Here is a 131,290-nt window from a genome sequence, read left to right on the forward strand (position 1 = left end):
CAAGGCAGCCTGGCCCAATTTGATTTGTCCAATTAATATGATAGTTAAAATCCCCCATAATTATAGATGTTCCCTTATTACAAGCCTCAGCTATTTCCTGATTGATACTCCGTCCAACAGAGTTGCCACTGTTCGGAGGCCGATAGACTATGTCCACTAGTGTTTTTTTCCCCTTATTATTCCTTACCTCCACTCAAACTGTTTCATTATCCTGATCTTTTGACCCAATATCATTTCTCTGTATTACAGTGATTCCTTCCTTTATTAACATAGCCACCCCACCTCCCCTTCCTTCCTGCCTGTCCTTCCTGATCGTTAAATAACCTGGTATGTTTAATTCCCAGGCATTGTCACCCTGCAGCCATGTTTCTGTGATGGCCACAAGATCATACACATATGTAATTATTTGTGCCATTAACTCGTCTATTTTGTTACGAATGCTACGTGCATTCAGATAGAGAACTTTCAAATATGTTTTGTGACACTTAGTTCCTGCTTTTGCCCTTTTTATTACTTTACCTTCTACTCCATACCTTCTGCCCCTTCCTGACACACTCTGATTTTTAATTTCCCCACTGCTATCTAAGTCTATGGCCTTCTCTGTTGTCATTATTATTATTTGCTCTCTAGGAACCTCCCCCCACTACTTAGTTTAAAGCCCTCTCTACAGCCATAGTTATATGATCCGCCAGGACTCTAGTCCCAGCACTGGCCAAGTGAAGCCCATCCCAATGGAACAGCTCCCTCCTGCCCCAGTACTGGTGCCAGTGTCCCAGGAAGCAAAACCCATTTCTCCCACACCAGTCTTTGAGCCACGCATTTAACTCTCTAATTTTATTTGTCCTAGCCAAATTCGCTCGTGGCTCAGGTAATAACCCTTGTGGTTCTGCTTTTTAATTTGGCCCCTAGCTGCTCAAACTCCCGCAGCAGAACCTCCTTCCTTGTCCTATCTATGTCGTTGGTACCAACTTGGACCACGACAACTGGATCCTCCCCCTCCCACTCCAAGTTTCTCTCCAGCCCAGAGGAGATGTCCTTAACCCTGGCACCGGGCAGGCAACACAGCCTTCGGGACTCTCGCTCTCGGCTGCAAAGAACTCTATCTATCCCCCTAACGATACTATCCCCTACCACTACAACATTTCTTTTAACTCCCCCCACTTGAATGGCCCCCTGCTCCACGATGCTGTGGCCAGGTTGCTCATCCTCCCCGCAGTCCCTGTTCCCATCCTCACAGGGAGTAAGAGCCTCGAACCTGTTGGACAAGTGCAAGGGCTGCGGCTCCTCCAACACTACCTCCTGGATCCCCGTACCTGCCTCACTTCTAGTCACACTGTCCTGACCCTGGCCACGGACTACATCTGAATTAATTAATCTAATTGGCGTGACTAAGTCGTGATACACAGAGTCCAGGTAACTCTCCCCCTCCCTGATGTGTCTCAGTGTTTGAAGCTCGGACTCCAGCTCTTCAACACAGAGCCGGAATTCCTCGAGCAGCCAACACTTACTGCAAATGTGATCACCGTGAGCATCAATGGTGTTCACCAGCTCCCACATATTGCAGCAGCAACACATCACCTGATCTCCCATTCTATGTAATTAATTAAATTTATTAATATTATTCTTAAATACCCTCTGCCCCGATTCTAGATGGTGAATATCACACCTTAGAAACTATAAACCTAAGAGATTTAAGCTTAAAAGGGAGAAATACTTACCAACCAATCACTTACCCGCTTTCTGGTGACGTCACACTTGGATTACTTTTTACCTCTCTCCTTCCAGACTGGAGACAGGTACGCCTTACCTGGTCTCTGGGACTTTTATAGCCCCGCTCTGCCGCTCAGGATTCCCGCCGACACTGTGAGGCCTTACCTGGTCTCTGGGACTTTTATAGCCCCGCTCTGCCGCTCAGGATTCCCGCCGACGCACTGAGGCCTTACCTGGTCTCTGGGACTTTTATGGCCCCGCTCTGCCGCTCAGGATTCCCGCCGACGCACTGAGGCCTTACCTGGTCTCTGGGGACTTTTATAGCCCCGCTCTGCCGCTCAGGATTCCCGCCAACGCTGTGAGGCCTTACCTGGTCTCTGGGGACTTTTATAGCCCCGCTCTGCCGCTCAGGATTCCCACCGACGCACTAGATTCTTTACTCCCGGCAACATCCTTGTAAATCACCTCTGTACCCTCTCTAGTGCAATCATATCTTTCCTGTAATGTGGTGACCAGAACTGCATGCAGTACTCTAGCTGAGGCCTAACTAGTGTTTTATACAGTTGAAGCATAACCCCCCTGCTCTTGTATTCTACACCATGCCTAATAAAGGCAAGCAGTCCGTATGCCTTCTTAACCACCTTATCTACCTGGCCTGCTACCTTCAGGGATCTGTGGACATGAACTCCAAGGTCCCTTTGTTCCTCTACACTACTCAGTGGCCTACCGTTTAATGTGTATTCCATTTCCTTGTTAGCCCTCCCCAAATGCATTTCCTCACACTTACCTGGATTGAATTCCATTTGCCACTGTTCTGCCCACCTGACCAATTTATTGATATCTTCCTGCAGTCTACAGCTTCCTTCTTCAGTATCAACCACACAGCCGATTTTAGTATCATCTGCAAACTTCTTAATCAAATCCTCTTTAACCTGAGGTGCCCACCGGTCACGGAAGGCATCAAGCATACCGGTCAAGACACCGCCTGCTACCTCTCCAGGGCCACCTGGGCAGGGACAAGACCACGGGAGAGAGGCAGGCAGCCAGAGCGATCCCCCCATGGGCCCCGCCCATCCTGGGCCTACAAATTGCTGTTTTCACCAGGCCCAAGAACAAGTCCAGGAGAAGATCCTCCGACTTACCCACCCCCCCCTCCGCACCGGGCGGCCAAAGATTAGGAGCGTGGGGCTAAAGTGTAACCAAGAGTTGAGGAGCAGCCCCTTCAGGTAACTATACAGGGGCTGCAACCTCTCACACTGAATATATACACAGCCCGTGGATTCCTCTAGGCCACAAACATCACATCACATCTGGACTTGCAATGGTGCAGGAAAGGACCCCGCATAGAGAGCCCTCCACTGGGGAACCTCGCCTCCGCCAGACAGCAAGATGACCCGCCAGTCTGATTGAGATTGGGCAATAAACAAAATTAATCATTAAATTATTCAGAAACCCGAGTCCCCGGGTCCTCAGCCCTGGTGTGAAGTACGCTGGCCGCCACTTTTCCATTACTAACTCACACCTCAGGCCCCACCCAGTCTAGTTTAATTACTAAATGTTTTCTAACTCAAGTTCAGGCCTGTTATTCTGACAGAAACTTAACAGACCTAATTTTTTTGTGTAACCTACCTGAGAGGCTTTAATGAACTGGCAATAAAAGAGGAAAGAGGTGAAAAACACCACTAGCGATGCATCAAAACTCACAGAGAAATCCACTTCATCAGCGCCCCTGCCACAGGACTTAATATCCACCCCCTCCACCACTGGAGCACTGTGCCTGCAGTATGTACGGTCTACAAGATGACCACGGTCAGGCCGTGTGGAGTCAAGGGCCAGGCAGCAGAATGGATGAAAAGTTCGCAACAATCTTCCCTTAACTCCAACCCTCTGATTTCTGTTTTGTAGCCAGCTTTCCATCCATTCTGCTGCCTGGCCCTTCACTCCACATGGCCTGATCTTGATCATCTTGTCGATCTTACATACTGTTTATGGATAGCAAACTGGTTACAAAACAGGAAACAGAGAGTTGGGGTTGGGTGCAGCTACTCAGACTGGCAAAAGGTGGGAAGTGGTGTTCCACAGGGATCGGTGCTGGAATCACTGTTGTTCATAAACGATTTGGACTCGGGAATCAGAAGAACAATTTTAAAGTTTGTCGATGACACCAAATTGGGAGGTAGGGTTAATACTGAGGAACACAAAATGCAAGAAGAGATTAATAAATTTCAGAATGGGCGTGCAATTGGCAAATGAATTTCACTATAGATCAGTGTGAGGTGGTGTGTTAATGAATTTCACTGTAGATCAGTGTGAGGTGGTGTGTTAATGAATTTCACTATAGGTCAGTGTGAGGAGGTGTGTTAATGAATTTCACTATAGATCAGTGTGAGGTGGTGTGTTAATGAATTTCACTATAGATCAGTGTGAGGTGGTGTGTTAATGAATTTCACTACAAATCAGTGCGAGGTGGTGTGTTAATGAATTTCACTGTAGATCAGTGTGAGGTGGTGTGTGAATGAATTTCACTATAGATCAGTGTGAGGTGGTGTGTTAATGAATTTCACTATAGATCAGTGTGAGGTGGTGTGTTAATGAATTTCGCTGTAGATCAGTGTGAGGTGGTGTGTTAATAAATTTCACTGTAGATCAGTGTGAGGTGGTGTGTTAATGAATTTCGCTGTAAATCAGTGTGAGGTGGTGTGTTAATAAATTTCACTGTAGATCAGTGTGAGGGGTGTGTTAATGAATTTCCCTATAGATCAGTGTGAGGTGGTGTGTTAATAAATTTCACTATAGATCAGTGTGAGGTGGTGTGTTAATGAATTTCACTATAGATCAGTGTGAGGTGGTGTGATAATGAATTTCGCTGTAGATTAGTGTGAGGCGGTGTGTTAACGAATTTCACTGTAGATCAGTGTGAGGTGGTGTGTTAATGAATTTCACTATAGATCAGTGTGAGGTGGTGTGTTAATGAATTTCACTATAGATCAGTGTGAGGTGGTGTGTTAATGAATTTCACTATAGATCAGTTTGAGGTGGTGTGTTAATGAATTTCACTATAGATCAGTGTGAGGTGGTGTGTTAATGAATTTCACTATAGATCAGTGTGAGGTGGTGTGTTAATGAATTTCACTGTAGATTAGTGTGAGGCGGTGTGTTAACGAATTTCACTGTAGATCAGTGTGAGGTGGTGTGTTAATGAATTTCACTATAGATCAGTGTGAGGTGGTGTGTTAATGAATTTCTCTATAAATCAGTTTGAGGTGGTGTGTTAATGAATTTCACTATAGATCAGTGTGAGGTGGTGTGTTAATTAATTTCACTATAGATCAGTGTGAGATGGTGTGTTAATAAATTTCACTGTAGATCAGTGTGAGGGGTGTGTTAATGAATTTCACTATAGATCAGTGTGAGGTGGTGTGTTAATTAATTTCACTATAGATCAGTGTGAGGTGGTGTGTTAATGAATTTCACTATAAATCAGTGTGAGGTGGTGTGTTAATGAATTTCACTATAGATCAGTGTGAGGTGGTGTGTTAATAAATTTCACTGTAGATCAGTGTGAGGTGGTGTGTTAATGAATTTCACTGTAGATCAGTGTGAGGTGGTGTGTTAATGAATTTCACTGTAGATCAGTGTGAGGCAGTGTGTTAATGAATTTCACTGTAGATTAGTGTAAGGTGGTGTGTTAATGAATGTCTGTGTAGGTCAGTGTGAGGTGGTGTGTTAATGAATTTCACTATAGATCAGTGTGAGTTGGTGTGTTAATGCATTTCACTATAGATCAGTGTGAGGTGGTGTGTTAATGAATTTCACTATAGATCAGTGTGAGGTGGTGTGTTAATGAATTTCACTGTAGATCAGTGTGAGGTGGTGTGTTAATGAATTTCACTGTAGATCAGTGTGAGGTGGTGTGTTAATGAATTTCACTATAGGTCAGTGTGAGGTGGTGTGTTTTGGTGGTAAGAATAAGGAGGCCACTCACTACTTGGACAAGGGGGTGAAATTGGGTTGCTTTGTGCCTCCCGCGATATTCAGTGGGAGGTTAGCGGCGGCGCTAGCCGGTAGCGCCCTGCGGCACTCCACCGTCGGAAATGATGTCCTCGCCATCAAATTGTTGGGTCCTGCTGGGCTCAGGATTACTGGGGGTTAAACACAGCAGCTTCTCCTCCATCGCCACTCCAGCTCAAACTGAAGCAACAAAAAGACCTACACAGGTGGCCAGGGACCGACTTCCGCATCCAGCACCCGCCCTCATACAAGCCAGCCCTGGATTGGCGGCTCTGCTGTGTCGATCCAGTTGTGGTTTCTCCTGTCCGGGTTTCCTGGTGCCACGCTCATCAGTCACCTGACAACCCATTGTTTGCGGAAGCGCGTCATCCTTGGGCCCAGGGACCACCTCAGGAGGAGAGAAGATGGCCGCACATACGCTGTGCTGCAGGGGGAACCGGTCCGTCTTTCCTCCACCAAGATGGCGGCACGTAACCCGGGCCTTTCACCGAGAAAAAGCCTCACCGCTGCCGTCCGGCGGAACACAGACCGGGCCGTGGGATCTCATTCGGGCCTCAGGCCGTTCTCCAAATTTATAAACCCTGCGGCGCTGCCTACCCGCTGTTTATTAATCTACCGACCCCGCTCCCACCGACCTGCAGCTCCGCCCGGCGACCGCGCGGGGCTTTCTTTGTAAAGTCGGTGAGGGACACGTGACCTGGGCCCAGGGCCTGATTAACGGGAGCTTCTGACCAACAGGGAGCGAGCGGGGCGGGGCTGGAGGAGCGAGCGGGCGGTGGGTCCTCCAACCAATCGGGGAGCCCAAGGGGTGGGACTAGCACCGGCTGATTGTCTGAGCCGCAGGGCAGCAAGTTTCTCCAGTCCCTTGTTCAGGGCCCGGGGCCAGGGGAGGCTGTGGGCCTTTATTCCCCGCATTGGACACAAGGCTCTTTATCTCACAACACACTGGCTCAGGTTTTAATAGAGACTTTTTAAATTCATCAATAAAAGCAGATAAATCTCGTGCTTCTGTAGAACAAACTTTTTAATATTTGGGAGTAAAATTACAAGTTTTTTTCCCTCTGGGAAATTTGTTATTAGTTTCAGGAAGCAACAACAACCACTTGTATTTATAAAGCGCCTTTAATGTAGTGAAACATCCCAAGGCTCTTCACAGGAGCGTTATAAAACAAAATTTGACACCGAGCCACATAAAGCGATATTCGTGCAGATGACCAAAAGCTTGGTCAAAGAAGTAGGTTTTAAGGAGCATCTTAAAGAAGGAGAGAGAGAGGTAGAGAGATGGAGAGGTTTAGGGAAGGAATTCCAGAGCTTAGGGCCCAGACAACTGAAGGCACGGCCGCCAATGGTGGAGCGATTAAAATCGGGGATGCTCAAGAGGCCGGAATTAGAGGAGCGGAAATATCTCGGAAGGTTGTAGGGGCTGGAAGAGATTACAGAGATAGGGAGGGGCGAGGCCACGGAGGGATTTGAAAACAAGGATGAGAATGTTAAGGATGAGACACTTGAGGAAAAGCAGGGAGTGGGGGAGGTTCAAGCCCTTATGGTACAGGGTCGCTTATTCTGTTCTGCGACTGTTACTGGGACAGACTGTATCTCCCCTCTCCTCCACACAGGGATTTGTGGTAGTTAAAGGGACAGCGATTCTTCTTGTTCTGCAAGACTGTAATTAAAGGGACACAACTCTGAGATGACTGTGAACTTTTAGTGCCACCAGCCTTTCTAAAACATCTTCCTGTCTTTGAGGATCTGTGTGAACTCGCTGGTGACTCAGCAGGTTGGATGAACTCTGAAACCTCTTTGCACAGTCAGAACATTTAAAGGGTCTCTCATCGGTTCTGGGGCAGGAGGGATCTGGTTAACAGTGATCACAATATCATTAGGTTTAAAGTAGTTGTGGAAAGGGACAAAGAAAAATCAATGGTGAAAATACCCAGCTGGAAGAGAGCCAATTTCAGTGATGTGAGAAGGGATCGAGCACAGGTGGACTGGAAACAAAGATTGTCCAGGAAAACAGTGAATGACCAATGGCAGGCCTTCAAGGCTGAGATAGTTCAGGTACAAACCAAGCATATTCCCATAAGGAGGGAAGATGGGGCATCCAAAGCTCGAGCTCCTGATGACAAAGGATATCGAGATTAGAGTAAAACAGAAAAAGGAGGCTTACGACAAATGTCAGGTACAGAATACAGTCAAAAACCAGGAGAATACAGAGAGTGTGGGGGAAATTGAAACAGGATATAAGGGCAAAGAGAGAATATGAGAAAAGATTAGCGGGTAACATAAAAGAGAACCCAAAAATCTTCTATAAACATATGAAAAGTAAAAGGATAGTTAAAGGAATGGTGGGGCCGATTCGGGACCAAATAGGAGCTCATCATACAGAGGCAGAGGGCATGGCTGAGGTACTGAATGAGTACTTAGCATCTGTCGCCACAAAAGAGGATGAAGTTAATATCACAGTAGAGGAGGGGGGAGTAGATAAATTGGATAGGATAAAAATAGAAAGGAGGTGCTAAATAGATTGTCATCACTCAAAGTTAATAGTCACCCGGTCCAGATGGGATGCATCCTAGATTGCTGAGGGAAGCTAGGGTGGAGATAGCAGAAGCTCCGACCACAATCTTTCAATCTCCCTCAGATATATGGGAGTGGTGACAGAGGACTGGAGGATTGCAAATGTTACACCCCTGTTTAAAAAAGGGAGAGGGATAAACCTGGCAACTACAGGCCAATCAGTCTAATGTCAGTGTGGGTGAATGACTAGAGACCATTGTCAAGGACAAAATTAATTCTCACTGGGAGAAGCATGGGTTAATAAGGGGCAGCCAGTATGGATTTGTTAAAGGTAAATCGTGTCTAACTAACCTGATTGAGTTCTTTGGTGAAGTAACAGAGGGTTGATGAAGGTAGTGCAGCAGATGTTGTATATATGGACTTTTAAAATGCATTTGATAAAGTACCACATAAGAGACTTACGCGGAAAATAGAAGCAGAGGGAATTAAAGGGCTGATGGTAATTTTGGTATATAATTGGCTAAGGGAGAGGAGACAGTGAGCAGTGCTGAGGGATGTTTTTCTGACTGGAGGGAGGTATGCAGTGGGCTCCCCCAGGGGTCGGGATTAGGACCATTGCTTTTCTTGTTATATATAACTGACCTGGAATTGTGTATAGGTGTACAATTTCAAAGTTTACGGATGATACAAAACTTGGCAATGTAGTAAATAGTGAGCATAGTAGTAGCAGACTTCAGAAGGACAGAGACAGACTGTGAAATGAGCAGACACAAGGCAGATGAAATTAAATGATGGTGTGGAGATGCCGGAGTTGGACTGGGGTGGACAAATGTAAGAAGTCACACAACACCAGGTTATAGTCCAACAGTATTATTTGAAATCACAAGCACTGATGAAGGAGCAGTGCTCCGAAAGCTTGTGATTTCAAATAAAACTGTTGGGCTATAACCTGGTGTTGTGTGACTTCTGAAATTAAGTGACGATAAGTGTGAAGTGATGCAGTTTGGGAGAAACAACAGGGAGAGGCCGTATAATCTAAATGGGACTATTTTGAGGGGGTGCAAGAGCAGAGGGACCTGGGGGTCCATATTCACAAGTCTTTGAAAGTGCCACGGCAAGTTGGTGAGGCGGTTCAGAAAGCATATGGGATATTTGGCTTTGTAAATAGTGCCATTGAATACAAAAACAAGGAAGTTACACTAAACCTTTACAAATCACTAGTTAGGAACATAGGACAGGAGGAGGCCATTCAGCCCCTCGAGCCTGTTCCGCCATTCAATGAGATCATGGCTGATCTGTGACCTAACTCCATACACCCGCCTTTGGCCCATATCCCTTAATACCTTTGGTTAACAAAAACCTATCAATCTCAGATTTAAAATTAACAATTGATCGAGCATCAATTGCTGTTTGCGGAAGAGAGTTCCAAACTTCTACCACCCTTTGTGTGTAGAAGTGTTTCCTAATTTCACTCCTGAAAGGTCTGGCTCTAATTTTTAGACTATGCCCCCAGTCCTAGAATCCCCAACCAGCAGAAATAGTTTCTCTCTACCTACCCCATCTGTTCCCCTTAATATCCTGAAAACTTCGAACAGATGACCCCTTAATCTTCTAAATTCCAGGGAATACAACCCTAATTTATGTAATCTCTCCCCGTAACTTAACCCTTGAAGTCTGGGTATCATTCTGGTAAACCTACGCTGCACTCCCTCCAAGGCCAATATATCCTTCCTAAGGTGTGGTGCACAGAACTGCTCACAGTGCTCCAGGTGTGGTCTAACCAGGGTTTTGTACAGCTGCAGGGTTTTGGCCTCAGCTGGAGTCTTGTGTACAGTTCTGGGCACCACACTTTAGGAAGGATGTCAAGGCCTTGGAGAGGGTGCAGAGGAGGTTGACCAGGATGGTACCAGGGATGAGGGACTTCAGTTATGTGGAGAAATTGGAGAAGCTGGGATTGTTCCCCTTAGAGCAGAAAAGGTTAAGAGGAGACCTAATAGAGGTGTTCAAAATGATGAGGGTGAAGTGGATTTTTAGTGAAGGGTAACATAGGTGCCCTTCAGGACTTAAGGGGTTAACAGTGCAGCTTGCACAAAGGGTGACAGCGGAGACAGAAGCACCAGCCACGAACTAGGGAAGTAAAACCACGTGGGGAACAACAGATAAGATCGTAAAGATCATGTGACAATCAGCAATTGTGCATGCGGGCTTCAAGCCAATTAAAACAATGTAACAAATTGTGCATGTGGGCTTTAAGCCAATTAGAACAATGTCATGAGCTGTGCACGAGGTATCCACGGCTTTTGTACACTTAAATAATAGAAATTGAAGTCAATCGAGGAGACAGCCAGGAACGAGCTAAAGGAGCTCTAGCTGTACTCCCTGATCAGCCTTTAGTTACCTCCGTGGACTGTTTGTATTGTACTGTTGAATAGTTTTGTGTTTTAAATAAACTGCTTGGCTCTTTACCATTTACAGACTAGTGTGCGGACTTAATTATTTAATTTTGCCACAACATTTGGCGTAGTCGGCAGGATATGTTGGAATGTAGACGGACAACGGCCACGAGGACACAAGGGGGTCAGTAGATTTGAGACACCACCAGGTAAAATTACGTGATCCAGGTGGTCACCCATCTGTCTGCAGAATGAGTATCCGAATCATGACGAGTCTGTAAAGCGGTAAAAGGACGGACGCGTTTGGACGTGTAGTGAGTATAATCTTGATATATTACGCGTAAACATTAGACAAAGTATTGGAAGAGACATTGTCATTGCGATAAAAGCCAGTCAGACTGAAAGGTAAATGCAAGAGTGTTGACATCGAGTCTTTTACTACGTATATTATTGTGTAAATACATTTTGTGATAGGATTTAAGTCGCGTGGAGAGGCCGAATGGACATAAACTCAAGTAGAAGTTGTATGTAAAGCCGGGGAAGGTCAGACCACAAAATGGCATCGGGGAAAGAATTAGACGGGGGTGTGGAAGGAACCCTTACTAGATTCTATGCAGAGGACCGGAAGGGCTTAATCGACAAAATGTTAAGAGACAGATGGGATCCAAGTCAGGACCCCGTCATTCAAAAGACTTGGTGGCAAAAAGAGAAAACTAAACGTACCCAAAAGGCCGGTGTAATAATAGTACGACAGCTTTTACAGTGTACCCCCTTAAACAAACCAAAAATAGAGGAATTAAAAGCAGCCAGAGCAGAAATAAAAAACAACTGAGAGAAATTCAGGCGAGTCAGAGTGAAAGGGGACTCTTTGGTCCCCGATCATGTACACCTACCGCTCCACCACCTCCTCCGTATAATAAAACAGAGGAAGATGATGATGCTGATAGTGAAGAGGGAGAAGGCCTCGCCGTTGCACCTTTGACGGTGACACAAGGAGCACAGGCAGCAAATCAATGGGCAGTTTTGATCACCGGGGTTGGGGGATCTGCCACAAGAACGCATTTAAGTGAAGTAATATTATTGGAGGTGGCAGGGATTCTAACCCCTGCACAATTTTATGTTTGTCCCAATAAGGAGGGTACAATATTAGGAATCGACATTCTCGAACAATTGGGAGCGTTAATCGATCCACAGGGCTTGGTGGAGGGGACAAACCAAAGATAAAGAGGGAAAAGGGGGAATGGTAATCTTAGCTTGTTACCAGAAACAATGTAAGGAATTGAAACAGAAGGGAGAGATAAAGAAGGAAAAAGATCGAATTTGCAGGCGAACCAATCTGAAAACTCAGCAAAGGAGGGAAAAAAGGGATTTGGAAAGCCAGGAAAAGCTGCTGAGTCACCGATTTAAAAAGAAAAAAAGAGAAACTTAAAGCTTTACCAACATGGAAGTTATCATCTGTGCCCAGACAAATAAAACACAAGATTTGCTGAGTGAAAGGAACCTTAAAAATATGCTGGAATTTCAGTTTGTATGAGAGTGTGTGTTAAAGTGTGAAACTTTCCCTGACTATGAATGTTTAAGAATTACAGTATTTCTTTTGTCTGAAAGTCTGTCTTTAAAAGAAAGATTCTGTCATGTTTGTTTTAGCTCCACTCACTTCTCTGTGTTAAAAAAGCATTTAACCCTTTTGTCGTCTTGGATTTTGGAAGTTTTAAGAATGTGTGAATAAGATTGTGCCCCCAGAATTGATTAAAAAAACTTTGAACTAATTTAAGTTAAGCTGGTGTGTAAAAACTGAAGACCAACAGAAATACTGCATACAGTTTTGGTGTCCATACTTAAGAAAAGACATACTTGCTCTCGAGGCAGTACAAAGAAGCTTCACTCAGTTAATCCCGGGGATGAGGGGGGGAACATATGAGGAGAGGTTGAGTAGATTGGGACTCTACTCATTGGAGTTCAGAAGAATGAGAGGTGATCTTATTGAAACATATAAGATTGCGAATGGGCTTGATCGGGTGGATGCGGTGAGGATGTTCCCAATGATGGGTGAAACTAGAACTAGGGGGCATAATCTTAGAATAAGGGGCTGCTCTTTCAAAACTGAGATGAGGAGAAACTTCTTCACTCAGAGGGTGGTAGGTTTGTGGAATTTGCTGCCCCAGAGAGCTGTGGAAGCTACATCATTAAATAAATTTAAAACAGAAATAGACACTTTCCTAGAAGGGAATTAGGGGTTACGGGGAGTGGGCAGGAAATCGGACATGAGTCTAGGTTCGGAACGGTCATGGCCCTGTGGGTAGCGGAACGGGCCCAGGGGCTGTGTAGCCTGGTCCTGCTCCTACTTCTTGTGTTCTAATTCTGTGTTAGATTTCAGGAGATGGTTCTATTCACAGGGATTAGTGGAGACCTCAGGAACAGGCTGCCAGCTAGAAGTCCTTCAAGAGTAAATTGGGCCTGTTCCTGGCTGGGGTGGAGATCACCTTTTACAGAAGGTAAGTACTGCAGGAAATACAGGGACAGAGTGATCTCCTGGATGAGTTTCGATCGCCTAGATGGGTCAGAGTGGAATTTCCCAGATTTTTTCTCCCAAATTGGCCATTGGTTTTTTTATCTGGTTTTTCGCCTCTCCTGGGAGATCACATGGGTTCGGGTGGGATGGAGAGCGGAAGTAGATTTGAGGTTAGGATCAGATCAGCCATGATCTTATTGAATGGTGGAGCAGGCTCGAGAGGCCGATTGGCCTACTCCTGCTCCTATTTCTCATGTTCTTATGTTCTTAAAGTTTGTTTAACAAAAGATTAAGTTTCAGTCTAAGGTTTAACCTTGGAGTCGCGGTTGCTATGGTGAAATCTTCCAAAGCAGTTTGATTTGATTTGTTTAAATGTGAAAAACTAATTTTTCTCCAGTTATATTCAATGTTTTCACAGTATTTTGGAAAGATATCTGAAGAAAGGACAATAAGAAATACAACGTAATTTACTGTTTTCTGCAAGAATGTGCTATTTTGTTTTGTTTTATCTGTTCACTGTTTTACAAAAGATAAGCTTCAGCCTTGAAGTTACAGTTGCCAATGTGCTTGGAAGAAAATTGTTTCTTTGTTAATGTGGCTTCTTGCTTTGTTTTCCAAGTTAGTTTAAAAGAAATTGATCTGGATTAAATTGGAGTTATGAGGTTAATTAATCTACTAAAACCAGACTTCCATTGTGGCCACGGTGAAATTCTGGTTGGTGTATATTGGTGTAGTCTGAATTGAATAAGATAACTCTGCTCCGCAAGAACATCCAATAGTGACAGGTCCCTCTACAATATTTAATTGACTACGGTACTGGGAGCCCTACAGAATGCGGGACTAAAGGTAAACCCTAGAAAGGTACAGGTAGGGAAGGATGAAGTAATCTACCTAGGATACATAATAACACAAGTGTAAAAAGTCACACAACACCAGGTTATAGTCCAACAGCTTTATTTGAAATCACAAGCTTTCGGAGCGCTGCTCCTTGAAGGAGCAGCGCTCCGAAAGCTTGTGATTTCAAATAAAGCTGTTGGACTATAACCTGGTGTTGTGTGACTTTTTACATTTGTCCACCCCAGTCCAACTCCGGCATCTCCACACCATAATAACACAAGGGAAGAGACAAATGCCCGAAGACAGATGGGAGGGGCACTAGGACCAAGAGGAAAGTAGGCAGGAAGGGACCGCGCCAGAGAGGGGAGGGGGTCAAGCAGGTACTAGGGCTATTTAATTATTGCCAGAACTTTATCCCAGAATATGCAGAAATGGCCCAGCATATACAAGATCTGATCAAAGGGGGGAAACCATCCCAGGAGCTGGTGGACTGGGGCCCCGACCATGAAACAGCTATTGATCAGTGGTGATACGTGTGCATGTGTGGATATGAATGGTGTGGGACGATGGAAACACTGGTCACAACTGAAACGAATCTAACACACCCCATTCGGGGGCCTATATCGAATTAACAGAATGAAGGAACTATGCGGAAGACTTGTGATCCTAATACAGAGCAACCACCATGAAAAAAAAAACAGAAGCGACGCATCTCAACAGGGGCGAGTAAAGTTCAAACCCAGCATGGCTGTGGAGGGACACTACCGAGTCCAAACATCTGAATACCGGGATGACATCCTCTCCCCGATACATGGCCAACGGGGTCAGGAGGAGAAGATAGACATGGGGAAATGGATACTCTGTACGGGCGGACATTCTTAGAGACACAGTCAGAAAGCTGCTGCAGGGGCAGGCAGACACAAAGGAGCTGTGTGGGAAGGTGATGGGGCAGCAGGGAGCTTAGCCAAAGGGATTATAGTCCTGGAGGGCCATGCTGCCACCATTAATCACCTAATCGATCGAGAATTTGATTCTGAAAGAACGGAGGTCCAAAGGGATCTCTGCCATGCTTACGGGGGATGGATGGTTGAACCTTGACCAAATACACCGAGTCGAAGTCCCAGATTGGATAAACAGTACCCACCTGTTCCACCTAGCACAACACCCAGGGTCGCTAGACGCGTGCACCTTGAAGGGAATGACTCGGGTCTTTCCCGTGACAGGTGCGTGCACAGACTCACATTCGGCCCTGGTGAGAATGGTCCTAATGATTCCGGTGATGGCAAGGGGAGAATCAGGACCATACCTGCAGGTTGAGGTAGAGAACTTGGGACTCATCCGGGGCAAGGACTACATGCGGTACTACCCTATGGGATCAAACGGAACGGAACCATGAGAGGGGTCTCATAAACAGGGTGCGGCAGTGTAGGAAGCCTAACTATATGTCCACATCCAGTAGGCTGGGGAAGTGAAGATAGGTGCGGATTCAACCAAACAATCGGTTGTGCCCTTGAAATAAGCCCATCAGAGTGCGAACGCACACACTCAGCCTACCATGGAAAGGGGGAATACTGCGTAATCACAAATCAGTGAACATATGGCGATGATGGTCTGGAATGTAACATTACTAATCCTAATTTCTGTTTTACCCCGAGGCTACCGGTCACGATCGGACAAGCGCGAATGACATACATATATGCGCGGCAAACCACTATCCTGACTGTAACAGACGATTTGAAATACGATTTGTACCAGTATGAGTGAATTGGCTGCACCAATACCCCAGCTGCCCAAGAATAAGAGATACCACGTTCTCAAGAAGGAGCTGCGCCAGCTGGGCAAGGACATTGAGACAGACCTTCGCTACATTCCGTGGTATATGAAGGCGTGGAATTGGGGACTAAATGTTAATATCCACCCGTGGATACGTATCATATCACACATATTGGTGGCAGCACAATTAGTCTTAGTTCTTGGTTATGCTTTCATGTTTTGCTCATCCTGCAGAAGACGCCACGCCCAGCAGATAGTAAAGGTACTTGAGGAAAGGAAGCATCTGATGAGTAGTAGAATTTAACCGCTGACATCACGCACATATTCCTCCCTAACCCATCGGCTGATCACCAAACAGGGGGCGGGACAAATTGGCATAACTTAGTTTAGTGTGGTCTCATGGGCTGGGGTAGCCAAGGACCAAAGGGGGGGTTCGAAGTGGATTTTTAGTGAAGGGTAACATAGGTGCCCTGCAGCTTGCACACAGGATGACAGCGGAGACAGAAGCACCAGCCACGAACTAGGGAAGTAAAACCATGTGGGGAACAACAGATAAGATCGTAAAGATCATGTGACAATCAACAATTGTGCATGCGTGCTTCAAGCCAATTAAAACAATTTAACGAATTGTGCATGTGGGCTTTAAGCCAATTAGAACAATGTGCACGAGGTATCCACGGCTTTTGTACACTTAAATAATAGAAATTGAAGTCACTCGAGGAGACAGCGAGGAATGAGCGAAAGGAGCTCTAGCTGTACTCCCTGATCAGCCTTTAGTTACCTCCGCGGACTGTTTGTATTGTACTGTTGAATAGTTTTGTGTTTTAAATAAACTGCTTGGCTCTTTACCATTTACAGACTAGTGTGCAGACTTAATTATTTAATTTCGCCACAACAGAGTGGTTTTGATCGAGCAAGTAGGGAGAAACTGTTCACTCTGGCAAGTGGGTCGGTAACCAAAGGTCACAGATTTAAAATAGTGGCTAAAAGAACTAGAAGGGAAATGAGGAGAATTGTTTTCACACAGAGGGTTGTTAAGATCTGGAATGCACCATCTGAAAGGATGCTGGAATCAGGTTCCACAGGAACTTTCAAACGGTAATTGGACGAGTCCTTGAAGAGGACTAGTTTGCAGAGTTCTGGGGATAAAGTTGGGGTTTGGGACTAAATTGGACAGCTCTTTCAAAGAGCCGGCACAGACACGATGGGCCGAATCACCTCCTTCTGTGCTGTTAGATTCTATGATCAGTGTGAAGACGCTGGTGTCCCTTAAGGCTCTTCGAGCTTTTAAAGCTCTTCCCACAGTCAGAACATTCAAAGGGTCTCTCATCAGTGTGAGCTCGCTGGTGTCCCTTCAGATCCTGGGGGCTTTTAAAGCTCTTCTCACAGTTAGGACACTGAAATGGTCTCTCATCAGTGTGAACTCGCTGGTGTCCCTTCAGTTCCTGGGGGCTTTTAAAGCTCTTCTCACAGTTAGGACACTGAAATGGTCTCTCATCAGTGTGAACTCGCTGGTGTCGCTTCAGTTCCCCGGGGATTTTAAAGCTCTTCCCACAGTTAGGACACTGAAATGGTCTCTCATCAGTGTGAACTCGCTGGTGTCCCTTCAGTTCTTCGGAGCTTTTAAAGCTCTTCTCACAGTTAGGACACTGAAATGGTCTCTCATCAGTGTGAACTCGCTGGTGTCCCTTCAGATCCTCGGAGCTTTTAAAGCTCTTCCCACACTCAGAACATTGAAATGGTCTCTCATCAGTGTGAACTCGCTGATGTACCAGCAGGTTGGAGGGCTGAGCGAATCCCTTCCCACACACGGAGCAGGTGAACGGTCTCTCCCCAGTGTGAACTCGCTGATGTACCAGCAGGTTGGAGGGCTGAGCGAATCCCTTCCCACACAATGAGCAGGTGAATGGTCTCTCCCCAGTGTGTAAGTTTTGGTGTCTCTTCAGCTCCCAAGAGCTTTTAAAGCTCTTCCCACAGTCAGAACATTGAAATGGTCTCTCATCAGTGTGAACTTGCTGGTGTCCCTTCAGCTCCCTGGAGCTTTTAAAGCTCTTCCCACAGTCAGAACATTGAAATGGTCTCTCATCAGTGTGAACTCGCTGGTGTGTTTGCAGGTGGGATGAACAAACAAATCCCTTTCCACACAATGAGCAGGTGAACGGACTGTCCCTGGTGCGACTGCGCCGTTGAACTTCCAATGCAGACGGGGAACTGAAGCCCTTCCCGCCGTCCCCACCTTTACCCGGTTTCTCCCTGGTGTGACGGTGCGCGTGTCTCGCCAGGTCAGGCGATCGGCTGAATCCGCGTCCACACACCGAACACATGTTCGGTTCGTCATCGCTGCTCTCTGCTTCCATGTGCAAAGGCCGATGATATTCAGGTCCTGATGAATCGAGTGACTCTGTCAGAGCTTGACGTGATGTTTGGTTATGAGCTTCCCGCCTATAACTGCTCCACTTCTATAACCCTGTAAATTGAGTTCAGAAAAGGATCAGAGGCAAACTGTTGTTTAATTTTCCCCTTTCCGAACCGAGGGGCAGTGAAGCTGATTTTCAGGCCCCAGCTGCTGCACAGGTTGGTTGAAAGGATCAGCAGTAATGGCGGCTGTAATACCCACAAGCCCCGACGCTCCAGAAAGCGCTCTGCTGACGCTGAGTCCCGCGCATGTGCTCATGGCCCCCGCGCTCCCCCCTCTGCTCTACAATCGCCCGTCCCGATCGGTCCGCAACACGCATGCTCAGCGCACAAAACCCCGCGGTTGGAACATCGGGCGCGCATGCGGAGCCACAACATCTGGTACGCGTGCGCGGCTCAGGTGGGGGCGAGTTGGTGTTTCGCCTCAGCCGCCAGGGAGGTGCGCATGCACAGGATGACCCAACATTCATCCTGTCAGCAAACACTCCCTCATTTCTTTAATAAAAACAGAAACTGCTGGAAATACTCAGCAGGTCAGGCAGCATCTGTGGAGACAGAAACAGAGTTAATTTTTCAGGTCGATCACCCTTCGTCATAAACATAGAAACATAGAAGATAGGAGCAGGAGTAGGCCATTCGGCCCCTCGAGCCTTCTCCGCCATTCAATGTGATCATGGCTGATCATCCAAATTAAGTACCCTGTCCCTGCTTTCTCTCCATATCCCTTGATCCCTTTAGCCTTAAGAAATATATCTAACTTCTTCTTGAATATATTTAATGAATTGGCCTCTACTGCCTTCTGTGCTAGAGAATTCCACAGGTTCACCACTCTCTGGGTGAAGAAATTCCTCCTCATCTCTGTCCTAAATGGCTTACCCCTTATCCTTAGACTGTGACCCCTGGCTCTGGACTCCCCCACCATCGGGAACATCCTTCCTGCATCTAGTCTGTCTAGTCCTGTTAGAATTTTATAAGTTTCAATGAGATCCCCTCTCATTCTTCTAAACTCCAGCAAGTATAAGCCCAATCGACCCAATCTCTCCTCATATGTCATTCCTGCCATCCCAAGTGTCAGGTTGGTAAATCTTCGCTGCACTCCCTCCATGGCAAGAACATCCTTCCTCAGATAAGGCGACCAAAACTGCACACAATGCTCAAGATGTGGTCTCACCAAGGCCCTGTACAATTGCAGCAAGATATCCTTGTTCCTATCTTCGAACCCTCTCGCTACGAAGGCCAACATACCATTTGCCTTAACCACCTGCTGCACCTGCATGCTTACCTTCAGCGACTGGTGCACAAGGACACCCAGGTCTCGTTGCACTTCCCCTTCTCCCAATCTATTGCCATTCAGATAATAATCTGCCTTCCTGTTTTTGACACCAAAGTGGATAACCTCGCATTTATCCACCTTATATTGCATCTGCCATGCTTCTGTCCAATCACCCAACCTGTCCAAATCATACTGGAGTTTCTCGGCATCCTCCTCACAGCACACACGCCCACCCAGCTTTGTGTCGTCTGCAAACCTGCAGATATTACATTTAGTTCCCTCATCTAGATCATTAATATATATTGTGAATAGCTGGGGTCCTAGGACCGATCCCTGCGTTACCCCACGAGTCACTGCCTGCCACTCGGAAAAAGACCCGTTTATTCCAACTCTTTGCTTTCTGTCTGCCAACCAGTTCTCTATCCAAGACAATACCTTGCACCCAATCCCATGTGCCTTAACTTTACACGCTAATCTCTTATGCGGGACCTTATCGAAAGCCTTCTGAAAATCCAAATACACCACATCCACTGGTTTTCCCTTATCTATTTTACCAGTTACATACAAGGTGGATGAATTAGTTGTGGAAATAGAGGTAAACAAGTATGATTTGATTGGGATTACAGAAACGTGGCTGCAGGGTGGGCAAGGCTGGGAACTTAACATCCAGGGATATACAATATTTAGGAAGGATCGGCAAAAAGGTAGGGGAGGTGGGGTAGCATTGCTGGTAAAGGAGGGGATTAATGCAATGGAAAGGAAGGATATTAACTCGGATGAAACGGAATCTGTATGGGTAGAAATGAGAAATAGCAAGGGGAGGAAAACGTTAGTGGGTGTGATATATAGGCCTCCAAATAGTAATATGGAGGTGAGGGAAGGCATAATAAGGGAAATTAGAGAAGCGTGCGATAAGAGCACAGCTGTCATCATGGGTGACTTTAATTTACATATTGATTGGACTACCCAAATTAGTAAAAATTCTGAGGAGGAGGAATTCCTGGAATGTTTTCGGGACGGTTATCTGGACCAATATGTCGAGGAGCCGACTCGAGATCAGGCCATTTTAGACTGGGTATTGTGCAATGAGAAGGGACTTATCAGCAATCTTCTTGTACGAGGCCCCTTGGGTCAGAGCGATCATAATATGATCGAGCTCTCAGTCGAGATGGAGAGTGAGGAAATTGAATCAGAGACTAAGGTCCAGAACTTAAATAAAGGGAATTACGAGGGTATGAGACGGGAATTGGGTAAGATTGATTGGGTGGTGTTTCTGGGGGGATTGACAGTGGATAGACAATGGCAAGCATTCAAAGATAGAATGGAAGAATTCCAGAACATGTTTATACCGGTTTGGCATAAAAATAAACCTAAAAAGGTGGCTCAACCGTGGATAACGAGGGAAATTAGGGACAGCATAAAATCAAAAAAAAGGGCATATCAACTGGCAAAAAAAAGCACCAGACCGGAAGATTGGGGGCAGTACAGGATACAGCAAAAGAGGACAAAGGGATTAATCAGGAAGGGGAAAATAGAATACGAAAGTAAACTTGCAGCAAACATAAAGACAGACTGCAAAAGCTTTTATCGGTATATCAGGAGGAAAAGACTGGTAAAATCCCAAGTCGGTCCCTTGCAGTCCGATTCGGGAGAATATATAATGGAGAATAAGGAAATGGCAGACCGATTAAACTCATACTTTGGTTCTGTATTCACAAAGGAGGACACAAATAACCTCCCAGGAATATCGGCAAACATAGGGACTAATGAGAGGGAGGAGCTGACAGAAATTAGTATCTCTAGGGATATGGTGTTGGGTAAGTTGAGGGGACTGAAGGCCGACAAATCCCCGGGGCCTGATAAACTACATCCTAGGGTACTTAAGGAGGTGGCCCTGGAGATAGCAGATGCTCTAAGGATCATCTTCCGGAACTCCATTGACTCGGGAACAGTACCCGTGGATTGGAGGGTAGCTAATGTTACCCCAATATTTAAAAAGGGGGGTAGAGAGAAAGCAGGGAATTATAGACCAGTAAGCCTTACATCGGTTGTGGGCAAAATGCTAGAGTCCATTATTAAGGATAAAATAGCGGAGCACTTGACAAATGGGGAAAGGATCGGACAGAGTCAACATGGATTTACAAAGGGTAAATCGTGTTTGACTAATCTGCTGGAATTTTTTGAGGAAGTAACTGGTAAAATAGATGGGGGAGAGCCAGTGGATGTGGTGTACCTTGACTTCCAGAAAGCCTTCGATAAGGTTCCACACAAAAGATTATCATGCAAAATTAAGGCTCATGGGATTGGGGGCAAAGTATTAACGTGGATAGAGAACTGGCTGGCGGATAGAAAACAGAGAGTTGGAATAAACGGCTCGTTTTCGGAGTGGCAGGCAGTGACCAGCGGGGTGCCGCAAGGATCTGTCCTGGGACCCCAGCTGTTCACAATATATATAAATGATCTGGATCAGGGAATTGGATGCAATATTTCCAAATTCGCTGACGACACTAAACTAGGAGGAGGGGTGGGCTCTGATGAGGATGTCAGGAGGCTACAGTGCGATTTGGACAGGTTGGGGGAATGGGCGGATACGTGGCAGATGCACTATAATGTGGATAAATGCGAGGTTATCCACTTTGGGGGTAAAAACAGGAGGGTAGATTATTATCTAAATGGCAATAGATTGGGAGATGGGGAAGTGCAGAGGGACCTGGGTGTTCTTGTGCACCAGTCACTGAAGGAGAGCATGCAGGTGCAACAGGCGATTAAGAAGGCAAATGGTATGTTGGCCTTCATATCAAGGGGGTTCGAGTATAGGAATAGGGATACCTTACTACAGCTGTACAAGGTGCTGGTGAGACCGCATCTGGAGTATTGTGTACAGTTTTGGTCGCCCCATCTGCGGAAGGATGTTCTTGCCATGGAAAGAGTGCAGCGGCGATTCACCAGGCTGATACCTGGAATGGCGGGAATGACCTACGAGGAGAGATTGAATAGTTTGGGCTTGTACTCACTGGAGTTTAGAAGATTGAGAGGGGATCTCATCGAAACATATAAAATTATGGCAGGCCTGGACAGGCTGAATTCAGAGAGAATGTTTCCAATGGCAGGGGAGCACAGAACCAGGGGCCACAGTCTAAAAATAGCGGGCAAATCATTTAAAACAGAGATGAGGAAGAATTTCTTCACTCAAAGAGTGGTGAGCCTGTGGAATTCCCTGCCACAGAGGGCTGTGAAGGCTAATTCAATAAATATTTTCAAGAGAGAATTGGATATATTTCTGAAGGCTAAGGGGATTAAGGGTTACGGAGAAAAGGCGGGGACGGGGTACTGAACTGGTAAGATCAGCTAAGATCTCAGACGAAGATCAGCCATGATCTCATTGAATGGCGGAGCAGGCTCGAAGGGCCGAATGGCCTACTCCTGTTCCTATCTCTATGAAACTATGAAATCCTCAAAAAATTCCAGTAGATTAGTCAAGCACGTTTTACCTTTTGTAAATCCATGTTGACTTTGTCCGATCCTGTCACTGTTTTCCAAGTGCTTTGCTATTACATCTTTTATAATGGACTCTAGCATTTTCCCCACTACCGATGTCAGGTGCACCGGTCTATAATTCCCCGTTTCCTATCTATCACCTTTTTTGAATAGTGGGGTAACATTAGCTACCCTCCAATCCATGGGTACTGTTCCAGAGTCTATTGAATTTTGGAAGATGACCAGCAATGCATCTACTATTTCTAGGGCCACTTCCTTAAGTACCCTGTATGTAGATTATCAGGCCCTGGGGATTTATCGGCCTTCAATCCCGTCAATTTCCCTAACACCATTTCCCTACAAATACTGACTTCATTCAGTTCCTCCCTCTCATTAGACCCTATGTTCCCCGACCTCTCTGGGAAGTTATTTGTGTCCTCCTTTGTGAAGACAGAACCAAAGTATGTATTTAATTGGTCTGCCATTTCTTTGTTCCCCATTATAAATTCCCCTGATTCTGACTGCAAGGGACCTACGCTTGACTTCACCAATCTTTTTCTCTTCATATATCTATAAAAGCTTTTACAGTCAGTTTTTATGTTCCCTGAAAGCTTACTCTCATACTCTATTTTCCCCCTCTTAATTAATCCCTTTGTCCTCCTTTGCTGAATCTTAAACTGCTCCCAATCCTCAGGTTTACTGCTTTTTCTGGCCAATTTATATGTCCTCTACTTGGATCTTATGCTTTTTAAAAATTCGTTGATGGGATTGGGTGTCACTGGCTAGGCCTGCATTTAGTGCCCATCCCTAATTGCCCTTGAGAAGATGGTGGTGAGCCGCCTTCTTGAACCGCTGCAGTCCATATGGTGTAGGTACACCCACAATGCTGTTAGGAAGGGAGTTCCAGGATTTTGGCCCAGCGACAGTGGAGGAACGGCGATACAGGTCCAAGTCAGGATGGTGTGTGGCTTGGAGGGGAACTTGTAGGTGGTGATGTTCCCATGCATCTGCTGCCCTTGTCCTTCTAAGTGGTAGAGGTCGTGGGTTTGGAAGGTGCTGTTGAAGGAGCTTTGGCGAGTTGCTGCAGTGCATCTTGTAGATGGTACACACTGCAGCCACAGTGCGCCAGTGGTGGAGGGAGTGAATGTTGAATGTGGATGGAGTGCCAATCAAGCGGGCTGCTTTATCCTGAATGGTGTCGAGCTTCTTGAGTGTTGTTGGCGCTGCACTCATCCAGGCAAGTGGAGAGTATTCCATCACACTCCTGACTTGTGCCTTGTAGATGGTGGAAAGGCTTTGGGGAGTCAGGTGAGACACTCGCCACAGAATTCCCAGCCTCTGGCCTGCTCTTGTAGCCACAGTATTTATATGGCTGGTCCAGTTCAGTTTCTGATCAATGGTAACCCCCAGGATGTTGATAGTGGGGGATTCAGCGATGGTAATGCCATTGAATGTCAAGGGGAGATGGTTAGAGTCTCGCTTGTTGGAGATGGTCATTGCCTGGCACTTGTGTGGTGCGAATGTTACTTGCCACTTGTCAGCCCAAGTCTGAATGTTGTCCAGGTCTTGCTGCATATGGACACGGACTGCGTCAGTATCTGACGAGTCTCGAATGGTGCTGAACAGTGTGCAATCATCAGCGAACATCCCCACTTCTGACATTATGATGGAGGGAAGGTCATTGATGAAACAGCTGAAGATGGTTGGGCCTAGGACACTGCCCTGAGGAACTCCTGCAGTGATGTCATGTGATTGAGATGAATGGCCTCCAACAACCACAGCCAATTTCCTTTGTGCTAGGTATGATTCCAACCAATGGAGAGTTTTCCCCTTGATTCCCATTGACTTCAGTTTTGCTAGGGCTCCTTGATGCCACACTCGATCAAATGCTGCCTTGATGTCAAGGGCAGTCACTCTCACCTCACCTCTTGAGTTCAGCTCTTTTGTCCATGTTTGGACCAAGGCTGTAATGAGGTCAGGAGCTGAGTGGCCCTGGCGGAACCCAAACTGGGCATCAGTTAGCAGGTTATTGCTGAGTAAGTGCTGCTTGATAGCACTGTCGACGACACCTTCCATCACTTTGCTGATGATTGAGAGTAGACTGATGGGACAGTAATTGGCCGGGTCGGATTTGTCCTGCTTTTTGTAGACAGGACATACTTGGGCAATTTTCCACATTGCCAGGTAGATGCCAGTGTTGTAGCTGTACTGGAACAGCTTGGCTCGGGGCGCAGCTAGTTCTGGAGCACAAGTCTTCAGTACTATTGCCGGAATGTTGTCAGGGCTATCCCTAATTTCCCTTGTTAGCCACAGTTGAGTCACCTTCTTTGTTTTATTTTTATGCCAAACAGGGATGAACAAATTCGATAGTTCATCCATGCAATCTTTGAATGTTTGCCATTGCCTATCCACCATCAACCCTTTGAGTGACATTCCCCAATCAATCCTACCCAACTCGCGCCTCATACCATCGTAGTTTCCTTTATTTAAATTCAGGACCCTAGTCTCTGAGTCAACTACTTCATTCTCCATCTTAATGAAGAATTCGATCATATTATGATCGCTCTGACCCATCAGAACTGCTTGTTCTTTAGTGTCAGCCAGTGGCTCAGTTGGTAGCACTCTTGCCTCGGAGTCAGAAAGTTGTGGGTTCAAGTCCCACTCCAGAGACTTGAGCACAAAAATCTAGGCTGACACTCCAGTGCAGTGCTGAGGGAGTGCTGCACTGTTGGAGGTGCCGATTTTTGGAGTAGACGTTAAACCGAGGCCCCGTCTGCTCTCTCAGGTGGACATCAAAGATCCTATGGCACTATTTGAAAGAAGAAAAGCAAAGAGAGGGCATGAAAAAATATTGGCAAGGAAAACAAGTGGAGCCTATTAGGGACTATAAAGGTAACCTGTGTGTGGAAGCGGAAGACATGAATATGGTTCTTAATGAAGACTTTGCATCTGTTTTCACAAAAGAGAGGGACGATGTAGACATTGCAATCAAGGAGGAGGAGTGTTGCAGTGGGGAAAGAGTTAAACGGACATCGCTGGCAGTTTCACTGAATGGTGTAATAAAGACCATACTTTGCAGTAATAAGCTTTTTCTAAGTTGCTGAATTGGCAGTGGAGATAACATAGCCAGACATGGAACCAACAGAGGTCAGAGGTGCAACAACAGCTTGACATATACTTTTCCGATAATAAGGCGGTACTTTAATGTAACGCGGCATAGGCAACCAATCAGTGAAGATGCATGCGGGCCACGGTCCAATTGGGTGGTAGGAATGAATTGTGCATGAGATGGCCATGTGTATTGTAATGTATAAAAATGTAGTGTTTGCTGTGGCAATTTGGAAAGGTCTGGCTAAGACAGAGCAGACTGTCTCCCCACCGGGGCAATAAAGACAACTTGACTATCGATCTAAAACCGTGTGTCGAGTGTTGGTTTAAAATACGCCACAACAATTGGCATCACAAACAGGATTCGAACCTGTGTGGGCATTACTAGCCACCCTCCAGACACTTAAGAAAGCTGGCTTTAAACTGAACCCCCCAAAAAAAGGCAAAGGTTGGACTGTCCAAAGTAAAGTATCTGGGGCACGAGATTAGCCAGGGGTATAAGGCACTCCCGCAGGAACAAAAGGCAGCCATAAAAGACATGCCAAGGCCAGTGACCGTCCGGGGAGTAAGGAAAGTGTTGGGACTGTTTAACTACTGCAGGAATTTTATATCAGACTTTGCAGGGAAAGCAGAGCCGATTTAACGGTTAGTTAAAGGGGGAGACCCGCCACTGATAAGATAGGATGGGAATCGGAGCATGACAAGGCTTATGTAAAATTAAAAGCAGCCCTGACATCCGCACCCGCACTAGGATTGCCAAATATAGTCAAACCATTCCATATATATTATAGTATAGACGGGAACTTCTATAATGCTGTAGTCACCCAAGAGTACGGGGGAGATATGAGGCCAATTGCCTATTACTCCACCCAACAAACCCCCGTGGCTAAAGGAATGGCGCGATGTGTGGCGGCCCTCGACTGCGCCGCATGGGCGGTGCAGATATGCGAGCCTGTCACTATGTCAGGACAGCTGATATTACACACACAACACAGTGTGGACCTGCTAAACACAGGCAAAATGAAGGCTGTATCAGACAGAAGGAGGGCAGCTTGGGAAGCAGTATTGATACCCAAGGACAGATTAGTCCAGATCATAAGGGAACACAGAGTCAACCCCGCAGAGGGAATGCTAACAGAGGGTGAGGCACACAAGTGTCAGTTAGTACTCGAAGAAGAGGTCAGAGGAACCGTATCAGAATCGCCCCTTGAAAATCCCCAAAACACCTTTTATGTAGACGGATCGCGCCGAGATATAAATGGGGAGCCACACACGGTTGGGCAGTAGTATCCAAGAACGGAGAAACAGTCGCTAAGGGAGGGCTTGAAGGGGGAACCTCAGCTCAAGTAGCAGAACCAGTGGCTCTCACAGAAACATTGACATTGGCAAAAGGAAAACGAGTAAATATATACACCGATAGTGGGTATGCGTTTGGGGTAGTGCATGTTTATATGATAGCGTGGAATAGGAGAGGATATGTAACCTCCGGAGGAGGACCAATACAGCATGAGGAGGTAGTGAGAGACCTAGTAGAAGTGGTAAAAGGAGAAGAGGTAGCAGTGATTAAAATAAAGGCACACCGCAAGATAGTGAGCGAGCAACAAACAGGAAATATGCTAGCTGATCAGGCAGCAAGAGCAGCAGGTAGAATAACAGCAGAGGAAGTGAACATTAAAAGAATCCAAGAGGAGACTGAAATGGAGGAGCAGGAGCAGTGGACAAAGAGAGGCGCAGCCAGAGGTAGAGATGGAATATGGAAAAAGGATCACAGGGTGACCGGACTGACACCATCTGAACTCAGGACTGGACGAGCAATGTGTCTGCCGGAAGGAGTAGCATCTGGTAGCGAGGGACTAGGACCCTTAAAAGATAAAATTAGGAAATACGTACAAACATTGGATAATCAATTGAAGGAGCTCAAACAAGAAGTTCAAGAACAACAAGACATCAGAGATAAAAATATACAAAAGCAGGGGGCCTCGGAGTCCCTACCCAAGGTGGGCGAGCAGGTATTTGTTAAAATATTGCCAGAGAGATCGGGATTCTCACCTAGCTGGACCAGAACATTTGAGGTTATCATGACCAGCGATACGTGCGCATGTATAGATATGAGGGGAAAGGGTAGATGGAAACATTGGACCCAATTAAAACGATAAAGCAATAACCCATCTGATCTTAAATCCCACAGGAACAATGGAATAAACACCGGTGATAAACTAACCTCTGGTGACGACCAGGCTTCTGCTTAATTTACAGGGAAACTTCACCATGAAGGTGGGATTACTGCTGGGACACGAAATAAGCAAAGGGACATCCCACATTACACGACAAGTACATGATGAAGAAGCACCATGTTTTAATGGAACAATCACATTCGGAGTCTCATCCACGGCTCCCAATACACAGAAAGAAGAGACAAGCGAACCGAGGATGCTACAATGTCCAGATATGAAACCTGGACCCATGAATGGACTAGCATTATTTACCAAGGGAGAACAATTGTGTCGTAACGGGAGACACAAAATCGTACCGGTACTAATGAACTTAACCATGTTACAATGGCCAGGATATTGTGAAAGGTTTACTAAAACTAGAGAATTGTAAGCATATACGATGAAGAATGTCATTAACCAAGCTGATGATCCGACAGGGGCCACTAGTTTCAGGGGACATGCTGCATTCCACCAAAGGATTAAGAGGAGCTTAGGAACCGATATACTCACGGGAATAAACACGGGGACATCATTCATTAATGCCCTAGATATACAAGGAGTCCAGAGCCATGTGGAACGACTACAAAGGGTAATACAACAGATTTTAGAGAAGGAAACTGGTTTGGTTCGACAAGGATCAGAGTTGGGAGGACATACGATAAGGAAATTACTCGAGGGAATCAAGGTTATAGAGGACCATGCTAGCATTATCAACAAACTAAACCATAGAGATGAGGAACAGGCAAAAGACGGGGTAGGGAGAGGCTTGTGTCATGCCTATGGCCAATGGATCACCGGACAGTTAAAACATAATCTGGCACAGATAGAGCGAGGCGAGGTACCACACTGGATTAACAGCACACAGCTCTATGGCCTGAGCCATAATCCAGGCCCTCGGAGTGCTTGTACCCTCAAAGGGATGACCAGAGTATATCCAGTGATACAAAAATGTAAAGCAGAAGTGACAGCAATGATAGGCATGGTACTCCTGATACCAGTGGTGGGACTAGACATGACTCCATACCCACAGTACCAGGTAACAAACATAGGCATAGTGAGGGGCGAGACATATCTCCAATACTATCCAATTGATACCTATGCCATCAGGAAGAATGGTACTATGAGAGGAGTCTCCCTAAACGGATGCCACGGGAAAGGCACGCTTACGATATGCCCACATCCGGTAGGAGAAGGCCGTAAGGATGAGTGCGGCTATAATAAGACAGAGGGATGTGTGTTGGAATTATCACGTTGATCACCATCACACCCGCTCGAGATATAGAGGCGAAGGGGAGTATTGTATAGCCACCACAGAGACCGAGTACCAATATAGTAACCTTGTATGTGCAATCACAATGCCTAACTTTTGCTTTACGCCAAAGGTCCCTGTGACAATTGGACACACCAGATTGGTGTATGTACATTCAAGGGAGGAGATAAAACTAAATGTGCCAGATAGTCTAAAGGATGAGTTGGTTAATTATGAAGATCCAGTCAGGGCCCCAATACCCCGCCTGCAAGAGGATCTGCAAGAAATGAAAGAGGATTTAAGTAAGATGGTGAAACAGTACATAGTGCTGCAAAGGGATCTTGGGGAGTTAGAAAGGGTGGAAATGTACCTTTTAAAGCTGAATATAGTTACATGTGCCCCTTTTTGACAAACAAAATGGAGTCCCGGTTGTTGTGTATGTAATATGTGTGCTACTTTGAACCTATGGACAGGACTGCACTACTTGTTGGGCGTAGTGATACGCAGTACCACTCCTGGCCATAGGGGTATAAATAGTACTGTGGGTACTGATCTCCCCTCAGTTCCCGCCTGTGGGCATGAAGTAAAGACCTATGTATAGTCCCTACCTCCAACCAGTAAAGACCTGTTTGAGTTATACGTTTAAGTCTTTGTGTTAATTGTTCAATACAATACACATACTTAACACTGGCGACGAGTCAGGTTCTTACCCTGCGGCAGTTGAAGAGAGGTTTCAAACATCACCACCCCACTAGAAGCGACAGGCTTTAGGACTCTGAAGCCTCCATCAGCGACTGAGCACTGGAGTGCAGCAAACATCCTGACAGCTTCCAGCGACTGACAGAAGTCTTTCTGCAGTTTCCTTGTTCAACCTAGGTGGTGGGGTAAGCCGTGCAGTGTTGGCTGCAAAGACAGGGCTGGGGAAGTTGGAGAAGATAAGGGCGATCGCAATCCCTGATAAGAGCCGCGGTGAAAAGCGCGAGCGGGTAAGCCAGAGGCCGGGAGCCGCTTCAAGTGCGAGGCGCAGCGCGGGCCAGCGATCGGAACCAAAGATAAGGGCCGCACTCGGGGGCTGAAGGGAGACGGCGTCGGGGGGACGGGTGAAGACCGCCAAGCGCGGGAAAACCGCCATTTTGTGGGCGGAGGACGACGGCAAGAGCGGGAAGCCGCCATCTTTGATAACAAGTAAACAAAATAAAATCTGAGAAATTGCAAATCTACAATGCCTAAACACGGGAATATTAGCACCTTTGATAGTGACCTCGAAGATTGGGCCATATATGTTGAAAGAGTAAAAAATTATTGTAAGGCCAATAAAATTCGTGACCAAGATAAAGCTCTAACATTATTAAATTTAATGGGTGCGAAGACATACGGGCAATTGAAACACCTGTTATCACCAGATGAACCGGCGGATAAGACGTTCGATGAGATTGTTACTGTCCTGAAAGATCATCTAAACCCCACGCCGCTGATGCTAGCGGAACGATTTAAATTTTACGACAGAAGGCAGCTACAGCATGAAAGCAATGCTGATTATTTGCTGGAATTGCGTAAATTAGCGAAATATTGCCAGTTTGGAACGGGACTGACAGAGGCACTTCGAGACAAATTTGTGTGTGGTTTATTTAAACAGGATACACAAAAGCGACTGCTCGAGGAGAATGAGCTGACGCTTGAGAAGGCGGTCACTATGGCAGCAGCACACGAAGCCGCAGCGAGAGGCACGGCAGTAATGCAGCGACGGTCACCGGAGCTCAGTGCACACAAATTGGGTGTGAGTTCTGGCAAATGTTATCGTTGTGGAAAGACAACGCATGATCAGAACCAGTGTTGGTTTAAAAACCAAGAATGTAGAACTTGTGGTAGGCTTGGACATATAGCTAGAGTATGCAGGTCAGGGAAGAAGACCAGCAACAAGAAGTCACCGCAAGGAAAATACGCAAAGGTACACAAGGTGACCGAACAGGAGTCCGATTCAGACGCTAGCAGTAATGAACTGGCTAGCTTAAGCTGTAATGAACTGGCTAGCTTAAGAGTACTCAACGCTGGTAAGGGTGCAGACCTCCAGACAATTTGGGTCACTCTTCAGATAGAAGGAGTCCAAGTAAAACTGGAATTGGACACTGGATCGGCATTGACGGTCATAAATAAGAAAGATTACGGAAAGTTATTCCAACATATTCCCCTACAGGATACGGGGATTATATTGAAAACATACACGGGGCAAAGAGTGTACCCCATCGGGAAAATAGAGGTTGCAGTGGTCCACAAGGGCGAAGACAGTCAAATAATGGACTTATATGTGATATCTGAAGGAGGTTCTCCACTACTAGGACGGGAGTGGATTAGGAAAATGAATATGGACTAGCATTTCCTACAAACAATAACGAGTGAGAACTCGGTGAAGATAGTCGGCCCAGACTCTGGAACGGATGATGGTAAGCCCAACTCAGGTGCAAAAGACAAAGTTTCAGCACAGAATTCCACTGAGCAACAACAACATAGTTTAACTGTGGATTCTGAGTCTGGCAAGTCTACTGATGTGCCCATTTCTGAGGGACACCGGGCTCGAACTCAACTCCATTTCAAACTACAACAGCAATTAGAACAAATGCTTCGCCGTTGTGAGCAAGAGTTGAATGCAACGAAAGAGTTCTTTGATATAGAGTTGGAGAATCTGGAAAGACAACAGAAGCAGCTGATGGAGAAAATGGAGCAGGAGCACACAAAACGTCTGATGTCAGAGGAGTTAACGGTCAGCCAACTCCTGCATATGCTGAAGGACAGGACTCTGAAATGGGAAAAACTTGAACACGAACTTCAATATTCAAACGAAAGGGGTTCGGAGCTCTCAAAGGTTATTGGAAGAGCTGAGGTGGCAACACAGACTGAGATGACTGCAACAGAGCAGCCCTTGGATGCCAAAAGTACGCTGACTCACGTCAACGTAGAACAACAGACCGCTGAAACAGCTGCTCCGGTAGAGGGATTGAATAGTCCGATCAATCAATCTCCAAAAGAAGTTGAAGTAGTAAAATCTCAAATGAGGTCATTAGTAAACGACTTGCTGAAAGCCCAGAAAAAGCTGGATGAAGAGGTACGCATGAAGAAGTCTCTTCAGGAAAGATGTCTGGACTTGGAACAAAAGCTGGCTAACGCCCAGCTGGGTATGGAGGAAATAGAAGACCCTCTCGCTGGCCTAGATCAGGACGACACCGAATATTACTATGTCCTGTCCTGCCCAACTTGTAACTTCGACTCCCACCATACAGAAATCATGGAGGAGCACCGAAAGTCTACGGAACATCGGGAGAAGGTGGCTCTACTACGGAAAAAGGAGGGAGAGAAGGAGGAACTGCGCATGCAGCTGGCAGCTGACAGTGGAGCCCAGAGAGTCTCCAAGAAGCAGAAAAGGAAAAGTCGAAACAGAAGATGACCCATCTGAACCATTATTACCTCTACCAGATCACACACGTGGTCCCTCCGAACGGAGCCAATTCAGTTCGGAAGTTCAAACTGTTAAATCCATGGAAGGACTATTGAATGAGTCACTCCAGCAACGTGAACCGACTCCACCACAGAGATTGAATCTGTGAACTGTTTTCCGCAGAGACTGAATCTGTGATCTGTTTTGACATGAAGTTATCTATGTATCTATGTTATTCTGTTATGTAAACCTGAAGTTATATATGTATATATGTTATTACGTTATGTTAAATGGGGAGATGACTGTAAAGCTAGGAAGGGAGGAATGTTGTGTATGTAATATGTGTGCTACTTTGAACCTATGGACAGGACTGCACTACTTGTTGGGCGTAGTGATACGCAGTACCACTCCTGGCCATAGGGGTATAAATAGTACTGTGGGTACTGATCTCCCCTCAGTTCCCGCCTGTGGGCATGAAGTAAAGACCTATGTATAGTCCCTACCTCCAACCAGTAAAGACCTGTTTGAGTTATACGTTTAAGTCTTTGTGTTAATTGTTCAATACAATACACATACTTAACACCGGTCCTCCCAGAAGCCTCTGCAGAAATGTCCTCTATTCCTTCCTTAAACATATTAACCTTGACTAAGCACTGTAAACTGTTGCTTATCTGCATTGTAAACAAAGACCATTTACATGAGTAAAGGGAACCTTACGCAAGCCACCTGGCCAGAGGCTTGGCCACCAGATAACAGAAGAAACATACTGTATGAAGTATCTACATTCCATTCAATACTGATGGGCTTAATTAAATAGTCTAGAATAAATAACTACCCATTGTATTATCAATAGTCTTTCGCTACGCCAGACTTTAGAAATATGTAGAAACTTAGTTAAAGATTGAAGAATTCTTTGTCCCTTTGTCTGACTTGAAAGACACATGAAGAAACCATAACCTGTTTACTTTACTGTATAAATGTGTTGTTAATCTGTAATTCTGGAGAGTCTCTGCTAGCCTTTGACTGAGCGGGACGCTCTCCTTGCGACAAGTAAAAATTTATTAAAAAAGAACATCTACCGGAGCTGATCGTTTCAGAGTCCCATTGAGAGTCGAGATTTCGACAAAAGGGACATTGAGGTAGAGCTACAGGACGTCCCGTGGTATGAGAAGCTGTGGGATTGGGGAGTGAATGTCAACATACACCCATGGATCCGCATCATTTCTCATACATTAGTGATAGTACAGTTAGTCATGGCTATAGGATGGGAAATAGCAGCATGCACCGCTTGTAAAAAGAAACGGACCAAACAAAGAGCTAAAGCGAGTCGGAAAACACAAGATTGCTCTAAACATGATGGGTATGCAGGGCCTCCCGAACCAGCGCCCGATCACCGCATGGGGCAGGAGGCACAGCGATGCTTCTACATGTGGCTTAACTTGGGCAAGGGCCAAGTACCAAAAGGGGGGCTTGCAGTGGGGAAAGAGTTAAACTGACATCGCTGGCAGTTTCACTGAATGGTGTAATAAAGACAATAATCTAATGGGCCTTTTGCAGTAGTAAGCTTTTTCTAAGTTGATAACATAGTCGGATGTGGAAACCATAAGAGACCTAAGAGGATGTAAGTTCTGTTCTGACAGGGAAGTAAACCAATGAAAGAGGCCGAGAGAGGCAGGAAAGGAGGACAATGAGTCAGAAGTACAATGTTGATGAGACCCATCTGGCATAAACAAAGGTCATGGGTGCAACAACAGCTTGTGGGATAACGGCCGATAATAAAGGTGGTGCTTTAATGTAACGCAGCATAGGCAACCAATCAGTGAAGGTGCATGTGGGCCAAGGTCCAATCGGGTGGCAGGAATGAATTTTGACATGTGTATTGTAATGTATAAAAATGCAGTGTTTGCTGTACCAATTTGGAAAGGTCTGGCTAAGACAGAGCAGACTGTTTCCCCACCATTGCAATAAAGACAACTTGACTATCGATCTAAAACCTCGTGTCGAGTGTTGGTTTAAAATACTCCACAACAGTGTCGTCACGGACAAATTATTCTAAAGAGCTTTTAAAATCTACAAGATACGGGACTGAAGACGTTCCTCAAACGGAGGGGGGACAAATCCCAGGGACATGATGGTTTCCATCCGAGGATTCTGAGGGAAGCCAGGGGAAGGAATAACGGAGGGTCCCCGAGTATTAATTGGCTGGCACCTTTCCCCACATTACAACAGCGACAGCAATTCAAAATCAATGAATTGGCCCTGAAGTGTTATGGGCATCCTGGGGTCGTGAAGGGCGGCGAGTAAATGCACCCTCGCCTCTGAGTCAGAGGTTGTGGGTTCAAGTCCCACTCCAGAGACTTGAGCCCAAAAATCCAGGCTGACACTCCAGTGCAGTGCTGAGGGAGTGCGGCACTGTCGGAGGTGCCGTCTTTCAGATCAGATGTTAAACAGAGGCCTCGTCTGCTCTCTCGGGTGGACGTAAATGATCCCAGGGCACTATTTCGAAGAAGATTAGGGGAATTATCCCCCGTGTCCTGGCCAATATCAACATCACTAAAAAAAACACAGATTATCTAGTCATTATTACGTTGCATAGAAACATAGAAAAATAGGAGCAGGAGTAGGCCATTCGGCCCTTCGAGCCTGCTCCACCATTCAATATGATCATGGCTGATCCTCTATCTCAATACCATATTCCCGCTCTCTCCCCATACCCCTTGATGCCTTTTGTGTCTAGAAATCTATCTATCTACCTTCTTAAATATATTCAGTGACTTGGCCTCCACAGCCTGCTGTGGTAGAGAATTCCACAGGTTCACCACCCTCTGAGTGAAGAAATTTCTCCTCATCTCAGTCCTAAATAGCCGACCCCATATCCTGAGACTGTGACCCCTCGTTCTAAACCCCCAGCCAGGGGAAACATCCTCCCTGCACCCAGACTAGCCCTGTCAGAATTTTATACGTTTCAATGAGATCCCCTCTCATTCTTCTAAACTCCAGTGAATACAGGCCTAGTCGACCCAATCTCTCCTCATACGACAGTCCTGCCATCCCAGGAATCAGGCTGGTGAACCTTCGCTGCACTCCCTCTATGGCAAGTATATCCTTTCTTAGGTAGAGACCAAAACTGCACACAGTACTCCAGGTGTGGTCTCACCAAGGCCCTGTATAACTGCAGTAAGACATCCTTGCTCCTGTACTCAAATCCTCTTGCAATGAAGGCCAGCATACCATTTGCCTTCCTAACTGCTTGCTGCACCTGCATGTGTGCTTTCAGTGACTGGTGCACAAGGACACCTAGGTCCCTTTGTACATCAACATTTCCCAATCTATCACCATTTAAATAATACTCTGCCTTTCTGTTTTTTCTACCGAAGTGGATAACTTCACATTTATCCACGTTATACTGCATCTGCCATGTATTTGCCCGCTCACTCAACTTGTCTAAATCGCCTTGAAGCCTCTTTGCATCCTCCTCACAACTCACAATCCCACCTAGTTTCGTGTCGTCAGCAAACTTGGAAATATTACATTTGGTTCTCTCATCCAAATCATTGATCTATATTGTGAATAGCTGGGGCCCAAGCACTGATCCCTGCGGTACCCCACTAGTCCCCACCTGCCACCCAGAAAAAGACCCATTTATTCCTGTTCTCTGTTTCCTGTCTGTTAACCAATTTTTAATCCATGCCAGTATATTACCCCCAATCCCATGAGCTTTAATTTTGCACACTAACCTCTGATGTGGGACTTTAATCAAAGGCCTTCTGAAAATCCAAATACACCACATCCACTGGTTCTCCCTTATCTATTCTACCAGTTACATCCTCAAAAAACTCCAGTCGGTTTGTCAAACTCGATTTCCCTTTCATCAATCCATGTTGACTCGGTCTAATCCCGTTGATATTTTCTAAGTGTCGTGTTATCACATCCTTTATACTCGAGTCTAGCACTTTCCCTACTACTGATGTTAGGCTAATAGTGGGGTTACATTTGCCACCCTCCAATCTGCAGGAACTGTTCCATAATCTATAGAATTTTGGAATTGCTGTTTGTGGGATATTGCTGTGCGCTAATTGGCTGCCACTTTTGCGACATTACAACAGTGACTCCACTTCATTGGCTGTAAAGCGCTTTGGGACGTGCGATGGACGTGAAAGGCGCTATATAAATGCAAGTCTTTCTTTTCTTTCTTTAAGTTCTTTGTTTTTCTTTTTCACTCCATTTTGACCCAGACTGTCGAGCAATGGAGGGGTTATCATAGAATCACAGAAATTTAGGGCACAGAAGGAGGCCATTCGGCCCATTGTGCCTGAGCCGGCCAAAAAACAGCTTTCCAGCCTAATCTCACTTTCCAGCTCTTGGCCCGTAGCCCTGCAGGTGACAGCACTTCATGTGCATATCCAAGTACTTTTTAACTGAGATGAGGGTTTCTGCCTCTACCACCCTTTCAGGCAGAAAGTTCCAGACCCCGACCACGCTCTGAGTGAAAAAAGTTCTCCTCAACGCCCCTGTAATCCTTCTACCAATTACTTTAAATCTATGGCCCCTGGTTATTGACCTCGCTGCTAAGGAAAATAGGTCCTTCCTACCCACTCTATCCAGGCCCCTCATAACTTTATACACCTCAATCAAGTCTCCCTCAGTCTCCTCAGTTCCAAAGAGCAGTTAGTAACAGAGATTGGAGAAGTTTGCGGCTTTTCTTTGCACTGAAGCAGCGAAGGATGAGGGCCAGCCTGATGGAGGTCCTCAAGAATATGAGAGTTATTGATCAAAGGCAAATGACAGATTCCTCTCTGGGCACCTCAATGTCAGCATGCTTGTTGGGGTTTAGAACGCACATGCTCAGGGGCAGCGGAGTCCCAGGACCAGCTGCTAGTGCACATGCTCAGGGGCCCAGAGTCCCAGGACCAGCTGCTAGTGGGCATGCTCAGGGGCAGAGTCCCAGGACCAGCTGCTAGTGGGCATGCTCAGGGGCAGAGTCCCAGGACCAGCTGCTAGTGCGCATGCTCAGGGGCAGCGGAGTCCCAGGACCAGCTGCTAGTGGGCATGCTCAGGGGCCCAGAGTCCCAGGACCAGCTGCTAGTGGGCATGCTCAGGGGCAGAGTCCCAGGACCAGCTGCTAGTGCGCATGCTCAGGGGCCCAGAGTCCCAGAACCAGCTGCTAGTGGGCATGCTCAGGGGCAGAGTCCCAGGACCAGCTGCTAGTGGGCATGCTCAGGGGCAGAGTCCCAGGACCAGCTGCTAGTGGGCATGCTCAGGGGCAGTGTCCCAGGACCAGCTGCTAGTGGGCAAGCTCAGGGGCAGCGGAGTCCCAGGACCAGCTGCGAGTGCGCATGCTCAGGGGCCTAGTCCCAGGACCAGCTGCTAGTGGGCATGCTCAGGGGCAGAGTCCCAGGACCAGCTGCTAGTGGGCATGCTCAGGGGCAGTGTCCCAGGACCAGCTGCTAATGGGCATGCTCAGGGGCAGCGGAGCCCCAGGACCAGCTGCGAGTGCGCATGCTCAGGGGCCTAGTCCCAGGACCAGCTGCTAGTGGGCATGCTCAGGGGCAGAGTCCCAGAACCAGCTGCTAGTGGGCATGCACAGGGACAGCAGAGTCCCAGGACCAGCTGCTAGTGCGCATGCTCAGGGGCAGCGGAGTCCCAGGACCAGCTGCAAGTGCACATGCTCAGGAGCCCAGAGTCCCAGGACCAGCTGCTTGTGGGCATGCTCAGGGGCAGAGTCCCAGGACCAGCTGCTAGTGGGCATGCTCAGGGGCAGAGTCCCAGGACCAGCTGCTAGTGCGCATGCTCAGGGGCAGCAGAGTCCCAGGACCAGCTGCTAGTGGGCATGCTCAGGGGCCCAGAGTCCCAGGACCAGCTGCTAGTGCACATGCTCAGGGGCCCAGAGTCCCAGGACCAGCTGCTAGTGGGCATGCTCAGGGGCAGAGTCCCAGGACCAGCTGCTAGTGCGCATGCTCAGGGGCCCAGAGTCCCAGAACCAGCTGCTAGTGGGCATGCTCAGGGGCAGAGTCCCAGGACCAGCTGCTCGTGGGCATGCTCAGGGGCAGAGTCCCAGGACCAGCTGCTAGTGGGCATGCTCAGGGGCAGTGTCCCAGGACCAGCTGCTAGTGGGCAAGCTCAGGGGCAGCGGAGTCCCAGGACCAGCTGCGAGTGCGCATGCTCAGGGGCCTAGTCCCAGGACCAGCTGCTAGTGGGCATGCTCAGGGGCAGAGTCCCAGGACCAGCTGCTAGTGGGCATGCTCAGGGGCAGTGTCCCAGGACCAGCTGCTAATGGGCATGCTCAGGGGCAGCGGAGCCCCAGGACCAGCTGCGAGTGCGCATGCTCAGGGGCCTCGTCCCAGGACCAGCTGCTAGTGGGCATGCTCAGGGGCAGAGTCCCAGGACCAGCTGCTAGTGGGCATGCTCAGGGGCAGTGTCCCAGGACCAGCTGCTAATGGGCATGCTCAGGGGCAGCGGAGCCCCAGGACCAGCTGCGAGTGCGCATGCTCAGGGGCCTAGTCCCAGGACCAGCTGCTAGTGGGCATGCTCAGGGGCAGAGTCCCAGAACCAGCTGCAAGTGGGCATGCACAGGGACAGCAGAGTCCCAGGACCAGCTGCTAGTGCGCATGCTCAGGGGCAGAGTCCCAGGACCAGCTGCTAGTGGGCATGCTCAGGGGCAGAGTCCCAGGACCAGCTGCTAGTGCGCATGTTCAGGGGCAGCGGAGTCCCAGGACCAGCTGCTAGTGGGCATGCTCAGGGGCCCAGAGTCCCAGAACCAGCTGCTAGTGGGCATGCTCAGGGGCAGAGTCCCAGGACCAGCTGCTAGTGGGCATGCTCAGGAGCAGAGTCCCAGGACCAGCTGCTAGTGGGCATGCTCAGGGGCAGTGTCCCAGGACCAGCTGCTAGTGGGCATGCTCAGGGGCAGAGTCCCAGGACCAGCTGCTAGTGGGCATGCTCAGGGGCAGAGTCCCAGGACCAGCTGCTAGTGGGCATGCTCAGGGGCAGTGTCCCAGGACCAGCTGCTAGTGGGCAAGCTCAGGGGCAGCGGAGTCCCAGGACCAGCTGCGAGTGCGCATGCTCAGGGGCCTAGTCCCAGGACCAGCTGCTAGTGGGCATGCTCAGGGGCAGAGTCCCAGGACCAGCTGCTAGTGGGCATGCTCAGGGGCAGTGTCCCAGGACCAGCTGCTAATGGGCATGCTCAGGGGCAGCGGAGCCCCAGGACCAGCTGCGAGTGCGCATGCTCAGGGGCCTAGTCCCAGGACCAGCTGCTAGTGGGCATGCTCAGGGGCAGAGTCCCAGAACCAGCTGCTAGTGGGCATGCACAGGGACAGCAGAGTCCCAGGACCAGCTGCTAGTGCGCATGCTCAGGGGCAGCGGAGTCCCAGGACCAGCTGCAAGTGCACATGCTCAGGAGCCCAGAGTCCCAGGACCAGCTGCTTGTGGGCATGCTCAGGGGCAGAGTCCCAGGACCAGCTGCTAGTGGGCATGCTCAGGGGCAGAGTCCCAGGACCAGCTGCTAGTGCGCATGCTCAGGGGCAGCAGAGTCCCAGGACCAGCTGCTAGTGGGCATGCTCAGGGGCCCAGAGTCCCAGGACCAGCTGCTAGTGCACATGCTCAGGGGCCCAGAGTCCCAAGACCAGCTGCTAGTGGGCATGCTCAGGGGCAGAGTCCCAGGACCAGCTGCTAGTGCGCATGCTCAGGGGCCCAGAGTCCCAGAACCAGCTGCTAGTGGGCATGCTCAGGGGCAGAGTCCCAGGACCAGCTGCTAGTGGGCATGCTCAGGGGCAGAGTCCCAGGACCAGCTGCTAGTGGGCATGCTCAGGGGCAGTGTCCCAGGACCAGCTGCTAGTGGGCAAGCTCAGGGGCAGCGGAGTCCCAGGACCAGCTGCGAGTGCGCATGCTCAGGGGCCTAGTCCCAGGACCAGCTGCTAGTGGGCATGCTCAGGGGCAGAGTCCCAGGACCAGCTGCTAGTGGGCATGCTCAGGGGCAGTGTCCCAGGACCAGCTGCTAATGGGCATGCTCAGGGGCAGCGGAGCCCCAGGACCAGCTGCGAGTGCGCATGCTCAGGGGCCTCGTCCCAGGACCAGCTGCTAGTGGGCATGCTCAGGGGCAGAGTCCCAGGACCAGCTGCTAGTGGGCATGCTCAGGGGCAGTGTCCCAGGACCAGCTGCTAATGGGCATGCTCAGGGGCAGCGGAGCCCCAGGACCAGCTGCGAGTGCGCATGCTCAGGGGCCTAGTCCCAGGACCAGCTGCTAGTGGGCATGCTCAGGGGCAGAGTCCCAGAACCAGCTGCAAGTGGGCATGCACAGGGACAGCAGAGTCCCAGGACCAGCTGCTAGTGCGCATGCTCAGGGGCAGAGTCCCAGGACCAGCTGCTAGTGGGCATGCTCAGGGGCAGAGTCCCAGGACCAGCTGCTAGTGCGCATGCTCAGGGGCAGCGGAGTCCCAGGACCAGCTGCTAGTGGGCATGCTCAGGGGCCCAGAGTCCCAGAACCAGCTGCTAGTGGGCATGCTCAGGGGCAGAGTCCCAGGACCAGCTGCTAGTGGGCATGCTCAGGAGCAGAGTCCCAGGACCAGCTGCTAGTGGGCAAGCTCAGGGGCAGCGGAGTCCCAGGACCAGCTGCGAGTGCGCATGCTCAGGGGCCTAGTCCCAGGACCAGCTGCTAGTGGGCATGCTCAGGGGCAGAGTCCCAGGACCAGCTGCTAGTGGGCATGCTCAGGGGCAGTGTCCCAGGACCAGCTGCTAATGGGCATGCTCAGGGGCAGCGGAGCCCCAGGACCAGCTGCGAGTGCGCATGCTCAGGGGCCTCGTCCCAGGACCAGCTGCTAGTGGGCATGCTCAGGGGCAGAGTCCCAGGACCAGCTGCTAGTGGGCATGCTCAGGGGCAGTGTCCCAGGACCAGCTGCTAATGGGCATGCTCAGGGGCAGCGGAGCCCCAGGACCAGCTGCGAGTGCGCATGCTCAGGGGCCTAGTCCCAGGACCAGCTGCTAGTGGGCATGCTCAGGGGCAGAGTCCCAGAACCAGCTGCAAGTGGGCATGCACAGGGACAGCAGAGTCCCAGGACCAGCTGCTAGTGCGCATGCTCAGGGGCAGAGTCCCAGGACCAGCTGCTAGTGGGCATGCTCAGGGGCAGAGTCCCAGGACCAGCTGCTAGTGCGCATGCTCAGGGGCAGCGGAGTCCCAGGACCAGCTGCTAGTGGGCATGCTCAGGGGCCCAGAGTCCCAGAACCAGCTGCTAGTGGGCATGCTCAGGGGCAGAGTCCCAGGACCAGCTGCTAGTGGGCATGCTCAGGAGCAGAGTCCCAGGACCAGCTGCTAGTGGGCATGCTCAGGGGCAGTGTCCCAGGACCAGCTGCTAGTGGGCAAGCTCAGGGGCAGCGGAGTCCCAGGACCAGCTGCGAGTGCGCATGCTCAGGGGCCTAGTCCCAGGACCAGCTGCTAGTGGGCATGCTCAGGGGCAGAGTCCCAGGACCAGCTGCTAGTGCGCATGCTCAGGGGCCCAGAGTCCCAGACCAGCTGCTAGTGGGCATGCTCAGGGGCAGAGTCCCAGGACCAGCTGCTAGTGGGCATGCTCAGGGGCAGTGTCCCAGGACCAGCTGCTAATGGGCATGCTCAGGGGCAGCGGAGCCCCAGGACCAGCTGCGAGTGCGCATGCTCAGGGGCCTAGTCCCAGGACCAGCTGCTAGTGGGCATGCTCAGGGGCAGAGTCCCAGAACCAGCTGCTAGTGGGCATGCTCAGGGGCAGAGTCCCAGGACCAGCTGCTAGTGGGCATGCTCAGGGGCAGTGTCCCAGGACCAGCTGCTAGTGCGCATGCTCAGGGGTAGAGTCCCAGGACCAGCTGCTAGTGCGCATGCTCAGGGGCAGAGTCCCAGGACCAGCTGCTAGTGGGCATGCTCAGGGGCCCAGAGTCCCAGGACCAGCTGCTAGTGCGCATGCTCAGGGGCAGAGTCCCAGGACCAGCTGCTAGTGGGCATGCTCAGGGGCAGAGTCCCAGGACCAGCTGCTAGTGCACATGCTCAGGGGCCCAGAGTCCCAGGACCAGCTACTAGTGGGCATGCTCAGGGGCAGAGTCCCAGGACCAGCTGCTAGTGCGCATGCTCAGGGGCAGAGTCCCAGGACCAGCTGCTAGTGCGCATGCTCAGGGGCAGAGTCCCAGGACCAGCTGCTAGTGGGCATGCTCAGGGGCAGAGTCCCAGGACCAGCTGCTAGTGGGCATGCTCAGGGGCAGAGTCCCAGGACCAGCTGCTAGTGGGCATGCTCAGGGGGCAGAGTCCCAGGACCAGCTGCTAGTGGGCATGCTCAGGGGCAGAGTCCCAGGACCAGCTGCAAGTGGGCATGCTCAGGGGAGCAGAGTCCCAGGACCAGCTGCTAGTGGGCAAGCTCAGGGGCAGCGGAGTCCCAGGACCAGCTGCGAGTGCGCATGCTCAGGGGCAGAGTCCCAGGACCAGCTGCTAGTGGGCATGCTCAGGGGCAGCGGAGCCCCAGGACCAGCTGCTAGTGGGCATGCTCAGGGGCAGAGTCCCAGGACCAGCTGCTAGTGGGCATGCTCAGGGGCAGAGTCCCAGGACCAGCTGCTAGTGAGCATGCTTAGGGGCAGAGTCCCAGGACCAGCTGCTAGTGGGCATGCTCAGGGGCAGAGTCCCAGGACCAGCTGCTAGTGGGCATGCTCAGGGGCAGAGTCCCAGGACCAGCTGCTAGTGGGCATGCTCAGGGGGCAGAGTCCCAGGACCAGCTGCTAGTGAGCATGCTTAGGGGCAGAGTCCCAGGACCAGCTGCTAGTGGGCATGCTCAGGGGCAGAGTCCCAGAACCAGCTGCTAGTGCGCATGCTCAGGGGCAGAGTCCCAGGACCAGCTGCTAGTGGGCATGCTCAGGGGCCCAGAGTCCCAGGACCAGCTGCTAGTGGGCAAGCTCAGGGGCAGAGTCCCAGGACCAGCTGCTAGTGCGCATGCTCAGGGGCCTAGTCCCAGGACCAGCTGCTAGTGGGCATGCTCAGGGGCCTAGTCCCAGGACCAGCTGCTAGTGGGCATGCTCAGGGGGCAGAGTCCCAGGACCAGCTGCTAGTGCGCATGCTCAGGGGCCTAGTCCCAGGACCAGCTGCTAGTGGGCATGCTCAGGGGCCTAGTCCCAGGACCAGCTGCTAGTGGGCATGCTCAGGGGGCAGAGTCCCAGGACCAGCTGCGAGTGCGCATGCTCAGGGGCAGAGTCCCAGGACCAGCTGCTAGTGGGCATGCTCAGGGGCAGAGTCCCAGGACCAGCTGCTAGTGCGCATGCTCAGGGGCAGCGGAGTCCCAGGACCAGCTGCTAGTGCGCATGCTCAGGGGCAGAGTCCCAGGACCAGCTGCTAGTGGGCATGCTCAGGGGCCCAGAGTCCCAGGACCAGCTGCTAGTGGGCATGCTCAGGGGCAGAGTCCCAGGACCAGCTGCTAGTGGGCATGCTCAGGGGCAGAGTCCCAGGACCAGCTGCTAGTGCGCATGCTCAGGGTCAGAGTCCCAGGGCCAGCTGCTAGTGGGCATGCTCAGGGGCAGAGTCCCAGGACCAGCTGCTAGTGGGCATGCTCAGGGGCAGAGTCCCAGGACCAGCTGCTAGTGGGCATGCTCAGGGGGCAGAGTCCCAGGACCAGCTGCTAGTGCGCATGCTCAGGGGCAGTGTCCCAGGACCAGCTGCTAGTGGGCAAGCTCAGGGGCAGCGGAGTCCCAGGACCAGCTGCGAGTGCGCATGCTCAGGGGCAGAGTCCCAGGACCAGCTGCGAGTGCGCATGCTCAGGGGCAGAGTCCCAGGACCAGCTGCTAGTGCGCATGCTCAGGGGCAGAGTCCCAGGACCAGCTGCTAGTGCGCATGCTCAGGGGCCTAGTCCCAGGACCAGCTGCTAGTGGGCATGCTCAGGGGCAGAGTCCCAGGACCAGCTGCTAGTGGGCATGCTCAGGGGCAGAGTCCCAGGACCAGCTGCTAGTGGGCATGCTCAGGGTCAGAGTCCCAGGACCAGCTGCTAGTGGGCATGCTCAGGGGCAGAGTCCCAGGACCAGCTGCTAGTGCGCATGCTCAGGGGGCAGAGTCCCAGGACCAGCTGCTAGTGGGCATGCTCAGGGGCAGAGTCCCAGAACCAGCTGCTAGTGGGCATGCTCAGGGGCAGAGTCCCAGGACTAGCTGCTAGTGGGCATGCTCAGGGGCAGAGTCCCAGGACCAGCTGCTACTGCGCATGCTCAGGGGCCTAGTCCCAGGACCAGCTGCTAGTGGGCATGCTCAGGGGCCTAGTCCCAGGACCAGCTGCTAGTGGGCATGCTCAGGGGGCAGAGTCCCAGGACCAGCTGCGAGTGCGCATGCTCAGGGGCAGAGTCCCAGGACCAGCTGCTAGTGCGCATGCTCAGGGGCCCAGAGTCCCAGGACCAGCTGCTAGTGCGCATGCTCAGGGGCAGAGTCCCAGGACCAGCTGCTAGTGCGCATGCTCAGGGGCAGAGTCCCAGGACCAGCTGCTAGTGGGCATGCTCAGGGGCAGAGTCCCAGGACCAGCTGCTAGTGGGCAAGCTCAGGGGGCAGAGTCCCAGGACCAGCTGCTAGTGGGCATGCTCAGGGGCCCAGAGTCCCAGGACCAGCTGCTAGTGGGCATGCTCAGGGGCAGAGTCACAGGACCAGCTGCTAGTGGGCATGCTCAGGGGCAGAGTCACAGGACCAGCTGCTAGTGGGCATGCTCAGGGGCAGAGTCCCAGGACCAGCTGCTAGTGCGCATGCTCAGGGGGCAGAGTCCCAGGACCAGCTGCTAGTGGGCATGCTCAGGGGCAGAGTCCCAGGACCAGCTGCTAGTGGGCATGCTCAGGGGCAGAGTCCCAGGACCAGCTGCTAGTGGGCATGCTCAGGGGCAGTGTCCCAGGACCAGCTGCTAGTGGGCATGCTCAGGGGCAGAGTCCCAGGACCAGCTGCTAGTGGGCATGCTCAGGGGGCAGAGTCCCAGGACCAGCTGCTAGTGGGCATGCTCAGGGGCAGAGTCCCAGGACCAGCTGCAAGTGGGCATGCTCAGGGGAGCAGAGTCCCAGGACCAGCTGCTAGTGGGCAAGCTCAGGGGCAGCGGAGTCCCAGGACCAGCTGCGAGTGCGCATGCTCAGGGGCAGAGTCCCAGGACCAGCTGCTAGTGGGCATGCTCAGGGGCAGCGGAGCCCCAGGACCAGCTGCTAGTGGGCATGCTCAGGGGCAGAGTCCCAGGACCAGCTGCTAGTGGGCATGCTCAGGGGCAGAGTCCCAGGACCAGCTGCTAGTGAGCATGCTTAGGGGCAGAGTCCCAGGACCAGCTGCTAGTGGGCATGCTCAGGGGCAGAGTCCCAGGACCAGCTGCTAGTGGGCATGCTCAGGGGCAGAGTCCCAGGACCAGCTGCTAGTGGGCATGCTCAGGGGGCAGAGTCCCAGGACCAGCTGCTAGTGAGCATGCTTAGGGGCAGAGTCCCAGGACCAGCTGCTAGTGGGCATGCTCAGGGGCAGAGTCCCAGAACCAGCTGCTAGTGCGCATGCTCAGGGGCAGAGTCCCAGGACCAGCTGCTAGTGGGCATGCTCAGGGGCCCAGAGTCCCAGGACCAGCTGCTAGTGGGCAAGCTCAGGGGCAGAGTCCCAGGACCAGCTGCTAGTGCGCATGCTCAGGGGCCTAGTCCCAGGACCAGCTGCTAGTGGGCATGCTCAGGGGCCTAGTCCCAGGACCAGCTGCTAGTGGGCATGCTCAGGGGGCAGAGTCCCAGGACCAGCTGCTAGTGCGCATGCTCAGGGGCCTAGTCCCAGGACCAGCTGCTAGTGGGCATGCTCAGGGGCCTAGTCCCAGGACCAGCTGCTAGTGGGCATGCTCAGGGGGCAGAGTCCCAGGACCAGCTGCGAGTGCGCATGCTCAGGGGCAGAGTCCCAGGACCAGCTGCTAGTGGGCATGCTCAGGGGCAGAGTCCCAGGACCAGCTGCTAGTGCGCATGCTCAGGGGCAGCGGAGTCCCAGGACCAGCTGCTAGTGCGCATGCTCAGGGGCAGAGTCCCAGGACCAGCTGCTAGTGGGCATGCTCAGGGGCCCAGAGTCCCAGGACCAGCTGCTAGTGGGCATGCTCAGGGGCAGAGTCCCAGGACCAGCTGCTAGTGGGCATGCTCAGGGGCAGAGTCCCAGGACCAGCTGCTAGTGCGCATGCTCAGGGTCAGAGTCCCAGGGCCAGCTGCTAGTGGGCATGCTCAGGGGCAGAGTCCCAGGACCAGCTGCTAGTGGGCATGCTCAGGGGCAGAGTCCCAGGACCAGCTGCTAGTGGGCATGCTCAGGGGGCAGAGTCCCAGGACCAGCTGCTAGTGCGCATGCTCAGGGGCAGTGTCCCAGGACCAGCTGCTAGTGGGCAAGCTCAGGGGCAGCGGAGTCCCAGGACCAGCTGCGAGTGCGCATGCTCAGGGGCAGAGTCCCAGGACCAGCTGCGAGTGCGCATGCTCAGGGGCAGAGTCCCAGGACCAGCTGCTAGTGCGCATGCTCAGGGGCAGAGTCCCAGGACCAGCTGCTAGTGCGCATGCTCAGGGGCCTAGTCCCAGGACCAGCTGCTAGTGGGCATGCTCAGGGGCAGAGTCCCAGGACCAGCTGCTAGTGGGCATGCTCAGGGGCAGAGTCCCAGGACCAGCTGCTAGTGGGCATGCTCAGGGTCAGAGTCCCAGGACCAGCTGCTAGTGGGCATGCTCAGGGGCAGAGTCCCAGGACCAGCTGCTAGTGCGCATGCTCAGGGGGCAGAGTCCCAGGACCAGCTGCTAGTGGGCATGCTCAGGGGCAGAGTCCCAGAACCAGCTGCTAGTGGGCATGCTCAGGGGCAGAGTCCCAGGACTAGCTGCTAGTGGGCATGCTCAGGGGCAGAGTCCCAGGACCAGCTGCTACTGCGCATGCTCAGGGGCCTAGTCCCAGGACCAGCTGCTAGTGGGCATGCTCAGGGGCCTAGTCCCAGGACCAGCTGCTAGTGGGCATGCTCAGGGGGCAGAGTCCCAGGACCAGCTGCGAGTGCGCATGCTCAGGGGCAGAGTCCCAGGACCAGCTGCTAGTGCGCATGCTCAGGGGCCCAGAGTCCCAGGACCAGCTGCTAGTGCGCATGCTCAGGGGCAGAGTCCCAGGACCAGCTGCTAGTGCGCATGCTCAGGGGCAGAGTCCCAGGACCAGCTGCTAGTGGGCATGCTCAGGGGCAGAGTCCCAGGACCAGCTGCTAGTGCGCATGCTCAGGGGCAGAGTCCCAGGACCAGCTGCTAGTGGGCATGCTCAGGGGCAGAGTCACAGGACCAGCTGCTAGTGGGCATGCTCAGGGGCAGAGTCCCAGGACCAGCTGCTAGTGCGCATGCTCAGGGGGCAGAGTCCCAGGACCAGCTGCTAGTGGGCATGCTCAGGGGCAGAGTCCCAGGACCAGCTGCTAGTGGGCATGCTCAGGGGCAGAGTCCCAGGACCAGCTGCTAGTGGGCATGCTCAGGGGCAGTGTCCCAGGACCAGCTGCTAGTGCGCATGCTCAGGGGCCCAGAGTCCCAGGACCAGCTGCTAGTGGGCATGCTCAGGGGCAGAGTCCCAGGACCAGCTGCTAGTGGGCATGCTCAGGGGCGGAGTCCCAGGACCAGCTGCTAGTGGGCATGCTCAGGGGCAGAGTCCCAGGACCAGCTGCTAGTGCGCATGCTCAGGGGCAGAGTCCCAGGACCAGCTGCTAGTGGGCATGCTCAGGGGCAGAGTCCCAGGACCAGCTGCTAGTGCGCATGCTCAGGGGCAGAGTCCCAGGACCAGCTGCTAGTGCGCATGCTCAGGGCCCAGAGTCCCAGGACCAGCTGCTAGTGGGCATGCTCAGGGGCAGCAGAGTCCCAGGACCAGCTGCTAGTGGGCATGCTCAGGGGCAGAGTCCCAGGACCAGCTGCTAGTGCGCATGCTCAGGGGCAGAGTCCCAGGACCAGCTGCTAGTGGGCATGCTCAGGGGCAGAGTCCCAGGACCAGCTGCTAGTGGGCATACTCAGGGGCAGCAGAGTCCCAGGACCAGCTGCTAGTGGGCAAGCTCAGGGGCAGCGGAGTCCCAGGACCAGCTGCGAGTGCGCATGCTCAGGGGCCTAGTCCCAGGACCAGCTGCTAGTGGGCATGCTCAGGGGCAGAGTCCCAGGACCAGCTGCTAGTGCGCATGCTCAGGGGCCCAGAGTCCCAGAACCAGCTGCTAGTGGGCATGCTCAGGGGCAGAGTCCCAGGACCAGCTGCGAATGGGCATGCTCAGGGGCAGCGGAGCCCCAGGACTAGCTGCGAGTGCGCATGCTCAGGGGCCTAGTCCCAGGACCAGCTGCTAGTGGGCATGCTCAGGGGCAGAGTCCCAGAACCAGCTGCTAGTGGGCATGCACAGGGACAGCAGAGTCCCAGAGCCAGCTGCTAGTGGGCATGCTCAGGGGCAGAGTCCCAGGACCAGCTGCTAGTGGGCATGCTCAGGGGCAGAATCCCAGGACCAGCTGCTAGTGCGCATGCTCAGGGGCAGAGTCCCAGGACCAGCTGCTAGTGCGCATGCTCAGGGGCAGAGTCCCAGGACCAGCTGCTAGTGGGCATGCTCAGGGGCAGAGTCCCAAGACCAGCTGCTAGTGGACATGCTCAGGGGCAGAGTCCCAGGACCAGCTGCTAGTGGGCATGCTCAGGGGCCTAGTCCCAGGACCAGCTGCTAGTGGGCATGCTCAGGGGCAGAGTCCCAGGACCAGCTGCTAGTGGGCATGCTCAGGGGCAGAGTCCCAGGACCAGCTGCTAGTGGGCATGCTCAGGGGCAGAGTCCCAGGACCAGCTGCTAGTGCGCATGCTCAGGGGCAGAGTCCCAGGACCAGCTGCTAGTGGGCATGCTCAGGGGCAGAGTCCCAGGACCAGCTGCTGGTGGGCATGCTCAGGGGCCCAGAGTCCCAGGACCAGCTGCTAGTGGGCATGCTCAGGGGCAGAGTCCCAGGACCAGCTGCTAGTGCGCATGCTCAGGGGCCCAGAGTCCCAGGACCAGCTGCTAGTACACATGCTCAGGGGCAGAGTCCCAGGACCAGCTGCTAGTGCGCATGCTCAGGGGCAGTGTCGCAGGACCAGCTGCTAGTGCGCATGCTCAGGGGCAGAGTCCCAGGACCAGCTGCTAGTGGGCATGCTCAGGGTCAGAGTCCCAGGACCAGCTGCTAGTGGGCATGCTCAGGGGCAGAGTCCCAGGACCAGCTGCTAGTGGGCATGCTCAGGGGCAGAGTCCCAGGACCAGCTGCTAGTGGGCATGCTCAGGGGGCAGAGTCCCAGGACCAGCTGCTAGTGGGCATGCTCAGGGGCAGAGTCCCAGGACCAGCTGCAAGTGGGCATGCTCAGGGGAGCAGAGTCCCAGGACCAGCTGCTAGTGGGCAAGCTCAGGGGCAGCGGAGTCCCAGGACCAGCTGCGAGTGCGCATGCTCAGGGGCAGAGTCCCAGGACCAGCTGCTAGTGGGCATGCTCAGGGGCAGCGGAGCCCCAGGACCAGCTGCTAGTGGGCATGCTCAGGGGCAGAGTCCCAGGACCAGCTGCTAGTGGGCATGCTCAGGGGCAGAGTCCCAGGACCAGCTGCTAGTGAGCATGCTTAGGGGCAGAGTCCCAGGACCAGCTGCTAGTGGGCATGCTCAGGGGCAGAGTCCCAGGACCAGCTGCTAGTGGGCATGCTCAGGGGCAGAGTCCCAGGACCAGCTGCTAGTGGGCATGCTCAGGGGGCAGAGTCCCAGGACCAGCTGCTAGTGGGCGTGCTCAGGGGCAGAGTCCCAGAACCAGCTGCTAGTGCGCATGCTCAGGGGCAGAGTCCCAGGACCAGCTGCTAGTGGGCATGCTCAGGGGCCCAGAGTCCCAGGACCAGCTGCTAGTGGGCAAGCTCAGGGGCAGAGTCCCAGGACCAGCTGCTAGTGCGCATGCTCAGGGGCCTAGTCCCAGGACCAGCTGCTAGTGGGCATGCTCAGGGGCCTAGTCCCAGGACCAGCTGCTAGTGGGCATGCTCAGGGGGCAGAGTCCCAGGACCAGCTGCGAGTGCGCATGCTCAGGGGCAGAGTCCCAGGACCAGCTGCTAGTGGGCATGCTCAGGGGCAGAGTCCCAGGACCAGCTGCTAGTGCGCATGCTCAGGGGCAGCGGAGTCCCAGGACCAGCTGCTAGTGCGCATGCTCAGGGGCAGAGTCCCAGGACCAGCTGCTAGTGGGCATGCTCAGGGGCCCAGAGTCCCAGGACCAGCTGCTAGTGGGCATGCTCAGGGGCAGAGTCCCAGGACCAGCTGCTAGTGGGCATGCTCAGGGGCAGAGTCCCAGGACCAGCTGCTAGTGCGCATGCTCAGGGTCAGAGTCCCAGGACCAGCTGCTAGTGCGCATGCTCAGGGGCAGTGTCCCAGGACCAGCTGCTAGTGGGCAAGCTCAGGGGCAGCGGAGTCCCAGGACCAGCTGCGAGTGCGCATGCTCAGGGGCAGAGTCCCAGGACCAGCTGCGAGTGCGCATGCTCAGGGGCAGAGTCCCAGGACCAGCTGCTAGTGCGCATGCTCAGGGGCAGAGTCCCAGGACCAGCTGCTAGTGCGCATGCTCAGGGGCCTAGTCCCAGGACCAGCTGCTAGTGGGCATGCTCAGGGGCAGAGTCCCAGGACCAGCTGCTAGTGGGCATGCTCAGGGGCAGAGTCCCAGGACCAGCTGCTAGTGGGCATGCTCAGGGTCAGAGTCCCAGGACCAGCTGCTAGTGGGCATGCTCAGGGGCAGAGTCCCAGGACCAGCTGCTAGTGCGCATGCTCAGGGGGCAGAGTCCCAGGACCAGCTGCTAGTGGGCATGCTCAGGGGCAGAGTCCCAGAACCAGCTGCTAGTGGGCATGCTCAGGGGCAGAGTCCCAGGACTAGCTGCTAGTGGGCATGCTCAGGGGCAGAGTCCCAGGACCAGCTGCTACTGCGCATGCTCAGGGGCCTAGTCCCAGGACCAGCTGCTAGTGGGCATGCTCAGGGGCCTAGTCCCAGGACCAGCTGCTAGTGGGCATGCTCAGGGGGCAGAGTCCCAGGACCAGCTGCGAGTGCGCATGCTCAGGGGCAGAGTCCCAGGACCAGCTGCTAGTGCGCATGCTCAGGGGCCCAGAGTCCCAGGACCAGCTGCTAGTGCGCATGCTCAGGGGCAGAGTCCCAGGACCAGCTGCTAGTGCGCATGCTCAGGGGCAGAGTCCCAGGACCAGCTGCTAGTGGGCATGCTCAGGGGCAGAGTCCCAGGACCAGCTGCTAGTGCGCATGCTCAGGGGCAGAGTCCCAGGACCAGCTGCTAGTGGGCATGCTCAGGGGCAGAGTCACAGGACCAGCTGCTAGTGGGCATGCTCAGGGGCAGAGTCCCAGGACCAGCTGCTAGTGCGCATGCTCAGGGGGCAGAGTCCCAGGACCAGCTGCTAGTGGGCATGCTCAGGGGCAGAGTCCCAGGACCAGCTGCTAGTGGGCATGCTCAGGGGCAGAGTCCCAGGACCAGCTGCTAGTGGGCATGCTCAGGGGCAGTGTCCCAGGACCAGCTGCTAGTGGGCATGCTCAGGGGGGCAGAGTCCCAGGACCAGCTGCTAGTGGGCATGCTCAGGGGCAGAGTCCCAGGACCAGCTGCTAGTGGGCATGCTCAGGGTCAGAGTCCCAGGACCAGCTGCTAGTGCGCATGCTCAGGGGCAGAGTCCCAGGACCAGCTGCTAGTGCGCATGCTCAGGGTCAGAGTCCCAGGACCAGCTGCTAGTGCGCATGCTCAGGGGCAGAGTCCCAGGACCAGCTGCTAGTGCGCATGCTCAGGGGGCAGAGTCCCAGGACCAGCTGCTAGTGCGCATGCTCAGGGGCCCAGAGTCCCAGGACCAGCTGCTAGTGGGCATGCTCAGGGGCAGAGTCCCAGGACCAGCTGCTAGTGGGCATGCTCAGGGGCGGAGTCCCAGGACCAGCTGCTAGTGGGCATGCTCAGGGGCAGAGTCCCAGGACCAGCTGCTAGTGCGCATGCTCAGGGGCAGAGTCCCAGGACCAGCTGCTAGTGGGCATGCTCAGGGGCAGAGTCCCAGGACCAGCTGCTAGTGCGCATGCTCAGGGGCAGAGTCCCAGGACCAGCTGCTAGTGCGCATGCTCAGGGCCCAGAGTCCCAGGACCAGCTGCTAGTGGGCATGCTCAGGGGCAGCAGAGTCCCAGGACCAGCTGCTAGTGGGCATGCTCAGGGGCAGAGTCCCAGGACCAGCTGCTAGTGCGCATGCTCAGGGGCAGAGTCCCAGGACCAGCTGCTAGTGGGCATGCTCAGGGGCAGAGTCCCAGGACCAGCTGCTAGTGGGCATACTCAGGGGCAGCAGAGTCCCAGGACCAGCTGCTAGTGCGCATGCTCAGGGGGCAGAGTCCCAGGACCAGCTGCTAGTGGGCATGCTCAGGGGGCAGAGTCCCAGGACCAGCTGCTAGTGGGCATGCTCAGGGGGCAGAGTCCCAGGACCAGCTGCTAGTGGGCATGCTCAGGGGCAGAGTCCCAGGACCAGCTGCTAGTGCACATGCTCAGGGGCAGAGTCCCAGGACCAGCTGCTAGTGGGCATGCTCAGGGGCCCAGAGTCCCAGGACCAGCTGCTAGTGGGCATGCTCAGGGGCAGAGTCCCAGGACCAGCTGCTAGTGCGCATGCTCAGGGGGCAGAGTCCCAGGACCAGCTGCTAGTGGGCATGCTCAGGGGCCCAGAGTCCCAGGACCAGCTGCTAGTGGGCATGCTCAGGGGCCAGAGTCCCAGGACCAGCTGCTAGTGGGCATGCTCAGGGGCAGAGTCCCAGGACCAGCTGCTCGTGCGCATGCTCAGGGGCAGAGTCCCAGGACCAGCTGCTAGTGCGCATGCTCAGGGGCAGAGTCCCAGGACCAGCTGCTAGTGGGCATGCTCAGGGGCAGAGTCCCAGGACCAGCTGCTAGTGCGCATGCTCAGGGGCAGAGTCCCAGGACCAGCTGCTAGTGGGCAAGCTCAGGGGGCAGTGTCCCAGGACCAGCTGCTAGTGGGCATGCTCAGGGGCAGAGTCCCAGGACCAGCTGCTAGTGCGCATGCTCAGGGGCAGAGTCCCAGGACCAGCTGCTAGTGCGCATGCTCAGGGGGCAGAGTCCCAGGACCAGCTGCTAGTGGGCATGCTCAGGGGCAGAGTCACAGGACTAGCTGCTAGTGCGCATGCTCAGGGGCAGAGTCACAGGACCAGCTGCTAGTGCGCATGCTCAGGGGCAGAGTCACAGGACCAGCTGCTAGTGCGCATGCTCAGGGGCAGAGTCCCAGGACCAGCTGCTAGTGCGCATGCTCAGGGGGCAGAGTCCCAGGACTAGCTGCTAGTGCGCATGCTCGGGGACGAAACTCTGGGTGACGGTCGTTAACGGTTGAAGAGTCGGAATGACGGGCCGAAAGCGAGTTTTCTCAGTTAGACGGACGAGTGGAGAGGGACGGGGAAATAAATGACGGTAAACACAAACCTGGTAGTTTTAGGTTCCCGGAAAGCGAACGGAGCGGATTCAGCCTCGCGGAGCCTCAGACACGTGACCGGGGCCGGCGGCCCCACTGACGTCATCGTCTCAAACATGTGACGCGGTTCCTCGGCCTGATTGACGGGTGCTTCCGACCAATAGAGAGCGAGCCGGCGGCGGGTCCTCCAACCAATCGGGGAGCCCGAAGGGCGGGGCTAGCGGCACCCAGTGGGCGGGGCTGGAGGGGCGAGCCCGCGGCGGGTCCTCCAACCAATCGGGGAGCCCGAGGGGCGGGACTAGCGGCACCCAGTGGGCGGGGCTGGAGGAGCGAACCGGCGGCGGATCCTCCAACCAATCGGGGAGCCCGAGGGGCGGGACTAGCGCCGGCTGATTGTCTGATCCGCAGGGCAGCGAGTTTCTCCAGTCCCGTGTTCAGGGCCCGGGGTGGCTGTGGGCCTTTATTCCCCGCATTGGACACAAGGCTCTTTGTCTCAGGCATATGGTGACGTCGCACTGAAGCTTTCCTCCCTCCTTTACAAAGATGGCTGCCGTTAACCTGGGCCTGTATATGTTCCGATGTAGTCCTCCCACCACTGGGAGCGACATTGATGCGTTCGTGCGACACAGCTCTACCGCGCAGGCGCAGTGCCGCTCCCTTTCCTCTCCCGCGCAGGCGCAGTAACGCTCCCCTGCCCTCCGGCGCAGGCGCATTGTCGCTCCCTTTCTCCCGCGCAGGCGCAGTGCCGCTCCCCTGCCCTCCGGCGCAGGCGCAGTGCCGCTCCCCTGCCCTCCGGCGCAGGCGCAGTGCCTCTCCCCTGCTGTGTGCTGGGCCGGGCGGCGCGGGTTGATCGGTGAGTGAGGGTCAGACACAGGCTGGTTGCCCGGGTTACAGGGCCCGCTCTGTGATTGAGGGAACTCGGTCCGACAGCGGCTGCTCAGCCCCGAGTTTAGATCACAGCGAGGGAGGGAGGGTCACAGCGCTGGTTCTAGGCTGGCGCTCTGTGACTGAGGGAACTCCGCTCCATTCAGCACCCGGCCCGACAGCGGCTGCTCAGCCCCGAGTTTCACAGGGTCACCGCTCCGGGCAGTAACTCCGCACAGAAAATGGCGCATTTCCGCCCAGAGCAGTGAGAATGGGGGAGTCTCAGGAGGCCGGAAATTTACTGTGAGTAAAATCTCCAAACTAAACACACAGCCCCGCAACTGGGGATCTGAGGAAAATCTCCAAACTAAACACACAGCCCCGCAACTGGGGATCTGAGGAAAATCTCCAAACTAAACACACAGCCCCGCAACTGGGGATCTGAGGAAAATCTCCAAACTAAACACACAGCCCCGCAACTGGGGATCTGAGGAAAATCCCCCAAACTAAACACACAGCCCTGCAACTGGGGATCTGAGGAAAATCTCCAAACTAAACACACAGCCCCGCAACTGGGGATCTGAGGAAAATCTCCAAACTAAACACACAGCCCCGCAACTGGGGTTCTGAGGAAAATCCCCAAATTAAACACACAGCCCCGCAACTGGGGATCTGAGCAAAGGCACAAAATCAAACAAATACTCCGCCTTCACATTGGATTATTAGTAAGCAGATTAAATGTCTACATTACATTATTTCACGCTTTCAATGTTGTTCTTATTTTCTGCTTTGCCACGGTTAGATCTCCCGGTGAATGATGGTGTGATTGACGAAGGTGCTCAGCTCGAAGTAAACAGGGATTGTCGACAGAGGAACAACAGCCGGTTAACCAGCACAGGATTGTGAGCACCAACCGGAGAGAACCCTTCCGATTCAAAGAGCTTCCAGAGACCGACTGGGGAGCAAGGTAAGAGAAAGTCCCATTGACTCAGATACACACTGGTCTTGGAGATGGACTGGGGAGAAAGGTCAGAGAGAGTCTCATTGACCCAGATACACACTGGTCCTGGAGATGGACTGGGAAGAAAGGTCAGAGAGTCCCATTGACTCAGATACGCACTGGCCCTGGAGATGGACTGGGGAGAAAGGTCAGAGAGAGTCTCATTGACTCAGATACACACTGGTCCTGGAGATGGACTGGGGAGAAAGGTCAGAGAGAGTCCTATTAAGAACATAAGAAGCAGGAGTAGGCCATATGGCCCCTCGGGCCTGCTCCGCCATTCAATAGGATCATGGCTGATCCGAACCTAGACTCACTTCCCTGCCCTCTCCCCGTAACCTCTAATTCCCTTATCTGCTAGGAAAATGTCTATCTCCGTTTGAAATTTATTTAATGTCGCAGCTTCCACAGCTCTCTGAGGTAGCAAATTCCATAGATTTACTACCCTCTCAGTGAAGAAGTTTCTCCTCATCTCAGTTTTGAAAGGGCAGCCCCTTATTCTAAGATTATGCCCCCTAGGTCTAGTCTCACCCATCAGTGGAAACATCCTCACTGCATCCACGCGATCAAGCCCCCTCACAATCTTATATGTTTCGATAAGATCGCCTCTCATTCTTCTGAACTCCAATGAGTAGAGTCCCAATCTACTCAACCTTTCCTCATAAGTCAACCCCCTCATCTCCGGAATCAACCGAGTGAACCTTCTCTGAACCGCCTCAAGAGCAAGTATATCTTTTCTTAAATATGGAAACCAAAACTGCACGCAGTATTCCAGGTGTGGCCTCACCAATACCCTGTATAACTGCAGCAAGACTTCCCTGTTTTTATACTCCATCCCCCTTACAATAAAAGCCAAGATTCCATTGGCCTTCCTGATCACCTGCTGCACCTGCATACTAACTTTTTGTGTTTCATGCACCAGGACCCCCAGATCCCTTTGTACTGTAGTACTTTGCAGTTTCTCTCCATTTAGATAATAACTTGCTCTTTGATTTTTTCTGCCAAAGTGCATAACCTCACACTTTCCAACATTATATTGCATCTGCCAAATCTCTGCCCACTCACTTAGCCTGTCTATGTCCTTTTGCAGGTTTTTTATGTCCGCCTCACTCACTGCTTTCCCTCCCATCTTTGTATAGTCGGCAAACTTGGATATGTTGCACTCGGTCCCTTCCTCCAAATCGTTAATATAGATTGTAAAGAGTTGGGGTCCCAGCACTGACCCCTGCAGAACACCACTCGTTACTGATTGCCAGCCCGAGAACGAACCATTTATCCCAACTCTTTGTTTTCTGTTAGATAGCCAATCTTCCACCCATGCCAATATATTACCCCCAATCCCATGATTTTTTATCTTGATCAGTAATCTTTTGTGTGGAACCTTGTCAAATGCCTTTTGGAAGTCCAAATACACTACATCCACTGGTTCCCCTTTATCCACCCTGTATGTTACATCCTCAAAGAATTTGAGCAAATTTGTCAAACATGACTTCCCCTTCGTAAAACCATGCTGACTCTGTCCTATTAAATTATGTTTATCCAAATGCTCTGTTACTGTTTCCTTAATAATGGACTCCAACATTTTGCCAACCACAGATGTTAGGCTAACTGGTCTATAGTTTCCAGCTTTTTGTCTACTTCCCTTCTTAAATAAGGGTGTTACATTAGCAGTTTTCCAATCTGCCGGGACCTTTCCTGAGTCCAGGGAGTTCTGGAAAATGATCACCAATGCATCCACAATCCCTACCGCCACTTCTCTCAAGACCCTAGGATGTAGGCCATCAGGTCCGGGGGATTTATCCGCCTTAAGTCCCATTATTTTACTGAGTACCATCTCCTTAGTGATTTTAATCGTCTTTAGCTCCTCCCCCCCCATTGCCCCCTGTTTGTCCAGCGTTGGGATATTTTTAGTGTCCTCTACTGTAAAGACTGATACAAAATATTTGTTTAGCGTCTTTGCCATCTCCATGTTCCCCACCAGTAGTTTCCCGGTCCCATCCTCTAAGGGACCAACGTTCACTTTAGCCACCCTTTTTCTTTTTATATAGCTGTAGAAACTCTTGCTATCTGTTTTTATATTTTTTGCTAGTTTACTTTCATAATCTATCTTCCCTTTCTTAATTAATCTTTTAGTTATTGTTTGCTGGCTTTTAAATGCTTCCCAATCTTCTATCCTCCCACTAGATTTGGCTACTTTATATGCCCTTGTTTTCAGTCGGATACTATCCTTTATTACTTTACTAAGCCACGGATGGCTGTCTTTTCTTTTACTCCCCTTTTTCCTCAGTGGAATATATTTATCTTGAAAGATGTGAAATGTCTCCTTGAATGTAGACCACTGCTCTTGTACCGTCTTACACTTTAATCTGTTTTCCCAGTCCACTTTAGTCAATTCTACTCTCATACCTTCATAGTCTTCTTTATTTAAGCTTAGCACGCTGGTTTGAGTTCCAGCTCTCTCACCCTCAAACTGAATTTGGAATTCAACCATATTATGGTCACTCATTCCAAGGGGATCCTTTACTAGGACATTTTTTATTAATCCTGTCTCATTACACAGGACCAGATCTAAGATTGCCTGCCCCCTGGTTGGTTCAGTTACATACTGCTCAAGGAACCCGTCCCTAATACACTCTAGGAACTCTTCCTCAATGCTGCCATGCCCAATTTGATTAGTCCAGTCAATATGAAAGTTAAAATCCCCCATGATTATAGCTGTTCCCTTATTACAAGCCCCAACTATTTCCTGATTTATACTCCGACCAACAGAGTTGCAACTGTTAGGAGGCCTATAGACTACGCCCACTAGTGACTTTTTCCCCTTATTATTCCTTATCTCCACCCAAACTGTTTCACTATCCTGATCCTTTGACCCAATATAATTTCTGACTATTGCAGTGATTCCATCCTTGATTAACATAGCAACCCCACCTCCCTTTCCTTCCTGTCTGTCCTTCCTAATTGTCAAATACCCTTGTATGTTTAGTTCCCAGTCATGATTATCTTGCAGCCATGTTTCCGTAATGGCCACCAGATCATACCCATGTGTAGTTATTTGCACCGTCAACTCGTCAATTTTGTTACGAATGCTGCATGCATTCAGATAAAGAACTTTCAAATATGTTTTCTGACAATTTATTCCTGCTTTTACCCCTTTTACTACTTTACCTTTATCATTATTCATTCTGTCCCTTCCTGACACGCTCTGGTTTTTAATTCCCCCACTGCTACCTTGCTCTATTGCCTTCTCCACTGTCATTTTTATTTTTCGCTCTCTTAAAACCTCCCCCCCACTAATTAGTTTAAAGCCCTCTCTACAGCCCTAGTTATTCGATTCGCCAGGATTCTAGTCCCAGCACTGGCCAAGTGAAGTCCGTCCCAACGGAACAGCTCTCTCCTGTCCCAGTACTGATGCCAGTGTCCCAGGAAGCAAAACCCATTTCTCCCACACCAGTCTTTGAGCCACGCATTTAACTCTCTAATTTTATTTACCCTAGCCAAATTTGCACGTGGCTCAGGTAGTAATCCAGAGATTATTACACTTGTGGTTCTGCTTTTTAATTTGGCCCCTAGCTGCTCAAACTCCCTAAGCAGAACCTCCTTCCTTGTCCTATCTATGTCGTTGGTACCAACATGGACCACGGCAACTGGATCCTCCCCCTCCCACTCCAAGTTTCTCTCCAGCCCAGAGGAGATGTCCTTAACCCTGGCACCGGGCAGGCAACACAGCCTTCGGGACTCTCGCTCTCGGCTGCAAAGAACTCTATCTATCCCCCTAACAATACTATCCCCTACCACTACAACATTTCTTTTAACTCCCCCCACTTGAATGGCCCCCCGCTCCACGGTGCTGTGGCCAGGTTGCTCATCCTCCCCGCAGTCCCTGTTCCCATCCTCACAGGGAGTAAGAGCCTCAAACCTGTTGGACAAGAGCAAGGGCTGCGGCTCCTCCAACACTACCTCCTGGATCCCCATACCTGCCTCACTTCTAGTCCCTGGCCACGGACTACATCTGAATTAATTAATCTAATTGGTGTGACTACCTCCTGATACAGAGTCCAGGTAACTCTCCCCCTCCCTGATGTGTCTCAGTGTTTGAAGCTCGGTCTCCAGCTCTTCAACACGGAGCCGGAATTCCTCGAGCAGCCAACACTTACTGCAAATGTGATCACCGTGAGCATCAATGGTGTCCACCAGCTCCCACATATTGCAGCAGCAACACATCACCTGATCTCCCATTCTATGTAATTAATTACATTTATTAATATTATTTTTAAATACCCTCTGCTCTGATTCTAGATGATGAATATCGCACCTTAGAAACTATAAACCAGAGTTTAAGCTTAAAAAAAAAGAGAAATACTTAGCAACCAATCACTTACCCGCTTTCTGGTGACGTCACACTTGGATTAATTTTTACCTCTCCTTCCCTCCGAGTTCCCAGACTGGAGCTTGGTATGCCTTACCTGGTCTCGGGCCTTTTATAGCCCCGCTCTGCCGCTCGAGATTCCCGCCGACGCTCTGAGGCCTTACCTGGTCTCTGGGGCCTTTTATAGCCCCGCTCTGCCGCTCGAGATTCCCGCCGACACTGTGAGGCCTTACCTGGTCTCTGGGGCCTTTTATAGCCCCGCTCTGCAGCTCGAGATTCCCGCCGACACTGTGAGGCCTTACCTGGTCTCTGGGGCCTTTTATAGCCCCGCTCTGCAGCTCGAGATTCCCGCCGACGCTCTGAGGCCTTACCTGGTCTCTGGGGCCTTTTATAGCCCCGCTCTGCCGCTCGAGATTCCCACCGACACTGTGAGGCCTTACCTGGTCTCTGGGGCCTTTTATAGCCCCGCTCTGCCGCTCGAGATTCCCGCCGACACTGTGAGGCCTTACCTGGTCTCTGGGGCCTTTTATAGCCCCGCTCTGCCGCTCGAGTTTCCCGCCGACGCTGTGAGGCCTTACCTGGTCTCTGGGGCCTTTTATAGCCCCGCTCTGCCGCTCGAGATTCCCGCCGACACTGTGAGGCCTTACCTGGTCTCTGGGGCCTTTTATAGCCCCGCTCTGCCGCTCGAGATTCCCGCCGACACTGTGAGGCCTTACCTGGTCTCTGGGGCCTTTTATAGCCCCGCTCTGCCGCTCGAGATTCCCCCCGACACTGTGAGGCCTTACCTGGTCTCTGGGGCCTTTTATAGCCCCGCTCTGCCGCTCGAGATTCCCCCCGACACTGTGAGGCCTTACCTGGTCTCTGGGGCCTTTTATAGCCCCGCTCTGCCGCTCGAGATTCCCGCCGACACTGTGAGGCCTTACCTGGTCTCTGGGGCCTTTTATAGCCCCGCTCTGCCGCTCGAGTTTCCCGCCGACACTGAGGCCTTACCTGGTCTCTGGGGCCTTTTATAGTGCCGCTCGAGATTCCCCCCGACACTGTGAGGCCTTACCTGGTCTCTGGGGCCTTTTATAGCCCCGCTCTGCCGCTCGAGATTCCCCCCGACACTGTGAGGCCTTACCTGGTCTCTGGGGCCTTTTATAGCCCCGCTCTGCCGCTCGAGATTCCCGCCGACGCTGTGAGGCCTTACCTGGTCTCTGGGGCCTTTTATAGCCCCGCTCTGCCGCTCGAGATTCCCGCCGACGCTCTGAGGCCTTACCTGGTCTCTGGGGCCTTTTATAGCCCCGCTCTGCAGCTCGAGTTTCCCGCCGACGCTCTGAGGCCTTACCTGGTCTCTGGGGCCTTTTATAGCCCCGCTCTGCCGCTCGAGTTTCCCGCCGACGCTCTGAGGCCTTACCTGGTCTCTGGGGCCTTTTATAGCCCCGCTCTGCCACTCGAGATTCCCGCCAACGCTCTGATATACACTGGTCCTGGAGATGGACTGGGGAGAAAGGTCAGAGAGAGTCCCATTGACTCAGATACACACTGGTCCTGGAGATGGACTGGGGAGAAAGGTCAGAGAGAGTCCCATTGACTCAGATACACACTGGTCCTGGAGATGGACGGGTGAGAAAGGTCAGAGAGAGTCCCAGTGACTCAGATACACACTGGTCCTGGAGATGGACTGGGGAGAAAGGTCAGAGAGAGTCTCATTGACTCAGATACACACTGGTCCTGGAGATGGACTGGGGAGAAAGGTCAGAGAGAGTCCCATTGACTCAGATACACACTGGTCCTGGAGATAGACTGGGGAGAAAGGTCAGAGAGCGTCCCATTGACTCAGATACACATTGGTCCTGGAGATAGACTGGGGAGAAAGGTCAGAGAGAGTCCCATTGACTCAGATACACACTGGTCCTGGAGATGGACTGGGGAGAAAGGTCAGAGAGAGTCCCATTGACTCAGATACACACTGGTCCTGGAGATGGACTGGGGAGAAAGGTCAGAGAGTCCCATTGACTCAGATACACACTGGTCCTGGAGATAGACTGGGGAGAAAGGTCAGAGAGTCCCATTGACTCAGATACACACTGGTCCTGGAGATAGACTGGGGAGAAAGGTCAGAGAGTCCCATTGACTCAGATACACACTGGTCCTGGAGATAGACTGGGGAGAAAGGTCAGAGAGAGTCCCATTGACTCAGATACACACTGGTCCTGGAGATGGACTGGGGAGAAAGGTCACAGAGAGTCCCATTGACTCAGATACACACTGGTCCTGGAGATGGACTGGGGAGAAAGGTCAGAGAGAATCCCATTGACTCAGATACACACTGGTCCTGGAGATAGACTGGGGAGAAAGGTCAGAGAGAGTCCCATTGACTCAGATACACACTGGTCCTGGAGATGGACTGGGGAGAAAGGTCAGAGAGAGTCCCATTGACTCAGATACACACTGGTCCTGGAGATGGACTGGGGAGAAAGGTCAGAGAGAGTCCCATTGACTCAGATACACACTGGTCCTGGAGGTAGACTGGGGAGAAAGGTCAGAGAGAGTCCCATTGACTCAGATACACACTGGTCCTGGAGATGGACTGGGGAGAAAGGTCAGAGAGAGTCCCATTGACTCAGATACACACTGGTCCTGGAGATGGACTGGGGAGAAAGGTCAGAGAGAGTCCCATTGACTCAGATACACACTGGTCCTGGAGATGGACTGGGGAGAAAGGTCAGAGAGTCCCATTGACTCAGATACACACTGGTCCTGGAGATGGACTGGGGAGAAAGGTCAGAGAGAGTCCCATTGACTCAGATACACACTGGTCCTGGAGATGGACTGGGGAGAAAGGTCAGAGAGAGTCCCATTGACTCAGATACACACTGGTCCTGGAGATGGACTGGGGAGAAAGGTCAGAGAGAGTCACATTGACTCAGATACACACTGGTCCTGGAGATGGACTGGGGAGAAAGGTCAGAGAGAGTCCCATTGACTCCGATACACACTGGTCCTGGAGATGGACTGGAGAGAAAGGTCAGAGAGAGTCCCATTGACTCAGATACACACTGGTCCTGGAGATGGACTGGGGAGAAAGGTCAGAGAGAGTCCCATTGACTCCGATACACACTGGTCCTGGAGATGGACTGGAGAGAAAGGTCAGAGAGAGTCCCATTGACTCAGATACACACTGGTCCTGGAGATGGACTGGGGAGAAAGGTCAGAGAGAGTCCCATTGACTCAGATACACACTGGTCCTGGAGATGGACTGGGGAGAAAGGTCAGAGGGAGTCCCATTGACTCAGATACACACTGGTCCTGGAGACTGGGGAGAAAGGTCAGGGAGAGTCCCATTGACTCAGATACACACTGGTCCTGGAGATGGACTGGGGAGAAAGGTCAGAGAGAGTCCCATTGACTCAGATACACACTGGTCCTGGAGATGGACTGGGGAGAAAGGTCAGAGAGAGTCCCATTGACTCAGATACACACTGGTCCTGGAGATGGACTGGGGAGAAAGGTCAGAGAGTCTCCCATTGACTCAGATACACACTGGTCCTGGAGATGGACTGGGGAGAAAGGTCAGAGAGAGTCCCATTGACTCAGATACACACTGGTCCTGGAGATGGACTGGGGAGAAAGGTCAGAGAGAGTCCCATTGACTCAGATACACACTGGTCCTGGAGATGGACTGGGGAGAAAGGTCAGAGAGAGTCCCATTGACTCAGATACACACTGGTCCTGGAGATAGACTGGGGAGAAAGGTCAGAGAGAGTCCCATTGACTCAGATACACACTGGTCTTGGAGATGGACTGGGGAGAAAGGTCAGAAAGAGTCCCATTGACTCAGATACACACTGGTCCTGGAGATGGACTGGGGAGAAAGGTCAGAGAGAGTCCCATTGACTCAGATACACACTGGTCCTGGAGATAGACTGGGGAGAAAGGTCAGAGAGAGTCCCATTGACTCAGATACACACTGGTCCTGGAGATGGACTGGGGAGAAAGGTCAGAGAGAGCCCCATTGACTCAGATACACACTGGTCCTGGAGATGGACTGGGGAGAAAGGTCAGAGAGAGTCCCATTGACTCAGATACACACTGGTCCTGGAGATAGACTGGGGAGAAAGGTCAGAGAGAGTCCCATTGACTCAGATACACACTGGTCCTGGAGATGGACTGGGGAGAAAGGTCAGAGAGTCCCATTGACTCAGATACACACTGGTCCTGGAAATGGACCGGGGAGAAAGGTCAGAGAGAGTCCCATTGACTCAGATACACACTGGTCCTGGAGATGGACTGGGGAGAAAGGTCAGAGAGAGTCCCATTGACTCAGATACACACTGGTCCTGGAGATAGACTGGGGAGAAAGGTCAGAGAGAGTCCCATTGACTCAGATACACACTGGTCCTGGAGATGGACTGGGGAGAAAGGTCAGAGAGTCCCATTGACTCCGATACACACTGGTCCTGGAGATGGACCGGGGAGAAAGATCAGAGATTTCCATTGACTCAGATACTCACTGGCTCTGGAGATGGACTGGGGAGAAAGGTCAGAGAGTCCCATTGACTCCGATACACACTGGTCCTGGAGATGGACCGGGGAGAAAGATCAGAGAGTCTCATTGACTCAGATACACACTGGTCCTGGAGATGGACTGTGGAGAAAGGTCAGAGAGAGTCCCATTGACTCAGATACACACTGGTCCTGGAGATGGACTGGGGAGAACGGTCAGAGAGAGTCACATTGACTCAGATACTCACTGGTCCTGGAGATGGACTGGGGAGAAAGGTCAGAGAGAGACCCATTGACTCAGATACACACTGGTCCTGGAGGTAGACTGGGGAGAAAGGTCAGAGAGAGTCCCATTGACTCAGATACACACTGGTCCTGGAGATGGACTGGGGAGAAAGGTCAGAGAGAGTCCCATTGACTCAGATACACACTGGTCCTGGAGATAGACTGGGGAGAAAGATCAGAGATTTCCATTGACTCAGATACTCACTGGCCCTGGAGATAGACTGGGGAGAAAGGTCAGAGAGAGTCCCATTGACTCAGATACTCACTGGTCCTGGAGATGGACTGGGGAGAAAGGTCAGAGAGTCCCATTGACTCAGATACACACTGGTCCTGGAGATGGACTGGGGAGAAAGGTCAGAGAGAGTCCCATTGACTCAGATACACACTGGTCCTGGAGATGGACTGGGGAGAAAGGTCAGAGAGAGTCCCATTGACTCAGATACACACTGGTCCTGGAGATGGACTGGGGAGAAAGGTCAGAGAGAGTCCCATTGACTCAGATACACACTGGTCCTGGAGATGGACTGGGGAGAAAGGTCAGAGAGAGTCCCATTGACTCAGATACACACTGGTCCTGGAGATGGACTGGGGAGAAAGGTCAGAGAGTCCCATTGACTCAGATACACACTGGTCCTGGAGATGGACTGGGGAGAAAGGTCAGAGAGAGTCCTATTGACTCAGATACACACTGGTCCTGGAGATAGACTGGGGAGAAAGGTCAGAGAGTCCCATTGACTCAGATACACACTGGTCCTGGAGATGGACTGGGGAGAAAGGTCAGAGAGAGTCCCATTGACTCAGATACACACTGGTCCTGGAGATGGACTGGGGAGAAAGGTCAGAGAGAGTCCCATTGACTCAGATACACACTGGTCCTGGAGATGGACTGGGGAGAAAGGTCAGAGAGAGTCCCATTGACTCAGATACTCACTGGTCCTGGAGATGGACTGGGGAGAAAGGTCAGAGAGTCCCATTGACTCAGGTACACACTGGTCCTGGAGATGGACTGGGGAGAATGGTCAGAGAGAGTCCCATTGACTCAGATACACACTGGTCCTGGAGATGGACTGGGGAGAAAGGTCAGAGAGAGTCCCATTGACTCAGATACACACTGGTCCTGGAGATGGACTGGGGAGAAAGGTCAGAGAGAGTCCCATTGACTCAGATACACACTGGTCCTGGAGATGGACTGGGGAGAAAGGTCAGAGAGAGTTCCATTGACTCAGATACTCACTGGTCCTGGAGATGGACTGGGGAGAAAGGTCAGAGAGTCCCATTGACTCAGGTACACACTGGTCCTGGAGATGGACTGGGGAGAATGGTCAGAGAGAGTCCCATTGACTCAGATGATGTCCCCACACTATTACTGCAGATTTGGTTTCCCCAATCTATACATAGCTTAAAATCCCCCATGATTAATATATTACCCTTGCTACATGCACCTCTAGTTCCCTGAATTATACGCCGCCCTACATTACAACTACAGTTGGGGGCCTTTTAACATCTCCAACCAATGTTTTCTGCCCCTTGCTGTATTTTGGCTCCACCCAAACTGATTTATTTACTTTATTTTTGGAGCTAAGATAATTTCTCCCTCCTGTCTTTATCCCATCCTTTATCGATATGAGACCAGAACTGTGCCCGGTACTCCGGTGTTGTCTCACCAAAGCCCTGTCCAATTGTAGCAAGACTTCCTCACTGTTGTATTCCAACCCCTTGTAATAAAGGCCAACATGCCATCCGCCTGCCCAATTGCTCGCGATACCTGCATGCTAACTTTGTTTCCTGTACGAGAACACCTAAATCTCTCTGAACACCAACATTTAATAATTTTTCACCATTTAAAAAAGGTTCTGTTTTTCTGTTCTTCCTACTAAAGTGAATACGCACACATTTCCCCACATTATGTTCCATCTGTCACCTTACTGCCCGCACACTTAGACTGCCCATATCCCTTTGCAGGCTCTGTGTCCCCATAGCTTACTGTCCCACCTAGCTTTGTATCAGCAGCGAACTTGGATACATTACACTCGGTCCCTTCATCTAAGTCAGTAATATAGATTGTAAATAGCAGAGGCCCCAGCACTGATCCTTGTGGCACCCCACTAGCCTGCCAAGCTGAAAATGTCCTGTTTATCCCTACTCTCTGTTTTCTGTCAGTTAACCAATCCTCTATTAATGCTGATAGTCATAACGGCACAGAAGGAGGCCATTCGGCCCATCCAGTCCGTGCCGGCTCTCTGTAGAGCAATCCAGTCAGTCCCATTCCCCCGCTCTATCCCCGTAGCCCTGCAAGTTAATTTCCCTCAAGTGCCTATCCAGTCTCCCCTTGAAAACATCGAGTGACTCCGCTTCCACCACTTCCGTCGGCAGCGAGTTCCAGGTCCTCACCACTCGCTGCGTAAAAAGGTTTTTACTCACATTCGCCCCCTGTACCTCTTGCCCAAAACCTTAAATCTGTGTCCCCTAGTCCTCGTACCATCCATTAGTGGGAACAGCCTTTCCCCGTCTAGCCTATCCAAACCCGTCATAATCTTGTACACCGCTATCAAATCACCCCTCAACTTCCTTTGCTCTAATGAAAACAAATCCAGCTTCTCCAACCTGTCCTTGTAGCTAATATATTACCCTCAACCCCATGAGTCCTTATCTTGCATAGCAGCCTTTTATGTGGCACCTTATCAAATGCCTTTTAGAAACATAGAAGATAGGAGCAGGAGTAGGCCATTCGGCCCCTCGAGCCTGCTCCGCCATTCAATGAGATCATGGCTGATCATCCAAATTCAGTACCCTGTCCCTGCCTTCTCCCCATATCCCTTGATCCCTTTAGCCTTAAGAAATATATCCAACTCCTTCTTGAATATATTTAATGAATTGGCCTCTACTGCCTTCTGTGGTAGAGAATTCCACAGGTTCACCACTCTCGGTGAAGAAATTCCTCCTCACCTCTGTCCTAAATGGCTTACCCCTTATCCTTAGACTGTGACCCCTGGTTCTGGACTCCCCCGACCATCGGGAACATCCTTCCTGCATCTAGTCTGTCTAATCCTGTTAGAATTTTATAAGTTTCAATGAGATCCCCTCTCATTCTTCTAAACTCCAGCGAGTATAAGCCCAATCGACCCAATCTCTCCTCATACGTCATTCCTGCCATCCCAGGTATCAGTCTGGTGAATCTTCGCTGCTCTCTCTCCATGGCAAGAACATCCTTCCTCAGATAAGGTGACCAGAACTGCACACGATACGGTTTGGTCTCACCCAAGGCCCTGTACAACTGCAGCAGGACATCCTTGTTCTTGTACTCAAACCCTCTCGCTACGAAGGCCAACATACCATTTGCCTTCTTAACCGTCTGCTGCACCTGCATGCGACTGGTGCACAAGGACACCCAGGTCTCGTTGCACTTCCCCTTCTCCCAATCTATTGCCATTCAGATAATCTGCTTTCCTGTTTTTGCCACCAAAGTGGATAACCTCACATTTATCCACATTATACTGCATCTGCCATGCTTCTGCCCAATCGCCCAAACTGTCCAAATCATACTGGAGTTTCTTGGCATCCTCCTCACAGCACACACGCCCACCCAGCTTTGTGTCATCTGCAAACTTGGAGATATTATATCTAGTTCCCACGTCTAGATCATTTATGCTGGGGGGGCCCGGCGTTGCCAGGGCAATTTTGGGGCGCGCGGTTTACGGCTGAACACTGCCGCTACCCCGCTCTGTGTCACACTTTCCCTCCAGGACCCCCCCCCCCCGCCAACTAGTTGCATCCTCAAAAAACACTAATAAATTGGTTAAGCATGATTTCTCTTTCATAAAACCATGTTGACTCCGCCTGATCATATGATTTTCTAAGTGCCCTCTTACCCCTCCCTTAATAATGGATTCCAGCATTTTCCTGACGCCAGGCTCACTGGCCTGTAGTTCCCTGCTTTCTCTCTTCCCCCTTTCTAGAATAGCGGGGTTACTTTTTCTACCTTCTAATCCGCTGGGACTGTTCCAGAATCTAGGGGATTTTGGAAGATCACGACCAATGCATCCACTCTCTCTTCAGCCACCTCTTGTAGAACCCTAGGATGTCGGCCGTCAGGTCCTGGGGATTTGTCGGATTTTAGTCCCATTAGTTTCTCAAGTACTTTTTTTCTCGAAGGAACTTAAAGTAATTGATGTCAGTCCTTTCATTAGTCCCTTGGTTCCCTGCTATTTTTGGTGTGTTATTTGTGTTTTCTACTGTGAAGACAGATACAAAATATTTGTTTAAAATCTGCCATTTCCTCATTTCCCATTATAATTTCTCCTGTCTCAGCCTCTAAGGGACCAATGCTTACTTTTGCTACTCTTCATGTTTACTTACTTTCAGAAGTTCCTACAATTTTTAAATGTTTCTTGCTGGTATACTCATTCGATTTTCTACCTTTTTATCAATTTTTGGTCATAGTTTGCTGGTTAACAGAATTAAACTTCCCAATGCAATTTCAAATGCTAAAGTTCTGCTTCTGTAAATAGCATTCAAGTACATTTATCATTTATTATATGCTTAGGAACAGTTAGAGGTTGATACCATAGAAACTTGGGACCAGACAGCCCAGAATGAGGCCATTGGGCACAACGTGCCTGTACCGGCTCTTTGAAAGAGCAGACCAATGTGTCCCACTCCCCTGCTCTGTGCCCAGAGCACTGCTAATGTTCTCCCCTTCGTGTGTTTCACTAATTCGGGTTTAAAAGTTACTATTGCCTCTGCTCCCATCACTCATTCAGACATTGCATTCCAGGTCATCATAACACGATGCCTAAAAACAATCTCCTCATCTCACTTCTGGCTCTTTTGTCAATTACATTAAATCCGTCTCCTCTGTTTACCGACCCTTCTGTCAGTGGGTACAGTTGCTCCTTATTTACTCTATGGAAACACCTTCATGATTTTGAACACCTCTATTAAATCTCCCAATTAACATTTTCTGCTCTAAAGAGAACCTACGAGGAATTGGCAGCAGCAGCGAGGAGGCATAAATACAGCGGGAGGCCGAGGACAGGAAGGACCTGCGAGGAGTTGGCAGCAGCGAGGAGGCATAAATACAGCGGGAGACCGAGGACAGCGCAGACCTGCGAGGAGTCGGCAGCAGCAGCGAGGAGGCATAAATGCAGCGGGAGGCCGAGAACAGCGCGGACATGCGAGGAGTCGGCAGCAGCAGCGAGGAGGCATAAATACAGCGGGAGGCCGAGGACAGGAAGGACCTGCAAGGAGTCGGCAGCAGCGAGGAGACATAAATACAGTGCAGATCTGCGAGGAGTCGGCAGCAGCAGCGAGGAGGCCGATACAAGTCCGGCGAATTCCAAAAGTGCAGCAAAATCAAGGAGAGACGTCACAGGGCTGCAGGAAAGAGTCAGAGTGGGAGCAGTCAAACGACAACTGCGAAACCGCTAATGACGTCACAACCAGGGAAGGAGCTGATTGCTAAGTAGGACCTGGTAAGTATTTCTACAGTCCAGTCGTTAAAGTAAAAGTAAGGTCTCTAGTTTAGAGTAAGTAGTGTTTAAAGTGAAGTAAGGTACTTTGTGAGTTTAATATTCTTTAATTTAAAGGAAGTAAAGGGAGTAAATTAAGGGTAGGACATGGCAGGGCAGCTCGGCAGCATGGAGTGCTCCTCCTCTGCTATGTGGGAAGTCAGGGACACTTTCGGTGTCCAGGGCGAACACGTATGCAGGATGTGGCTGCAGCTACTCGAAATCCGCATTTCGGAGCTGGAGCTGCAGCTGCGGTCACTGTGGAGCATCCGCGAAGCTGAGATCTTCATGGCTGGCACGTTTAACAAGGTCGTCGCACAGCAGGTAAACAGTGCACAGGCAAACAGGAAATGGGTGACCGCCAGACAGAGTAAAAGAACTAGGAAGGTAGTGCAGGGTCCATCTCCCTCTCCAACAGATTTTCCGTTTTGGATACTGCTGGGGGAGATGCTTTCTTGGGAATGCAGCAAGAGCCCAGTCCGTGGCACTACGAGTGGCTCAGCTGCACAGGAGGGGAGGAAAAAGAGTGGGAGAGCAATAGTGATGGGGGATTCTATCGTAAGGGGAACAGATAGACATTTCTGTGGCCGCAGACATGACTCCAGGATGGTATGTTGCCTCCCTGGTGCCAGGGTCAGGGATGTCACTGAACAGCTGCAGGGAATTCTGAAGGGGGAGGGCGAACAGTCAGAGGTCGTGGTTCACATTGGTGCCAACAACATGGGTAGAAAGAGGGATGAGGTCCTGCAACAAGAATTTAGGGAGCTAGGTAGCAGATTAAAAAGCAGGACCTCAAAGGTTGTAATCTCTGGATTACTCCCGGTGCCATGTGCGAGTGAGTATAGAAGTAGGAGGATAGAGCAGATGAATGAGTGGCTAAAGAGTTGGTGCAGGAGGGATGGTTTTAGTTTCCTGGATCACTGGATCTGCTTCTGGGGAAGGTGGGACTTGTACAAGTCAGATGGGATGCACCTGAACCAGAACGGGACCAACATCCATGCGGGGAGGTTTCCTAGTACTGTTGGGGTGTGTTTAAACTAACTTGGCAGGGGGATGGGATACAGAGTGGAGCTATAGTAGGGGGTGATGCACAGCCAAATATAGAGGAAAAAACAGGTCAGCCTGAAAGGCAGAGCAAATATGTAATGGCACAAGGGAGTAGGGCAAGGCTGGATGGCATTTATTTTAATGCAAGGAGTCTTGCGAGTAAGGCAGATGAATTGAAGGTGTTAATGAACATTGGGAATACGATATTGTTGCTATCACAGACATGGTTGAGAAAGGGGCAGGACTGGCAGCTCAATATTCCAGGGTATAGAATCTTCAGGCGAGGCAGAGCGGGGTGTAAAAGAGGAGGGGGTGTCGCAATATTAATCAAGGAGTCAATTACAGCTGTAAGGAGGGATGATATCTCAGCAAGTTCCTCTAAGGAGGCCATATGGGTAGAACTTAAAAACAAAAAGGGGGCAAGCACTTTGGGAGTGTACTATAGGCCCCCAAACAGTCAGGGGAAGATGGATGAAGGAACTGATATGTAGGCAAATCTCAAGTGCAGTAATAATAGTGGATTTCAACTTCACCAATATTAACTGGGATAGTCAGTGTGTGAAAGGCTTAGAGGGTGTGGAATTCTTAAAGTGCATCCAGGAGAGCTTTTTGAGCCAGCATGTAGAAAGTCCTACAAGAGAGGGGGTGGTACTGGATCTAATTCTGGAGAATGTAGCTGGGCAAGTGGTAGAAGTGTCAGTGGGAGAGCATTTTGGTGACCGTGATCATAATTCGGTGAGATTTAAGGTAGTCATTGAAAAGGACAAAGATGGACCGGAAATAAATGTTCTAAATTGGGGAAGGCCGATTTTAATATGATGAGGCAGGATCTGGCCAAAGTGGACTGGGATCAGCTACTTTAGGAAAATCCACATCAGAGCAGTGGGAGTCTTTCAGAAAGGAAATAGTGAGTACAACGCCAATATGTTCCTGTAAAGATCAAGGGTGTGACCAACAAGCCAAGGGAACCCTGGATGTCAAGGGATATACAAGAATGGATTCGGGGAAAAAAAGGGATGCTTTTGGCAGATACAATGGACTAAGTAGTGGAAGCCCTAGAGGAGTATAGAAAGTGCAGGGGATACTTAAAAAAGAAATTAGGAGAGCGAAGAGGGGGCATGAAAAAACACTGGCGGGCAAAATAAAAGAAAATCCCAAGGTGTTTTATAAGTATATTAAGGGCAAGAGGATAACTAGGGAAAGAGTAGGGCCCATTAGGGACCTATGTGGCAATCTGTATGTAGAGCCTGAATATGCAGGTGAGGTTTTAAATGAATATTTTGTATCTGTTCACTATGGAGAAGGACGATGTAGGCATAGAAATCGGGCAGGGGGATTGTGATATACTTCAACAAATTAGTATTGAGAGGGAGGAGGTACTAGCAGGTTTAGCGGGCTTAAAAGTGGATACAGGCCCAGGCGAGATGTATCGCAGGCTGCTTTGTGTGAGGCAAGGGAGGAGATTGCAGGGGCTCTGACACAAATTTTCAGAACCTCTCTAGCCACAGGGGATGTGCCAGAGGACTGGAGGACAGTCAATGTAGTACCATTGTTCAAGAAGGGTAGTAGGGATTGTTAGATCCGTGATTCTGAGAGTATGATGTTTTTCAATAACCACACGGATGCTGTAACTGAACAATAAACAGGTATTTACTGGAGGAGGGTAGTCTCAAGACTGGGGGTACAGAGGCATGCGCAAGGCTTATATACAGGTGTGGTCACTGCCGGTACTACAGTATACAGGAGCTGTAAAAGTAGTTCTGTCTTAAAGGTACATACACTACAATTCCTCCCCTTTTAGATTAGTAGTACCCCTAATATTCAAATAACAATTAACACTAACATGTACATTAAACAACAATAGTCCATTTATAGATTCAGTCTTTGGGGCGGCTTCCTGACCCTTTCGGGATAGCGCCTTTCCTGAGGTTCTCGTTCTTGGTGCAGAGGCGATTCTGGCCCCTTTTCATCGGGTAGTTCATCGGTTTCCACTGCTACTGGTTGAGGTAGATGCTACCAGTATGTCGGGTTCATCCCCAGGTACTCGAGACATGGGGTTGACTCGTTCCTGTGACGCTAAGATCTGATCGACGTGGCGTCTCACAATGTTCTCCCCGACATCCACTGTGTACATTAATGGCCCCTGCCTTGTGCATATCGTTCCGGATTGCCATTTCTCTATTTTAATCGTTGCTGTTATGCCTTTTAGTGTTCCGAGTCCCTCCTGGAACACTTCTTTTGCGTCAGTTAGCATTTTTGACAGTCGTCCAGGTGTGACGTCGTCATCCTTTTTGGCCTCAACCTTCAGTGCCTGTATGGAATGCCAATCTAATTGTATCTCCCAGATCCATTCACGTCCTAGCAGTGGTGGTCCTCCATCTGGCAATACATATATATCCATTTTAGGTATTTCCTGGCCTTTATATATCACTTTCACCCTTATTTTTCCTTTGGGGTAGACTTTTTGCCTCGTGTACGTCTTCAAGACAATCTCTGTAGCTTTCAAGGGTATATGTGAAAATAGCCGCTTGTAGTCCTTTTGGTTTATGACTGTTAGGGCTGATCCTGTGTCCAATTCCATTTTCACTTGGACACCGTCTATCTTGAGTGTAACCCAGATAGTCTGGTGATCCTCCATTTTGGTTACCTTATGTAGTTTCAGACAACCCAGCTCCTTGCTTCCGGAGTCTGTGTCACTTTTCTGTTCGTCTGAACTACTGTCCATCACCTGGTGTACCTTTTTGTACTTCTCCTGTGGAGATTTCTTACTGTTGGTTTTCTTCCCAGACCTGCAGACTCTTGCTATGTGTCCTGCTTTTCCACACTGTCTGCACACTTGGTCCTTGAACCAACAATCCTTCTGGTCATGTGTTGTTCTGCCGCAGCGATAGCACTTCCCTGTTCCATAGGACATTTCATTGGTGCCATATTCTTGCGGTCTCCGTTGTATCTCTGCAGTGCCCCTTGCGGCTGCTTCGTGTGATACTGCCATACTGAAAGCCTTGTCCAGCGTAAGGTCCTTTTCTGATAGAAGCTGTTTCTGGGTTCCTTCACTTTGTAGCCCACACACAAACTTGTCCCTTAACGTCTCTGCTAGTCCCGCTCCAAACTGGCAGTGTTTCGATAGCTTGCGCAGTTCCGTTAGGTACTCAGCATTGCTTTCGTCTTTGTGTTGGTTCCTTTTATGGAACTTAAATCGTTCTGCTATCAGCAGCGGTGTGGGGTTTAAGTGGTCCTGTAGGATTTCTACTATGCTTTCGAAATTCTTGTTCACCGGCTTCTCTGGGGTTATTAGATTTCGCAGTAACCCATACGTTTTTGCACCCATGGAATTTAACAAAACCAGTGCTTTCCTAGCATCTGGCACTTCATTCGCCCTGCAGTACACCTCAATATGTTCCATATATGTCGCCCAATCTTCGACTTTATTGTCGAACGTAGAGATACTGCCACTCTTTGGCATCCCTGGGTGTGATTTAACTGTCAAAAATGGTGTCTCCCGCGCTTCCCCTTCTCCGCTGGCACAAAATGGCGTCTCCCGCGCTTTCCTTCCTTCCCGCACTCGCCCTTCTTCTCCGCTGCGGCTTCTAAAAATGGCGTCTCCCGTGCTCTTCCTTCTCCGCGGCTCAATGGCGTCTCCCGCGCTCTCCCTTCTCCCCGCGGACACTGTTCAGCCCTTGAGCCCTGGCTGTGCTCTGCGCGTTCTTTTTTTTCGACGCCGCTCCGTCCTGAAGCCGGCTGTTGCTTTACCCTCCGTTTTTTTTTTCTCTTCTCGACGCCGCTCGGTTTTCAACCCCCAGCTGCGCCCTGTGCGCTTCACCCTCTATCTTACCCCGTCGACGCTGCTCAGCTTTCTCTCTGCCGTCGGTCGGCTCCAGCCGCCACTGTCTGGGAAGGTTCTGCGCTGGACCTGTCGTCAGTCTCTTGCTGATCGTCATGGCTGGGAAACCAAGCCCGGCTCTCCACAGCCTCCCCTGCGATGTTCACTCTCTGCCGGACGACTGGGCGGTTGCTCGTGGTCGACGCCCGTGTTCCTGGCCTCGACTTTCTTACACCGCCCTCCCGGAGCGAATCCTCGAAGGGAAATGCAGAGTTGCAGGTAGATTCGAATCGACACTCGTCGCCACTGTTAGACCCGTGATTCTGAGAGTATGATGTTTTTCAATAACCACACGGATGCTGTAACTGAACAATAAACAGGTATTTACTGGAGGAGGGTAGTCTCAAGACTGGGGGTACAGAGGCATGCGCAAGGCTTATATACAGGTGTGGTCACTGCCGGTACTACAGTATACAGGAGCTGTAAAAGTAGTTCTGTCTTAAAGGTACATAAACTACAGGGATAAACCAGGGAATTACAGGCCAGTGAGCCTAACATCAGTGGTAGGGAAATTATTGGAAAAAATTCTGAGGGACAGAATTAGTCTCCACTTGGAGAGGCAAGGATTAATCAGGGATAGTCAGCATGGCTTTATCAGGAGGACATCATGGCTGACCAATTTGATTGAATTTTTCAAGGGGGTGACTAGGTGTGTGGATGAGGGTAGTGCAGTTGATGTAGTCTACATGGACTTCAGTAAGGCTTTTGACAAAGTCCTGCGTGGGAGACTGGTCAAGAAGGTAAGAGCCCATGGGATCCAGGGCAACTTGGCACATTGGATCCAAAATTGGCTTAGTGGCAGGAGGCAGAGGGTGATGGTTGAAGGTTGTTTTTGTGACTGGAAGCCTGTGTCCAGTGGTGTACCGCAGGTATCGGTGCTGGGTCCTTTGCTGTTTGTAGTTTACATTAATGACTTAGATATGAATGTAAGAGGTATGATCAGTAAGTTCGCAGATGACATGAAAATTGGTGGAGTGGTAAATAGTGAGGAGGGAAGCCTCAGGCTACAGGACGATATAGACGGGTTGGTCAGATGGGCAGAACAGAGGCAAATTGAATTTAACCCTGAAAAGTGTGAGGTGAGGTGATGCATTTTGGGAGGATTAACAAGGCAAGGGAATAAACAAGGAATGGTAGGACCCTAGGAAGGACAGAGAATCAGAGGGATTGTGGTGTGCATGTACATAGATCACTGAAGGCAGCAGGACAGCTAGATGAGGTGGTTAAAAAAGCATAATGGGATACTTGCCTTCATTAACCGAGGCATAGAATATAAGAGCAGGGAGGTTATGATGGAGCTGTACAAAACGCTAGTTAGGCCACAGCTGGAATACTGTGTGCAGTTCTGGTCGCCACACTATAGGAAGGATGTGATTGCATTGGAGAGGGTGCAGAGGAGATTCACCAGGATGTTACCTGGGCTGGAGCGCTTCAGCTATGAAGAGAGACTGGACAGGTTGGGGTTGTTTTCCTTAGAGCAGAGAAGGCCGAGGGGGGACATGATTGAGGTATACAAAATTATGATGGGGGTAGATAGGGTGGATAGAAAGGAACTTTTCCCCTTTTAATAGAGGGGTCAATAACCAGGGGGCATAGTTTCAAGGTAAGGGGCAGGAGGTTTAGAGGGGATTTGAGGAAAAGCTTTTTCACCCAGAGGGTGGTTGGAATGTGGAACTCACTGCCTGAAAGGGTGGTAGAGGCAGGAACCCTCACAACATTCAAGAAACATTTGGATGAGCACTTGAAAGTGTACAAAATGATGAGGGGCATAGATAGGGTAGATAAAGAGGAACTTTTCCCCTTAGTAGGGGGGTCAATAGCAAGGGGGCATAGATTCAGGGTAAGGGGCAGGAGATTTAGAGGGGATTTGAGGAGGAACTTTTTCACCCAGAGGGTGGTTGGAAGCTGGAACTCACTGCCTGAAAGGGTGGTAGAGGCAGGAACCCTCACAACATTCAAGAAGCATTTGGATGGGCACTTGAAATGCCATTGCATACAAGGCTATGGACCAAATGCTGGAAAATGGGATTAGATTAGACAGGGCTTGATGGCCGGCGCGGACACGATGGGCCGAAGGGCGTTTTTCTCTGCTGAATAACTTTATGACTCTAATTCCAGCTCCTCTAGTGTCTCCATGTAGCTGAAGGCCCTCATCTCTGTTACCATTCTTTTGAATCTCCTCTCCGCCCTCTCCAATGCCTTGAAAACCTTCCTAAAGTGCGGTGCCCAGAATTGGACACACTGCTCCAGCTGAGACCTAACCAGGGTTTGATGATGGCTGAGCATAATATCGTTGGCCAAAACTGTGGCAGATGGAGTTCAATGTGGGAAAGTGAGGTAATTCGCTTTGGATCTTAAAGTGAGATCAGAGTAGTTTCTAAATAGTGAGAAGCTAGAAACTGTGGATGAGCAGAGAATTAGAGGTCCAAGTATAGATATTACCAGAAGCTAGTGGAATAAGATCAAAGGCTAATGAAATGTTAGGCTTTATCTCGGAACGGCTGGAATACAGAAGTTATGGTACAGCTGTACAGAGCTCTGGTTAGAACTGATTTCGAGTATTGTTACATTCTGGGCACCGCACCTCAGGAAGGATATCTTGGCTTTGGTGTTGGTGCAGCTCAGAATTAAGAGTTAAATTATGAGGACTGATTGCATAGACGAAGCTTGTATTCCCTTGAATATCAAGTGTTAAGGGGTGATCTAATTGAGGTGTTTTAGATGATTAAAGGAATTGATAAGATAAAGAGAGAAACTGTTTCTTCTGATGGTGGAGTCCAGTACAAGGGGGCATAACCTTAAAAGCAGAGCTAGGTCGTTCAGTGGTGATGTTGGAAAGCATTTCTTCACACACAGGGTAGTGGAAATCTAGAACACTCGCACTCAGCAGCTGTTGAGGCTGGGGGGAAATTGAAAATGTCATAACTGTGATTGATAGATTTGTGTTAGGCAATGGTATTTAGGCTTGTGGAACCAAGGCGGGTAAATGGAGTTAAGATAAAGATCAGCCGTGATTGAATTGAATGGCTCGAGCCTGTTCTGCCAATGAATAGCCTACTGTTCCTACGTTCCTATATTCCGATGTCTCTATTTATAAAACCAGTGATCCCATATGCTTTTCTAAAAGCTCTATGAACTTGTCCTGCCACCTTCAATGATTTCTGGATGTAAGCCCCCATGTTTGTCTGTTCTTGCACCCCCTTTACTCTTGTGCTATTTATTTTATATTGCATCTCCTCATTCTTTCTTCCAAAATGCATCACTTCACACTTCTCTGCATTAAATTTCACCTGCCATATGTCTGTGCATTTCACCAGACGGTTTATGTCCTCCTGACTTCTTCCATTATCCTCCTCAGGGTTTACGACTTTTCCGAGTTTTGTTAATCTGCAAACTATGAAATGATGCCTTGTGTGCCCAAGTCCAGGACATTAATCTATATTAAAAGAGCAATGCTCGTAATCCCGACCCCTGGGGATACCACTAACTTCTCCAGTCTGGAAAACCCTCACTTCACCACAACCCTCTGCTTTCTGTCCCTTCCCTAATTTAGCATTCACTCTAACATTGCAGCTTTAATGTCATTGGCTTCAATTTTGCAAACCAGTCTATTATGAGGTACTTTGTAGAAATTCTTCTAAAGATCTATATACACAACATCAACTGTACAACCTTCAACAGTCCGCTCCCTTATTTCATCGAAGAAATGAAACAAGTCCGACTCGATTTGCTTTTAAACAATCCGTTCTGGATGTCGTTTATTAACCCATGTTCTTCCAAGTGACAATTCATTTTGTCTCTGACTATTGTCTCAATGATTTATCTCAAGAAGGTTCCTGAACACCGGCACTAGACTGATTCACCTGTAGATCATTGGTTTAGCACACACACCATTTTTAAACAAGGGGGTAACATTTGCAAATCTCCAGTCCTGTGGCACCACTCCCCTATCCAAGGAGGATTCAAAGATTGTGGCCAGAACCCTGCTTCTCTCAGTAACCCAGGATGTATCTGTGGTGATTATTCTTTATGTTTAGTAAGAAGTATTGTAATTGGTTGTTTGTTTCCTGCCTTGAGATATATGCTGTAAACTCATTGGTAGTTGATGTCATGTGATTTGTGGTGGCCATCTTAAATTCAGTTCTTTACAGCCTTGGTTGGGACTGGGTGTTGAAAGATGTGCTACTGGATTTTTAAAGTTAATAAAGCCTAGATTTAGAAAGGCAAATCTCTTTATTTCAATTTATTAACTTTAAATCAGAATGGAGCGATATCTTCAACCGGAACGATTCAATGCTGACCCTAATTCTGCAGGAGTGGATGATAAATGGAAACACTGGTATCGTACATTTAAAATCTTTTTGGGTGTGTTGGATCAAGAGTCTCTAAATAAGCTGAATATGCTGATCAACTACATTGCTCCGGATGTGTATAAGTATATTTTGGACTGTGAAACTTACGAATTGGCTATTTCTACATTGGAAAAGATTTTTGTTAAACCAAAGAATGAGGTATTTGCACGTCACCTTCTATCTGCCCGTAGGCAGCAGGTGGGAGAATCTTTGGATACTTACTTACAAGCACTTCGGCGCCTTAGTGCTAACTGTAATTATAAGGCCGTGACGGCTGAAGAATATAAGGAAGAATCGGTACGGGATGCTTTTATTAATGGATTACTGTCTAGATCAATTCGTCAGCGGTTGTTAGAAAATAAGACTTTGGATCTTAAGAGTGCTTTTGAGCAAGCCTCTACATTGGATGTGGCTCAGAGAAGTTCGGATTCTTATGCTCTTTTTAATCGGCCTGCGACTGTGGTTTCGGCAGTTCCGGATGAAAAGGAATTATGTGGACTTAATGGGAGTGGTTTACTAGATTCTGAAACAGTTTCTACTTCGGCGGCTGTTGCCTCTAGGATTCAGAAGTATTATTTTTGTGGGAACGTCCGGCACCCTCGTCTGAAGTGTCCTGCTCGGGAGGCTGTGTGTAGTAAATGCGGCAAGCGAGGTCATTATGCACGTGTTTGTAAATCATCAGGTTCAATTACCTCCTCTGCGACTATTCAGCCTTTAGATAGGGCGTTTATTGCATCAATTTCTGCTGCATTTGCTCATGGCCTAAACAAAGCTATAGTTACGGCCCAAGTTAATGGGTTAGAAGTGAAGGCCCTTATAGATACGGGCAGTACCGAGAGTTTTATAAGTCTTCAGTTTGCGAAGGAAAAGCGTTTGAAAATTTCGCCTGTTACTTATCAGGTGTGTATGGCTCAGACAACTCTCACTTCACAAGTAGCTGGTTGTTGCCTTGTGAAATTGATTCTTCTAGGTAATACGTATACTGATCTACGCCTATCTGTTTTGCCTAATCTCTGTGCGGATATTTTGATTGGTCATGATGTGCTTCAATTACACGAGTCTCTCAGTCTTTCGTTTGGAGGGACTAAGCCACCTTTATCTATTTGTGGATTAACCTCTTTATCCACTTCTCCATTATCACTTTTTTCCAATTTGATGCTGGATTGTAAGCCAATTGCTACCAAGTCAAGAAGGTATAGCAGTCAGGATAGAGAATTTATTAATTCTGAAGTTCAACGTCTTTTATTGGAAGGAATCATTGAACCTAGTTGTTCGCCTTGGCGGGCACAGGTAGTTGTCACCACTAACGAGAGACATAAGAAACGAATGGTGATAGACTACTCCCAAACTATTAATAGGTATAATCAATTAGATGTGTACCCTTTGCCTAAGATTGATGAGCTTATCAACAAAGTATCTCAGTATAAGGTTTTTAGCACTATTGATTTAAAGAGTGCTTATCATCAGATTCCTAGGGATCAACCATATACGGCCTTTGAGGCTGGCGGAAAGCTGTATCAGTTTTGCCGAATACCATTTGGTGTTACTAATGGTGTTGCTTGTTTTCAACGGGCAATGGATGCTTTTATAAGTGATAACTCTCTCTCTGACACCTTTTCAGACTTAGATGACATCACGGTGTGTGGCAAATCAAGGGTGGAGCATGATTCTAATTTAGAAAGATTCCTTCAAGCTGCGGAAAAAGTTGGTTTAACTTTCAATAAAGAGAAGTGTATCTTTTCGACCACTGAGGTAAATCTACTGGGGTATATTATCTCGGGAAACAAGATTAAACCAGATCCAGAACGTCTGCGACCATTGATTGATTTACCTTGTCCTACTAATTCTAAGGCTTTGCAACGAGTTGTTGGACTGTTTTCTTACTATTCTAATTGGATTGCAAACTTTTCACAGAAGATCCGGCCCCTTATTCGGGTTACGACATATCCTTTATCATGGGAGGCCAGGACGTGTTTTGATAATTTTAAAAAGGATATCCTTGGAGCAGTTGTGCATTCTATTGATGAGCAGGTTCCCTTTGTGATTGAGACGGACGCTTCTGATTTTGCAATTGGGGCTACTCTGAACCAAAATGGAAGACCTGTGGCCTTTTTCTCACGTACCTTGAACAATAGTGAAAAAAGACATTCTTCAATAGAGAAAGAGGCGTATGCAATAGTAGAAGCACTGCGTAAATGGAGACATTATTTATCGGGGCGACATTTTACGTTGGTAACTGACCAAAAGTCTGTGTCCTTTTATGTTTGATGTCAAACATTTTGGAAAGATCAAGAATGATAAAATAATGAGGTGGAGGATTGAGTTGGCATGCTACCATTTTGATGTAGTTTATCGTCCGGGGAAGGATAATGTTGCTGCTGATGCGCTGTTTCTGTGATTCACGGAGATACGCTTATTAATCTTCACAATGCCTTATGCCATCCTGGGGTTACGAGGATGATACACTTCGTGCGCAGTAAGAATTTGCCCTTTTCAGTTGAAGACGTCAAGCGGATGACTTCATCATGTTTTATCTGTGCTCGGTGTAAACCGAATTTCTTTAAGCCTCAACGAGCTCATCTTATAAAGGCTAATTCTCCTTTTGAACGTTTGAGCGTTGATTTTAAGGGGCCTCTTCCTTCAACGACTCAAAATTGATATATATTTACTGTTGTGGATGAGTTTTCAAGGTTCCCATTTGCTTTTCCTTGCGCAGATGTATCAGCTACTACAGTTATCAAATGTCTGACTCAACTTTTTGTCATTTTTGGGATGCCTGCGTATATCCATTCGGATCAGGGAAGTTCTTTTATGTCTTCCCAGTTGAAGGAATACCTTCAGAGTCGGGGAATCTCTACTAGTAGAACTACCCCGTATAATCCCCAGGGTAATGGACAGTGCGAACGATACAATGGGGTGATCTGGAAGGCAGTTATGTTGGCTTTGACATCCCGGAACCTTAAGAATACACAGTGGGAAATGGTATTGCCTGATGCCCTGCATTCCATTAGATCATTGCTTTCAACGGCTACTAATGTGACCCCCCCATAAAAGGCTCTTTAACTATCCGCGGAGATCTACTACGGGATATTCGGTACCTTCATGGCTTACTATGCAGGGACCTGTGCTGCTTCGACGCCATGTTAGATTGTCAAAATATGATCCTTTAGTGGAGGAGGTGGAGCTGTTGGAGGCAAATTCCCAATATGCTCATTCGATTCCAAGATGGGAAAGAAAGTACTGTTTCAATTAAAGACTTGGCTCCTTGTGGTGGCCAGCCCTCTTCTGAGGATATTAACAATAGTCATGATTCAGATAATGTGGATGTCGTTACAGATACTACGAATATTTCCAATCCTATTGCAGATAATTATACTTCTATTAGTCAGCCTTCGATGGATGTTCATGACCGTCCCAGTTTACCTCTTGATGGGATTTCCAATCCGGAAACCGTTGATAATCGGGATATGGATAACCTTCCTGCAGAAGATACTTCTGTGTCTCCTGGTGTGGGAGGGCAAGGAATTTCACCAGGGTTAAGAAGGTCGACACGAACAAGATATCCGGTCGACAGACTGAAAATGGACTTTTAAATTGATAGTAATGTTTTAAAATTGTTGAAATATTATATTTGTATTGTTTTAGTTGTAAATAATTAATTGTAAAGGTTATTTAGGTTGGAGTATATTTTAAAAGGAGGGGTGAATGTGGTGATTATTCTTTATGTTTAGTAAGAAGTATTGTAATTGGTTGTTTGTTTCCTGCCTTGAGATATATGCTGTAAACTCATTGGTAGTTGATGTCATGTGATTTGTGGTGGCCATCTTAAATTCAGTTCTTTACAGCCTTGGTTGGGACTGGGTGTTGAAAGATGTGCTACTGGATTTTTAAAGTTAATAAAGCCTAGATTTAGAAAGGCAAATCTACTCTTTATTTCAGTATCCCATCCAGACCATGACTTTTCCACTTTGAGCGCTGTCCACTGTTTCACTACATCCTCTTGGTCTATTTATATCCTGTCCAATTTCACTACCACCCTCTCCTTCACTGTAACATTGGCAGCATCCTCTTCTTTAGTGAAGGCAGATGCAAAGTACTCATTCAGTACCTCAGCCATGCCCACTGCATCCACCAGAAGATTGCCCTTTTGGTCCTTAATCATCGCACCTTTCCATTGACTCTCCTTTTAGGCTTTACATGTTTAAGAAAGATTTTAATGTTCCCCATTATATTCCCACTAATCTTTCCTCAGTTTTTCCGTGCCCCTCTTAGTTTGTTTTTGATTTCTCCTCTGTACTTTCTGTATTCAGCTTGATTCCCTACGGTGCTGCTGTTGTTGTCGTGTGTTTATTATACCAGAGTCTGCGTGTGTCAAACAGCAGAAAACTCCATCTTACAAGGTCTCAAATTGGGTTATAACTTAATGCCGGCGAATAACATCAACTTAAGTTTGGAGAAATTACTGATCCGGGACCGAATCGCTTTCACATTTCCCCAGTGGGGAAAGGGAAGGACGCTGACTGAGAGTTTGTTAGACACACAGCGGGACATGTGCACACGTGGAGAATTATAATTGTAAAACAGCAGTCAGATCAAACCAGTTATGTATTTAAGACGTTTCCAGACATTGTAAGGCCCCTAAAGATATTCCAAACAAACAAGTTGGGTGTCACCAATCTGCTAAAATTTACACAACTGTGTTAATGTTAGTGGAGCAGTGGTGAATGTCCTCACCTCTGACAGTGCTCATTAGTCACGTGCTGATACCATGAGCGAATAGCGAATAACAGCAAGGAAGTGATGTTAAACTGTTATAAAAGACTGGTTAGGCCTCAGCTGGAGTATGGTTTTCAATTCTGGGCACCACACTTTAGGGAGGATATCGAGGCCTTGGAGACGGTGCAGAAGAGATTTGAGACAATTGTACGAAGGATCAGGGACTTCAGTTCTGGGGAGAGACTGGTTTGTTCTCTTTAGAGCAGAGTTGGTTAAATGAAGATTTTATAGAGCTGTTGAAACTCATGATTGGTTTTGATGAGTAAATAAGGAGGAACTGTTTCCATTGGCAGAAGGGTCGGTAACCAGCCGATGCAGATTTAAAGAGAGTGGAAAAAGAACCACAGGCGAGGTGAGGTAACATTCTGTTACACAGCGAGTTAGTGAGATCTGGAATGCATTGCCCGAAAGGGTGGAGGAAGCAGATTCTGTTAACATTCAAAAGAGAATTGGATAAATACTTGAAGGGAAAACGTTTACAGGGCTATGGGGAAAGAGGGGGGCAGTGGTAATAATGGGATAGCTCTTCCAAAGAGTCAGCACCGGTGTGATGGGCTGAATGACCTCCTTCTGTGCTGTATCATATTATGGGTCTATGATGCAGCCTCGCCTCGTCAATGGAGGTGCCTGATGGGCTGAATGATCTCCTGTGCTGTATCATATTATGGGTCTATGATGCAGCCTCGCCCAGTCAGTGGAGGTGCCTGATGGGCTGAATGACCTTCTGTGCTGTATCATATTATGGGTCTATGATGTAGCCTCGCCTAGTCAATGGAGGTGCCTGATGAGGCGATCTCAGCACAGAGATTTCAATGCCCCAGCAAATCCCAAGAAGCAGACATTGAAACAATCCAATCTGCCTCCGGCGCTACAGTAATCGGTTACTATGCACCAGAAGCAGCATCATCGGTTCAATATTGGCCAACAATATAGGTGTGGATAGAAAGACAAAAGTTAACCCATTGCTGGAGATTTGCGATCTGCGATCAGGGAGCTAGGACAGGAAGCACATGATCAGTTTTATGGGATGGACAGTGGAGGCCATGACATGGAAAAGAATGCCAGATGAGACTATATCGAATGCTGTGGGAAGGTGAATGATGGACAAGGAAGGGTTACACACCATGGTCACAGTCACAGAGATTGGAGTTTGTGACAGTTCGGGGCAGATTAGATTTACATCGAAACTGCAGCAGAGAAACAGTCCATTCGGCTCAAGTGGTCTATGCTGTGTTTATACTCCACGGGAGCCTCCTCCCATTCTCATTACATCTTGACACCGTATCCACATATACGTTCGAGGGCGTTAGACTCGCGACACCAACACTAAATAACATTCAGAACGCCGGAGAACCCACCCTCCTGGAGTGGATTGAGCGAGTTTGTCGCACTCCTCACTTCAGAAAGAAATGAGCTCATTCACGTTGGACCTAAAAAGGATCGATCAGAGAATTTTCTAAATGGTTAGAATTAGGAACTGTGGATGGGCAGAGAGAACTAGGGGTCCACGTAACCTTAACCGCAGAGCGAGGCCGTTCAGGGGTGATGTTAGAAGTTAGGAACTGTGGATGGGCAGAGAGAACGAGGGGTCCACGTAACCTTAACCGCAGAGCGAGGCCGTTCAGGGGTGATGTTAGAAGTTAGGAACTGTGGCTGGGCAGAGAGAACGAGGGGTCCACGTAACCTTAACCGCAGAGCGAGGCCGTTCAGGGGTGATGTTACAAAGCATTTCTTCAGACACAGTGAAGTGGAAATCTAGAACACTCGCCCTCAAGAAGCTGTTGAGTTTCGGTCAATTGAAAATGACAAACTGTGATTGATAGATTTGTGTTAGGCAATGGTATTTAGGGATATGGAACCAAGGCGGGGAGATGGAGTTAAGATACAGCTCAGCCATGATCGAATTGAATGGAGGAACAAGCTGGAGTGAATGAGCGGCCTACTCCTGTTCCGATGTTCCTGTGCCTCTATTTATAAAGCCAATGCTCCCATATACGTTTCTAAAAGCCTTATCGTCCTGTCCTGCCACCGTCAAAGATTTCTGTATCTATACCCCAAGTTTTACTGTTCCTGCAACCCCTTTAAATTGTACCAGTTGGTTTAAATTGCATCGCCTCATTCTTCCTTCCAAAATGCAGCATTTCACACTTCTCTGCATTAAACTTCACCGGCCATGTGTCTGCCCATTTCACCAGTGTCTCTATTTCCTCCTGAAGTCTTCTGCTGTCCTCCTCACGGTTTACGACTTTTCCAAGATTCGTGTCATCGACAAACTTTTAAACTATGCCCTGTATACCCAAGTCCATGTCACTGAAATAAATCAAAGAGCAGTGGTCCTAATCCCGCCCCCTGGGGACACTGTAAACTTCCCTCCAGTGTGAACAATATCGGTTCACAACTACTGTCTGTTTTCTGTCCCTTCACCAATTTAGTATCCACGCTGCCACTGCTCCTTTAATATCATTGGCTCCAATTTTGTTCACCAGTCTATTATGAGGTACTTTATCAAAGGCCTTCTGAAAGTCCAGAAACAGAACATCAACTGCACTACCTTCATCAACCCTCTCCTATTTCATCCATTGGCTCATTCAAGTCAGCCAGGTTAGATTTGCCTTTAAATAAAATCCATTTTGTCTGTCGCTAATAAACCCATGTTCTTCCAAGTGACGGTTAATTGTGTTTCGGAAATAACACCGATGTTAAGCTGAGTCGCCTGTAGTTATTTGGTTCATCGTGCTCTCCTTTTTTGAACAGGGAAGTAACGTTTGCAGCCCTCCCGTCCTCTGGCACCTTTCCCATATCTAAGGATTGGAAGATTGTGGCAGAGTGGGTGACATTTCTACTTTGAGCCCTGCCAACCAATTTAGTACATCGTCCTAATCGATTTATATCCTATCCAATTTCTCTACCACCTCCTCCTTTACTGTACGATTGGCAGCATCCTCTCCTTTAGTGAATACAGAGCCAAAGTGTTAATTTAGTACCTCAGCCATGTCCTCTGCTTCCACAAGATGATTGCCTTTTTGGTCAGTAATCGGCCCCACCTTTCCTTGGACTATTCTTTCACGCTTTATATGTTTATAAAAGGTGTTAGTGTTCCCTATTATGTTACCACTAATCATTTCTCATACATTCTCCTTGCCCCTCTGTTGCTGTTGTGTGTTTATTACACTAGTGGCAGCGTTAGTGAAACAGCAACATGCTGAAATTTACAAAGACTCAAACTGGTACTGAATTAACAATCGCTTTTACATTTCCACAGTGGGGAAAGGAAAGGCTGCTGATTGATAGTTATAATGCACGGGCACACACACAAATGGAGAATTATGATTGTAAAACAGCAGTCAAATCCACCAGTTGTATATTCATGGTGTTTTCTGAGATCCCAGAGGTTGGGTGATTGGGCAGAAGCGTGGCAGATGCAATATAACGTGGATAAATGCGAGGTTATCCACTTTGGTGTCAAAAACAGAAAGGCAGACTGTTATCTGAATGGCAATAGATTGGGAGAAGGGGAAGTGCAACGAGACCTGGGTGTCCTTGTGCACCAGTCGCTGAAGGTAAGCATGCAGGTGTAGCAGGCGGTGAAGAAGGCAAATGGTATGTTGGCCTTCATAGCAAAAGGGTTTGAGTACAGGAGCAAGGATGTCCTGCTGCAGTTGTACAGGGCCTTGGTGAGACCACACCTTGAGTACTGTGTGCAGTTTTGGTCGCCTTATCTGAGGAAGGATGTTCTTGCCATGGAAGGAGTTCAGTGAAGATTCACAAGGCTGATCCCTGGGATGGCAGGAATGACGTATGAGGAGAGATTGGGTCGATTGGGCTTATACTCGCTGGAGTTTAGAAGAATGAGAGGGGATCTCATCGAAACTTATAAAATTCTGACAGGTCTGGACAAATTAGATGCAGGTAGAATGTTCCTGATGGTCGGAGAGTCCAGAACCAGGGGTCATAGTCTAAGGATAAGGGGTAAGCCATTTAGGACAGAGATGAGGAAGAATTTCTTCACCCAGAGAGTGGTGAACCTGTGGAATTCTCTACCACAGAAGGCGGTTGAGGCCAAGTCTTTAAATATATTCAAGAAGGAGTTAGATATATTTCTTAGAGCTAAAGGTATCAAGGGATATGGGGAGAAGGCAGGGACCGGGTACTGAATTTGGATGATCAGCCATGATCTCATTGAATGGCGGAGCAGGCTCGAGGGGCCGAATGGCCTACTCCTGCTCCTATCTTCTATGTTTCTATGTAAACGGAGCAAGCTTGGGGTTTGATGTGGTAGAAGGCGAACGAGATGAGAACGGAAATAATCTAGAGTAAGAAAAGGCCCAAAAATTAAACAGTCTGGAGCAGAACATCAATTCGTCTTCTCTTATCATGGAGAAATCAAATATTTGACACACTGTGTGTTTGAAACAAAGCTTATTTATTCACTGAAATAACAACAGAAAATGCTGGAAATACTCAGCAGGCCAGGCAGCATCCGTGGAGAGAGAAACAGGGTTAACGTTTCAGGTCTGGGACCCTTCATCAGAACTGGAAAAAGCTGGAGATGTAACAGATATTACTAAGGTAAGAGGCAGGAAAGTTATCCTGGGTGGATCGGAAACACGAAGGGTGGAAGTTCAGTTGGAATCCACATGGAATAAGTTGGAACCGGAGACAGGTGCTGAGGAAAGAGATGTGGCTGTGAAACCGAGTCTTGGAAAATGTTGCAAATGGGGATGGCAAAATCATACAGCATGAAAAATGGGAGTAAGGGTTAAAGTCTGAAATTGTTGAACTTAATGTTGAGTCCAGAAGGCTGTAAAGTGCCTAATTGAAAGATGAGGTGCTGTTCCTCGAGCTTTATTTATTCACTATTTAAACAGAATATTAATCTCCAGCGCAGATACAGGAGTTATTAAGATCAGCAGAAACAAACCATGACTACAAGAATGAACATGGTTCAGTCCTCAATCTGATCACAGTAAATCATGTTCCATTCACTAATCTGGTCTTTTACCCAGCATTCCCCGCGGTGGACCACGTGCCGCACCCAGACTACAAGAGCCCAGCGTGCAGGCGCGGGAGGGGTCGGTATATTGAGCATGCGCAGTGCGTTACTGGAGATGGAGAGGGGCTGAAGCCGGGAGCGCGATGGTGCAGTGGGTAAAAATCGCGACGGAGTGGAGTAATGGACCGGTAGGTCATAGAGTCATAGAGTTATACATAGATACATAGATACATAGAAGATAGGAGCAGGAGTAGGCCATTCGGCCCTTCGTGCCTGCTCCGCCATTTAATGAGATCATGGCTGATCCTTTAATTCAGTATCCCGTCCCCGCCTTCTCTCCGTAACCCTTAACCCCTTTTGCCCGTAGAAATATATCTAATTCCCTCTTAAATATATTTAATGAGCTGGCGTACACTGCCCTCTGTGGCAATGAGTTCCACAGGTTCACCACTCTCTGAGTGAAGAAATTCCCCCTCATCTCTGTCCTAAATGGTTTAGCCCTTATCCTTAAATTATGTCCTCTAGTTCTGTTCTCACCCGCCAAGGGAAACATTCCTTCTGCATCCAGTCTGTCTAGACCTGTCAGAATTTTATACACTTCTATGAGGTCCCCTCTCAATCTTCTAAACTCCAGTGTGTACATCCCTAAACTACATAGTCTCTCCTCATAGGTCATTCCCGCCATTCCTGGTATCAGCCTGGTGAATCGCCGCTGCACCCCCTCCATGGCAAGAACATCCTTCCTCAGATGAGGCGACCAAAACTGTACACAGTACTCGAGGTGTGGTCTCACCAGTGCCCTGTACAGCTGCAGCAAGGTATCCCTGTTCCTGTATTCTAACCCTTTTGCTATGAAGGCCAGCATACCGTTTGCCTTCTTGACCGCCTGTTGCACCTGCATGCTCGCCTTCAGTGACTGGTGTACAAGAACACCCAGGTCTCTCTGTACTTCCCCCTCTCCCAATCTATTGCCATTTAAATAATAATTTGCCCTCCCGTTCCTGCACCCAAGGTGGATAACTTCGCACTTGTCCACATTATAGTGCATCTGCCATTTATCCGCCCAATCGCCCAGTCTGTCCAAATCGCTCTGGAGCTTCCTGGTCTCTTCCTCTGAGCCCACCCCACCTCCTAGTTTAGTGTCGTCTGCAAATTTGGAAATGCTGCATCCGACTCCCTGATCCAGGTCATTAATGTAAATTGTGAACAGCTGGGGGCCCAGGACAGATCCCTGTGGTACCCCACTTGTTACTGCCTGCCATTCAGAAAATGAGCCGTTTATTCCAACTCTCTGTTTTCTATCTGACAGCCAGTTCCCTATCCACGCCAAAACTTTCCCCTTTATCCCATGAGCCTCAATTTTCCATGCTAATCTTTTATGTGGGACCTTATCGAAGGCCTTTTGGAAGTCCAGGTACACCACATCTACTGGCTCTCCCCCATCTATTCTACCAGTTACTCCCTCAAAAAATTCCAATAGATTAGTCAAGCACGATTTACCCTTTGTAAATCCATGTTGACTCTGTCCTATCCTGTCCCCATTTGCTAAGTGCTCCGCTATTTCATCCTTAATGATGGACTCCAGCATTTTGCCCACAACTGATGTAAGGCTTACAGGTCTGTAATTACCTGCTTTTTCCCTACCCCCCTTTTTGAATAGTGGGGTAACGTTAGCTACCCATCGCGTCCGTGCCGGCCATCAAGCCCTGTCTAACCTAATCCCATTTTCCAGCGTTTGGTCCGTAGCCTTGTATGCTCTGGCATTTCAAGTGCTCATCCAAATGCTTCTTGAATGTTGCAAGGGTTTCTGCCTCCACCACCCTTTCAGACAGTGAGTTCCAGATTCCAACCACCCTCTGGGTGAAAAAGTTCTTCCTCAAATCCCCTCTAAACCTCCTGCCCCTTACCTTGAATCTATGCCCCCTTGTTATTGACCCCTCTACTAAGGGAAAAAGCTCCTTTCTATCTACCCTATCTATGCCCCTCATAATTTTGTACACCTCAATCAGGTCCCCCCTCAGCCTTCTCTGCTCCAAGGAAAACAAACCCAGCCTGTCCAGTCTCTCTTCATAGCTGAAGCGCTCCAGCCCAGGTAACATCCTGGTGAATCTCCTCTGCACCCTCTCCAAAGCAATCACATCCTTCCTATAGTGTGGCGACCAGAACTGCACACAGTATTCCAGCTGTGGCCTAACCAGCGTTTTGTACAGCTCCATCATAACCTCCCTGCTCTTATATTCTATGCCTCGGCTAATGAAGGCAAGTATCCCATATGCCTTTTTAACCACCTTATCCACCTGTTCTGCTGCCTTCAGGGATCTATGTACATGCACACCAAGGCCTTACCTCGGGTCTTAACATTCATTGTGTATTCCCTTGCCTTGTTAGTCCCTCCAAAATGCATCACCTCACACTTTTCAGGGTTAAATTCCATTTGCCACTGTTCCGCCCATCTGACCAACCCATCTATATCGTCCTGCAGACTGAGGCTACCCTCCTCGCTATTTACCACCCCACCAATTTTCGTGTCATCTGCGAACTTACTGATCATACCTTTTACATTCACATCCAAATCATTAATGTAGACCACAAACAGCAAGGGACCCAGCACCGATCCCTGCGGTACCCCACTGGACACAGGCTTCCAGTCACAAAAACAACCTTCCACCATCACCTTCTGCCACTAAGCCACATCCACTGCACTACCCTCATCCACACACCTAGTCACCCCCTCAAAAAATTCAATCAAATTAGTCAGACATGATCTTCCGTTGACAAAGCCATGCTGACTATCCCTGATTAATTCTTGCCTCTCCAAGTGGAGACTAATTTTGTCCCTCAGAATTTTTTCCAATAATTTCCCTACCACTGTTGTTAGGCTCACTGGCCTGTAGTTCACTGGTTTATCCCTACTACCCTTCTTGAATAATGGTACTAGATTAGCTGTTCTCCAGTCCTCCGGCACATCCCCTGTGGCCAGAGAGGTTCTGAAAATTTGTGTTAGAGCCCCTGCAATCTCCTCTTTTGCCTCACACAGCAGCCTGGGATACATCTCGTCCGGGCCTGGGGATTTACCCACTTTTAAGCCTGCTAGAACCGCCAATACCTCCTCCCTCCCGATGCTAATATGGTGGGGAGGCTTCATAAACAACTCGTGCAGGAGGCAAGCCCCCGAATAATAAGCTGAAGATCCCGTGTTTGCAATTGTGGGGATTTCTTCCCCTTACAGGCCCAGGTTAACGGCAGCCATCTTTGTAAAGGAGAGCGGAAAGTTTCAGTGTGACGTCACCCTGTGCCTGAGATAAAGAGCCATCTTTGTAAAGGAGGGCGGAACGTTTCAGTGCGACGTCACCCTATGCCTGAGACAAAGAGCCATCTTTGTAAAGGAGGGCGGAACGTTTCAGTGCGACGTCACCCTATGCCTGAGATAAAGAGCCATCTTTGTAAAGGAGGGCGGAAAGTTTTAGTGCGACGTCACCCTATGCCTGAGACAAAGAGCCATCTTTGTAAAGGAGAGCGGAAAGTTTCAGTGCAACGTCACCCTATGCCTGAGACAAAGAGCCATCTTTGTAAAGGACAGCGGAAAGTTTCAGTGCGACGTCACCCTATGCCTGAGACAAAGAGCCATCTTTGTAAAGGACAGCGGAAAGTTTCAGTGCGACGTCACCCTATCCTGAGATAAAGAGCCTTGTGTCCAATGCGGGGAATAAAGGCCCACAGCCGCCCCGGGCCCTGAACAAGGGACTGGAGAAACTCGCTGCCCTGCGGATCAGACAATCAGCCGGTGCTAGTCCCGCCCCTCGGGCTCCCCGATTGGTTGGAGGACCCGCCGCCGGCTTGCTCGCTCCCTATTGGTCGGAAGCTGCCGTCAATCAGGCCGCGGGCCCGGGTGACGTGTCCCCGAGGAGATCACGTGCACCGTCCAAGTGCCTCCGCTCGGTCCGGGGCCTCGCGGACTCTCAGGTTTTTCTATTTCTTTCGATTCTCTCCCGATCCACCCCGCGCCATTCTCCACCCAATCGGAGCGGAGAAAACTCACTTTGCGTCACCGATCGCGACTCTGGACCCGACACCAAGGCCTTTCCCCGGAATGGCCCCGCGCCGACTCCGTCCGGCAGGATCCGAGTGCGCAGGCGCAGCTCCGAGTGGGGGAGGGGGGGTTGGTCTCCTCTGGGCATGCGCGGTCATTGCCCTTTGTGACCAGGAGGGGTCACTCTGCCGGAGTCGGCCCAAACCGCCGCTCCGAGTGCGCATGCGCGGGCTCTCGTCTGTCAATCAACCAACCGCCAGAAGAGGTCGCTGGTGAGACCAGTGAAGAAAGAAAGACTTGCATTTATATAGCGCCTTTCACCACCACCGGATGTCCCAAAGTACTTTACAGCCAATGAAGTACTTTTGAAGTGTAGTCACTGTTGTAATGTAGGAAATGCGGCAGTCAGTTAGCGCACAGCAAGCTCCCACAGACAGCAATGTGATAATGACCAGATAATCTATCATTTTTTTATGTTGATTGAGGGATAAACATTGGCTCGGACACTGGGGATAATTCCCCTGCTCTTTCCCACATTGCAACAGTGACTACTTCATTGTAGTACTTCATTGGCTGTAAAGCACTTTAGGATATCTGGTGGCACTATATAAATGCAAGTCTTTCTTTCCTGAAATAATGCCATGGGATCTTTTACATCCACCTGAGAGAGCAAACAGGGCCTCAATTTAACATCCCATCCGAAAGACGGCACCTCCGACAGTGCCGCACTCCCTCAGCACTGCACTGCAGTGTCAGCCTGGATTTTTGTGCTTAAGTCTCTGGAGTGGGACTATGAACCCACAACTTGCTGACTCAGAGGCGAGAGTGCTACCCACTGAGCCACTGGCTGACACTAAAGAGCAAGCAGTTCTGACGAATGGTCATCGACCTGAAACGTTAACTCTGTTTCTCTCTCCACAGATGCTGCCTGACCTGCTGAGTATTTCCAGCATTTTCTGTTTTTATTAAAGAAACGAGGGAGTGATTGCTGACGGGAAGAATGTTGGGTCATCCTGCGCATGCGCACCTCCCTGGCGGCTGAGGCGAAACACCGACTCGCCACCACCTGAGCCGCTCACGCGTACCAGATGTTGCGGCTCCACATGCACGCCCGATGTTCCAACCGCAGGGTTTTGTGTGCTGAGCATGCGTGTTGTGGACCGATCGGGACGGGCGATTGTAGAGCAGGAGGGAGAGCGCGGGGGCCATGAGCACATGCGCGGGACTCAGAGTCAACAGAGTGGTTTCTGGAGAGCCGGGGCCTTGTGGGTATTACAGCCGCCATTACTGCTGATCCTTTCAACCAACCTGTGCAGCAGCTGGGGCCTGAAAATCAGCTTCACTGCCCCTAGGTTCGGAAAGGGGAAAATTAAACAACAGTTTGCCTCTGATCCTTTTCTGATCTCAATTTACAGGGTTATAGAAGTGGAGCAGTTACAGGCGAGAAGCTCAGACCAAACATCACGTCAAGATCTGACAGAGTCGCTGGATTCATCAGGACCTGAATATCATCGGCCTTTGCACATGGAAGGAGAGAGCAGGGATCGCAACGCAGACAAACCGCACACGTGTTCAGTGTGTGGATGCGGATTCAGCAGATCGCCTGACCTGGTGAGACACGTGCACCGTCACACCAGGGAGAAACCGGGTAAAGGTGGGGATGGCGGGAAGGGCTTCAGTTCCCTGTCTGCATTGGAAGTTCAACGGGGCAGTCACACCAGGGACAGTCTGTTCACCTGCTCCGTGTGTGGAAAGGGATTTGTTTGTTCATCCCACCTGCAAACACACCAGCGAGTTCACACTGAGGAGAGACCATTTCAATGTTCTGACTGTGGGAAGAGCTTTAAAAGCCCTCAGGATCAGAAGAGACACCAGCTTGTTCACACTGATGAGCGACCATTTCATTGTTCTGACTGTGGGAAGAGCTTTAAAAGCCCCAAGGAATTAAAGCTACACCAACTTGTCCACACTGATGAGAGACCATTTCAATGTCCTGACTGTGGGAAGAGCTTTAAAAGCCCCGCGGAACTAAAGCAACACCAACTTGTCCACACTGATGAGAGACCATTTCAATGTTCTGACTGTGGGAAGAGCTTTAAAAGCGCTCGGTATCTGAAGGGACACCAGCTTGTTCACACGCATGAGAGACCATTTCAATGTTCTGACTGTGGGAAGAGCTTTAAAAGCCCCAGGGAACTGAAGGGACACCAGGGAGTTCACACTGATGGGAGACCATTTCAGTGTCCTAACTGTGGGAAGAGCTTTAAAAGCCCCGGGGAACTAAAGCAACACCAACTTATTCACACTGACGAGAGACCCTTTAAATGTTCTGACTGTGGGAAGAGCTTTAAAAGCCCCCAGCAGCTGAAGGGACACTGGCTCCTACACACTGGGGAGAGGCCGTTCACCTGCTCCGTGTGTGGTAAGGGATTCACTAATTCATCCCACCTGCTGGTACATCAGCGAGTTCACACTGGGGAGACGCCGTTCACCTGCTCCGTGTGTGCGAAGGGATTCACTGATTCATCCCAACTGCTGGTGCATCAGCGAGTTCACAGTGACGAGAGACCCTTTAAATGTTCTGACTGTGGGAAGAGCTTTAAAAGCTCCGGGGAGCTGAAGGGGCACCAGCGAGTTCACACTAACGAGAGACCCTTTAAATGTTCTGAGTGTGGGAAGAGTTTTAAAAGGTCCGGGGACCTCAAGCTACACCAACACCTACACACTGGGGAGAGGCTGTTCAGCTGCTCTGTGTGTGGGAAGGGATTCACTGATTCATCCAACCTGCTGGCACATCGGCGAGTTCACACTGGGGAGAGACCGTTCACTTGCTCCGTGTGTGGGAAGGGATTCAGTCACTCATCCAACCTGCTGACACATCAGCGAGTTCACACTGACGAGAGGCCCTTTAAATGTTCTGACTGTGGGAAGAGCTTTAAAAGCTCCGGGGAGTTGAAGAGACACCAGCGACTTCACACTGACCATAGAATCTAACAGCACAGAAGGAGGTGATTCGGCCCATCGTGTCTTTGAAAGAGCTGTCCAATTTAGTCCCACACCCCAGCTTTATCCCCAGAACCCTGCAAACTAGTCCTCTTCAAGGACTCGTCCAATTACTGTTTGAAAGTTCCTGTGGAACCTGATTCCAGCATCCTTTCAGATGGTGCGTTCCAGATCTTAACAACCCTCTGTATGAAAACAATTCTCCTCATTTCCCCTCTAGTTCTTTTAGCAACTATTTTAAATCTGTGATCTTTGGTTACCGACCCACTTGCCAAAGTGAACAGTTTCTCCCTACTTGCTCGATCAAAACCCCTCATCATTTTGAACACCTCTATTAGGTCTCCTCTTAACCTTCTCTGCTCTAAGGGGAACAATCCCAGCTTCTCCAATCTCTCCACATAACTGAAGTCCCTCATCCCTGGTACCATCCTGGTCAACCTCCTCTGCACCCTCTCCAAGGCCTTGACATCCTTCCTAAAGTGTGGTGCCCAGAACTGTCCACAAGACTCCAGCTGAGGCCAAAACCCTGCAGCTGTACAAAACCCTGGTTAGACCACACCTGGAGCACTGTGAGCAGTTCTGGGCATCACACCTTAGGAAGGATATATTGGCCTTGGAGGGAGTGCAGCGTAGGTTTACCAGAATGATACCTGGACTTCAAGGGTTAAGTTACGAGGAGAGACTACACAAACTAGGGTTGTATTCCCTGGAATTTAGAAAGTTAAGGGGTGATCTGATCGAAGTTTTCAGGATATTAAGGGGAACAGATAGGGTAGATAGAGAGAAACTATTTCCGCTGGTTGGGGATTCTAGGACTAGGGGCATAGTCTAAAAATTAGAGCCAGACCTTTCAGGAGTGAAATTAGGAAACACTTCTACACACAAAGGGTGGTAGAAGTTTGGAACTCTCTTCCGCAAACAGCAATTGATGCTCGATCAATTGTTAATTTTCAATCTGAGATTGATAGGTTTTTGTTAACCAAAGGTATTAAGGGATATGGGCCAAAGGCGGGTGTATGGAGTTAGGTCGCAGATCAGCCATGATCTCATTGAATGGCGGAACAGGCTCGAGGGGCTGAATGGCCTCCTCCTGTCCTATGTTCCTAACTAGTGATTAGTAAAGGTTTAGTGTAACTTCCTTGTTTTTGTATTCAATGGCACTATTTACAAAGCCAAGTATCCCATACGCTTCCTGAACCGCCTCACCAAGTTGCCGTGGCACTTTCAAAGACTTGTGAATATGGACCCCCAGGTCCCTCTGTTCTTGCACCCCCTCAAACTAGTCCCATTTAGATTATACGGCCTCTCCCTGTTGTTTCTCCCAAAGTGCATCACTTCACACTTATCCTCATTTAATGTCATCTGCCTTGTGTCTGCTCATTTCACAGTCTGTCTCTGTCCTTCTGAAGTCTGCTACTACTACACTCACAAAACTTGGCATCATCATAAATAGTATCATCCGTAAACTTTGAAATTGTTCACCTATACCCAAGTCCAGGTCATTTATATCTAACAAGAAAAGCAATGGTCCTAATTCTGACCCCTGGGGGAGCCCACTGCATACCTCCCTCCAGTCAGAAAAGCATCCCTCAGCACTGCTCACTGCCTCCTCTCCCTTAGCCAATTATATACCCAAATTACCATCAGCCCTTTAATTCCCTCTGCTTCTATTTTCAGAGTAAGTCTGTTATGTGGTATTTTATCAAATGCCTTTTGAAAGTCCATATATACAACATCTGCTGCACTACCTTCATCAACCCTCTGTTACTTCATCAGAGAACTCAATCAGGTTAATCAGACACGATTTACCTTTAACAAATCCATACTGGCTGCCCCTTATTAATCCATGCTTCTCCAAGTGAGAATTAATTTTGTCCTTGACAATGGTCTCCAGTCGTTCACCCACCACTGTAGGGGTCGCAAAATCCCCTCAGCCCCCGAAGATCGGGAAATATTAATCCACATCATGGATGAAGACTTGTGTGATTTAAATTGTCTCTGGGTTGGACAATGTTTTAAAACATACCCAGAACCGCAAAAGGCTGCGTTAAAAAGCTCGTAAGCTAGGCAGCACTTGGACACTGGAATCAAAGAACTTTGTGAAAATCGCACACTTGAAGATTGTACATTTTATTAAAAGATGTACTCTTGAGTTTTGGACTGTTTAAATTGCCCAGGGCATAAAAATGGCTGAACAGACCTCATGGAAACAGAATTTTAAAAGGCAGCGGAAAAGGACAGACAGGCTGTTAGCATATGAAAAGCTCAGCGCTGCCCTGTAGTAAGTTTAAAAGGAGCCCGAGCTGTCAGTCACTCTGTGGTATTGGGTGGGTCCGGTAACCTATAAGCTGCTTGTTTACACTGGGGAGTAGCCCGTTTGAATCAACCAATCATCGGACGGCAAGCACAATGGGTTGTTAACACACATCCATTCACTGAAATTGACTCTACTACGTGATGTCTCCATGTATGAATGGAGGAAGTTAAAAGCCCTTCTCTTGTGTATTCGGACTTTTCGGTGCAAAATTACGCACGGACCTTTTCGGTGCGAAAACAGCAGGGACTCTCAGGGTATAAAGATTAAGCCCAGGAAGTTCTCTGCCCCTTTTTTGTCTCTTTTACTCTTTGGACTGCAGGTGAGCAAGGCTTTGACCCACTAGCAAGACAATCTAGTGAGAAGTAAAGGGGTGGTAATTTAAGGGAAATGTTGCTAAGATTGTAAGATTAACATTGTAGCCATTTATCCCTCGTTTTTGCCATCTGCCTTCCCCTGTTAAGCAATTTTACCGTGATTACTTTGATGGTGTGGTGTAGTTTCTTTAGTTTTAATAAAATTTGACTATCTTGCATCCAGACCATTTGTCCGTTTTTAATATATCATTAATTATAAGTTCCTCCAGTCAGAACTGGAGGGGGGGGGGTTTAGCAATTCGAAACCGCTGATTGGAATTGGTCACAGTGCAGTGGCAAAGGTAAATTGCCGTAAACCAGGTAAAGGATGCCCACCTACACCACTGACATTAGACTGATTGGCCTGTCGTTACCAGGTTTATCCCTCTTCCCTTTTTTTAAACAGGGTGTAACATTTGCAATTCTCCAGTCATCTGGCACCACTCCCATATATCTGAGGGAGATTGAAAGATTGTGGTCGGAGCTTCTGCTATCTCCACCCTAGCTTCCCTCTGCAATCTAGGATGCATCCACCTGGACTGGGTGACTTGTTAACTTTGAGTGATGACAACCTATTTAGCACCTCCTTTCTATCCATTTTTATCCAATTTCTCTACTCCCCCCCTCCTCTACTGCGACATTAACTTCATCCTCTTCTTTTGTGAAGACAGATGCTAAGTACTCATTCAGTACCTCAGTCATGCCCTCTGCCTCCGTATGATGAGCTCCTATTTGGTCCCTAATCGGCCCCACCATTCCTTTAACTATCCTTTTTACTTTTCAGATGTTTATAAAAGATTTTTGGGTTCCCTTTTACATTACCCACTAATCTTTTCTTGTACTCTCTCCCTTGTGCCAGCTGGGGCTCAGTGGGTCGCACTCTCTAGGTGGGAGGGGCTAGGAGTGAGCCAGGTGTGACTGGTTGCCTAATTGCAGCTGGGAGTTGGAGGAAGTTTTGTAAAAAGTTGGTGGAGGGTTTTGGGGTGTTGTTTTCAGGTTTTAGGGCCTTTTTGGCCCACAAAAAACAGCCAGATGGCTGCTGAGGGGTCCGGAGGGCCGGGCCCCTCAGAGGACAATATTCCCAAGAGGAATTTTATTCGGGAAGAAACTGTGGTGGGAAGGGGGAAAAAAAAGGTCCAAAGATTTGGGCCGGGACCTCAGGAGGTTTGGTAAAGAAAATACGGTGGTGGTGCAATGTGAAGATAAGAAGATTCAAGCCTGGGATATAATCCAGGCGGTTCATGAGGACTGTGGTGAGGGAAGCTGTTTTGCCTGCCGACCAAAACCAAATGTGGGATTTGAGGTGACGGTCAGTGGCCGTGAGGAGGTGGAAAAACTGCTGCACAGTCTGAAAGTTGGGGAGAAATTTTTGGAGGTGACTCTGCTATATTCAAAGGACGTGGTGGTTTCATTTTTGAACTTGCCTGTGTACATCGAGGACGAAGTGCTGAGCAAAAAGTTGGAGTTGTGGGACATTAAAATCTGTTCTGAAATAAAGAGGAGGTACTATCCGGGAACACGGGTAGCAGACAGAACCCGGTATGTAAAGGTGCGGTTTCCAGAGGGGGTGAGGTCTTTGCCTTACAGTATGAAGTTCGAGACACTGGAAGGAGTACAGTACTTTCGTGTGCTGCACGATAACCAAGTAAAGGTGTGTTACTATCGTCTGGGACATGACCATCTCGTGAGAAACTGTCCTGATTTGTATTGTTACAATTTCGGTGAGTCGGGACATATCGCGCGGAGCTGCAAGGCGGAGAGCTGTGGGGTGTGTCGTAAAGGCCCCACCCGCTGTGAGTGTGTGGCAGAAGGGAGCGTGATGAGGAGATGGGAGAAGGAGCAGGAGAGGAGTGTGGAACGGCCGGAGGTGCGGTGCAGTCGGAGGACACAGCCGGTAAAATGAAGGAAAAAGGAGCACAGGAAGAGGCAGAGGTTGGCGGAGATCGAGATGGAGATGGCGGAAAACATTGCGAGTGCTATGGAGGGGAACAAAGACTGCAGCGGGCAGCAAGGGTCAAGTGCAGACTCGAGCCTTAGTGCAGTTCGGCTCCCCCTGGGGAGTCTGGTGTCTGCGGGGGGAGAGGAGGCAGGAGCGGGGTGTGTGGTGGAAGTGAGAGCTCCGGGGAAAGGCGGGGAGTCGGATATTTTGGTGAGCGGGAGGGGGCAGGGCGGGGAGAGGGTGCAAGAGGCAGGAGCCTTAAAGGGACAGCAGAATGGGATCGGCGAGATAGAGACGTCAGAAGGGAACAATTTAGGTGCGCCATTGTCCCATGGAGTGAGGGAACAAGGTGCAAGGGTCAGAGGTAGAGATGTGGTCGAAGGGGGCGGCACAGTGGGAGAAACTGCGATAGCAGGAAGACTCTCTATGGGAGATGAAGTATCTGACGGGGAGCAGGATTATGTATCTGACGGGGAGCAGGCACAGGGGGTTGCAGAAGAGCTTGAGTGTGAGGAATTAGAGGGGGACAGAGACATGGAAGTCGGGGGTGGGGTGGCATCATGTGGAAAGGGAAAGGTTAGTGAGGGGCAGAAGGAGGGAGAAAGGGCAGCTCATGGGCCCAAAGTTAAGGCAAGGAAGAGGCTGAAACAGCAGGGAGGGGTCAAACAGGAGGGGAAAAAGAGCCGGAGGCTGCAGGAAAAAGCAACAGCTGCCCGAAAAGTTGAGAAGGAGCATGAGAGGAGGGAAGAGCCAGAGATTAAATGATGGGGAGATTATTGGGCATACTTCCCTTCTTTGGAGCCATGATTACATTGGTCTCGATCAATGTGAACAGACTGAGGGGTGAGAAGAAATTGCAGCAGTTGTTGCAGGGTTTTAAAGGCACGGACTTGTGTCTGCAAGAAACCTTTTGGGATGAGGATATTCTAGAAAGAGTTCAGAAGGTTTGGAAGGGAGAGGTGTTTGCAAGTTGTGCAAACAATAACCATAGAGGGGTGGCTGTTTTGGTGAGTCCGTCCATAGAAGAGAACGTTGCCTTGGTGGACAAGGACACTGAGGGGAGATTTTTACGGCTAAGGGTAAAATTGGAGGGATTTAATTGCGATCTTTTTAATATCTATGCACCGAACGACCATTGCAAGCGTCGCGAGTTTTTTCGGGGGTTATTCACTGAAGTGGCAGAGGTGGAAAATCCTTGTATAGTGGGGGATTTTAATGTATTTTTATCTTGGATGGACATTTCAGCCCAGATGACCTTTAAAGAGGATAACTCCAGAGGGATGATTATAAAAATGATGGCAAATTTAAATTTGAGAGACTTATGGAGGGACCGGAACCCCATAAAAAGGGAGTTCTCCAGAGCAGGTTGGGTGGGTGATGTTTTAAAACAGAGCCGAATAGATTTTGTATTAATGCGGGAAGGGTTAAGTTTGGAGGTGATAGAGATTTATTATAAAAAAGTATTTTTTAGCGATCACTCGGCTTTGGTTCTTAGAATTAGGAACAGCAGAGTTAAGATCGGTTCAGGGGTGTGGATTTTAAACAATCAATACCTGAAGGAATGTGCTTATAAAGAAGGGATTATAAATATAATAAAGAATGCTCAGAAGGAACTTTTGTTCTTGAAAGAAAGAAGAGTTTGGTGGGATAATTTCAAATATGAGGTAAAAGTTTTTTCGGTATGTTATGGGAAAAAGAGGGCGGCAGCTAACTGGCATCGAGAAGAGAATATAAACAAAAGGTTTACGGATGTCTGTAAAGCAGTTGACAGAGGGGATAAGGGAGCTGAGACTAAGTTCCGGGTGCTAAAGGAAGAGTGGGAATTATTGCAAGCTGAAAAATGTAAGGGGGCCATTCTCTGTGCAAAGGCTAGAGATGCATCGGAGGGCGAAAGATGCACTAGATATTTTCTAGAGCAAGAGAAGCTGCAACAGAGATTATCGTTAATTGAGGAGTTGAAGGTTGGGGAGAAGATCATTCATGAAAGTGAGGAGATTTTGGAGGCGACTAGCAGCTGAGCTATATACAAAAGAAGACATTTCCAATTTGGAGATGGAGAAGGTTACTGCTTTTATTGAAAAGGGTTTAAAGGAGGATGAGAGAAGCATGTGTGATAAAGAAGTAGGATTAGCGGAAATAAAAATAGCAATAAGTGGAATGAAGGGGGGGAAAAGCCCAGGGTCCGATGGACTAAGTGCAGAATTTTATAAGGAATTTTTCGAGATTTTAAGTCCATTGCTCTTAGAAGTTTTTAAGGAAATTAAAATTGAGGGAAGCCTGGCCCCATCAATGAGGAGAGGTATCATAAGCTTAGCTTATAAAAATAAAGGGGATAGACGGGATCTGAAGAATTGGAGGCCCATCACACTATTAAATGTGGATTATAAGATCTTGGCGAGGGTTATGGCAAATCGTTTGAAGGAGGTTTTACCGGAGATAGTTTGGCCCTCTCAGTCCTATGGAGTCATTGGCCGGGACATCGCAGACTCTGTGGTCTCAATCCGAGATGCGATAGAGCTCATGGAAGAGAGTGGGAGGGAGGCGTATGTATTAAAGATAGATCAAGAGAAAGCCTTTGATAGGGTCTCTCATGAGTTTTTATTGAAGGTTTTGGAAGCATTTGGTTTCAAGGAAAATTTCATTCAGTGAATAAGGATTTTTTATTCAAACATATTTAGCTGTGTTAAATGTAATGGTTTTTTATCTAAATATTTTCCGATACAGAGATCAGTGAGACAGGGTTGTCCCCTGTCCCCACTGCTGTACACATTAGTAGCAGAACCATTAGGTTACATGATGCGAAAGAAACAAGATGTAGTTGGGATTGTGGTCCACAGTTCTGGGCTGGTGTCGGTGATACACCAATATGCAGATGACACAACCTTAACATTGAGAAATGGGGAGTTAGTGAAGAAAGCTATGGAGGTAGTGGAGGAATATTGTAGAGCTTCAGGGGCCAGAGTGAATTATAGTAAGTCCCAATGCCTGGTTGCAGGGAGGGGTAGGGGGGAATGGTTGGGGGAATGTCCCTTTAAGGTGGTGGAGGTTTTGGAAGTTCTGGGGGTGCATATGGGGTGCAAGAAAGACAGGGAAGAAGTGGATCGATTAAATTGGGAAGCGAAGGTTATGAAAATTAAAAAGATTTTGGGAAGATGGGAAAGAAGGTGGTTGAAAGTGCAAGGAAGAGCGACTGGTTTCTGCTCTCCTGCTATCTAAGCTATGATACTTATTGACGGTGGAGGATATTCCTGAGTGGGTGGAAAAGTCCATCCGAGAGGCTTGTGTGAGGTTTATATGGGAAGGGAAACCAGCCTTGTTGGCTTACAATACCATCATTGGACGGAGAAATCAGGGAGGACTCAACTTCCCAGATATTGATTTGAAGAAAAAATCCTTTAGAATCAAATGGGTGAAGAGATTTCTTCAGAAGTCAAATTCAAGTTTTTGGAAGAGTTGTTTTGAGCATTTTTTAAAACGAAGTGGATGAGGAGGGCTGGGGATATTGTATATGGAATAATAATAGGTTTTTGAAATCGATTAAACTTCTCCCTCGGTTTTATTCTGGGGTTGTAGAGACTTGGGCCCAATTTTTAAAAAGTGTGCAGTTTATGCCCAAGGGGGCTGAGGAATTTTTAGAACAGCCCTTATTTTTGAACAGGTGGGTCAACATCGAAGGAGAGGTTTTATTTAATCAAGCTTTTATAAAAGCTGGGATTATATCGGTGAAAGATGTATTATACGAGGTGATTCCAGGTTGTTTGCCAGAAGCGATAGTGAGGGACATGGTGTGGGAGGGAGATCAGGAGGTAGAGGAAAAAGCAATAGGAATTATGTATGAGAAGATTGTGAGGGCAATGCCACAGGATTGGATGGAAGAAATAAATGCGGAAATCTCCAAAGGAAGTAAAATGCATCCTGCTTTTCCAAGCTTTGTACTGGAGAAAGGGGGAGAGTTGGTCCAATTTGACAACTGTAATACTCGAGATTTCTATGAGGTATTCAGAGAATGGAGATTCAAGACACCTGCTGGTCAGGAGTTTTGGCAGAGTATATACCCACAGCTGGACTTCAACAGGATTTGGAAGGGAGTGTGGGCGAATTTTAAATGCCCAGAATGGGTTGAACTGGATTTCAAATTGGCTCATAACCGGATTTTTACCATGACGGTCTTGTGCAAGATTGGACGAGTGGAGGCGGCAACTTGCCCAATGTGTGGGACACAGGATGAGACTCTGTTTAAGGACAGTATTTTACAACCAATTTTTAAAGTACAATCGATTAATATATGTTACAGGTGACAAATTAAACTTCAGGTTTTGATGTTAAAATGTGGTGGCGGAATGGCTGTGCAGGGCAGTGGAATTGATTTGTATCATACAATGTAATGATCACGATGTTGTAAATGTTCTTAATGTTCAATAAAGTATAATATAAAAAAGTGGGCAGCACACTTGCTCTCTGAGTCAGAAGGTTGTGGGTTCTAGTCCCACTCCAGGGACTTGAGCACATAAAGCTAGGCTGACACTCCAGTGCAGTGCTGAGGGAGTGCTGCACTGTTTCTGATGAGACTTTAAACTGAGGCCCCGTCTGCTCTCTCAGGTGGATGTAAAAGATCCCATGGCACTCTTTTGAAGAAGAGTAGGGGAGTTATCCCCGGTGTCCTGGCCAATATTTATCCCTCAACCAACATAACAAAAACAGTTTACCTGGTTATTATCACAATGCTGTTTGTGGGAGCTTGCTGAGCACAAATTGGCTGCCGTGTTTCCCACATTACAACAATGACTCCACTTCAAAAGTACTTCATTGGCTGTAAAGAGCTTTGAGATGTCTGGTGGTCGTGAAAGGCGCTATATAAATGCAAGTCTTTTTTCATATATCCTTTTTCAATTTCCCCCCACTCTCTGTATTCTCCTGGTTTTTGACTGCATTCTGTACCTGACAGTTGTCGTAAACCTCCCTTTTCTGTTTTATTCTAACGTCTACATCCTTTGTCATCCAGGGAGCTTGAGCTTTGGACGCCCCATCTTTCCTCCTTATGGGAATATGCTTGGTTTGTACCCGGTGTCAAATTTTGTTTTATAACGCTCCCGTGAAGCACGTTGGGACATTTTACTACATTAAATACGTTCTATAAAAACAAATCGTTGTTATTGTCTGAAACTAACAAATTCCACAGAGGAAAAATAACAGTATTTTTACTCCCAAATATTAAATATTTTGTTCCACGAGATTTATCTGCTTTTATTGATGAATTTAAAAAGTCTCTATTAAAACCTGAGCCAGTGTGTTGTGAGACAAAGAGCCTTGTGTCCAATGCGGGGAATAAAGGCCCACAGCCTCCCCGGGCCCCGGGCCCCGAACAAGGGACTGGAGAAACTCGCTGCCCCGCGGATCAGACAATCAGCTGGCGCTAGTCCCGCCCCTCGGGCTCCCCGATTGGTTGGAGGACCCGCCACCGGTTCGCTCCTCCAGCCCCGCCCACTGGGTGCCGCTAGTCCCGCCCCTCGGGCTCCCCGATTGGTTGGAGGACCCGCCGCCGGCTCGCTCCTCCAGCCCCGCCCCGCTCGCACCCTATTGGTCGGAAGCTCCCGTCAATCACCCGGGCAGTGTGAGCTGAGCATGCGCGGACCTTGGCAGCTGCCGCTGACACATCAGGTGAGAGAGCTCAGGGAGCGGGTTAATGAACCCCAGGGGAGGCTGCGAGATTCTCAGCAGCTCAGCTCTGCTCGGTGCTGTGTGAACGGGCTGCTCCACACCCCGGCTGCTCACGGGGAATGTCAGTGCGGAGGACCCAGTGCAGAAGGCCCAGGGTGGAAGACCCAGAGGAGAGTGTCCCAGGCGGGAGGCCCAGCACGGAGGACCCCAGGCGGGGGGCCCAGCATGGAGGACCCCAGGTGGGGGGCCCAGCACGGAGGACCCAAGGCGGGAGGGCCAGCACGGAGGGTCCCAGGCGGTGGGCCCAGGGCGGAGGACCCCAGGCGGGGGGCCCAGGGCGGAGGACCCCAGGCGGGGTGCCCAGGGTGGAGCGGCTGGTCGACAGAAGCGGAGTGGGGAGATGCTGTGGGTGAGCATGCTGCACGGTTTCTAAAGTTGAAGAACGGTCTCCGGCCTGAATGAGTTCCAGCGGCCCCGCCTGTGCTTCGTCTGGTGGCAGCTCTGAGGCTTTGTTTCGGTGATGGGATCGGGTTTGTGCGCTGCCATTTTGGTGGAGGAAAGACAGACTGTTCCTATCTATAGTCTGGTGCTTGAACAGCCATAAGATGGGAAAAGAGAACGGGATACAAGTGAAAAAGGAAAAAAGGAAAATAAAAGACAAAACAAGGTATATCGGCAAGGAATAACCAATGTCTTGATGGCTGGGTCCTGTGAGTGATAACAGCAAGAAGAAGGAAATTTGAGTACTCGTTTTCCTCTTTTACGGGATTTGAGAAAGTGGTCGGCTTCTTTTCTGTGGAAAGGTTGAAGACTGTGGATAAGGATTATGACATTATATGGTTGGATAACATCAAGTGAAGACCAGGAGTTATTAGAGTGGCAATAGGGCTGGCGTTGAACTGGTATTACTTGTTTTTTGAAGAAGTTTCAGGTTCTGGTTAAAAGTAGTTTACTTGAAGTCTTAAGTGATTTTTTGATATGGTTGTAGGACTTTGTATATTGTGGTGTTATTTAGTGTTAAAGCCTTCCTTAATCGAATGAACGAATGCTCTAGTGAACAGGTAGACAAATGATACACACGCATACACAATGGAACTTACGTTCGATCGAATGAAGGGCCCTTGCTCCCCAGGATGAAGGCCCGCTTGGTGAGTGTGAAGCCTGCCGGATGGATGAACGAACGCACGCATGCACGCAGATAGAAATGGCACACATGTACACAGTCATGCACAATGGAACTTACGCTTGAGCGAACGAACGGACGAATGGAGGAATGAATGATTGAACGATGCCAGTTGGACTGGTGTGTACGGATTCTTGGTTTATTAAATAGTTGCAGTTTGTACTGTAAATATTATTGATTTACCTGTAAAATTTATTGTTGTATTTATATTGTTGACCATAATTGGTCAATGAATGTAATGGATTTACTATGTAACTGATGAGTTGTATAAGTACTGTTGTACTTGAATGTTAACATTTTAAAAAGGACAACAGGTTATAACAAGCAAAAATGACGAGTTACTAGATTGCCAGTAGGACTGGGATGTATTGTTTTTTACTACGGGTACCTGTATTGTTGACATTGGTTTTGTCTGGAAAAATGTATTATTGTATTTGTACTGTTAATCTTAAAGCTGTTTTTTAAGGCTTAGCCTTATTGTGGTTAATGAATGTAATGGATTTATCATGTAATTGATGAGTTGTAACAAGTACTACCAGATTTAAATAAAAGAGAAAAAATGAACCCCGGGATCCCTGATAGCCAGCCAGGAATCTGGTGCTGCTGCTGTGCCAGAAGAGAGGAGAGGAGAGGAGAGGACAGGACAGGTGAGGTCTCTCTCTCTGTGTCCAGGAGGAGAGACCACATCTGTTGCTGCTACAGCTACTGTTGGGGTGCCAGAGGAGAGGAGAGACCAGGAGACCAGACCAGAGCTAACAACAAAGGGAAGCCATTCCATCACTGTTTCCCCAACTGGTCTCCATTACAGGAGAGGGAGAGAGGTGAGAAAAACGAACATCCTACATCTGTTCAGAAGGAGGGAGAGCCATTGGAAAACTTCTACAGGTGGGTGTTTCATGGTGCACTCTCATAAAGACTTTGTATTTAAGTGGGGGGGGGGGGGAAAGAAGAAGGAGAAGAAAACATCTAGGGGTGTGTGTGAGTGTGTGAGGCTCTTGTAAAAACTAGGCCTCTCTCTTTGTCTCTCTCTCTAAAGAGGCCTCTCATATCCATCAATTGCCCGTTGAGCACAAGATTCCTGGCTGGCTATCAGGGATCCCGCTGGGACACAGGAGACGTACGCCCGGGAAATGTAAAGGCGGTCAATTCTGGACCTTCCTCCTCCAGACCTCACGTAAGTGAAGGTGCTGGAGTCAGGATGGAGATTTCGCCAGACGTCCACCAAGTCGAAGGACCCGACCAGGTCCCTCAACTTCTCCACCAACACCAGGCTGTGTGGGGGACCCGAACGGTCCCTCACCTCGAGGGTGCAATTAAAATCTCCCCCGAGGATGACGCACTCGCCGACGTTGATGGAGCCCAGAAGAGCGGACACTTCTTCAAAGAAGCACACTTGCTGCGCACCGGCTGCAGTGACCTGACGCAAGCGGCCCGGCACGTGCTCCTTGACCAACAAGATAACCAGCCTAAAATGCAGGGCCAGCAAGATAGCCACCCCGCTGGAATAGTTGGAGAGGTGACTCATGCTGACCCCTCCTTGCCACTCCAGGAGCCACGTGGCCTCGTCCTCCGGAACGGTGTGGGTTTCTTGCAGGAAGCACACCGCATACCTCCCGTCCCGGAGGACCAAGAAGTTATTAAATCTACGGCGCGCATCTCTGCTGCCGTTGATGTTGAGGCTGGCTATGGTTATCTTCATGACAAGAGCATAGTGCAACCTCTACTTAACCTAACGGGAGGAGGGAGAGCGGCCGCTATTCGACCGCCACTCCCTCAGCAGCCCAGCGAGGAACTTGTTGATCCGACGCTGCTCCCGTGGCCCCGCGCCCTCATCCCGCCCATGGATTTGACAGTGGCATGTACGGAGCCGACGAGCAGCACCAGATCCGACCATCTGTCTAGGGCCTTGGAGGCAGGGCAGTTCTTTCATACGTGCCCCACCTCCTTACAGGCATGGCACTGCACACTGTCCGACGTCGAAAAGACGCGGTGGGCAGCCTCCTCGTGGCACACGATAAAAGCGCCCTCGGTGTCCTCCTCCCGGGCCAGCTGAACAAAAAGCTGGCGCTGGAAGGAGAAGACATGCCGGAGGCTGGCCTCCCTGCATCCGAGCGGGATGGGTGTGATCCCCGACCTCAACTCCCCCAGTTGACGTAGGTGGGGGGAGGAGGAGCTCAGCCAAAACAAAGGGCGGGACGTTTGACAAGAGGATCCTTTGCACGGTGGCCTCGAGAGGATCCACCAGCAGGAAGGTGCCGCCCATGGTGAGCCCCTTGGTTACAGCCAGGGACATCGCCCGCTCCGATGCCAGGAAGAACACTGCCTTGCCGTACATTTTTGAGGCGGCGACGATGGCTGAAGGGCCGACAACCCCAGCCATGGCCTTCACGCACGCCTCGATAGTCATGTTGGGGTGAGTGTAGCTCTTCACCCCGTGTTTTTTAGTGATGAGGCGGAATGGTGACGGGGCAGCAGAAGCAGTGGGAGCAGCTGTGGCTGTGGCTGCCACACTTGCGTATGACCTTGCTGGCCCCATCACCAGCGATGATGTGGTCACCATCGTGGGGTGCTTATTATAAAGGGCTACACCCACCCAAGTCACAGGCCTGGCGATGTTAATGGCCTCAGTGGTTGTTTTCCCTGAGCAGAGGGAGCTTTAAAAGTGAAGGCACACCTCTCCCCTTGTTGATTAATTTGGGAAAGGGGCCTTCTCTCCTCTGCTCAATGGGCAATTAATGGATATGAGGTGCCTCTTTAGAGAGAGACAAAGAGAGAGGCAAAGGGAGAGAGAAAGGGGGGTGGGAAGGAGGGAGGCCGCAGGGGCTGGGTCTCCACTCAAGATGGTGGGTGGGTGCTTGCAGGGGTGCACTCTCCAAAAAATAAGTCTCTATTGATGGTCTTCTTGTGGGGGGAGAAGATGTCTTCACCTGGGAAAATAAAGCTGGAGATGCCCAGGCTCAGTCCACCACCAGGTCTTAACGATGTGATAATTAAATGATGACTTTGCCTGGGCAGCTCCAGCTGTCCCAGGCCAAGCAATAGGGAGGGGTGTTTGCTAGTGGTGTGTGTGGCCTAGTTTTTACAAGAGCCACACGCACTCACACACACCCCTAGATGTTTTCTTCTCCTTTCCTCCCCCCCACTTAAATACAAAGTCTTTATGAGAGTGCACCATGAAACACCCACCTGTAGAAGTTTTCCAATGGCTCTCCCTCCTTCTGAACAGATGTAGGATGTTCGTTTTTCTCACCTCGCTCCCTCTCCTGTAATGGAGACCAGTTGGGGAAACAGTGATGGAATGGCTTCCCTTTGTTGTTAGCTCTGGTCTGGTCTCCTGGTCTCTCCTCTCCTCTCCTCTGGCACCCCAATAGTAGCTGCAGCAGCAACAGATGTGGTCTCTCCTCCTGGACACAGAGAGAGAGAGAGACCTCACCTGTCCTGTCCTCTCCTCTCCTCTCTTCTGGCACAGCAGCAGCACCAGATTCCTGGCTGGCTATCAGGGATCCCAAGGTTCATTTTTTCTCTTTTATTTAAATCTGGTAGTACTTGTTACAGCTCATCAATTACATGATAAATCCATTACATTCATTAACCACAATAAGGCTAAGCCTTAAAAAAAAAAAAAACAGCTTTTAGATTAACAGTACAAATACAATAATAAATTTTTCCAGACAAAACCAATGTCAACAATACAGGTACCCGTAGTAAAAAACAATACATACCAGTCCTACTGGCAATCTAGTAACTCGTCATTTTTGCTTGGTATAACCTGTTGTCCTTTTTAAAATGTTAACATTCAAGTACAACAGTACTTATACAACTCATCAGTTACATAGTCAATCCATTGCATTCATTGACCAATTATGGTCAACAATATAAATACAACAATAAATTTTACAGGTAAATCAATAATATTTACAGTACAAACTGCAACTATTTAATAAACCAAGAATCCGTACACACCAGTCCAACTGGCATCGTTCAATCATTCATTCCTCCATTCGTCCGTTCGTTCACTCAAGCATAAGTTCCATTGTGCATGACTGTGTACATGTGTGCCATTTCTATCTGCGTGCATGCGTGCATTCGTTCATCCGTCCAGCAGGCTTCGTGCTCACCAAGCGGGCCTTCATCCTGGGGAGCAAGGGCCCTTCATTCAGTCGAACGTAAGTTCCATTGTGTATGCGTGCATATCATTTGTCTACCTGTGTGCATGCATGCGTTCGTTCATCCGTCCGGCAGGCCTCACACTCACCGAGTGACCCCCGTCCTGGGGAGCGGGCCCTTCATTCGGCTGAACGTAAGTTCCATTGTGTATGCGTGTGTGCATGCATATATTTGTATCTGCATGCGTGCGTTCACTAGAGCGTTCGTTCATTCGATTAAGGAAGGCTTTAACACTAAATAACACCACAATATACAAAGTCCTACAACCACATCAAAAAATCACTTAAGACTTCAAGTAAACTATTTTTAACCAGAACCCGAAACTTCTTCAAAAAACAAGTAATACCAGTTCAACGCCAGTCCTATTGGCACTCTAATAACTCCTGGTCTTCACTTGATGTTATCCAACCAAATAATGTCATAATCCTTATCCACAGTCTTCAACCTTTCCACAGAAAAGAAGCCGACCACTTTCTCAAATCCCGTAAAAGAGGAAAACGAGTACTCAAATTTCCTTCTTCTTGCTGTAATCACTCACAGGACCCAGCCATCAAGACATTGGTTATTCCTTGCCGATATACCTTGTTTTGTCTTTTATTTTCCTTTCTCTTGTATCCCGTTCTCTTTTCCCATCTTATGGCTGTTCAAGCACCAGACTATAGATAGGAACAGTCTGTCTTTCCTCCACCAAAATGGCAGTGCACAAACCCGATCCCATCACCGAAACAAAGCCTCACAGCTGCCACCAGACGAAGCACAGGCGGGGCCGCTGGAACTCATTCGGGCCGGAGACCGTTCTTCAACTTTAGAAACCGTGCAGCATGCTCACCCACAGCATCTCCCGACTCCGCTTCTGTCGACCAGCCGCTCCGCCCTGGACCCCCCGCTTGGAGTACTCCGTGCTGGGCCCCCCGCCTGGGGTCCTCCGCCCTGGGCCCCCCCGCCTGGGGTCCTCCGCCCTGGGCCCCCGCCTGGGGTCCTCCGCGCTGGGCCCCCCGCCTGGGGTCCTCCGCGCTGGGCCCCCCGCCTGGGGTCCTCCGTGCTGGGCCCCCCGCCTGGGGTCCTCCGCCCTGGGCCCCCCACCTGGGGTCCTCCGCGCTGGGCCCCCCGCCTGGGGTCCTCCGTGCTGGGCCCCCCACCTGGGGTCCTCCATGCTGGGCCCCCCGCCTGGGATCCTCCGTGCTGGGCCTCCCGCCTAGGACACTCTCCTCTGGGTCCTCCGTGTTGGGCCTCCCGCCTGGGGTCCTCCGTGCTGGGCCTCCCGCCTAGGACACTCTCCTCTGGGTCCTCCGTGCTGGGCCCCCCACCTGGGGTCCTCCGTGCTGGGCCCACCGCCTGGTGTCCTCCGTGCTGGGCCCCCCGCCTGGGGTCCTCTGTGCTGGGCCCCCCGCCTGGGGTCCTCCGTGCTGGGCCCCCTGCCTGGGGTCCTCCATGCCCCCACCTGGGGTCCTCCGCCCTGGGCCTCCCGCCGAGGACACTCTCTGGGACTTCCACCCTGGGCCTTCTGCACTGGGTGCTCCGCACTGACATTCCCTGTGAGCAGCCAGGGTGTGGAGCAGCCCGTTCACACAGCACCGAGCAGAGCTGAGCTGCTGCGAATCTCGCAGCCTCCCCTGGGGTTCATTAACCCGCTCCCTGAGCTCTCTCACCTGATGTGTCAGCGACAGCTGCCAAGGTCCGCGCATGTTCAGCTCACACTGCCCGGGTGATTGACGGGAGCTTCCGACCAATAGGGTGCGAGCGGGGCGGGGCTGGAGGAGCGAGCCGGCGGCGGGTCCTCCAACCAATCGGGGAGCCTGAGGGGCGGGACTAGCGCCGGCTGATTGTCTGATCCGCAGGGCAGCGAGTTTCTCCAGTCCCTTGTTCAGGGCCCGGGGCCCGGGGAGGCTGTGGGCCTTTATTCCCCGCATTGGACACAAGGCTCTTTGTCTCACAACACACTGGCTCAGGTTTTAATAGAGACTTTTAACATTCACCAATAAAAGCAGATAAATCTCGTGGAACAAAATATTTAATATTTGGGAGTAAAAATACTGTTATTTTTCCTCTGTGGAATTTGTTAGTTTCAGACAATAACAACGATTTGTTTTTATAGAACGTATTTAATGTAGTAAAATGTCCCAACGTGCTTCACGGGAGCGTTACAAAACAAAATTTGACACCAGGTACAAACCAAGCATATTCCCATAAGGAGGAACGATGGGGCGACCAAAGCTCAAGCTCCCTGGATGACAAAGGATGTAGACGTTAGAATAAAACAGAAAAAGGAGGTTTACGACAAATGTCAGGTACAGAATACAGTCAAAAACCAGGAGAATAGAGAGAGTGGGGGGAAATTGAAAAAGGATATATGAAAGAAAGACTTGCATTGATATAGCGCCTTTCACGACCACCAGACATCTCAAAGCTCTTTACAGCCAATGAAGTACTTTTGAAGTGGAGTCATTGTTGTAATGTGGGAAACACGGCAGCCAATTTGTGCTCAGCAAGCTCCCACAAACAGCATTGTGATAATAACCAGGTAATCTGTTTTTGTTATGTTGGTTGAGGGATAAATATTGGCCAGGACACAGGGGATAACTCCCCTACTCTTCTTCAAAAGAGTGCCATGGGATCTTTTACATCCACCTGAGAGAGCAGACGGGGCCTCAGTTTAAAGTCTCATCAGAAACAGTGCAGCACTCCCTCAGCACTGCACTGGAGTGTCAGCCTAGCTTTATGTGCTCAAGTCCTTGGAGTGGGACTAGAACCCACAACCTTCTGACTCAGAGAGCAAGTGTGCTACCCACTGAGCCACAGCTGGCACAAGGGACAGAGGACAAGAAAAGATTAGTGGGTAATGTAAAAGGGAACCCAAAAATCTTTTACAAACGTATGAATAGTAAAAGGATAGTTAAAGGAATGGTGGGGCCGATTAGGGACCAAATAGGAGCTCATCATACGGAGGCAGAGGGCGTGGCTGAGGTACTGAATGAGTACTTAGCATCTGTCTTCACAAAAGAAGAGGATGAAGTTAATGTCACAGTAGAGGAGGGGGGAGTAGAGAAATTGGATAAAAATGGATAGAAAGGAGGTGCTAAATAGGTTGTCATCACTCAAAGTTAACAAGTCACCCAGTCCAGGTGGATGCATCCTAGATTGCAGAGGGAAGCTAGGGTGGAGATAGCAGAAGCTCCGACCACAATCTTTCAATCTCCCTCAGATATATGGGAGTGGTGACAGAGGACTGGAGGATTGCAAATGTTACACCCTGTTTAAAAAAAGGGGAGAGGGATAAACCTGCTAACTACAGGCCAATCAGTCTAATGTCAGTGGTGTAGCTGAGCATCCTTTACCTGGTTTACGGTAATTTACCTGGTCAGGCAGCCTTTGCCACTGCACTGTGACCAATTCCAATCAGCGGTTTTGAATCGCTAAACCCCCCCTCCAGTTCTGACTGGAGGAACTTATATGTAATACCCACTGGAAATGTTATGTACGCTAAGTATGGTTATCAATCTTTAACTTAGACACTATTATTATTGTTATAAATCCCTGGGTTAAAGTTGCCCATGTGAAGGTACGGCAAGAACTTTTAAGGACACAATGTGACTAAGAGCAGACTTTCCATAATTCTGCACCAGTATCAACTGTTGCAGACAGTGAGGCTGCGCAGTCTCCAGGCAGAAACCCCAGGAGGAAGGGGTGGAGTCGGGGTTTTCGAGCGGGGAAAGCGAGCGACTGGAAGAGAAGAGGGCAGGAGCTCTGAAAAGAGGGCTCAGGAGACAAATGGCTGCCGCATCCCGTCCCGGGCTTCCAAACTCGGCCGCCGCCCTTCGTATTAGTAGCTCTGCATCCAGAACTCAGTGGGATTCAGTGATCGTGAAGAGAATTCAACGAAGGGGTTCGGAGTCGTAAGTCTTGCAGACATTATACACACCATGAGCTCCAACTTAAGTGCGCCAACGAAAGAGTGCACTCGAATTTGGACACAGGGACAGATTCTCCTTTGAATCCATATAAATGGAGAATGTATGTTTATTATGTCTAGATTCATTCCAATGTATGCAAATGTCTAATTTAGGTCATTGACCCGTAATCTTCTTATACTGTCTGACGTTAAAACTATAAAGTAAGATCATTAGAATTAAGCCATTGTAGTAGTGATCTCCTTACTGGACTATAGAATACTGTCTACAACAGAGACCACATCTCACATTTATCGAGAGAACCGTGAAGGGGTTACATTTTGGGGGCTCGTCCGGGATTGTGGTCTATTTATGTCAGTAAACTAACAGTATTGAATGCTCATTGCTAAGAGAGTGGTTTGTGGTTTCTACTGGGCTGTTTGAGCATAAAAGATGGATGTTATTGAGGTTGAAGCTTGGTGCAAACGGAAGCAGATAGCTGCTACCCATGCCATTGTGCTGAATGGTGTTGCTAACGATGACCCTGATGATGTCTTGCTAAGGGCTCTGAATTGTGTCAAAGCCTTTGGAAAGGTTAGGATAGTTGAGCGCTGCTTGGATACAGCTACCAAGAAGCAGTTTGTGTTGATCCAGACATCAGAGAACCTGAGAGGTCATGGTTTACCTGAGGCAGTTGGGCTTTCTGAAGAGGCTGGTCCCTGGCCAGTTCAGTTTGTCCCTTTACTACTAAGGAAGAAGAAGGGTTTCAGACCAAGTTGTTGTCGTTCTTGAGACAAGATGGAAAGACTGTTGCTGATGTCAAAGGTCTGATAGGTCCTTCGGCCCTGGATATGAACACTCAGTTGGTCAGTGCCATTAGTTCTCTGGTGGATAAATGCACCAATCTGCCCTTCGAGGCTCAGGGATACCGTAAGCTCCGTATGTTCTCAGGAGTGAGACCAACTCCCAGTGGGGAAGAGGAGTATGACGCCTGGGCTGAGCAGACCCTGTCTCTGCTAGAGGAATGGCAGTGCAGTGACAATGTGAAGAGGCAGAGAATAGTAGAAAGCCTTAAGGGTCCTGCTGCTGACATTGTAAGATTCTTAAAGGCGCAGAACACCTCTGCTACTTCCTTTGACTACATGCAGGCTCTAGAAACTGCCTTTGGAACTACTGAAACCATTTCAGATTTGATGGTCAGATTCAGAAGCACATTCCAGTGTGAGGGAGAGAAGCTGTCCAGTTATCTGCTGAGAATAGAAAAACTGCTGCATTGTATGTTACGGAAAAGAGGGATTGAGTTGCCTGAAATGAATCGGTTCTGCATTGAACAGGTTGTGCGAGGTGCATTGCTCGAAGACGTGACTGCTCTTCGCATACGCATGACCCATAAGTTGCGAGATCCACCTACCTTCACTGAGCTGCTAAGGGAAGTCAGAGAGGAGGAGGATATGCTTCAGGCCCGGAATGTAGCAAAGAGTGCTGTGATGTCCAAGCTTGTGACTCCTGTTACAGTTCCTACTCCTAAGGGTGATGTCAACCCTGAGATGGAACAGCTGAAGAAGGAAATAAATGTCATGAGAGCCGAGATGGCATATTTTCGGTCTAAGCCCAACACAGAAAGGGATGACGCACGGGTGCAAAAGGTTGAACACCCTGCGAAGCCTAACAGCAAAATGAATGATTCCTCTAAAGGATATCCCCATGAAGGAGATAGACCTGGAGTCTTTTGTTATAACTGTGGAAAGGATGGACACTTCAAGCGAGAATGTAGAGGTGAGGAAAATCTAAAAAAAGTAAAGGACCGTCTCATAAAACTTACCAAGAGGTCGGAAAACTACAAAGGGGCACAGTAACGGAACGGCCTGCTGTCCCTGTAGTTAAGACACGTTCCGCTAAGTGCAATAATAGATGAGGGGATATGAAAGACATCATACCTGAAGGTTTAGTAGGGCCGAGTTCTGCTGTATCAATACAGATTGAAGGCATTTATACTAAAGCTATCCTCGACATGGGTTCTCAGGTTACCATACTGTACAGATCCTTCTATGACCGATACCTGACGCATTTGCCGTTAACCCCAATCAGTCTTCTGCAGATCTGGGGCCTTAGTCCTGCTGATTACCCATATGTCTGTGTGGAGTTTGCACATTCTCCCCGTGTTTGCGTGGGTTTTCTCCGGGTGCTCCGGTTTCCTCCCACAGTCCAAAGATGTGCGGGTTAGGTTGATTGGCTATGATAAATTGACCCTTAGTGTTAGGGGGATTAAATACGTGGGGTTACAGGGATAGGGTGGGACATGTGTTGGTGTAGGGGTTACGGGGATTGGGTGGGATATGTGTCAGTGCAGGCTCGATGGGCCGAAATGGCCTCTATCTGCACTGTGGGGTTTCTGTGATTCTGTGATGATGGCTATTTGTCGCTGAGGTTGGAGTTCTTGGAAGCTGATGTAGGGACCACTGAGACCATTGATGCACTTGTGTTGGTTTGCCCTGACCCCATGGTGAAAGGTGATGTTTCCATACTGGTTGGCAGTAATACACCCATAGTGAGATGACTCCTGACAAGCTGCAAAGAGCAGGGAGGTGAAAACTTCTTGAGCACCAGACACATTCACCCTGTTTTCAAAAAGGCTTTTGAGAAACTGCCTGAACTTTCTTCCGACATAGATGATAGCAAAAGAGGAACTGTGTGGCACGTTGGAGCCAAACCTATCACCCTGCGTCCTGGAGGAGTGGCTAGAATCCCTGGGATACCAAAATTCCCTGGAACGCCAGGTACTGAAGCCATTCTGATAGAGTCACCTGATGATCCTGCAGAAGAGTCACGGTTCCCAAATGAGCTTCTGGTGAGACCAGAGTTGCAGACCCCGACAGCTGTGATGTCAAGGAGAGTTACAGTGACCGTGAGGAATATGTCAGGCAAAGGAATCACATTGAGGAAAGGAATGCCGATTGCGCATCTGTTTCCTGTAAATGTACTGTCGTGACATGTGAAGGAAGAGTCCAAAGTTAACTCAACTGGAGATCTGACACACTCCTCCTTCAACTTTGGAGATTCATTCGTTCCTAAAGAATGGAAGGACCGATTAGTCAGGAAGATGATGGAGCGGAGAGGAGTTTTCTCTACTCATGAGTTTGATGTTGGTTGTAGTAAGAGTACTCGCCATTCTATCAGAATTACCGAGGATGAACCCTTTCGGGAGAGGTCTCGACGGCTGGCACCAGCTGACATCGAAGCAGTGAGACAGCACCTGTCGCAGTTAAAAGAAGCTGAGATCATTACCGAGTCCAGGAGTCCTTATGCATCTCCTATAGTGGTGGTGAAGAAAAAGAACGGAAAGATTCGGATGTGTGTGGACTTTAGGACGCTTAACAGATGTACTATTCCCGACCAATACACCGTTCCAAGAATTGAGGATGCACTGGCTTGTCTTAATGGAAACAAGTGGTTCAGTTTGTTGGATCTCAGAAGTGGATACTACCAAATACCGATGAGTGAATCGGACAAAGAAAAGACAGCCTTTATATGTCCAGTTGGGTTCTACCAATTTGAAAGGATGCCACAGGGAGTTTCAGGCGCTCCAGCAGCTTTTCAAAGAATAATGGAACAAACAGTTGGGGACATGAACTTGCTCGAAGTATTGGTGTACTTGGATGATATCATTGTGTTTGGGGCAACCCTTGAAGAAAATGAAGCTCGGTTGCTGAAAGTGCTTGGTCGCCTGGAGGATGAAGGTCTCAAGCTATCATTGGACAAGTGTCAGTTTTGCCAAACACCCGTGTCCTATGTGGGGCATATTGTATCACAGGATGGAGTAGCCACAGATCCATCCAAGATCGAAGCTGTTACCACATGGCCCAAACCGAACACAGTGACTGCCTTGCGGTCATTTCTTGGGTTCTGCGGATTTTACAGGCGCTTTGTGCAGGATTACTCCAAAGTGGCCCATCCTCTGAATCAGCTGCTGGCTGGTTACCTCCCACCAGCTGAGAGGAAGAAAAAGGCTAAAGGTAAAGAGAACAAGGACTACTTCAAACCCTCTGAGCCTTTTGGTGTTAGATGGGATGAGAAATGCGAAGAGGCCTTCCACACCTTAAAGCAAAGTCTTACTCAAGCCCCCGTGTTGGCTTTTGCAAACCCACAGCTGCCATATGTGCTACACGTGGATGCCAGTCAAGAAGGGTTGGGTGGTGTGTTGTATCAGGACCAAGGAGCAGGGCTGAGACCTGTAGCGTTCATCAGTCGCAGTCTTACGCCATCAGAGCGTAACTACCCAGCTCATAAGCTAGAATTCTTGGCGTTGAAGTGGGGGGTGGTGGATAAGCTGCAGGATTATCTGTATGGAGCGAAGTTTGAAGTGAGGACAGACAATAATCCATTAACCTATGTGTTGACTTCGGCAAAACTTGATGCCACCGGCCACCGCTGGCTTGCTGCACTATCTGCTTACGACTTTAGTCTCAGGTACAGACCTGGGAACCAGAACATTGATGCAGATGCTCTGTCTCATCGCCCACACTACCAGAAACCAGAGTGGAAAGAGGTTGCTTCAGCAGATGTGAAAGTAATGTGTCAGATGTCCGTGGTATCTGGACCAAAGAATTCATTTCATGCCCGAGAGATTGACCACTTGGGAGCGTCAATGCATGCTGTTCCCCAGGCATTTTGCAACCTTTCCAGTTTGGATGTACAAAACTTACCCATGTTGTGTTCATCTGAAATATCCAAAGCACAACAGGAGGATCCCTGTATTCATGAGGTGTTTTCAGCTCTCCGTCTGGGTGATATTACACAGATCGACAAGTCAAAACATCCTGACTGTCGTCTGCTCCTAAGAGAATGGGACCACTTGGAAATTAAAGAGGGAGTGTTGTGTAGAATCACTCACCCACCCACTAAACCATGTCATTCACAGTTGGTCCTGCCTGAAAAGTACAGGGAAATAGTGATGAAGTCTTTGTATGATGACGCAGGTCATCTGGGAGTAGATAAGACCTATGGGTTGGTCAAGGACAGATTCTATTGGCCGCGTATGAAGTCTGCGGTTGAGGAGTTCTGCAAGTCCTGTGCATGCTGTGTCCAGAGAAAGACTTTACCTAAAAGAGTTGCTCCTCTGTTTCACATGCAAAGTGATGGACCTCTAGACCTTGTCTGTATGGATTTTCTGTCCATCGAACCCGATTCCAGCAATACCGCAAATGTCTTGGTCATTACAGATCATTATACTCGCTATGCCCAAGCTTTTCCCACAAAGGATCAGAAAGCATCCACCGTTGCCAAAGTGTTGTGGGAGAAATACTTCATCCACTATGGACTGCCAAAGCGAATTGATGTGCCTCAATAATTCCGAGACTCGATGTTAGCGAAACAAAACAAGGCTTTTATTAACTTAGAAAGTAACACGTAAGAGAGAGAGGTATCTTCCTTCTGGAGACTGAGGCCAGACTGAGCTAGCTTACAAAAGGGGCCAGGTATGGGCGGAGCCCTACACACAGCACATTCCAGCACATTCCAATAAACAATGCAATGAGGACTGGGGGAAGGGAAATGACACTGAAACCGACCACAGTCACAGGCAGTGATGAATGGAATATTTCATCACATTCACCCCTTCTATAGATTTAGTCTGTTCGGGGGTTTGATAGTCCTCTGCGACCGACGTGGCTGTTGTGGTGCCGCGGGTGTTGGCTGGGTGTCCCCGGTAGCCTCCTGGGTCTCTGCCGGGGGTGCCGCCAGGGTTGTTGAAGGGGTAGTTGGTGGGGGTGCCGTTGGTCGATGTTCTTCCGGGGGTGATGAAAGAGTGGTGGGTGGGTAAGAGTTGCTGTGATCGTTGTTGCTGCTATTGCCGTGGTTGTTGTCGATGCCGGCTGGGTCGATGTCTTTTATGGACACGGTGTCCTCCCTTCCGTCGGCGTGCCGGACATATGCGTATTGGGGGTTGGCGTGGAGTAGGTGTACTGGCTCCACGAGAGGGTCCGTCTTGTGGCCCCTCACATGCCTTCGCACAAGTACCGGACCTGGGGTGGAGAGCCATGACGGCATGGATACGCCTGAGGTGGATTACCGGGGAAAGACAAACATTCGTTCATGAGGCGTGGCATTAGTGGCCGTACACAATAGCGACCGTATCGAATGGAGCACATCCGAGAGGACTTCCTGCCAGCAGGAGATAGGGAGGCCCTTGGTCCTTAGAGCTAGAGTGACTGCTTTCCATACTGTCCCGTTCTCTCGCTCCACTTGGCCGTTACCCCGGGGGTTGTAGCTGGTGGTACGGCTCGTGGCGATCCCCTTGGACAGCATGTACTGGCGTAGCTCTTCACTCATGAAGGACGCCCCCCTATCCGTATGGATGTAGCTCGGCATACCGAACAGGCAGAACAGGCTGTTGAGGCATTTAATGACCGTGGCGCTGGTCATGTCTGGGCAGGGGAAGGCGAATGGGAACCGGGAGTATTCATCCACAATGTTCAGGAAGTAAACATTGCGGTCGACGGACGGGAGGGGGCCCTTGAAATCTAAGCTGAGCCGCTCAAAGGGCCGTGTAGCTTTGATTAAGTGGGCTCTATCTGGGCGGTAGAACCGAGGCTTGCACTCAGCGCAAGTGCGGCAGTTCCTGGTCAGAGACCGAACTTCCTCAATCGAGTAGGGTAAGTTACGGGACTTTATGAAGTGGAACAGCCGCGTGACCCCTGGGTGGCAGAGGTCGTTGTGGAGGGTCTGTAGCCGATCCCCGGTGGCGCTGGCACACATCCCTCGTGAGAGGGCGTCAGGGGATTCGTTAAGGGCCCCTGGCCGGTAAATGATGTCGTACTCGAAGGTGGAGAGCTCGATCCGCCACCTAAGAATCTTATCATTTTTAATCTTCCCCCTCTGTTTATTATTGAACATAAACGCTACCGACCGCTGGTCGGTAAGTAGGGTGAAGCGTTTGCTGGCTAGGTAGTGGCGCCAGTGGCGCACTGCCTCCACGATGGCTTGGGCCTCCTTTTCCACGGAGGAGTGTCTGATCTCGGGCCCTTGGAGGGTCCTCGAGAAGAAAGCTACAGGCCGCCCCGCCTGGTTGAGGGTGGCTGCCAAGGCGAAGTCAGACGCATCACTTTCCACTTGAAATGGAGTGTTCTCGTCCACTGCCTGTAGCGTGGCCCGCTCAATATCCTGCTTAATGCTTTTGAAGGCGGCGTGGGCCTCAGCAGAGAGCGGAAAAGAGGATGCTTTCAAGAGGGGGCGGGCTTTGTCGGAGTAGTTGGGGACCCATTGGGAATAATAAGAAAATAACCCCAGGCACCTTTTCAGGGCTTTGGGAGTGTTGGGCAGGGGCAGCTCCCGTAGGGGGCGCAATCGGTCGGGGTCTGGTCCGATTTCCCCATTCTCCACCACGCTGCCTAGTATGCAGAGGCGCGTGGTGTTGAAAACGCACTTGTCCTCGTTGTAGGTGAGGTTGAGTTTTTGTGCGGTTTCCAGGAACCTCTCGAGGTTCGAGTCGTGATCCTGCTGATTGTGGCCGCAGATGGTGACGTTGTCGAGGTAGGGGAAGGTTGCCTGCAAGTGGTGGTCATCGACCATGCGGTCCATCTCCCTCTGAAAGACCGAGACCCCATTCATCACCCCAAAGGGGACTCTGAGGAATTGGTAGAGGCGTCCGTTCGCCTCAAAGGCGGTGTACGGGCGGTCCTCTGGTCTGATAGGGAGCTGGTGGTACGCTGACTTGAGGTCGATGGTGGAGAACACCCGGTATTGGGCGATTTGGTTCACCATTTCCGATATGCGGGGTAGCGGGTAGGCGTCTAGTTGGGTTTACCTGTTGATCGTTTGACTATAGTCGATCACCATCCGTTTCTTCTCGCTACCCCTTACCACTACCACTTGGGCGCGCCACGGGCTGTTGCTGCGTTCAATAATGCGCTCTTTCAGGAGCCTGTCTACCTCGGTCGCGATAAACCGCCTGTCCTCCCAGCTGTACCTCCTGCTTTTGGTCGCTATTGGCCGGCAGTTAGGGGTAAGGTTCGCGAATAGCGAAGGCGGCTTTACCTTCAGGGTAGCCAGACCACACACTGTGAGGGGCGGCTGGGACCCACCGTACTTGAGCATGATGCTTTGGTGGTTGCACTGGAAATCCAGGCCCAAGATCACGCTCGCACATAGGTTCTTCATGATTAATACTTTAAAATTATCGTATACAGTTCCGTTAACGCCCAATTGTACCGTGCAGTAACCCAGAATGGTCGATGTCTGGGTTTTATCAGCCATAGAGATGGTACCCTGAGTAGGGACCACCTTTAGGGAGAGTTGTTGTGCCAGTTCAGGGTGGATAAAACTTTCCGTGCTTCCACTGTCAATTAAACATTTAACCCGGCACCCGTTTACCTCGATGTCCACCATTGATTTGGATAGCGGGTGCGGCCTGGTCTGGTCCACTGTGACCGATGCCACTGTAGGGCCCTGATCGATACAAGATGGCATCCACGCTGTCTGCTCATAAGATGGCGGACCCAACGAGGTCGGGCAAGATGGCGTCCAAGATGGCCGCTCCCACGGCGCACACGCGGCGGTGGCGGGTTTTCCGGCGGTTGGTTTTCCGGCGGGGTTCCCTCTGCACACCTTCCCGAAGTGCCCCTTCTTACCGCACTTAAAGCAGGTGGTGCCTTTCGCCGGGCACAGGTTTCTGGTGTGTTTTGGCTGCCTGCAGAAGTAGCAGTTGGGTCCCTGACGCGGCGCGGCTGTCGTAGGGCTTCTGGGGGGAGAGCGGGGCCCCGACGGTGTCGGGCTGCCGGGCGGGGAAGATGCCTTCCAAGATGGCGGCGCCCTCGGTGCACACGTGGCGGCGTGGATGGCGCGGGCTGAAGAGTAGGCGTCCGAGTTTCTCTGGGCCACATCCAGGGATCGCGCGGTGTCCGCAGCCTGTTTCAGGTCCAACCCCGTTTTTTCCAGCAGTCTTTGCCGGATGTAAGTGGAGCTGAGGCCTGTGATAAAGGCATCGCGAACAAGCTCGTCAGTGTACACTGCGGCTTTTACATCTCGGCACTTGCAGTCTTTGCCAAGCATTTTCAGGGTGCTTAGGAACTCCTCCACTGATTCCCCAGGTCGCTGTGCGCGAGTAGCGAGCAGATGCCTAGCATACACCTCATTCGTAGGCTGCTGGTAATGCGCCTTTAAGATGTCGCAGGCGGCCAGGTACGTATCGGCATCTTGGATGAGGGGGTAAACCCGGTGGCTTACCCAATTCCGCAGAATTCCGAGTCTCATCCTCGCAGCGTCCGTAGCGTCTTTGACGGCTGCGGAATTGTCCAGGAAGAATTCCATACACTCAAACCAGTGTCCGAAGCGTGCTGATGCGTCCGGAGCATGTTGATCCAAATCCAAACGTTCGGGTTTCAGGAGTTGATCCATAGTGTTGAAAAATAAGTTAATAAAATTGATGTGCCTCAATAATTCCGAGACTCGATGTTAGCGAAACAAAACAAGGCTTTTATTAACTTAGAAAGTAACACTAAGAGAGAGAGGTATCTTCCTTCTGGAGACTGAGGCCAGACTGAGCTAGCTTACAAAAGGGGCCAGGTATGGGCGGAGCCCTACACACAGCACATTCCAGCACATTCCAATAAACAATACAATGAGGACTGGGGGAAGGGAAATGACACTGAAACCGACCACAGTCACAGGCAGTGATGAATGGAATATTTCATCACACGAATACACAGTGATCAAGGTAGAGACTTTGAAAGTAGACTTATACATGAGTTGTTGTCCATGCTCGGGATTGAGAAGTCAAGAACAACTCCATACCATCCTCAGGGAGATCCTCAACCTGAACGGTTTAACCGTACTTTGTTAGACATGCTTGGAACGCTGGATTCAAAGCGAAAGAACAAGTGGAGTCGGCACATTGGACATCTTGTTCATTCTTATAATTGTACCCGAAATGACGCTACTGGTTTTTCACCGTACTACCTCATGTTTGGACGTGAAGCGAGGATGCCGGTGGATTTGTGTTTCGGAGTATCCAGTGATGGCACATCACAGAGAACTTACCTCAAGTATGTATCTGACATGAGAAAGGAATTGCAAGCTGCTTAAGAACTTGCTGAGTCTGTTTCTGCCAAACAGAATAAAGGAAATAAGCAGAGGTATGACCAAAAGATCCGGTTTTCCCAACTCATGCCTGGTGACCGAGTTCTCATACGGAACCTAGGACTTCAAGGGAAACATAAGTTAGCAGACCGCTGGGCTTCTACACCTTACATTGTTGAAAGTCAAATGTCACAACTACCTGTGTTTCAGCTAAAACCTGCAGGTGGGAATGGACCCATAAAAATACTGCACCGGAATCATATCCTGCCATTGGGACAGCAAGTGCGTCTGGATCCGCCAGCGGATAATGAGCCGACACCTAGTAGGAGAACTCTGCAGAGAAGAAGAAGGAAAAAAACGAGAAACCAGGAAAACTTTGTTCCAGAAGACAGAAAACCCATGACACAGTGTGTGGATCATGAGGAACCTGATGAGTCGGAAGATGAAGAATGGGATCTATGGTACGACCTCCCAGAAAGACGCATAAGACAGAATCTGGATGAATTGCCTGAACCATTTAGCTCAGACTTGGACATGGTCTGGGAAGAACCAGATGCTTCCGAGAAGGAGATAAAAGAGACTGAAAGGCATGATAACAAAGGAACCAACGCCTCCAACGTAGTTGAAGGAACTGAAGACCGGGTATCCGAAATAAGGGGCTCACAGCGAGTTAAGAAGGTTCCTGAAAGATTGACATACAGTACACTAGGAGTGCCAAGTGTAATGATAGCCCCTACGGTTCACTATGTTACCTCCCTTTATACATGGTTGGGAAGCATGCAACCCCTTATGTGTAAAGTTCATTAGTCATGGGGACATGCCTATATTTGGTAGGGGGGGAGTGTAATACCCACTGGAAATGTTATGTACGCTAAGTATGGTTATCAATCTTTAACTTAGACACTGTATTATCATTGTTATAAATCCCTGGGTTAAAGTTGCCCATGTGAAGGTACGGCAAGAACTTTTAAGGACACAATGTGACTAAGAGCATACTTTCCATAATTCAGCACCAGTATCAACTGTTGCAGACAGTGAGGCTGCGCAGTCTCCAGGCAGAAACCCCAGGAGGAAGGGGTGGAGTCGGGGTTTTCGAGCGGGAAAAGGGAGCGACTGGAAGAGAAGAGGGCAGGAGCTCTGAAAAGACGGCTCAGGAGGCAAATGGCTGCCGCATCCCGTCCCGGGTTTCCAAAATCGGCCGCCGCCCTTCGTATTAGTAGCACTGCATCCTGAACTGGCTGGCTGCAAGTCACCTGTACCGGGGGATCGTCGTCTGAACCCAGATCTGCAAGGCAGAGGTCTGGGGAGAGCTGCTTGCCTCGTGCTGATGGGGAGCTACTTGGAAAAGCTGCAGAGAGAGAGAGAGTCACCAACTCCAGCTGCTGCTGTGTGCTCTGCATCCAGAACTCAAAGTGGGATTCAGTGATCTTGAAGAGAATTCAACGAAGGGGTTCGGAGTCGTAAGTCTTGCAGACATTATACATACCATGAGCTCCAACTTAAACGCGCCAATGAAAGAGTGCACTCGAATTTGGACACAGGGACAGATTCTCCTTTGAATCCATATAAATGGAGAATGTATGTTTATTATGTCTAGATTCATTCTAATGCATGCAAATGTCTAATTTAGTTCATTGACCCGTAATCTTCTTATACTGTCTGATGTTAAAACTATAAAGTAAGATAATTAGAATTAAGCCATTGTAGTAGTGATCTCCTTACTGGACTATAGAATACTGTCTACAACAGAGACCACATCTCACATATATCTAGGGAACCGTGAAGGGGTTACACACGCTTCTCTAATTTCCCTTTTAATGCCATCTCCAACCTCCGCATTACTGTTTGGAGGTCTATATACGACTCCCACTAACGTTTTCTGCCCCTTGGTATTTCTCAGTTCTACCTATACAGATTCCACATCATCAGAGCTAATATCCTTCCTTAGCATTGTGTTAATCCCCTCTTTAGCCAGCAATGCTACCCCACCTCCTTTTCCTTTTTGCCTATCTTTCCTGAATATTGAATACCCCTGGATGTTGAGTTCCCAGCCTTGGCCACCCTGGAGCCATGTTTCCGTAGTCCCAATCAAATCATATTTGTTTACCTCTATTTGTGCAGCTAATTCATCCACCTTATTACAAATGCTCCTCGCATTAAGACACAAAGCCATCAGGCTTGTTTTTTAACACACTTAGACCTTTTAGCATGATGTATGATAGCAAAATACTGCAGATGCTGTAAATCCGAAATAACAACAGAAAATGCTGGGAAAACTCAGCAGGCCAGGCAACATCCGTGGAGAGAAATTAGAGTCGATGTTTCGGGTCAAGACCCTTTATCAAGACTAAAGAGGCACAGGGAATGAAACAGATTGAGAGGCCGGGCTGGGAGAGAACAAAGGAGAAGAGACATTAAGAGGTATTCAAAATGAGAGGAGATGGTGATAGGACTAGTGGAGACAAAAGACAGCTCTAGATTAGGTGTGAAATGCGCTGGGAGAATGGGAGACAGCTGCCATGTGGGAGAGAGAAAAAAAAGGAAAGGGGGGAGGGAAAAACCAAAACAAAGGTGTGGATAAAAAATATAAGTGAAAATGTAATGGGGCCGAGGTTATGATCAGAAATTGTTGAACTCGATATTGAGTCCGGAAGGCTGTAAAGTGTCTAATCGGAAGATGAGGTGCTGTTGCTCGAGTTTACGTTGAGCTTCCGTGGAACAATGCAAGAGCCCGAGGATGGTGAGGTCTGAGTGGGAATGGGGCGGTGAATTAAAATGACAGGCGACCGGAAGCTCGGGGTCCCCCTTACAGACTGAACGGAGGTGTTCCGCAAAGCGGTCACCCAATCTGCGTTTGGTCTTCCCAATGTAGAGGAGACCGCATCGTGAGCAGCGAATACAGTATAGTAGATTGCAAGAAGTACAAGTAAATCGCTGTTTCACCTGGAAGGGGTGTTTGGGGCCCTGGACAGTGGGAAGGGGGGAGGGATAGGGGCAGGTGTTACATCTCCTCCGCTTGCACGGGAAGGTGACAGGCGAAGGGGAAGGGCTGTTTGGGGTGATAGAGGAGTGGACTAGGGTGTCTCGGAGGGAGCGGTCCCTATGGAATGCTGAAAGGGGAGGTGAGGGGAAGATCTGTTTGGTGGTGGGATCACGTTGGAGATGGCAGAAATGGCGGAGGATGATCCGTTGAATGTGGAGGCTGGTGGGGTGAAAGGTGAGGACAAGGGGAACCCTATCGTGGTTCCGGGAGGGAGGGGCAGGGTTGAGGGCAGAAGTGCGGGAGATAGAACCGACACGGTCGAGGGCCGTGTCAACCACGGTAGGGGGGAATCCTCGGTTGAGGAATAAGGAAGACATGTCGGAAGCACTGGTGTGGAAGGTGGCATCGTTGGAGCAGACACGGCAGTGACGGAGAAACTGGGAGAATGGAATAAAGTCCTTGCAGGAGGCGGGGTGGGAGTCCGATCACCATCTCGTCTGGTTTTGAATACCTCTTAATGTCTCTTCTCTTTGGTTCTCTCCCAGCCCGGCCTTTCAATCTATTTCATTCCCTGTGTCTCTTTAGTCTTGATAAAGGGTTAGACCTGAAACAATGACTCTAATTTCACTGCATGGATGTTGCCTGGCCTGCTGAGTTTCCCAGCATTGTCTGTGGTGATTTTAGACTCTTTAACACCATTGTTCACTGTGGCCATGGAGAGGCCTGCCTGGCCTGCTGAGTTTCCCAGCATTGTCTGTGGTGATTTTAGATCCTTTAACACCATTGTTCACTGTGGCCATGGAGAGGCCTGCCTGGCCTGCTGAGTTTCCCAGCATTGTCTGTGGTGATTTTAGACCCTTTAACACCATTGTTCACTGTGGCCATGGAGAGGCCTGCCTGGCCTGCTGAGTTTCCCAGCATTGTCTGTGGTGATTTTAGACCCTTTAACACCATTGTTCACTGTGGCCATGGAGAGGCCTGCCTGGCCTGCTGAGTTTCCCAGCATTGTCTGTGGTGATTTTAGACCCTTTAACACCATTGTTCACTGTGGCCATGGAGAGGCCTGCTTGGCCTGCTGAGTTTTGCAGCATTGTCTGTGGTGATTTTAGACCCTTTAACACCATTGTTCACTGTGGCCATGGAGAGGCCTGCCTGGCCTGCTGAGTTTCCCAGCATTGTCTGTGGTGATTTTAGACCCTTTAACACCATTGTTCACTGTGGCCATGGAGAGGCCTGCCTGGCCTGCTGAGTTTCCCAGCATTGTCTGTGGTGATTTTAGACCCTTTAACACCATTGTTCACTGTGTCCATGGAGAGGTCTGCCTGGCCTGCTGAGTTTTGCAGCATTGTCTGTGGTGATTTTAGACCCTTTAACACCATTGTTCACTGTGGCCATGGAGAGGCCTGCCTGGCCTGCTGAGTTTCCCAGCATTGTCTGTGGTGATGGGGAGGTGGGCGGGACCCCGAGGCGCTCCGGGCGGTGATTGGTGGAGGCGGCTGTCAATCCTCGAGCCGCAGCCAATAGAAGAGCCGGACTCAGAGAGGGACTTTATTTGGGCGCTGTGCGGCCGCAGTGCGCATGCTCGGCGCTGCTCGCAGTCCCCGGATGAGGCTCCGCTTTGAGGAAGGAGCTAAAATGGCGGTGGGACTGAGGATGGATCCGGAGTGGGAGTGGTCGGCCGGTCGTGGTGCGGGTGAGTGCGGAGGATCAGGGAATCTCCGACATTTATAGCAGCGCCGGCCTTCCCTGGGAACTGTGGGTCGGGGGGAGGGGGGAGTGTTTGGGTCGGAGGGGGGGAAGTGTTTGGGTCGGAGGGGGAAGTGTTTGGGTCGGAGGGCGGTGGGG

At 49.7% G+C, this 131,290-nt stretch overlaps 2 protein-coding genes across 8 annotated transcripts; one reads left to right on the forward strand and one right to left on the reverse strand.

Moving 5' to 3' along the window:
• Window positions 1-16,378: 16,378 nt before the first annotated feature.
• On the reverse strand, window positions 16,379-54,398 carry LOC147086332 (uncharacterized). Its single transcript, XM_085979174.1, has 2 exons — window positions 54,305-54,398; window positions 16,379-18,220 (listed from the first exon to the last, which is right to left on the reverse strand). Exon 2 carries the CDS (start codon window positions 18,108-18,110, stop codon window positions 16,986-16,988), a length of 1,125 nt encoding a protein of 374 aa, XP_085835300.1. The 5' UTR covers window positions 18,111-18,220; window positions 54,305-54,398; the 3' UTR covers window positions 16,379-16,985.
• Window positions 54,166-99,742, forward strand: LOC147086333 (uncharacterized). Of its 7 annotated transcripts, XR_015075770.1 has the most exons (5): window positions 55,153-55,460; window positions 55,960-56,124; window positions 70,271-70,770; window positions 79,995-80,072; window positions 83,452-84,007. XR_015075770.1 is itself a non-coding variant. In XM_085979171.1 (4 exons), exon 4 carries the CDS (start codon window positions 95,409-95,411, stop codon window positions 96,876-96,878), a length of 1,470 nt encoding a protein of 489 aa, XP_085835297.1. In that variant the 5' UTR covers window positions 54,166-54,292; window positions 55,960-56,124; window positions 70,271-70,770; window positions 95,300-95,408; the 3' UTR covers window positions 96,879-99,742. The 7 variants fall into 7 exon arrangements, 4 of the variants coding, with proteins under 4 accessions (XP_085835297.1, XP_085835298.1, XP_085835296.1 ...); XM_085979171.1 differs by lacking the exons at window positions 55,153-55,460; window positions 79,995-80,072; window positions 83,452-84,007 and adding exons at window positions 54,166-54,292; window positions 95,300-99,742; XM_085979172.1 differs by lacking the exons at window positions 55,153-55,460; window positions 79,995-80,072; window positions 83,452-84,007 and adding exons at window positions 55,007-55,146; window positions 95,300-99,742.
• The last annotated feature ends 31,548 nt before the right edge of the window (window positions 99,743-131,290 follow it).

Source organism: Somniosus microcephalus, unplaced genomic scaffold (genome assembly GCF_052327205.1).
Source record: "Somniosus microcephalus isolate GS21.2 unplaced genomic scaffold, FLI_Smic_1.0 unresolved_chr8, whole genome shotgun sequence".
Classification (NCBI taxonomy): domain Eukaryota; kingdom Metazoa; phylum Chordata; class Chondrichthyes; order Squaliformes; family Somniosidae; genus Somniosus; species Somniosus microcephalus.

Excerpts from the sequence above, each read along its gene's own strand:
- LOC147086332 (XM_085979174.1), bottom strand. The coding sequence starts at position 18,110 with ATGGAAGCAGAGAGCAGCGATGACGAACCGAACATGTGTTCGGTGTGT.
- LOC147086333 (XM_085979171.1), top strand. The coding sequence starts at position 95,409 with ATGGAAGGAGAGAGCAGGGATCGCAACGCAGACAAACCGCACACGTGT.